Source organism: Spinacia oleracea, chromosome 5 (genome assembly GCF_020520425.1).
Source record: "Spinacia oleracea cultivar Varoflay chromosome 5, BTI_SOV_V1, whole genome shotgun sequence".
Classification (NCBI taxonomy): domain Eukaryota; kingdom Viridiplantae; phylum Streptophyta; class Magnoliopsida; order Caryophyllales; family Amaranthaceae; genus Spinacia; species Spinacia oleracea.
The window spans coordinates 4,570,643-4,687,672 of record NC_079491.1 but is presented as its reverse complement, the minus strand read 5'-3'; the positions used below and the strand labels follow the sequence as shown (position 1 = coordinate 4,687,672).

At 36.1% G+C, this 117,030-nt stretch overlaps 15 protein-coding genes, 3 long non-coding RNA genes and 1 other non-coding gene across 23 annotated transcripts; 14 read left to right on the top strand and 5 right to left on the bottom strand.

Moving 5' to 3' along the window:
• The first annotated feature begins 4,628 nt into the window (after positions 1-4,628).
• On the top strand, positions 4,629-8,067 carry LOC110782486 (uncharacterized). Of its 2 annotated transcripts, none has more exons than XM_021986672.2 (4): positions 4,629-6,064; positions 6,882-7,072; positions 7,184-7,242; positions 7,330-8,067. In XM_021986672.2, the coding sequence occupies exons 1-4, from the start codon at positions 4,884-4,886 to the stop codon at positions 7,837-7,839; spliced, it is 1,941 nt and encodes a 646-aa protein (XP_021842364.1). In that variant the 5' UTR covers positions 4,629-4,883; the 3' UTR covers positions 7,840-8,067. The 2 variants fall into 2 exon arrangements, with proteins under 2 accessions (XP_021842364.1, XP_021842356.1); XM_021986664.2 differs by having other exon boundaries at positions 4,630-6,064; positions 7,178-7,242.
• Positions 8,068-8,401: 334 nt separating this feature from the next.
• On the bottom strand, positions 8,402-13,663 carry LOC110782501 (serine carboxypeptidase-like 20). Its single transcript, XM_021986684.2, has 14 exons — positions 13,232-13,663; positions 12,919-13,064; positions 12,706-12,782; positions 11,935-12,057; positions 11,738-11,840; positions 11,607-11,644; positions 11,417-11,518; positions 10,491-10,571; positions 10,127-10,381; positions 9,421-9,486; positions 9,194-9,315; positions 8,822-8,935; positions 8,689-8,734; positions 8,402-8,590 (listed from the first exon to the last, which is right to left on the bottom strand). Exons 1-14 carry the CDS (start codon positions 13,621-13,623, stop codon positions 8,507-8,509), a joined length of 1,749 nt encoding a protein of 582 aa, XP_021842376.2. The 5' UTR covers positions 13,624-13,663; the 3' UTR covers positions 8,402-8,506.
• A 3,050-nt stretch (positions 13,664-16,713) lies between these two features.
• On the bottom strand, positions 16,714-22,050 carry LOC110782510 (uncharacterized). Its single transcript, XM_056828653.1, has 4 exons — positions 20,904-22,050; positions 17,749-17,945; positions 17,588-17,661; positions 16,714-17,481 (listed from the first exon to the last, which is right to left on the bottom strand). The coding sequence occupies exons 1-4, from the start codon at positions 21,035-21,037 to the stop codon at positions 17,368-17,370; spliced, it is 519 nt and encodes a 172-aa protein (XP_056684631.1). The 5' UTR covers positions 21,038-22,050; the 3' UTR covers positions 16,714-17,367.
• A 2,330-nt stretch (positions 22,051-24,380) lies between these two features.
• On the top strand, positions 24,381-29,674 carry LOC110782529 (poly(A)-specific ribonuclease PARN-like). Its single transcript, XM_021986698.2, has 8 exons — positions 24,381-24,799; positions 26,115-26,245; positions 26,591-26,779; positions 26,865-26,971; positions 27,118-27,234; positions 27,309-27,423; positions 27,516-27,731; positions 28,256-29,674. The coding sequence occupies exons 1-8, from the start codon at positions 24,465-24,467 to the stop codon at positions 28,918-28,920; spliced, it is 1,875 nt and encodes a 624-aa protein (XP_021842390.2). The 5' UTR covers positions 24,381-24,464; the 3' UTR covers positions 28,921-29,674.
• Positions 29,675-30,302: 628 nt separating this feature from the next.
• Positions 30,303-35,481, top strand: LOC110782535 (uncharacterized). The gene is made up of 9 exons (XM_021986704.2): positions 30,303-30,711; positions 31,429-31,578; positions 32,788-33,002; positions 33,109-33,179; positions 33,291-33,453; positions 33,769-33,946; positions 34,079-34,237; positions 34,331-34,419; positions 34,814-35,481. The coding sequence occupies exons 1-9, from the start codon at positions 30,411-30,413 to the stop codon at positions 34,907-34,909; spliced, it is 1,422 nt and encodes a 473-aa protein (XP_021842396.2). The 5' UTR covers positions 30,303-30,410; the 3' UTR covers positions 34,910-35,481.
• Positions 35,482-36,195: 714 nt separating this feature from the next.
• LOC110782079 (uncharacterized) lies at positions 36,196-37,034 on the top strand. Its single transcript, XM_021986156.2, has one exon. The coding sequence runs from the start codon at positions 36,256-36,258 to the stop codon at positions 36,757-36,759; it is 504 nt and encodes a 167-aa protein (XP_021841848.2). The 5' UTR covers positions 36,196-36,255; the 3' UTR covers positions 36,760-37,034.
• A 5,401-nt stretch (positions 37,035-42,435) lies between these two features.
• Positions 42,436-47,890, bottom strand: LOC130461994 (uncharacterized). The gene is made up of 3 exons (XR_008922086.1): positions 44,188-47,890; positions 43,519-43,650; positions 42,436-42,700 (listed from the first exon to the last, which is right to left on the bottom strand). It is a non-coding gene; the product is annotated as an uncharacterized lncRNA (long non-coding RNA).
• Positions 45,218-45,364, top strand: LOC130462318 (small nucleolar RNA snoR143). The gene has a single exon (XR_008922414.1). It is a non-coding gene; the product is annotated as a small nucleolar RNA snoR143 (small nucleolar RNA).
• Positions 47,891-49,622: 1,732 nt separating the features above from the next.
• LOC110782086 (calmodulin-like protein 3) lies at positions 49,623-50,700 on the top strand. Its single transcript, XM_021986170.2, has one exon. It carries the CDS (start codon positions 49,951-49,953, stop codon positions 50,404-50,406), a length of 456 nt encoding a protein of 151 aa, XP_021841862.1. The 5' UTR covers positions 49,623-49,950; the 3' UTR covers positions 50,407-50,700.
• A 2,016-nt stretch (positions 50,701-52,716) lies between these two features.
• On the bottom strand, positions 52,717-57,704 carry LOC110782541 (DEAD-box ATP-dependent RNA helicase 42). The gene is made up of 3 exons (XM_021986711.2): positions 57,481-57,704; positions 53,018-57,157; positions 52,717-52,907 (listed from the first exon to the last, which is right to left on the bottom strand). Exon 2 carries the CDS (start codon positions 57,067-57,069, stop codon positions 53,575-53,577), a length of 3,495 nt encoding a protein of 1,164 aa, XP_021842403.1. The 5' UTR covers positions 57,070-57,157; positions 57,481-57,704; the 3' UTR covers positions 52,717-52,907; positions 53,018-53,574.
• Positions 57,705-62,660: 4,956 nt separating this feature from the next.
• On the top strand, positions 62,661-63,707 carry LOC110782094 (enoyl-CoA delta isomerase 2, peroxisomal). Its single transcript, XM_021986181.2, has one exon. It carries the CDS (start codon positions 62,793-62,795, stop codon positions 63,519-63,521), a length of 729 nt encoding a protein of 242 aa, XP_021841873.1. The 5' UTR covers positions 62,661-62,792; the 3' UTR covers positions 63,522-63,707.
• Positions 63,708-65,652: 1,945 nt separating this feature from the next.
• On the top strand, positions 65,653-72,225 carry LOC110782551 (uncharacterized). 2 transcript variants are annotated; one of them, XR_008920895.1, is made up of 2 exons: positions 65,653-70,844; positions 71,916-72,225. It is a non-coding gene; the product is annotated as an uncharacterized lncRNA (long non-coding RNA). The 2 variants fall into 2 exon arrangements; XR_008920896.1 differs by lacking the exon at positions 65,653-70,844 and adding an exon at positions 70,851-71,327.
• A 798-nt stretch (positions 72,226-73,023) lies between these two features.
• On the bottom strand, positions 73,024-74,066 carry LOC110782103 (uncharacterized). The gene is made up of 2 exons (XM_021986194.2): positions 73,784-74,066; positions 73,024-73,664 (listed from the first exon to the last, which is right to left on the bottom strand). The coding sequence occupies exons 1-2, from the start codon at positions 73,789-73,791 to the stop codon at positions 73,088-73,090; spliced, it is 585 nt and encodes a 194-aa protein (XP_021841886.1). The 5' UTR covers positions 73,792-74,066; the 3' UTR covers positions 73,024-73,087.
• A 1,718-nt stretch (positions 74,067-75,784) lies between these two features.
• On the top strand, positions 75,785-82,201 carry LOC110782558 (glutamate--tRNA ligase, cytoplasmic). The gene is made up of 7 exons (XM_021986725.2): positions 75,785-76,264; positions 77,068-77,164; positions 77,257-77,410; positions 78,463-79,580; positions 80,051-80,518; positions 81,028-81,242; positions 81,835-82,201. Exons 1-7 carry the CDS (start codon positions 76,125-76,127, stop codon positions 81,836-81,838), a joined length of 2,196 nt encoding a protein of 731 aa, XP_021842417.1. The 5' UTR covers positions 75,785-76,124; the 3' UTR covers positions 81,839-82,201.
• Positions 82,202-84,295: 2,094 nt separating this feature from the next.
• On the top strand, positions 84,296-89,614 carry LOC110782566 (uncharacterized). Its single transcript, XR_002531950.2, has 3 exons — positions 84,296-84,439; positions 86,879-87,119; positions 88,949-89,614. It is a non-coding gene; the product is annotated as an uncharacterized lncRNA (long non-coding RNA).
• A 3,576-nt stretch (positions 89,615-93,190) lies between these two features.
• Positions 93,191-101,070, top strand: LOC110782575 (uncharacterized). Its single transcript, XM_021986744.2, has 15 exons — positions 93,191-93,527; positions 95,495-95,614; positions 96,379-96,438; positions 96,543-96,644; positions 97,232-97,306; positions 97,389-97,507; positions 97,997-98,098; positions 98,175-98,291; positions 98,883-98,951; positions 99,098-99,164; positions 99,375-99,428; positions 99,511-99,600; positions 100,304-100,366; positions 100,452-100,493; positions 100,673-101,070. Exons 1-15 carry the CDS (start codon positions 93,510-93,512, stop codon positions 100,787-100,789), a joined length of 1,215 nt encoding a protein of 404 aa, XP_021842436.2. The 5' UTR covers positions 93,191-93,509; the 3' UTR covers positions 100,790-101,070.
• A 1,403-nt stretch (positions 101,071-102,473) lies between these two features.
• LOC110782583 (septin and tuftelin-interacting protein 1 homolog 1) lies at positions 102,474-107,190 on the top strand. 3 transcript variants are annotated; one of them, XM_056828672.1, is made up of 5 exons: positions 102,474-105,386; positions 106,650-106,724; positions 106,807-106,925; positions 107,003-107,036; positions 107,115-107,190. In XM_056828672.1, exon 1 carries the CDS (start codon positions 102,765-102,767, stop codon positions 105,375-105,377), a length of 2,613 nt encoding a protein of 870 aa, XP_056684650.1. In that variant the 5' UTR covers positions 102,474-102,764; the 3' UTR covers positions 105,378-105,386; positions 106,650-106,724; positions 106,807-106,925; positions 107,003-107,036; positions 107,115-107,190. The 3 variants fall into 3 exon arrangements, with proteins under 3 accessions (XP_056684650.1, XP_056684651.1, XP_056684649.1); XM_056828673.1 differs by lacking the exon at positions 107,003-107,036; XM_056828671.1 differs by having other exon boundaries at positions 106,807-107,036.
• Positions 107,191-107,775: 585 nt separating this feature from the next.
• On the top strand, positions 107,776-108,397 carry LOC130460898 (FRIGIDA-like protein 3). The gene has a single exon (XM_056828675.1). The coding sequence runs from the start codon at positions 107,900-107,902 to the stop codon at positions 108,395-108,397; it is 498 nt and encodes a 165-aa protein (XP_056684653.1). The 5' UTR covers positions 107,776-107,899.
• A 102-nt stretch (positions 108,398-108,499) lies between these two features.
• Positions 108,500-110,959, top strand: LOC110782594 (PLASMODESMATA CALLOSE-BINDING PROTEIN 5). Its single transcript, XM_056828674.1, has 4 exons — positions 108,500-108,803; positions 109,980-110,315; positions 110,393-110,423; positions 110,620-110,959. The coding sequence occupies exons 1-4, from the start codon at positions 108,500-108,502 to the stop codon at positions 110,711-110,713; spliced, it is 765 nt and encodes a 254-aa protein (XP_056684652.1). The 3' UTR covers positions 110,714-110,959.
• The last annotated feature ends 6,071 nt before the right edge of the window (positions 110,960-117,030 follow it).

Below are 117,030 nucleotides of genomic sequence, written 5' to 3'. Positions count from 1 at the left end.
AAATTAATTTTTCGGACCGGGCCCGGAAACCGGGCCGGAAAAATCTACCCAAACTCACAAAAAATTCGGGCGGGCCAGGCCGGGCTTGTCTTGATCAGGTCTAGTTTTTTTATTTGCGTGTTCTATGTAAGTCAGTATGTGTACTGCGCAGGGTACTAATAAATTAGGAAACAAAACAATTAAGTAGCTATGCAATCAAATTGTACGTCTCGTTTTTGGCCTAGTCATGAAGAAATATTTCATACTCCCTCAATCTCATTTTATTCGCTCCATTTGACCAATTTTTGTCAGGGCTTTTTGGTCAAAGCGGAGCAAATATAATGAAACGGAGGGAGTAATTGTGAATTTGTTATCGGTAATATGTGCTTCGTATTATTGATCAAAGTATCAAGGTTTGTAAGAAAATTAAAATTGGTTTGATAGGGTCACCAATCGTAAATTACTCACTTTCCGTTTTCCCCTGTTTTATGTGGAATTACTCACTTTTGCAAGCTTCTCCTTTTGTATTTTTGGGTGTTGTTTTGTACTATAACATGAAAATGGTAAAATGTTGGTGTACTATATATCATGGAAATAGTAAATTAAGTTTTGTTGAAGGGCTTGTGTTGGCTGTTGATGATGCTTATTCAAGCTATTCTGTAATCAGTAATTAATCATATGATTTTTTTTTTTGAACTTTCTGGTTTAGGGTGACAAATATATTCCTTTTGATCGTTGTAACCAATTATCAAATTAAAGTAATTGTTGATTTGTCATTGCTAATTTTCATTAAGGAAAAGGTAACAATCAAAAGCATTTTCCATGATTACATGACTTGAGAGATCGAGCTGAGTTTGAGCATTTCATAATCATTTATATTGTCTCGTTGTAAAGTACTAGTCAATGTTTTATGTAACACACTCGTAACTCGATGGATGAAAAGAAGTTGCTTACTTGGAGTTTAGAAGTTAGAACTATATATGTATAATGGATGAAGTACATGTTAGATATAATAGTCTTCACTTTGTTATGTGGGAGTTTTCTCTCACATGGAAGAAATATGAACCTTTGTATATCTTTAAATATACCCATGTGCTTGACTTATTAAATATGTTGTGCCTTGAGTCATTGGACCAAGTGGGGCATTGGGCTTGTTTGCTAGTGTTGGGTTAATTGGGTTAATAAGAGCATCTCCAATGGTTGTAGCTAGGGAGAGGGACTAGCTTGAAACTTTTATAAATTTCAAGCTAATAGCTAGACCATTTAAATAACAAGCTAGTTGCTAGCCGGCACGCGCACGGCTTATTTAAGGATCTAATTAACGATTTAATTAAATAGGATAATATCAGAGGCGGTTACTTTTGTAACTGCCATATTATTTTCCTATTTAACCTAAGGCAGAAGGTTAATGTTAATTACGTTTTTCATTCATATTTCTGATAAACACATGTTCTTGAGAATGGATGATATTGCTGTAATCCGTTCATATGATTAGGGAATCCTGGGGGTAGATTAGCTTTGAATCTCATCAGCAATTATAGTGGGGGCTAATATTATCCTAAGGACAGAGATAATCTCGTCCTAATCTAGTTTCTATAATTTCGTTTTCATATTTCAAAGTACAGTTTGTAACAGTACATGTTACAGTTGATGTGATTCAATGGTTGCATATGGCTAAAAAGCTTGTCTGATAAGCAATGAAGTTATTAATTACAATAGATGTCTACTACTACTAAGCTTAAACCATAGCAATATGATTATATGAAGTGGTTTTGTTCTTTATGAGTCAATAATATGTTCCATAGTTGTTCATCAGAGCTCTGACAGGATGTTTGTTTGCTTTTGAAGTGAACGCAATGATGATGATGATGAAGATGATGATGAAGATGAGGATGATGATGATGATGATGATGATGATGAAGATGATGATGATGATGATGATGATGATGATGATGATGATGATGAGACAAAGGCAGGCCCTTCCCGCCAGCAAGCTTCAGATGGAGTGGTGGATGATTCCTCTAGTCAGGAGTTTTCCGAATCAAGTGAACTTAACAGAACAACCAATTTCAAGCAGGATGAAGAAGAAGAAGAGGCGTGGACAAGTTTTTTCAATGAACAACCACATTCTTGTGCAGCAAATCACTCTGATGAAATAAGACCTACTCCAAATGGAAGAAGTACAGGTAATACTAATTAACCCCCTAGCTAACTAGTGATGAACTCGTATACTTTTTTCCATTTAATGATTCTTAATTGACATCAGAAAAGTCATTTTTCATGTCGAAGAAGAAAGATTAGGTATTTGTGAAGGTGTTTTTCAAGTCATTAACTCAATTATACAAGGATTTCTAATTATATTCATGTATATAGGTCCAAATTTATCAGAAGGGAGAGTTTTCATTGCAAATTCCACACCTGTAACTCCTTCAACTGTACAACAGGTAACCATAATTAATTCTCGAGAATGCTTTTTATTTTCAGTTGCGTAGTAAGATTACAGCATTCTCAAATATTGCACTCTTTGACTCTTTCGACCTGTTGCAGACTCGTAAAACTGGTTCATCAACTGTAAACTTTGAAGGGGTTGATATCAGGTCTGAATTCCTCCCAACATTAGAAACAATTTGGGCTAAACACGGTACCCTATTCGGTAAAAATTCTGTCCGTAGCAAGGCAATGCGAGCTTATGCCTTAGAGTCATTAGCAAAGCTCAACATCACACTCCAAAGGGCTAAAGTAAAGGACTTGACTGATTCGACAGTAGATGAGATACAATTAATTCTAGATGATCTCAACCGCGTAGGCTTAAAAGTGGACTGGTTAGCTCCCATGGTTGAGGAGGCAAAGACACAACATAATGAAAAGAAGCTGAGAATGGAGAGGATAAAGATGCTGAAGAAGATCGAGAAAAGCTGAAATTGACATGGAGGAAAAGGAGTTCATGGAAAGAAGCGCGAAGAAAAGGAGAGAATTAGAGGAGAAGATGACTCGTTTGTCTACTGGTATTATTTCTTCTGAGTTCTGATAAGATTATTGATCTGGATGATTTTCAGGCACTGTGATTTCAGATCAGTATATTTTGGTATTAAGTTTATTTTGCTTAGAACTGATGTCAATATGGTCTAAGGTTGATCTGAACCTCATACTCTGCCACCTTTGATGGCAAATTAACAAAGCATCATTTTGTATGTTATTTGAAGCAGATATCATTTTGTTTGTGTTAAAACTACATGATCGTGTAGTTTCAAGAAGAATTTAATGATCTTTAATTATCAAGTAAGCCTGGGTAGGATCTGGTTCAAACAGGGAGGAAAATGAAATGCTGCAATGTTATCTACACTACATTTGCTGCTAATTAAAGAGAAAACTATAGGAACTTTTTATGTCATGTACAATGTTGAGGAAGGTAACTAATGACATAGTTTGCATTCAACTTGTGTCATTTTTCTGTAGTTGTTTTTCAGCACTTGACCTATTGGCTATTTAGCTCCAAATGAGGGTATCGAAGTAGACCTGATCCACTTAGAGCCTGCCTCGGCCCCAAAACAACGGGTTTTTGGCGAATTTTTAAGCCCGTTTTGTCGGGTCTGGCCCGTCCTGTATTTTTTCTATTTGGGGTGGGTTTTAAGCAACTTAAAACACAAAATTAGTTATAAAATTGTCCCGGTCCAAAAATAACGATTTTGGCAAAATTAGGCTAGGTAATTGGGCCTGGACTGATCCCTTCTAATTTTTTGGATGGGATTTTGGGCAACTTTAAACCACAAATTTAGATATAAAATTGATACGTCCAAAATTAGCCTTAAAATGCCGCTATTTTAAGCCCGAAACAACAGATTTTGGGCGCATAAAATCAACCCAAAATTCGGCACAATCGGACTTATTGAGCTGATTTTTAGGTTGTTGCCCAGTCCAAACCCGGTCTGGCAATCGGACTTATTGAGCTGATTTTTAGGTTGTTGCCCAGTCCAAACCCAGTCCGGCCTGGCTTTTGATCAAGTCTATGTTGAAATAACGTACACCTGTATTGCTATATTAGGGCTTATATAACCTCTATGAGTTTGGTAATAATTTTTTCTTGTCCAAACTCCTTCCCTGCTTTTACTAGTGATCAAATTCTGATACGGACTCCACCAACAAGATTTGATGGACTCTACACAAGGTCTGATTTAGTCTCATCCCAACATTGAAAAAGATATGGTCGCAACATGGGACATGATCACTAGAGCTAAATTGCATAATATCTAATTCTATTTGTGACATTATAACTCGAGCTTTAGAGTCATTGGCACCTGTAGTTACAATATACTCCGTGCTTCACATTATCCAATAATCCGGAAAATCGTTCGGGTCACTAACTAGACCTCCACTAATTCTATGTGCCCAATTAAAATACTTTGGAGGGAAATTAACAAGGTTATTTTTATGTTGCTATTTTAAGAGACTAATTTGACTTGGCAATTGACAAGATTGTGTTTACATGCTACATCACATGATAAAGGCCCAAATGAGGTTATTTAGGGCCGAGCCCATTACCAATTCTTGCTACATAATCTACAACATTGCGCGGGAAAGTTTAAAAATATATTGGGAACATAAAAAGCAATTGAAACGAAAAAGTTACCGTTTTTTTTTTACTGTATTTTTTCTAAACGAAAAAGCAATTGAAACGGAAAGTTATTGCAGATTAGTACGGAGTACCTCTTCTCTTTCACCTACAATTTTCTCCCAAATCAAAACCCTAAAAACGCGGAGTTCTCGCCGGAAAATATAATTTGGTAGGAGCTCCCGGTTAAATCCTCCGTTACATCGGCAAACCTCTCCAGAAAAACCTTGTAAGTCCATTTTGCTTCCTAATTGAAACCCCAAATACAGCTTATAAAACTGATTGAAACCCTAAAATGCGGAATTTTCGCCAGAAAGTAATCTGGTCGGAACTTCCCGTTGAAGTCCTCCGTTCTATCGCCATCCACCTCAAGGGAAACCGCAAAGACGTGCAAAACTTCCGATCAGTTTGTAAGAAATGGCGGCGAGCCACCGCTATCTCCGCCCTCTTGCCTTTCGTCATGGGTTCCGAAACTCTGTTTTCTTCCTCCGTTTATCTCATCCGCCCTCCTGTTTCCGGCACACCGTGGATTGTCGCTTCTGTGGAAATTACCAAAGGGGAATTCGAACTCTGCAATCCTCTCTCCGGTGAGCCTCTCTTTGATATTCCTGAGAATTTTACCTTAGATCGGTTTCAACCTCGTCGTCTTTCTGTTGATTACCATATGGCTGATGAAGAGGAAATGAATGATTGTTCGAGGGCACTTTCATATCATGAGAAAGTGTTGCTTTTTTTCAAGGATCGGAGTATTCCGTCCATGGTTGATGATGGTTCTTTGTTGGTTTTATTTAGAGGGGGTCAATTAGGTGGGTCTCCACCAGTTAAGCCGGAGTATCAGTATGGAACGGAACTTCCATGGTTTGACATATCATATGGTTCACTTGACAAATTTGATGATATTCTGAGTTTTAGGGGTGTAATTTATGCATTGGATAGACTTGGGAAGTTGTACAGGATGTTTACTGATCAGTTTGCAGTACTTAAAACCTTAGTTGAAAAGCCGGTGATTAAGCCGGATTGCGTAAACAAGGGGTGGGGGAAACGTTTGGTGGGATCATCAAAATCTGGGGATTTGTTTATGATTATGCGGATCAATGAAATGGTTAAAGTTTTCAAGTTGTGTAAGGTTCATAACAAGAAGTCATGGAGTTGGGTTAAGGTTAAGAGTTTTGGGGATGATCCTATGGTGTTGTTTGTTTCGAAAGTTTACAGCTTCTTTGTTTCAGCTGCTGAATTCCCTGGTTTCGGATTTGACAACTACATTGTCTTCTCCAATGACGCCTTCCATCCCTATAGTAAACCTAATGAATCCAAGTTTTCTAAAGAAAATATTCAGATTTTCTGGTTAGGAGGACATATTTTCATGCCTATTGCGGATTTCAAACCAATTGCAGATTTCCTGAAATCTGGCCTTTTTTCTGTGCCGGAATGGGCCTTGCAGGCTCAATCATCTCCATCTCCGCCACATTATCAAAGGTAATCAATAGTGGTCATATTAATTAGTTCTTTAGAGTTCAAAGTTATGGTTTTTGTGATGATGGATATCTGATGTTTGTAGGATCAATGATTTGACTTGTGATATGAACTAGAAATTTGAACATGGACATCTAAAACTATTTTCTTAGTTCAGGACATTTCCTCAGCCAAACAAAGCTTAGATGATTTGTGTTTCCTATAATATGGAGATTGTGCTGGATTGTTTGAATTGTTGTTGACCTGGTTGTTATTGACCTTGTTATTGTTGTTGTTGTTGCTGCTGTTGATGTTTATTTATTCCAAATGTGCAATGTGAACATTAGGGAGCAGCAAATTTTCTTAGCTGCCACTTCTTTAATGTTCTGTGTCTTATACTGTAAATAGATAGAGAGTAACAATTCTGAGGCATTAAATTTGAATTTTATGGCTGAAACTTTAAGGGTTGAAAGTGGCTTATCTGTATGTTATGCAAGGCATCTCAAGGTTTCAAGATTTAAGTACACAGTATAGGTTGATGAAGTGTTTAATTTTGTTAGAGTGTGTGTTACCTTTTCGTCCAAAAAAATGCCGGATGTGTCATCTTAAAAGGTCGACAGTGAGAAACTATGGGATCAAAGTCAAATATGCAGTATTATCTGTACAAAACAGTTATTTTGAGATGGCAAATTTTCTTTGTTTCAGAAAATTTTAAACCATGATCCTGTACGATAGAGATAAGTAGCTAACCATTTTTATCTGCATAGCCACATGTAGTTGCTGAATGGTTTATTAGAATAATGCTTGAAATCTGAACTTTCATCTGCCTATATTTGTGAAGTAATCCTGAGGAAGATGAAATGATGGAATCAGATGCAACCAATCAAAATGGTGCATCTTCACAAACTCATGGCTCAGCTCCCTCAAATACACCTAAATCTGAGAAACAGAACACTAAAATCCATTCAACCTCGGCAACTCAAGGGAAATCTTCATCCCATTTGCCTGTTTCTGAGATTCAGCACAAAAAAGGTAACTTGTGTTTTAGTCTGAATTCGCAGATTTTTGCTTAATGCTTTGAAGTTTGAACTCTCTTTCCCTTGCATGATTTCTGACTTGATTTCCATTCACACTCAGCACCAGATATCTCAGAAAATAAAGTTTCTATCGCGGACTTTCCACCTGTTATTTCTTCAGTACTGGTAAGGATGCTTGTTTTTTTTCTTCAAAATTTTATGTAGGCATCACTGAAACATTCTTATCTTTTTGTAATGTTGTATGCTTCACAGGCTTGTGAACCAAACATCGGGCTTCAAGGTTTAGAATCTCTGGGTATCAGGCCCAATCTATTGCCAACTTTGCAAATGATTTGGAACAAGCATGGGAACCTTATTGGAGAAAAAACCGTGCGCAGCAAAGTCATGTTAACCCTTACCTTAGAATCACTAGCAAATATCATAATATTTCTCCAAAAGACTACACTGAGGACATTGACTGATTCCTTAGCTCAGGAACTCGCATCCAATCTGCATGACCTTCAATGTGTAGGCTTAAAGGTAGACTGGTTAGTTGCTTTTGTTGAGTGGGTTCTGACACTGCATAAAAGTAAGCCTCTGATTGAGTCTATAATGGCTATTAACAAGTCAAAAGCTCAAATTGATGAAAAGGAAAGAGAGTTCCTTGCTCGTAGTGCTAAAGTGAAGCAAGAACTTGATGAGAAAAAAGCTTGTTTGTCCGCCAAACTTCCATTTCCGGAACCAATAGATCTTGATCAGTGTCTGGGAGAGGGACTTCTCTGATTTGTAAATGCAATTTGCTGTGTAGTACGTCTTCTGACAGTCCTTGTGTTTGTTTTAGGAATATGTTATGTTTTAGGAATATGTTATGTTTTAGGAATATGGTATGTTTTAGGAATGTCTTGATCCTTTTTATTATGGAAAAATGCAGGAATTATGAAGAAATGCAGGAATTTTGAGACTTTTAGTCTAATTTGTCATATGCTTTTATGAATGCCTTTATCATTTTTATTATGGAAAAATGCCTTGATCCTCACAGCATTCTGATTGTTCTGTTTGTAATCTTTCAATTGATTGTTTCATATTTGAATCAATTCGGGCCAGACCAGCTGGTCGAGCTCATGTTGATCAGGTCTACGCTAAACGTGTCAAAATGGTTTATCAGATGGGTTGAGAATTTATTTTTTTGACCTCGTAGTGTGTTATCTTTTATGTTTTCAGTTTTCCATTTCTGTTGAAATCGCATAATCACATACTTTCTCTATGCCACTGCAGACTTGTCTTAAGTCTCTGATGTAATACCAGCAAAGAAAACTAGCAAAGTAAACAAATGCATCAGCATGTCTGCTGCATCTGAAGTATAACCATGTATATTTCTTTCAAATTGTAATCCTACAGAAACTTATTTGTCAGATGAAATTACATTCGAGTCTCTAAACATGAAATATTTTCATATTCTTTTTCCTGCCAAAAACTGGCTATAAAAATACAGTGCTTCTCGCGGTTTGTATTCTGGTACTGTATGTCCTGCCCCCTGCACAACAAATGTTCATGTTGCAGATTCAGACTCATGTTGAAGATTTCATGTTTTCCAAAACATGGATTGAACTAAGAAATTTAAATTCTGTTTACCTTTATGGTAAGGAAAGTGAGATTCTTCTCATACCCCTGTGTAAACCTGCAAATATGTAGTGAATACCAGTTAATCATTTCATTACTACACAATAGATTTGCTGAACATATAATCTGAAAAGTAAAGACTAACCCAGAAATTTGTTCATTGCAAACCCATTGCCTCCACTCGTCTACTACTTTGTATCCAATAGATTTCGTCCATGCCTCACTCCCGGTGTATGGAACACACATATCATGGTCTCCACTGTCATATGTTGATAAATCAGAACAAAAAAATCAGAACAAAAATCACATTTATCAGTGAAATCATGCTTATGCAGAGGTGATCAAAATTCAGGTCGGGCCAGGTTTTAACACAAATATGTATACCCAAAACATATATCAAAAATCGTATTTGAGGCTGTCCAGACCCACATTTTTTTACAGATTGGTTCGGGTCGGGCCAGCGGGCCGGTCAGTAGTTGATCAGGTCTATTTTTATGGTTATCAGAAACTGATTTACCTGTATATGAGGACTCGGTAGCCTCGAGAAGTGAGATCTTTATGGTATTTGATCATGCTTCCTGCATCATGGTCGAAAGAAATTCTGCCTGTGCACAGTTCCCAAGGACCTGCTACACTTTCCTGAAGCAATAATCAGAAGAACAATCAGATTGGCATATAGAAAACCTTTGTACTAAATTTGTATTTCTTTCTGCAGAAGAAAAGAGATGAAAGTGATACTCTTACCTCATCAGCATGAAGTGCTTTTCTTACTGCCTTGTCATTCAGCCATGAAGTTGCAACTTCATCATTCTATAAGTTTAAATACACATTCACATTGTTATTAGTCCTCCATGTAGTGGTTGCTCATAGACCTGCCAAAAACCGACCCGACCCGATCCGGCCTGAACCCGACCCAAAGTAGTGGGTCTTGAACAAGATTTCGTGACCCGTAACCCGATTTTATACGAACCCAAACTACCAGAAAAGTAATGGGTCAAAACCCGACCGAACTCGTTTTATCGTTGTATTTATAATAATAAATGAGAGTACGAAGAATTTTAAGCACATTAAACATGTTGTTACTATTGCTGTATGTAATATAATTTTGATTTGAACTATGTCATTTTATGGTTGAATTTGACCAAATGTAAACTTGTGTATGAAAATTTGTTAATTTATACACATATTTTGTATACTCCGTATTTATTATCCAAATTAATAAAAATATAAATAGCGTTTTAGAATCTCTAAACCCATCGGTTCGACCCAAACCCGAAACTTCTGGTCTCGAATAAGCATTTGTAAATCCAAACCCGAAAGTGACCGACTCGAATTAACCCGACCGCGAAAGTAATTTTTTCTACAAACCGACCCAACCGACCCGTTTGACAGGTCTAGTACTACTTGCTCATTCAAAAAAATCTGAAGGTACTGTAATCGAGTAACTTACAATGCAAGGAACAGAAACGCTGTTGGCGATTTCGGGCCAGGTAGGAACTCTCCCGGGCCTGACAGGAGCTCTAAGGGGCCAAGCCCGACCAAATATCCTTTTCCTCACAGGAAGAGGCCTTTCGGTTTCTCCTAATGCCTTGAAGCTGGAAATTGTTGAAGGTAGTCTTAGATGAGTAGTAGTGTTCTGTATACCTGAGTTAGGGGAGTGATAACAAGGTTCCAGAATGTCATATATATTCAATCCATCAACATCCTGCAAGTGATTAAACATAATGCATTATGTTTAAGCAGAAAGCTAACCCAAATCAATATAGAATGTAATGAAATTAAGTTACATGATTAGGAAAGTGGAAATAATTAACCTGGTTAACTTTTGAAATCAAGGCATCACAACCATCAGTGGTTGGATTGTAGTAGTTTCCTTCACACTCTGTGACGATCCTCTGCAGAATTACACTATAATCTGTCATATATCGCAAGGGATGTTTGCTTGGTAAGGTTATTCTTAACAAAATGATAACTTAGACCTAGACCTGATCAACTATAGCTCGGCCCGCGCAGCCCGACCCAACCCGGTCCCGACCCCAAAACCCGAGCCCGGTCAAGTTTCGGCCGGCAATGCCCACACCAATTTTATATATTCTGTCATATGGGTTTGGGTAGCCTAAAATATGCATTTTATACCAAAACCCGAGCCCGGCCAAGTTTCGGCCGGCGATGCCCGCGCCAATTTTATGGGTTTGGGCATGAATTTTAGTGTTAAAACCCGGTCCGGCCCGAATTTTGATCACATCTACTTAGACCTGATCAAATTGTGGGCCGGGCCATGCTTTAAACATTCTGCCCATAGGTAAAATAACTGCTATTTAGGGCCAAAGATAGTGGGTTTGTGGGCCATTTTAGGGCCGGTCCAAATTTATAACTAAAATTATAATTTTGAGTTGTCCAAAACCCACCCTAAATTTTTTAAAATCAGGCTAGGCCAGTCCCCAAAACGGGCCTAAAAATCTTCCCAAAAAGCCCGTTATTTTCCGCGCTAGCGTCCGTGCTCATGTTGATCAGGTATATTTAAATAACTGTAACATGTTCTGCTTTTTAAAAATTGACAGGTTTGCTTCCAAATCAGTAAACAATTGATGCAATCATGCAAACGACAGCAAAAAAATTCATGTAGCTTGATTCTGGCATCTCATAAACCAAGAACACATAAATATGCTACAATAGAATCATCAGAAAATCTGAAAAAAGTTCAAGAATCAAAAAAAATGAAGAGGAAAACTTTCTGTACCCGGTATAGTTCATCAGGGATCAAACCCATCCCATGTGCAAAAGGGACTAAAGCATTTCCATCATAGGTTTCATCTGTTACTCCATTTCCTACCATATAACCCTGAATATCAAGACAGTAATTAAAGTATTAGAAAATCTGATTCAAACTCACAGTTAATCTACAAAGTTACAGTAAATTAAATTATTACCTTCAAATTGATAACAGGCTTCAAACCAGCATCAAGTCCTGCATACCTCTCAGTTTATTACTCTTTGAATAAAATCGAATAAAATCGAATCAAACCATAATCTTCTTACAAGTTTTTAAAGGAAAATTTACCTTTGACAACTTCTGAAGCAAGTGTTGGCACATAAATCCCAGCATAAGACTCACCAGCTATGAAAAATGGGTTTGCAGCAAACTCTTTATAGATGTCAAACCACTGTTTGCACCATATTAACAACAATCAGTACAGTAAATTAGTAAAAATTTAACCATATTCATTATATTACAGTGATTAATAAATGAAAATGAACCTTGAGCAGGAATGTATGAGTGTCAGATGCGGTTTTGAGATCCCCGGTATTAAAATCAGTTGTGTTTTGTGAGTAAGAATATCCAACTCCTGATGGTGAGTCCAAGTAGATCATGTTGGAAACCTGGAATTTTGAAACAAAATGAGTTTGTAACACACCTGGTTATCATGAGCCTGGCCCGCTGGCAAGGCCCGAAAAATAGCAGATCCCGAGCATAATTTTAGGCCCGATTTTCGGGCCCGGGCAGTTTTTTCTATTTGGCGTGAGTTTTGGCCAACTCAAAATTGCAATTTTAGTTGTAAATTTGGCCCAGCCCGAAAAATAGCGAATCTAGAGCAAAAAATTTAGGCCCGATTTCCGGGCCTGTGCCAAATTTTTATTTTAGCGTGGGTTTTGGGCAACTTAAAATTGCAATTTTAGTTGTAAATTGGCCCAGCCCGAAAATAGCGGACCCCGAGCAGAATTTTTAGGCCCGATTTTTGGGCCCAGTCAGTTTTTTTTTTTCATTTTTGCGTGGGTTTTGGGCAACTCAAAATTGCAACTTTAGTTGTAAAGTTGGCCCGGCCCGAATGGCCCGTAAAGCCTGCCATTTTTGGCCCAAATAGCGGGTTTTGGGACAGAAATGTTTGGCCCAATCCGACCCGGTCCGACATAGTGGGCAGAATTTAAGTCATAACCCGGCCCGCAATTTGATTAGGTCTAGTTTGTAACAATGATGAAGTAATCAAAATTATGCCCATTCATGGGAAAACACGAGGCAGGTTGTGTGACCTTGGACCAACTGTAGGGATTAAGATGCAATTTTGGCATGCCTCCCTTTGTTTTTGCTGCCTCAAAATTGAAAGGACCTGAAATATATATATATATACAATTATACATCAAATTACTACTTCAACTCTATAAACTTTCACTAAATTAATAAGCAAAACTAAATTAATTAGACTAATCCATTAAAACTTGGTTGGAATTGGAAGATGTACATACCATGTTCATAGACAAAACCATCAAAACTCGAGCACCCGGGTCCTCCATTAAGCCAAAGAACAACAGGATCTTGTGATGGGTTTCTTTCTGATTCAACAAAGTAGTAAAACATTTTCTTCCCATGATTTTCATCAACTGTTACATACCTTCAAATTTCATAACAAGATAATAAAAATCATGTCAGAAAAATACTCAAAATTTACCATTAAAACAACAAAAACAGAACAAGAATCCAAAAAGAAAACATTTCTTATAAAAATATTAGTAAAAAAAAGGAGGAAGATTATGTTGAAAGCAATAATAAAATGAATACCCGGAGTAGTGTTTGGAGGGAAAAGTGCCATTAAAGCCAGGAAGTTGGGTAACAATAGCAGTTTGAGGGGCAGATTCAGTAATAACAATGAAACAGAGGAAAAACACCATTATCAACATTATTAATGGTGATTTCATGATATAATTAAGATGAAAATGGTGATTATCCATGCCTAAATTATAGAGTTTTGAAAGAAAGGGGAAAAAGATGGGATTTTGGAGCAAAGTTATGAGTTTTGAATGTGAAATATAATGAACAAATTTATAGTAACGTTTGGGATATGATGGATGGGTTGCCCCCAAAACGTGAGCTAATTGGATATGTTTTTGTTGTTGCTTAGAAGTCAAGATTGGGGTGATTAAATTAAGATTGATATGGAAAAGGAAGATCATTTAGATAGTGGAAAGAATTAAGGAATTGAATTGTGATTATGGAGCACCAATTTAATCAATTGTTACTACATTTGTTAACAATAATAATAATGCTCCGATTTCGAGATAATTATTGTTGTTACGGTGTATCGGGTCCATACGATGAATTATGTACTTCGTATTTGCTTAAAGTGTCAAGTGTCAATGTTCGTGTGCTCATGATTCATTGGTATTGTTTATAATCAGAACTCGATATGATGATTAAATCGTATCAATAAATATTATTACCTAAAAAGTTATAAAGCTTTGATCGAAGCGAAAAGCGGTACGTGAATGTGTTTTAAAAAGCTTTTACTAAGTAAATAAAATTAAGTAATTAACATATCCAATTAGGGTAAGAGGTAAAATGGTAAAGATATTTCTTCAAATATTGATTTCGACTTCATAAATGAGTGTCCCAGAAGGAATCATAATGGTCAACGTCAAGATAAGAGGAATATTCAGATTTTATGTACTTGACCCTTATTATTCGGGTTTGAGACCATTTTATATTTTCAAGTACTCAACCATCAAGTATGAACAAGGGAATGATGACGTGAAGTGCAAATTGTGCAATTGTGCGGTTAGCATTTCGTAAGCATAAAATTGCGACCATGCAAATAGTGTGGTAAAATTGGTGATACCAAATAACTATTTATCGGACTTTACTGGATGATGTAATTGATGTTTGATTTTGAGCGCGAAATAAGTTAAATTCATAAAATGTTTACTTCTTCCGTTTTTTTAATGACTGCACTATTTTTATTTTGACTCTATTGACACACTTTAACATATCAATTTTTTTGTGATTTATAACCAAGCAATTCACTGGTTCAATCGTCGAGACTCTTTTATCTTGAATGTATGTGTCTGGTCTAAATGACCGAGATTCTTTTATCTTACATATAATGTACTAATGTGTACTCGTATGGGCTTGAAAACCAGATCGTTAAGAAAATCATTGGTAGCATAAATTTGTTAAGAATATATGTGGGCATTATTATGTTATGGCTAAAAAAAAGTGAGACAAAGATAAAGGAATGGACCACTTTCTTTTTCCATTACAAAATTGATTTCACGTAACTTTGAGACGTAAGCTCCCACATACATTTAAAAAGTTCCAATCACTATTGAGTATTGAGGGACTCTTATATCACTCTTATATACTTTCATGATATGAATGGACCGCGTTAGGACGTTTGATACTACTGTTAGTTTTTAGTTTTTGGTTTTGTGACTTTTAAAAGCATATAAATTAGGTTGAATTATGAACTACAATACGTAATAAAAAGAAATTATCTCTATAATAATCCTATTAATTTTGAAATCGTTAAAAAAACTGAAAACTGTTTTTTTGTGATTTCCATATTTTTGTTACGATAACGAACAGGACCCTTAAATATGGAGTGAATAAGTAAATGACTCAATCTCCAAAAGACAAAAAAGGAACAAGCACTAGGATGACAAAGTGACAATTATGGGAATCGATAGGGCAACTTCTAGTGATTTTTGAGTAAATGGATCCAAAAAGGTGGCTTGGCTTCGAGTAAAACCCAAATAGTCCAAATGGAAAAACAAGTGGGCAAACTAAATGAGGACGTTGCCTTCTCCCTAAATCCCTAATGGGTGTGGGATTGAACTTACAAGTATAAACCTCATTATTGCTAATGGCTTTCCTTCCATTATTCACAAACATCCAAAAGTGATTTACTTATCTTCTTTTTTAGGTGATACACGACATGAATTGGACACGAAAAAAACGGATTAGTGTTAAAGAGCTCAGTAAAGATTATAAGAGAATACTTGTGAAGTTGTGATTATACATCATGCGTTATATCCCGTGCGACATACGAAGTACTGTATTACTAAGAACATGTACTACGGAGTAGTATGTACTCTGTATATAGTTGTATGTATTTGTTTTTGGAAGTTTATGATTGTTCATCCAACCCTTCATCCTATTGTAAAATTACACTCTTATTATCTCACAACGTCCGAAATATATTACTCATAACTATACAAAACTATGAACTTGTTCACTTCACTCGTAATGAGATTGTCTTGTATGGTTACGATTTGGTCAAATACGGTTGTATTTTTTTGGTCTGATCATTCTGATCTGATCTATATTTATATTAAACTTTAATCGTATCTATACGTTAATTTATTTTATGTTATATATATAAAAAAAAAAAAAACATTATCATATGATGTATTAAAAATAACAATTATAAGTCATTGACATACTCCGTAATAAGTAATGACATGCATGCGCACAAGCATGAAACAACCACTACCTTTTGATTTACGAAATAATAAAGTTATTTGTTTTGCTTTATCTTACTCAAATAAGTAAGAGTGGTTATTTTACATTCATTCCAAAGCATAATGCTTTTATGTTTTTGGTATTATTACTTACTGTAGTAGGTTTCAGTTTTATCTTATTGTAAACAAGTAAAACTTGGCTTAAGATACGCGGTTATCTTTGATCATTCTATCTTTAATTGCATATCGATAAATATGAAGTATTACAAATAAAAAATAAACACTTCACTACTCAACTTAATTCTTCAATTAGAGTAGAAGAGAACAAACTTTGTAAGAATTGAACCAATAAAGCATACTAACATAACAAAAAGATTTTTTATTGAAAAGGAATAATGAAAATTTTTAAATTAAATTATAAAGTGGAGTTAGTTGGATATTATAGTACGAACTACAAAGTATTTGTAGAACCTTCCCCAAAAATTGTGTTACAATTAATCGAAACAGATGGGAAGGAAAAAATATATTACAGATAATCTGAAATAAAAGGAGTACTTAATTTCTTCAACCTTGAGACCCAATTTCTATTTTACTTTTGAAACACAAACATCCAATGATAAGACTCTCAAACAGCCACTTCTCAATTATTATTCAAAGACACAAAATATTAAGCAATCCACATTTTATATATATTTATGCACTAACTTATCTTTAGCCCATGTTTTAACCCTGTCGAAGATGATATTTAGAACATCATAATGCATTGGTGTAAACACTACAACCCAAATATTATGACATGTGAGTATGTGACAAACCCTTAAATTGTAAATTTTGGGCCAAAGGGAGTATTCTTTTTAAAATATCCTATAACTAATATGGGTCCACATCTTGAAAACTCAATTATTGTTAGTTTGTTACAAGAAAACCTACTAGGTATTTAGAACCCACATTCATTTACACTAAGCCAACCAAAATAACAGACATAACTAAAATTAGCAGTTAATAATGACCTCTAACATTTACTAATAGGTATTTAGAACCCACATTCATTCTATTTATGACAATCCCCCTCCTAAAGGTATGTCCAAATCCACTTCTCCAGAAAATTGCATAATCTTAGATAGTTTTGCCTTGTCTTCTTTCAGTTCTTTTTGCATCTCATCAAGTTTGGCTAATTCCTCAAGGAGGTTTGATCTGCGTTTCGTGGCTTGGTCTTCTAACTGGCTGAGCTTGTTGAAAGTTTCTATCACGGGCTTGTTTTTGTATAGTCCAACAGCCTTCTCAACACAAGGAGCTAGCCACTCTACTTCAAAGCGCATACATTTCAAGTCCGACAATGCAGAGCTCAAATAATCAACTTGGGAATCATTCAAAGACCTGACTGAGTTATCCTCAAGAATGAGTACCACGGTAGCAAGTGACTCTAGCGCTCTAGCAATCGTGTCACCGTTACACATTAGGCTATTTTCTATGATGTTTCCGTGCTTTGTCCAAATCTTTTGCAATGTTGGGAACTAGACTAGGTTTTATATCAAGTCCTTCGAATTTGATTGTTGAGCTATCACTTCTGTTGTTCTGCCAAAAAGAATGAAAGGGGGCATCGTATTAGGTCCTAGAAGTGGGATAAATTGAAAATGTATCATTGGATAAGCACAATTAATATCCATAATTAAACTATTACCTGGTTTATAGAGGTTATATAAGCCCGAGATACAGAGTGTACGATATCTTCCCTCAAAATATCCGGACAAGGCCCTAAACAACAAGAACAGTGTTTATATCAAAATCTAAGGGGGAATTGTCTGATGTCAGAGATCTTTATATAGATTGACGCAATATTACCTTGCTCAGCTAAATTGTTTAGAGCATTCACGGTAGTAGGAGTTCCTGTAGTGTTCCTTCCATCTGCAGAAACAGCATGTGTCTCAGAGGTATGTGTCTCAGAGGTATGTGTCTCAGGTTCAAATTGTTGTGTGCTCTTCTGACGTCTTCGGACAGGAATCTTCTTTCTGTTTATTCTTACCAGCCTCCTTTGAGACCTTTCACAAACACACATCAAACTTCAAATTCAAGAACTCTTTTTCACATTACACAAACATGTGATTAAGCATTAGAATTATTATTTAAACCTCACTTCACATTAAAAAAAAATTATATTATCATGTCATATCAAAGTGTGCTTGTTCCCAAAGAAGCAGCAGCTGTTGTTTATAGCCTTAGATTGTTAGATTTTAGAAAAATACAGGTCGGTGACAAAACAGAACACGTAGTAAATTAGAAGGGCGAAGAAATGTATCTTTCAATGTAGTCCTAGACAGATCCTACTTTAATGCCATCTTATGAGAGAACAACAACCTACGTAATTACCATTTTAGAAGAGAAATTAATAGCAACAACAACAATCTAACATCATTGCAATCTTATAAAAGAAGTGAACTACAACAATAAGGTGTATATCAGTTAGGGTATATGAAGCAGCAAACACTGCCTCATCGGCTCATGAGTAAGGAAAACACATTTCTCGTACAATTTGATACTATCTAAACCTTTTATGCACCCATATTTGTCAAAATATCGATCAACATCATCCAAAACTGCTATATCATAGCCACATTAGAATGTGCAATTGGTATGCAGAATAGTCACACGGCCACTCACACCAATGAATTTCCCAGTGCGGCATTGTTCGACACAACAGTACTATGCATCGGGATATTCTTGTTCTTGTTGTCCCTTGCAGTATTTCCATCCAATTCCAACACCTTGATTTAGAATTTTAAGTCCAAGCAGAATTATTCATGCCGAAAACCTAATGGCAACATCAAACTATTACTAAAAGCTTGTTTGGATAGATGGTTTTGGAGGGAAAGGAAGAGAAGGGAAAGGGAGGGGTGTAGTTTCTTTCGTTTGGATAGCAAATTCGGGGGTTGAGGGAAATGGAAGGAAATTCTTACCTTCATTGTTTAAGAAATGTTTCTCTCCAGAACTGGAAAGATGTGAAAGGAAAATGAAAACATTAGGCTTAATGACATTGATAGGAGTGTTTTACCCAACCTGGTTCCATTGTTCCTCCACAAGTCTGGCATTTCTCTCTTTCTCATTCATCCACAAGACACCATAGTAATTCCTTTGCAACTTTCTCTGAATTCTCTCTCCTATGATCTGCGAGTATGGGATTCGATAATATCAAGCTACTTCTTCCAATTCATAATTAGGATTCAAATTAGGATTCCAAATTTCCAATTTCATCGTTGTTCATGAAATCACGCTAATGAAATTAACAGGGAAGGCAGCCGGCGTCTTCAATGCAATAACATGGTCTTATAGGTGTTCATGCTGTGACCAACGGCCGCGACAAAGAATTGGTGGGTGAGAGAGGAGGCTCATAAGTGCTATTGAATAAGGGTGATAATCTGATTGAAAATAAAAAGAAAATAACCTCAAAGCAATGCTTCCCTTTCCCTTCCCTCATACTCTTATGTTATTCAAACAAAAAAATTGTTTTCTTCTTCCCTCACCTCACTCCCCCTTCGTTTCGCTTACCTTCCCCCCCTTTCCTTCCTAAATGTCTATCCAAACAAGCTGTATAGAAGATTGTATTCTGAGTTTTTTGAACTGTAATGTCACATTTGCACAATTTTATTTTCTTTAGAACAAAAAATTTATACATCAAAGATCCCAAATCAAACATGTACAAAAAGCCCACACAAAATCATGTCATAAGGTTTTTAAACTGATAAAATATTGATAATTTGTGATGAATGAATGCAATGGATTGGAAAAGAAACTGCAGTTAGTTATATAGATTGTATTATAACCGGGTTCTTAATTTGTGCAAGTATAATCACAAAGAGTGCACATAATCATTGGGGTTTAGAGTGATATTAGACAAATTGACGTTCTTATTACTTTGTAATAGGATGAGATAGGATACGAAGTATTTGACTTCACACCTACCCATTAAGACTAACAAAAGGGAGGAGGATTCTATTATTCTCAATATAAATTCGCCCAACACAAAAAGAAATTTTGACCCCTGAGATGGAAAATAGAGAATTCGTAAGGAGGAGGAGATTGAGAGAAGAAGCGGTTGAAGATGTGCCAATGGTTATTGATGTGGATATTTTTATGACAGGTGAGGTGGTAAATGGTTTGGGAAAGGGGAAGTCAGAAGGTGAAATGACAGGAGTAACAGATAAATCCATGTTTCAGAAGAAAAAGAAACAAAAAGAGGACAAGTGGAACTTTAAAGTTACTTTAAATTTCCCAATCATAAAATGATAGTATAGATATCTCTTCAAGCTGAAAGCCTGAAACTACAACTATGGATTATTAGAGAGAATTCTATGTTTCATTGTTTCTTCAATTTTATGAACTATAACAATACCAACAAGCTAGGTTATCAAATAAAAAGTTCCCGTTGAGGAGAAAACAACAGGAAAGCAAGTCTTTAATCCAAACCAACAAGGCCAATATCCTTGAATACAGAAAACATGTTGCAACATATCTCTAACATGCACAATACTCTCATGGAGATCAACTTTCCTATTCAGAAGAAACTCAGGGGAAGCCATTTTTATATGACAGCGTATACTTACCCTTAATAAACCTTTTCTTCTACTTCTTATATTCTGTTAAAATATACCTAAACATACGCTGACTACTTTTTCTCGTACATTACTGTTACAACCATCTACAAAGAACTTTTGATTTTTAAAACAAAATAATTTATCACAAAGTATTAATTCACCTTGTAGGTTCTACATTTCCTAAAACCTACATTGAATTTGTGTTTACTTGTTTGCCATTTCTAATTCTAAGTTCTGTTTCCGTGCAACATATAACATATTTCACAAGTGCTACATTTAGTACTTTCTTCTCCAAATAAAAACTCAATAAGGATTTGAAGTGGCGAAAAAATCTCAAAATTTGAAGAACTATACATGATAAAACAACATACATGAAAAATCAGTGTTGACTAATTAGTAATTAAATACCTATCAACTTGAGGCAGTGGCACCGGCAAAACCCGAGATGGAGGTGAGCAAAGATGAAGAGGGCGGGGCGGTAAATCCCAAGATGGAGGTGAGCAAAGATGAAGAGGGAAACCCGGGTAAGAAGAAATCGGCATGAAAGCATGATTATTTCTTCAAATCTTAAAAATGTACATCCCCCCTCCATCATCTTTAGGGATCTCCAAATCAATACCCGAATAAGGAGGGAAAGCGTCATAGGTGAAAACAATACAATCCTTTAATTGACAACCAGGAAATTGCTTACTGGAAACAAAGAAACTGTAATCTCTAGTGACAAACAGCACCACATCAGGGAAACCAAAGCTCTGAACCTCAATAAGACATCCTAACATACCCCGAAAACTACGCTAATAAACCCTCAACATGTCCTTGTTCCTCGCAACCAAAAACAGGTTCTGAAAACATGTTCTTGTGACAAGGCGCTTTCTATATGCCATTTCATGTAATTCCACCTCGTTACAAGCAGTAGGTTTACAAACTGGAATTAAATGTTTCTGAGAAACGTAATACAGGTTTCCTTTCCAATCTACAGAGTAATCAAACTGCCTAAAATGCACAATGTCGTCACACTTATCAGTTGGTTCATTCCGCAATGCAACTCTTTTAGGGCTGAAGAGAGGGGACAGGCTGACAATCTCACTGGTAATTGAATCACCCTTATGGTACATAGTTGTAGCTGTATAAAATTCTGAAGTGTGACTGAGGTTTTGGGGAAGATTAATGAAAGGAGTACCGGAGAAAGGGTGGAAAAGGAGGTAATACCTGGGGCGATATTGACGGAAAACACCATCCACGGGGTGGAGATAGAGTCTGAGCCACCACGGCGGAGGAGGATGACGGAGGAAGAAAACTCGATGTGGTTGTTGACGGAAGGCGGCACAGGATAAGCAGTTGATTGGCGCCAATTGTTGCAGACTGATCGGAAACGGCGCAAGCTGTTAAGATCATTTCCCAGTAATTTGACGATGGATTGAAGTAATGGTTGAGGGAGATCTGACCAGCTCACCTTCTGGCGAGTAGAGCTACAACTCTGCATCATCTCTCTTCCTCACTCTTCCTAATTTTCGCCGCCTCCGGATTCAACACCCTAAGGAGGCGTTTGGTTGGGGGTTTTCAGGAAAGGGAAATGGAATGGTGGGGTTTCATTTCATTTGTTGTCGTTTGTTTGGTGGTTTTTGTCATTTCCTTTACCCTATTTTCTTTTTCACTTACCCCGAAATCCCTCTACAATGATACCCTACCACCCCCAAGGTTTGTCATTCCCTTTCCTTTGACCATCTCTATAAATAATAATAAATAATAATAATTAATAATTAATAATTAATAATTAATAATTAATAATTAATAATTAATAATTAATAAAATTTATAATTAATACTTAATAATTTATAATTAATACTTAATAATTAATAATTAATAATTAACAATTAACAATTATGAATTAATAATTAACAATTAATAATTAATAATTAATAATTACTATTTAATACTTAATACTTAATACTTAATAATTAATAATAAATAATTAACAATTAATAATTAATAATTAATAATTAACAATTAATAATTAATAATTAATAATTAATAATTAATAATTAATACTTTATAATTAGTAATTAATAATAAATAATAAATATAAACAATTAATAATAAATAATTAATAATAAATAATTAATAATAAATAATTAATAATAAATAATGAATATTAAATAATAAATAAATAATAATTAATAATTAATAATCAATAATAAATAATAAATATTAATTAATAAATATTTATTATTTATTATTTATTATATATTATATATTATCTTACTTAGAAGAGAGAGAGGGGAGAAGAATGGACTAACCAAACAACATTCTTAAACAAAGGGTTTTCATTCCATTCTCCTTGATTCTCATTCTCATTCTCTTTCCCTTTCCCCTTCTCCAACCAAACGGCCCCTAAGCTAAACCCTCGTGTGGCGTTTGTTTCTTTCCTTCTTTTTTTTTTCTTTTTTTTTTTATGAATGTTAAATGGAGTGTCTTATCGGGCGGGAACTCCGTACAGGTCAACCCGGTCCGGATTAGCAGGCTAGAAACTTTGTCTTTAGCATTTGTTTCGTTCCTATTAGTTATAAGTAATAGATACGGAGTAATTAATTATATATAATAATAATATAAATAATAAGTAGTATAATAATAATAATAATAATAATAATAATAATAATAATAATAATAATAATAATAAATATATTAACTCGAACATTGAAACTCAAATGAGTCAAGCTTGAATTTGCGAAAGTTCGGTTGAGCTCCAGCTCCAAATTTTCTTATCATACTTAACTCGAGCAATCGAATACTCAGCTCTGTTCGACTCGTTGACATCCATAATATTCTGTATGCATAAGGGGTTGTCAATTCATATCGGTTATAAACAATCCGGGTCACGTCAAAATCGGTTAATGTCGGGTCAATATTTATACTCGGGTTGATTTGGCTCGATTCGGAAACCTTCGGTTTGGGTGAGGCCGGGTTATAAATTGTTCCAGATTGAACTCGATTTTGGTTCAGCTACCTTCGGTTCAGGTCAATCTCAGGTTCTGTTGGAACTTGTTTGATTTTAAAACGGTTTTGTATCGGTTTGATTTGGTTCGGATTGAGTTAGGTTCGGCTAATCGAGTTTAGTTTGTAATCTTGTGTTTCAATAATTGAGTGACTCTCGAATTCGCGATAAAAATTCAGATTGCTTTATTATTCTATGATTTCATTTCAAATAAAGATTTTTTAGACTTTTATTACTTTGTATCCAAATTATTTAATATAATCATAACTTAGAATAAATTTTTTATATATCGAGTTGGATTTGCAAAATTAATAGTTGAATTCGGTTAACTTGAGTTAGATCAATGACAAGTAAATTGAATAGAATTCGGGTAAAATAGGTTCTTTTTTTTTTCTTTTTTTTTTTTTTTGTATCTGGGGTGACTTTCATTTATCGAGTAAATTCGAGTCAGCTTATTTTCCGATGTCGGATTTAATCGGGTCGGATTAGCAACAATTTGGTTGATTTAGATAGAAGTGAGTCGGGTTAAATTAGGTAACGGATTTTGTCAGGTCGGGTTAATTGTGGATGTTACCGGTTAAAATCGATTTTCGGATTGATATTGGATTGGATGCGGGTTCGGTCCGTTAAAAGTTATCAGACACAAATCGGGTTTCGGGTCTCCTTGGGTTGCTAGCGATTCGGGTTTTGAATTCACAGGTTAGATCGGATTTTGGGTCAACAATGGATTGATTCGGGTCTATTTTGATCTTACTACCTTTCGGATTTATTGAGTTTTGATGTCAGTTGATTTCGGTCGATTTTTCTGATCGTGCCACATTTTGGCAGCCCAGGGTTTTTGCGTTATATAGTTTTTGTTTTGGGTTATGTCCATGAATATGGGCCGACCCATATTCATCCGGTCCATCAATCAAACAAACCTCCAACCAGAGAACCCGGGAAGCCATTGCAACAACAGCAGCTCCAAAAACACGACGATGCAGAAGCGCCTGTTCTGCACTCAAGCTGCAATTCAAATTGAAAACACCATTAAAAACACTAGTTTAAGCAAAAAATGGATAATCAAGCAAGTTAAAAAGTCCAATTTCAGCCAAGTTTTGGACGAAATCAAGCCCCACATTTCCAATTCCGATTTTATTGCAATTTCTCTCCAGAAAACTGGCTCATACTCATCGCCATGGCAGAGAGTTCTTCCCTTTGATACTCCAGAAATTTCCTATTTGAAGGCCAAGCGTTCAGCAGAGAGGTTTCAGGTTCTTCAGTTTGCTGTCTGCCCTTTCACCCTTAGGGCTTCTAAGCTTACTGCTTACCCGTATGTATTTCCCCTTTTCGTCTTTATTTTCATGTTTAGTTTGATTTTAATCCTTTAATTTGGTGCTTTGATGGGTTTTATGGGGTGAATTTTTCTGGGATTTTGGTTTTAGCTAATTTTTATTGGAGGTCTTAGTTTTAGCTAATTTTTATTGGAGGTCTTAGTTTTAGCTAGTATTTTTCTGGTTTTATTACAGGGGCATTAAATTTAGCTTGTTATTTACTGGGGTATGATGTTTGAATGTTGTATGTTAACTAATTTAGGCTTGTTAATTTGGGTTTTTAGTGGGGTTTTAGCAAGTTGTTCTTGGTGTTGTTGTTTTGTGATTGGTTTAGTTGGATTATAGGAATTTGGCTCGTATGTTTTGATAGAGGAGAATGATCATGTGAATATGTGTCAAAAATTTGATGCATTGGATAATGTGAACTTTAGAGCAAACTGTTTCAGCAACATGAAGATGTCTATTTTACTCTACATATGAGAACCATATTTTGTTGAAGGAATTGTTGTTCATACTGTTGGAAAAGTCACTAGTTTATGGCGTTAGACTCTAGGGATCTAGCGGTGTCAATTAAGTTGAATCCTTCAAATTGGGGAATAAATCATTAAAACTGTATGCTTTACCTTCTGCAGTTTGTATTCAAGGTATGTGTATGCTTCCTATTAGAGGTGAACTAAATGTCTGTTATAGGAGCACACTTTTTATCATTTGCCATAATAGAATTGGAAATCTGAAGTCTTCAACCTTGAAGTCGAGTGGCATCATATCCACCTAAAAGGAGAAATGATAATGCTTGACTGCTTGTATGGTATATCGGTCTGGTGAGAACTGAGAAATATTGAGCATTGAGTTGATGGCTTTATAAGGTTTCAACATGACACTACCTTGTTTTCAAGTGACTACAGTTGGAGTATTCGGATTTCTATTAGTATACAGAAAAGTTATGAAAGATGTTATTCGTTGCAATTAGTGAGTGCTTAGACATAATGACATTTTCCAGAATTGATGTGACTTTCTCTATAGAAATTTCTCAATAGTGGAATTTTTTTATAGATCTCTTTCTTTTGTTATTCGATTTATTTGGTGTTGGAAATGAGTTATGTGTACACCTGTGTTAGGCCCCTACTTCATAAGCACAGACCAAGACTCCATCACCTAGCATGGAAGCATTCCTTGTTTAGGCCATGGATTCTCTTGTAAAAGCTCTGAGTGGGAATAGCTGTGAGGATGAGCATGATCTCGTTATTTCATGTGTGAAGTTATCTTGTTTTGGTATGCCTAAGTTGTGATTCTATTTTCTCTTATGATGTGCAGATATAATTTCCACCTATTTCCAAGAGATGAACTGAAAATTGGGATGCCTTCTTACAGTTTTGCATGTCAAACATCATATTTGACGGCCATGGCTCGACTTGGTTTTGATTTTAATTCCTGCATATATGACGGTAATTTCTAGACTAAGTATGAAGCCATTTCTGCAATGCTTTTCATTCAAAATTACATCCTTACTACGTCGTGGTTCTACGAGGTGTTGCTTTTGAAGGCCTCAGGCTTGGTGAGCTATTGTTCCCAGTGTTATAGGGATAGGGATCAAATCTTTTGTTGAAAAAGCTTTGCATTATTATAAGATATTTAGAAAAGGGTTTTTTCTAATATATTATTTGTTATAACAGTACCTTTCTAGAATTGTGTTTTCATCATTCTTGTATGTCATTGACTATCCCCTTCCCTGGATTCATGATATTCCCCAGGAGATTCTTCTCATCACTACTGTTTCGATTCTTGGGCAGGAATCTCATACATATCCAGAGCTCAGGAATCAAGTATGAAACATCTTCCGGGAAATACTATGCTGCGGGCACATGCATCGCAATCTTCACCAGCTGTATCAGTTGCTGATTCTATTTATATTCAGAGGATTAAAACACGAGTCAAAACCTGGATAAAAGCTTGCAAAGACTCAAAAGGACTTAATGAAGGTTTGAATAATTCTTCTTTGTAAGGGAAGTTATTCTCGTGATCTCGTCCCTTCTTAGCTGAAAATGGAACATTTGTATTGTGCAGATCCTATGGTCAGAGCTCTGAGAAAAGTTATTATGGGTGAACATGGATCCAGACCTTGTCTTGATTTGGATGTTTGCAGTGAGCGCCAAGTGCAACTTGTCCTCGAGGTTACATATTCTGATATTCTTGGATTATTTTAATCCATTAATAATTTTCTGGATGTGTGTTGCTCAATGTTAATTAGATGGAATTACTATTGTCATTTTGTTCTTGAAGAATTCAGCAATATCCTTAGTTCATTATTTTGCTGCAGGTTATGAAGGAATACTCTGATGACACTGTCCCTTTGTTGATCCCTGCAAAGCGTGGGGGCACACAAGGGCTTCGGATTGTTTTGACAAGTTCGGAACAGGACAAAATTCTTTTCCAGGTAAGATTTTTTTTTTTGTTGCATTTTGGAAACAAGTTTTCACTGGTCTATTAAATCGTGGGTTAAATTTGCAGAAAGAACTTCAAGATTTGGAGGAGGAGCAAAGTAAGAATGTGCGTGGATTTAGAGAAGTGATCGATCTGATTTCTGCCTCAGGGAAACCTGTTATTGCCCACAACTCACTTGATGGTTTGTTTCTCTGTATATGGGCTGTTCATCTTAATCAGTCTCCATCTTCTAATTGTGATTGTTAACCTTTTAACATTTTTTTTCTTATACAGATTTTACGTTCATTCACTCAAAATTTCTGAGCACTTTACCTCCAACTATAGACGAGTTCAAACACTCTTTGAGCTCATTCTTCCCTTATATCATTGACATGGGCCATGTAACAAAGGAATTCAACCGTAGTAGAAACATGAACAATATACCTGCAGCTTCATCTTTCTTGAGAAGTCGGTTCTTCGCACCTATTGATATGGACATTCCTATCAAAGGCAAGTTTCTATTTAATAATATCATATTTGCAATCAATATGCATTTACCATATGCCATATCTTTACAGCACTGCCTTCAGAAGGATCTAAGCTATCAGAGCCTAGGTCTTGGTTGTATTACCCAAAAATATAGCATTTGTGGCCCTACATTTTAATTTTGTGCCTTGTGATTTTTGCTAAGAGCATGTTTGGTATATCATTTTTCAAGTGTTGGAAATTGGATCAATTAACTAATTTCACTACCTATTGTTTGGTATGAGAGATGGGTAACGCCCTCCATTTCCAAAGGGTAACCATTACCACCAATTTGTTACCTCTCCTATCCTTGTGGTAACAAAGTGTTACCCTCCCCAATCCCTAATAATCCTAATTTGATACAAGGGATTGCTTTCCTTAGGTATACCAAACAACAAATATAATAACACTTAACATTACCATTTCTCCTTCTTAAATGTTTCCAATCCATTTCCTTTCCTATATTCATACCAAACACGCACTAAGTTTACTTGTTATCGGGAATGCAGGTACACCAGATGAGATGAGTGAAGGGAAGATCAACGGTCAAAATGTTTTACAATTAAGTCATCTTTTTGCAAAACTCAATACAATAATTAACCGCGGTCAACACCATGTTATTAGTGAGGATAAAATCTTAGCACTTGACAACTTTGCAAACGTCTTTGACCCGTACAGTAGTCCACTCCCTGAGAACTCTGACGATGATGATGTCAGGATTTCATCAGGTAGTTTGAGAAAACTGAGCTGTGACAATATGGTGTTCATATGGGGATTCAGGAGTGGGTTGTCAACTGGAGAGCTGAAAACACTCCTCAGTGGGTCCCATGAAGCTTTCTCTGCAGAGTTTGATGTCCAACTAGTTGATAAAAGCTGCGCAGTGGCTGCTTTACAGCAGCCTGGACTTGCAGGAGCTTTTGTAAAAGCTATGGAATCTGGAGGAGGTTGCCATGAAGGAGGGTTGAAGGAATTGTTATCAGAGGGTTTGAGAGCAGCAGATTATGGAACTTACAAGCTTGCATGTAACATGAGCAAGTGGGACTCTAATTTGGCTGATTCTTTGGACCAAGTTCTGATGTCAGCTGACCAGTTTCCTGTTGATAATAGTCATGGAAGAAGCCCGTATGAAATCTGGTGGGATGACGATACTGTCCTCAACCTTGATGACCTGTGAACATTGAGTGTGTATTAGACCTGATCAAATTGCGGGTCGGGTTTGGGGCGGGTCATGACTTAAAAGTTATGCCAATGTGTCGGGCCGGGCCAACAAATTCTGCCCTAAACTCACTATTTCGGGCCAAAATAGTGGGTTTTCGGGCCATTCCGGGCCGGCCAGATTTATAACTACCTTGCAATTTTGAATTGTCCAAAAATCGGTAAAAATTCTGCCCTAACCCTGCTATTTTCGGGCCGGGTCGAGTCGGGCCAGCTGGCCATGCTCATGATGATCAGGTCTAGTGTATATATATATTCATCAAGAAATGATCAGAATACTTGATTTCTTTCTGTATCCGGAATCCTTGGCGTTATGCAAGAGGCTCCATATCTCTGATAAGACAGGAAAACTGAAACCATTGCTGGTTTTTCTGAACTTGAATCAGTTACTACAATAGGTGGTGGACTGGTAAGTAAGATACAGAACTGAAGAACTGAAGAATTGGAAGTCAGATGTTGAGTGACAACTTACACTTTGCTGAGTGATCATAGTGATGCTAGAGGAGAGACTTTGGTATGGGATTCGTTTATTCTTTTCTCCTACCGCTAATGTTAGATAGGAATTTAGGATATACTCTCCTTGTAAAACATTACATGGTTTTAATTTATGTAGTAGTTGATTTGGTTGTATATGCTCTGAGTGAACCTTGTCACTGTTCTTGGGAGTGTTCTTACATGTTATAGATGAAAGATCACTTGGTTAAGCATGCACATGTTTTTCATTGATCATCTCTAGCGTGTTAAACACTTCGTATGGAAATTTACGGGGTTGAAATGGAGAATTTTGGAACAATAACTTGTTTGAATTTTCTTTTCTTCCCGTCAAAAGAAATTTACACTTTTTTTAAGCTTAACTTATACTGTAATTCGCAAGAAGTATGAGCTTTTTCTTAAACTTATGTCAATTATTTAGATATTAGTCCTGTTTGGTTAGGAGTTGTTAGCTGATAGCTGGTTTGACTAGCTGTTAGCGACTAGCTGTTTGCATTAGCTGAGAGTACATACTACATACAGGCCCTGTTTGGTAAGAAGTTGTTACGGAGTAGCTGTTAGCTGGTTTGCATTAGCTAATGCAACCAGCTAGTCAAATCAGCTAATGCAAACAGCTAGTCGCTAACAGCTAGTCAAACCAGCTATCAGCTAATAACTAACAAGTCCTAATAAAAAAAAGGGACATTATTTAAGTTGCAAATTGAATTTAGCCATTATTTTTCTTAAAATTAATTCATATTTAAATTCCTAACACATTTCAAAATTATTTGATATTAAGATAATAAGATTCTTAATTCATTTTTTGTAAAATAAGTAAAAATAAGGCGAGGAGTATTAAGATGAATAGACTATAGCGGTCAATACCGGCAAATAAAAATCGACGAAAATACTCCTTAACAAACTCCATTAACAAAGAAAAGGAACTTCAGCATTTGCAGAAACATAGAGGGAATAGAAATGGCGGGAGTTTCAGTTCAATTCAACCCTAACCCTAGCCTGAATTTCAAACTCCAATTTCGCAGTTCATTCAATCAAAGAAAGCAGCTGTTTTCAATTTCGCCGCCGACGAGAAAAATTAGAGGCAGAAATGGAGGTAACTTGGGGATGGGTGCGGTGTGTGCGACGCATAATTTTGACGTGGTGGTGGTGGGAGCTGGAATTATTGGATTGATCATAGCCAGAGATCTACTTCTCCGGTCTAATCTATCTGTCGCCGTCGTAGACGCCGCCGTTCCCTGCTCCGGTGCTACGGGTGCCGGTAAATTAACATTATACTCACTACAGATTGGTTCTACTGATTGTTTTCTGTTATTCTGCTTATTTGTTGCCGAATAGCTTATTTTGAACTGGATTAACGCTATGCCATTCGTATGATTTTACTACAATCATTCTATTCTCTGATATACTTCATATGTTGAATCACCTGTATGTTTGATTTGCCGTAGAGTCAGTCGGACTTAAATTCTGGTGTAAATGTTGTATGAAAATTGAAATTTGGATTGAAGAGGTATTTATTAAAGCACGTCGCTATCTACTTAGAATGTGGATGCTATTAAAGAACCATATGATCAGTTGATCTAAAACTTGAGTTTAAATCCAATCTGAAAATCTGAATTTTAATGATTGAGCTAAGCCGGAATATTCGAAAAACTCCAACCCAAATAACCAGTGGAATTGAATATGATGGGATCTGGGACTTTTTCCAAATAACCTGTACTTGTGCTCTTGGTAACTAGATTTTTTACCTAATAACGGTTAAAATGGTTCTTTTGTTTTACTTTTCATATTGTAGTTTTATGTTGAAGTTGCAATGGCTTTTAGGAGCTATTTTGTTGAGAATTCTTCCAAGCTCATTTGAAGCTCCTTTTCCTTGCCAGTAATCAATTCAGCAAAGATGCTTAACATTGTCATTTGTTCACATTTAGGATTGATTGAATGATATCACAGCCGCAGCTTGACATTTGAACTGTTGCAGGACAGGGCTACTTATGGATGGTGCACAAAACACCTGGTACTGAAGTATGGGATCTCGCAATGAGAAGCCGGAAATTGTGGCAGTTGTTGGCAGATAATTTACAGGATCAAGGCTCTGATCCCTTGGAAGCATTGGGCTGGAAAAAAACAGGTATGCTAAGTAGCATTTGTAATTTTGTATGCTAATTGCATATTTGCATAAGCAAAATCTTCATAAGTTAATGTGCATAAGCAATGTAGCAAAATCCCTTGAAAACATTCTAATTACCTTAGTATATTTATATATGTAAATCTTCACAAGTTAATAATTTATATGCGTAAGAAATGTAGAATCTTATTCTTTTTAAGAATAGTCAATACATAATATGGTGCCACCATTTGTTATTTCTCTTGAGTTTCCTAATTTCTTGCGAATATTCCAAATGTACATCTGAATAACCCTTATAAGTTCTTCCCACCTAATAAGGAAGTGTTCCTTTGACTATAAATCGGTTTCCTGAATGGAGCTTACCTTGCACTTGTATATGGTTTGTGCTTCTCTTCCATGGTGTGGGTGTGGGTGTGGGTGTGGGTGTGGGTGTGTGTGTGTCCTCTCCGAAGTCCAGTCATTAACATCTCAATATTTATCCAAGAGATGGATGCAACTCAAATTTGTTATGAGTAAGCTAAAAATTTATTGATCATGTGCTTTGGGTCTCTGCGATACTTGCCATCATTATGTTACCATGGTACCTCCTTGTGTCTCTGTTAGTTTCTTCTCATATCTTGCCAACAGCGGGGAGGGGGATAAACTTCGAGTGTAGTATCTCTTTTTCATCTGAGGGCATGTTTGGATTGAAGGCAATGCATTAAGGGGAGTCAAACAAAAGAAAATGAAGGTGAGACAAGGTGGTTGTAAGGGGGATGAAGTAATGGAAGTGTGATGAAAAAGGGAGAAAGGGGAATACATTACCCTTATATGGAGGGTAATAAACTAATAGTTATCCTAGGGTGGTGGTGGGTAACTATTACTCCCATTGTGAGGGTAATAATTCCTCTCATCCTTCCTTCTTGCTCATAGCAACGGTATCTTATTCCCTCTACCACCACCTCATCACATTAACCAAAACCTCTACTCACCTTCATTTTCCTCAGTTTGACTTTTATTACCCTTTTACTGCTTAATTGTATTTACTGATTAACCTTAATGGGCTTAATCCAAACATGGCCTAAGTGTTTGCTGGACTTCAAATGGTCTAGCTTTTCCATAAAAATGCTGTGACATCACTTAATATATTGGCTATTAGTATTGGCTGTCTGCGTAAAGCTTTGGATGAATGCTAGAGTTGGAATACTCTGATATCGGTGCCTGTATTTGTAGGAAGCTTGTTAATTGGAAAAACAGAGGCACAATTAAATCAATTAAAGAGCCGGGTGCAGCAACTATCTATGGCTGGGATTAGGGCAGAGTACTTGTCAAACAATGATCTAGCTATTAGGGAACCTGAACTTGCAATTAACCAGCAAAGTGGTGCTGCCTTTCTGCCGGACGATTGCCAATTAGATGCTCATCGTACAATGGCGTTTATAGAAAAGGTCTGTGCAATCATCTCCTAGATCAGGTCAGGATTTGTTAGATGTTGCTACCATCACCAATATAAATCTTTTTCTGGTTGGTTATGGTTCGTAACTTAATTTCCAGGATAACAGGCTCTTTTTATCCCAAGGCAGATATGCGGAGTTCTATCATGATCCAGCTGTATGTTTCATAAGGTCTTACCAAATTGCAAATGTCTTCTCTTTCTTCCCAAAATTAGGAACTTGGTACTGTTGCCTGAATTACAAATACAGATGGAATAACATTTACATTCTATCTACTTTTAGATCGAATGGAAAAGGAAAGATTGATGGTATCAAAACTCAAAAGAACACATTATATGGCCGAAAGGCCACTATAATTGCAGCAGGGTGTTGGACTGGATCTTTGATGGACAAGCTACTTCAGAATTCAGATATTGTGCTACATGTTCCCATTCAGCCACGGAAGGTGAGTTTATAGAAGAAATTGAGAAAGATTAACTTATATCAGCAAATGAATAAATAACTCCTAAGTACTTAACTGTTCCCTAATATTAAATTGTAATATCTGGAGCATGAATTCAGCTTAAGTTTTAATGCCCATAACTCTTTTACCGTTCGGACAGCTTCAATTGTATATCTAGTGGATTACAAATTAGCTTTTGAAATATACTACTACCGTTTCTTCTAAATGAATTGTAATGGTATTCTAACTTTGTTCATGAATGTTAGACCTAATTTACATGTTCGTGTATTTACTATTTCTAATACTATATGTTTGTAGGGTTTTCTGCTGGCCCTAGAGAACTTCAATAACCTTAGAGTTACGCATGGTCTTATGGAAGCTGGCTATGTTGATCATCAAAAATCCGTCATATCTGCATCAGATAAGGTTGATAGTAACGAAGCCTTGTCTATTTCAATGACAGTAACAAGAGATGCATCTGGGAATCTTCTTATTGGTAATTGTTTCAGCGTTCAGCTTTTTTTTGCACTACCTTTGCATGTCGAATATTCTTTTTTCTCTTCTTATAACCTTCACAATCATGTGTCTTGTTCTTATATTTATTCCATCTGTTGTCCCACAACTTCAGGAAGTAGCCGACAGTTTGCTGGATTTAACACTGAATTGGATACGTTCATTGTTGATCGCATATGGGAACGTGCTCAAGATTTTTTCCCTTCTTTAAAAGAATTCTCTGTCAAAAACTTGAGTGAACAAATGAATGTCAGAATAGGATTACGCCCTTACAGTAAGTCCTGCCAGTAAAACAATTGTTACAATAAAAGTCACCATATGAAATTGCAAATTAGGATTTTTAAACTGATGCTTTTTCGTTTTTCAGTGCCTGACGGCAAGCCAGTTATTGGTCCAGTTCCTGGTATAACCAATCTTTTCATTGCAAGTGGACATGAAGGAGGAGGACTTAGCATGGTAAAACTCTTCCTCAATCTTGCCTTTATGTACTAGCGGCCCGTTTGGTAGCCGGTAATGAATGGTGGGAATGGGAATAAATCTTAGTGTTATTTGGCAAGAAAATAACATCATGATGTCCATGGTAATGAAATTTTGTCTCAAACTTGGTGTTTTTCTTCATAAATTTGCATTCCCACCTAATACTACTCCCCAAATGGTAATGGAAACTTATAAAGAAAAAGAGATAATTTTGAGTGAACTAGCATTACCATGGGAATGGATATTGGTTTTCCTTACAAATTTACATACAAATTCATTCCTATTGACACCATTTATAACCGGCTACAAAACGGGCAGTAAGAGTACTACATAATAGAATTCTAGGATTTTTCTGAATGTTTTTAATTGTCAGGCTTTGGGAACAGCTGAAATGGTCACTGATATGATCTTGGATAATCCTTTGCAACTTGATTGTAAACCTTTTGCTGTGGAAGGTCGATGCTGCTAATCAACAGAAATGGTAACATTCACTTCTAAAATGCAAGGTATTGATTATTTTTGTGGGAAATCAAGGAGTTCAAGTTGTAGAGTTATCAGCTTTCACGCGCTTCAACCCTTCAGAAAGAAGTTCAAAGGTTTTTTTTGTTTTGGATTGAAGATTACTCATTCCTCTTGGAATTACCTTAACCCAAACAAACCCTAACCTAGTACGCTCATCAGTCCCTGGATTATGCAGTGATGCACTGATGCCTCAGCTTGCTAGTGGCATGCACCGAAGTCATGGTCAACGAGGATGTGATTGCTGGTGGTGCATGCGCATTTGTTAAACTGTAAAAGTGCCTAGTTGGCTAGTTACTTACCATTAGTTACTTACCATGGCACAAATTCTATGTCAATTACTGAGTTTTGTACTTGATTTCACCTATGTATTTGCTGAAAGTATAGAAACTTTTAGTTCTCAAAACTTCACAAGTGTTGAACTTTTTCTGAATTTTCTTAATCGTTTACTATATCACTCTCGGATCATGTACTAGACTTCATCACTTTGGAAATAAGGCATTGGTTTTGTTGCTCTTGTTATTCATGTGTATATGTCCGGTTTTGCAAGGGAATCAGGGGGGCTGGCGGGAGCCATGCTCCCGCTATGTTTAAATATTAAATATGCACTACAAAGCACATGTCTAGTATATCTCAAGTGATTATTTTCCTTAAAAGTTAGAGCTCCTTGGGAAGGTACAAGGTTTGAATTATAACTCCCTCAATATACTTGGTTTTTATTTTATGTTTTTTATTTTATGTTTTTTCATTGATACAAAATTATATGTAAAAATTTGACCCCTATATGGTTCGGCCCCTGAGATTTTGGTCATTTGTGATATTGTATTTGCTAGTTTTTGGTCATTTGGAGTAATAGAAACATGCATGTAGAATATAGTGTATCCGTGAGTCCGTAGTCAATGATATTTTGAGTGATAAAGAGGGAATGTCTATTTCCAGGTTTCCTCTCTATTCCATTATATTTTTGGTTTGGTACTCTATTTTAGATTGGTCTGTGTAACATACACTAATATTTTTTCTTGTTTATTCAGTATCGCTCCAATTTTATCTAATTTTATAAGAACAGGCAACTTGTCTCAATTCATTTCTTTGTAAGATCTCCTATACTACCCAAAAATTGATTAATTATTCAATACTTTCTCAATTGAGAAATGTTACATAGGTTTAAAATTTTAAAAAGAAAAAGAATAATAAAAAAGAAAAAGAAAAGGAAAAGAAAAGAAAATTAATCCTTGCTGTTTACTTACCCGACCCAAACCATTTCCCCACATCGCCAACCCCAACTCAACCTCAACAATGGCGATCGCAGGTCTCCAACGTCTCTCCACCCACCTTCACCGCACCACCGCTACTTCCTCCACTTTCTCTCTCCTCTCCAAATCCCTCCTCACCCGCACCACCACAACCGCCGCTGCTACATCCACCGGCGGCTCCAGGAAAGTCTCGGATCGAATCGTAAAACTCTTCGCAATCGATTTCGAAGGGCAAAAGCGCGAAATCATCGGTCTCACAGGACAAACCCTACTGAAAGCCCTAACAAATCACGGTCTAATTGATCCTGCTTCTCACCGCTTGGAAGAGATCGACGCCTGCTCCTCTGAATGCGAAGTTCACATTGCTCAAGAATGGCTCCAGAAGCTTCCTGAGGCTTCATATGACGAGCAGTATGTGCTGCGTAGGAATCAGCGCAACCGTGTTCTTAACAAGCACGCCAGGTTGGGCTGTCAGGTTGTCCTCACTCAGGAGCATCAAGGTATGGTTGTCGCTCTTCCCGAACCTAAGCCATGGGATACTCCCTAATTTTGTTTGGTTAGGGTCTTCAAGTTCGGAAATTGTAAGCCTTTCTTTGGTATTCCAGTATTCCTTGATTTTGATAATAAGGGTTTGATACAATTGACCAATTTGGGGTGCTTATTCTGGGTTGTTATTGTTATGATGACGACGATGCGTAATTGCTGTTAACAATGTGGAATTTTTGTAAGTTCTGATTAACATTTGCTGCATTCCAGATTCTGTTGAATTATTAAACTTTGAAATTTCTTATAATTGGGCAGACTATGTTGGATTTATTGTGATATTGGTTTGCGTAATGTTTCTGGTTTATGTTTGTAGTAATTGTTGATTGTTCTCCACTGCTTAGATTAGAGCTACAATTGTGGGGGATTGTTGTGTGATTTTCTTTGTAGGGGTGGGTTTTATAGTTTTGGTCCTTTTGGAGCTTATATTAGGCATGTTTTGAGGTGAGGTTGTATGCTAGTGGAAGGTAATGTTCGAACTTGATTGTCGAAATTGACTAAAGACTGAATTTCATAACTCTCTTTATGTGTGAAAAATTGTGGTTATGTGGGATAGAAGTTGTGTTGATTAAGGTTTCATTGAAGAAATTGTGGTCTCTGTTAGAAGTGTGATTTGAGGAGCTGAAGTGATTTTAATTGATGGCATTGGAAGATTTCTGTACAGGTTTTATTTGCTGTAGTAGCTTTAGTAGATGAGACCTGGAGTACAAATTCTTAGGAAATTGGGAAAGGGTTACTGTGAGATTCGGGTACGTTCAATGAATTTTAGTTTCCATGAACAAGTTTGGAAATTCAAGATGAAATTAGTTCTTACGTCTTAGAGGAAGAAAATGATGAAATAAGTAATACCATTATGTTGTGAAGAAGTTTGGCATTGTGTCTTTTAAATGATAATACAGGTTTGGTGCTTTCCTCTATTTTATGGGACATTGATGACCGAATTATGTAGGGAAAATGTTGTTTGCAGCGTTAAGCTGACAGAGGACTAGAGCGAATATTTGTGGTCCATAGTATGTCGAAGCTGAACTTTAGTAGCTATACATTTAACTGTAGGAGGAAGTTGATATTCTTCTTGAATTATAGAAAGAAATAAGTGCCTATGTCTTAGTGGAATTGAAATGTGTGGTACATACTTGTTTGATTTGTTGAATTATGTTGTGGGAAAATTTTGCTCCTTGCGAAAAACTGAAACACAATGCTCTGGTTTGATTACACTTTTGTAAAAGTTGTGGCATTGTTTAGGTAAAAAAAAACATGGCTGTTTATCCAGCAGTTGTTTGAGGGAAATTTTGTCTGGCCTTTGATGAGATATATGCTTATCATCCTAGTGTGAGGAAGCCTGACCTAGTCATTGGACAGATGATCGACCATCGTCGAATGTTACCTATGTAAGCCAAGTCACTTGGGGGAAGTGACCGCAGAACAAACAGCTTGTAGTTGAAGCAAATCATATGTTCCCTAATTCTACAGACCTTCCGTTATGACTTATGAAGCTTAAAGGGCTGCTACCAAAGCACATGGGAATTCGTAGGAAGAGGTTTTTGATGAGCCACACTAAGGTGTAGAGACTACATTAATTTCCCCAGAGCCCTACTGTCTACAACCTTGTTTAACCCACGTAATATTTTATTTTAAGAATTGCACCTCACTTCAACTAAGCGCGTGTCGCATCCTTGTGCTTTCCACCTAGGCTCTAGGACCCTTGCTGCGAAACACTGGTTAATAACTTGAGTAATGTGGGACTCGTGCAATTTAAAAGATTATGGTTTACCATTAGCTTTAGTTGCTTAGGTGGTACACTTGTACTGTCATCAGAGATATCCTTGAAACTTATTAGGCTTTTCTCATCTATTTCGAGTACTTTGGTCTTGTACATAGGATGTTCTGGAGCCTATGCATGAGCAGTACTTTTTAAAGGCAGGAACATTTTGTTGCCACAGAGAAGTGTAAGATATCAGTATAGAATGACTCAGGAAGCCTTGCAGCAGGAGGAAGACTCTCCTGATTGCTCTCACAGTTTGTTTGGTTGAAATCATGAAAGGGAGTATAGATTGGATGCTTAAAAGGAATGGGTATCCTTTCCCTCCAAATCCTCCTATCCAAACTTAGTATTAAGCTTATGTTTTCTTGCAGTTCTATTGGACTCTGATCTCGGTGACATATGAATATGTGTATACAGAGATATAGTTCTGTACTAGTGAAAATTATCCTCATTATCTGTAATTTCATATGCATAAGTTTGAATTAGGGAAATGACTTTAGTCAGCATCTTGGTTTGCCCCTCCCCTTTGTTCTCATTCAAATCATGCCATGTTGGCAGGAGGTAGAAGTTTTAGCTTTTCCACTTGGTAAATCAAGTTGGGACTTGGGAGGAAGATATTTAAGCACTCATGATTGAATGTTCTCTTAGCTTCTAACTACCTAAAGATAGTTTGCTATGGTCCTGTTGCCATCGCTGTGCTAATTTCTAAAGGCACTGAGCTTTCTTTCTTGATTCATATAATTGCCTAAAGGTTCATTGTTGCATTGGTCACTGTATCGCCGCATTGGTCACATAAGCTACTTGGTCAAGTTGCACCGTTTTGTTTTTCATGTGGCAGTGAATGATCTTGGTTTCATATCTCCCATCTACTCGTATCACCATTATCGTTTGCTTATTGATGAAACTAAGGACAATGTTGCGCCATTGAGTTCATTGCCAATGAACTCAACGGCTTCCATATTTCTATTCGACATTTATACAGAAGCAAGTTGAGAAATACATTATCTGGCATCTGCCTTCAGTTAGTCATTTTGATATAATAAACATTTGTCCAAGCTGTGGCAATCTAGTATTCTTCCAAAGTATTCATTTGGATCGGGTTAGTATACATTTCCTTTGGTACAAACAGGGACATGTGAAGATCATATACTTCGTAATCCATATTGAGTTTGGATTCAACTTTTTGTGTCATTTTTTTGCATTAGTAAATGTAGATAATAAGTTTATGGACCATCTGTCCATCTCCAACAAGTTCAGCTAAAATTAGTTTCGTGACAGGTTTGCTCTAGAAGGGTGTGGTTATATTTATAGATGGCATTACTCTGGCCAGCCCAACGGGAAAAAGAACACGGCACGAATCGTTATTATGTGTTCTTGGGCCGCATTATTTTGGGAAAATCACGGTGAGAAATGGCCCGACATTATATAATACCCTAGCTAAATTTTTAGCTTAAGTGCACAAGCACGACCCACTGCACGGTGGCACATGAGTTTGGATCGTGTTTTTTTTTTTTTTTTTTTTTTAGTGTTAGCACCCGGTTCACCCTTAGGGCTAATCCGGATTCGAGGCGAGTTCTGGGTGGTTAGGTTCCATTCCCCTCTCAATTGTTGTTGCGGGGGATCGAACACGGGTTCTCCCTACCAAATTCAGCCCCAATCACCACTGAACCAACAATCAATTGGTAATTTGGATCGTGTTTGGCGCTCAAGAATACCCTTACATTTCATGAGTCTTAAAATTATTAGTGTTGAATCATGTATCTTTACAAAAAGGTATGACACCAAAAACTTGCAACCCCGAAACATGTAATCAACATCCTAAATATTTACCCTAAAAACAGGTTTTGGATCCTCTAGAGTTTTAAAATTACTCTACAAAGGTAGAGTTTGAGCCATATTAACCATTGAATGAAAAACCAATGGTTTAGATATTATCTTTTCGAAATTCCCCCTATTTTTTATCATCAATATGAGCCATTGATTTTAAAATGTACGATTTATATACAACTCTACCTTGTAGAGTTTTATTAAACCTCTAGAGGATGTGGACTCCTAAAAACAACATATTGGTCCCTAAACATCAAAACGCTTGACAGTATGCAAAATAACTTGATGGAACATCCATAACCGTAGTCAGGGACCTTATCTGCCAGCCTACTCCATACTCGATTCTCCACTGCCCTTCTTGCTGCTACAACCACATACGGTGTATTGTTTTAAACTTTACTCGAATTTTATCAATTGCTACCCGTTATTTTCAAATGTTACTACTTTAACGTTTCACAAAAGCTACTTAACTATTGACTTTACTGCTAACTTTTACCTAAACACTTAATAAAAGAAATATGTCGTAGATAAGCTTAATAAAAGAAAATTGACCAAAAATTGGATTAATATTACCAAATGTCCCTAATAAATAAAAAAAGCGAAAAAGTAATCAATGATATGAAGTAAGGAATAAATTGTATTCCCACCGTTCCTAAAAGATTGCCGCAACCTTACATGAAAAAGTGCTCTTCAGCATGTGTTAAATATAACCCCAGTTAGAAGTCAGAACGACGTGTTTTCGGAGGAAGGCTGAAAGGATACTGATAAAGTTCGTCGTTTTGGTTATGGAGATAGCAAAAAAAGGTAAAGAGTTACTCTGGAACGCAACTCAAAGGCAACGAATGACCAAGTGATACGCTTGCTTGCAATAGTTAAGAGCAAAAGTATTTAAGGCAAAGAATGAAACAATAATTCAACGTCATTTTCCGCGACGAAACCCACCATTGCTTCATCAAAAATTCAAAATTAGAAACAACCAAAATTAACATGTGATTCCTCCGTTCATAAATACTCGCAACGTTTGTCACTTTTACGTATGCCAATGCACAATTTAGATCGTTAATATCTTAAATTCTCTTCAAGCAAAAATTATATAAAAAAATTGATATTTTAAAAGTACGTAATGAGATGAATCTAAAAAGATCTCACATGACTATGTTTTATTTGACTTATAAATCACCAACAATAGTCAAAGTGAAATATGTGAAGAGTGTAAAAATTCAAAAAGTTATGAGTATTTATGAGCAGAGAAAGTGCTAATGTATTCTCTTTGACTCTGTTTTCTACTCTTCCCCTGATTTTCTTACAATCAGACTTTTTCTTATATTATGTTTTAGGAAACATAACTTATTACTTACGGAGTACAAATTAAAATGAGATTCATATAATAGTCGTTTCTTTAGTTTTGATTCATTTGTATTCCAGAATAAGGTTAGTAATCTCTTATTCTCTTCACCTCTTCCCTCCTTTCTTTGTTTATTTTCGAGTTTTGATATAATTTTTGTTTGAATAGATATTATATACGAAAGTTGATTAATACGAAAGTTGATTTATACGAAAGTATATTTTTGGTGAAATTCGAAACCAGAATGAACATATTCATATATATTATCTCTTATATGAATATTCAACTCCATCGTTTGTCGAGTTGCTACCCTGGACGAAGGCTAGCTTGAAGCTCGGGATTCTGGAATTCATCTTCTCTACGGCTTCCTTTATGCTATGTATTGTAGCCTACAGCGGCAACATTTTTATATTGGGTCGGCCGAAAGTCAATTTTCTAATTTTCTCCGAAAAAAGTTACAACAAACATACTAAAATTTAGATCTCTATGTTTTATTCTCAAACAAAATAGTTTTGTATTTTGAGACTGGGGCGAAGTTATGATTAAATAATAGAGGTCATTTGACATCACTTAATCCATATATTTCTTTAAAATATGAATATGAATATATGATGCCTTACTTTAGCTAGTTAATAGAGAAAGATAACATGTGATTTTAATGCAATTACCAATTTTAAAGTTATATTATCACATATGTCAATTTATGTACGATATTTGTATAATATATGTATAACATATAATATATGTGCAATATGTGTATAAAATATAATACTTATGACCTATAATAAAAATAATATAATACTTGCATCACATGGAAGCCAAAGTCAAAAACTCAACAATGGCAGACACAAATATCATAAACCAACTAATCATGCCACATACAGCAGATAGTATACTCACGCCGTAAATACCGGTGGTTGGGCTGTAATCACCAACACGTCCAATATCGGAAGCATATAACATTGCTCCTCCCACTAAGCTTGCTGTTGCGAGTGAAAGAATACATGTCCCCTGTTACCAGAATTATTAGCAACGAAAATTTGTCAATTACTATCTACATGCATCTCAATTACTATCTACGTTGGTTGGGAGTTTGTTAATTACAAAATATCATCTAAGTTATTAAAGGTTGTCAATTATCACATACTACTTCCGTTTCATAAAGACCTTTACAGTTAATGTTTGTCAAATATTAAGACAAAAGTAGAAAATTTGGTTGAAAATAATAAAATATGGATAAAGTAAGAAAAATGTGTAAAAAAGTAGGTGGGTAAAAAATGAATAAAGTAAGAGAATCTGAGTGGAATATTGTAAATATTGTGGGATTAGAAGGGTAATGTAGTAAATTTTCATGTCCAAAAATAGAATAAAGTAAAGCGTAAAGAACATTATGAAATAGACTAAAGCAGATAATGTAAAGATCATTTTGAAACGGAGGTAGTACATTTCACTCAATTGATGTGAATTGTCAATTACCAAAATATGTATTTTAAGGTAGCAATTGATATCAATTGTTAGAACGGCAATTAGTTTTTTGGTGCGAATGAGCCACAAGGGCAATATAAATTACAAATGGGGACGAGGGGATTCGAACCTGAGACCTATTGCACACAGGCCCTCAGTCTTAACCACTAGGCCAAGACATCATTGGTTAGAACGGCAATTAGTAATTGACAACTTTTAACAATTTATATAGTAATTAAAAAACTCTCTGACAACCTAGATAGTAAATGACAAAATTTCAAATTATGAAATACAAAATTAGAAAATTATCCAATTTTTACCCCATCCAAATTAATAAATAAGCTAGGTTGATTATAGGAACATACCCAATCAACAAAAATAATTAGGATGAAATAGGGAGTAGTCCTCAAGTCCCTTTTCACTTTTAGTGCCCAATGTTTACACCCACCACAAATAAGCTATAAATAGCTTAGCACCCTGTTGCTGTAAGGAATAAACTATATCCAAATAAAATCAAATAGTAAGCATATAATTTTATTCAATTGTATCAACGATGTCACATATGATATTTTATATGTAGTATAATCGATCTTTATGGATCTTTAAAAATGACCTTCTTAATCACAACAAAAATAATCAGATCTCTATGGGTCTAAATAAAGTTGTGAGTCAGCTCGGACGGAGGTCCTATTCGACATGAAAAAAGTACGGCAGAGGACAGGCACAAAATTGTGGACATGAGTCGGGTCTGGGCCTATATTGTTTTCATAAAAACACGACACAACTCAGCATAACACGCTGGATTTAGTCTTAGGGACGACGGTGAGGCCTGGCATGAAGGTAGGTGGGTATGGGCCACGTTTTTGAAATGTCCAGCCCGACCTGGTACAAAGGGATTTGTTGTGGGTCGGGCCCGTTCACACCCACTGCCCATGAGCTCGACCCATAATCATCTTTATAGGGGTAACAACAAAAATGACCACTTTCATCAAAATTGAATAAATTCGCAAATAACTCGAACAATCAAAACTAACCTCTATAGGTCACAATTAGGGGTGCCACAACCCACAAGTTGAGGTGTGCTCGACTCAATTCGAAATTACTCAAACCACGCACAACTCAAACTCTCTAAACACGAGAGCCCATTGATCTACTCGTGCTCGTTAAAATTACTCGAATCTTAGGCACGACGGTCCGACATGGCATGAGGGTAGGTGGGTATGGGCCACATCCACATGTTTGAAATTTTTGGCCCGACCTAGTAACTTAAAAAAATTAGTGTAATTGAACTTCATTAGGTTAAAAGCTTGACAGAAGTCTAAGAATAGACATTAGGTGGGCTGTTATATATGGGCTTGGCCTTTGAACCACATGTAATTAGGGTTCCAAATCCGTTAACCACAAACTAGTTGCTATAAATACTCCGCTCCCTCATGAACCCTAATCATTCGTGCCCTTCTGACCCGTCTCTACAGTCATCCCCTTCCCCCGTTTCTCTCTCATCTCTGCAATTTTTTTATTTTTTTAAATTTTGTATGAATTTGTAGTTATACAGTTGGTTGAAAAGCAAGGTAGCTTCTTGAGTGGATTTCGAATTATAATCAACAATCCAACCAATTTTTCCTGAATCGGAACCTTGCAAAACCTAATTTATCAGTATCACTCGCCTGATTTTGAATCTATCTGATCTTTCAGGCCCTTATATACTGAAATATCATCTTCAATTTCATTTCTATAATCTCATTTCTTCAAATTGTTTTGGTTATAGCAAACGCACTCTGTCCCATAACCATTTTCCATGTTTTGAGGCAATTTCTTCGTTTGCAAAATTAATGAAGTTTTCAATTCCAGCTTCCATTTTAATCGCCCATATGTTCTTCATTCCGATGATCATGTTGGTCCCGTAGTTGGATTACATCCATTTATCTCCCTCCTAATCTCTTTAATTTTTTATTTTTGACATATGTTTAATTCTGGAGTTTGTGTTCTTGGTAAAATGATTAAATTCGCATCTTGTATATATTTGGTACCCACTTAATTATACAATAATGGGGGCCTTTGATCTAAGATGCGTAAAGAAATAGCTGAATTTGTTGTTTTTGGTGAAAATCAAAAGAACAAAAGGCAGCAGCGGCCAGACAACCGTAGTGATGGATCCACAGATGGGGTTGCTAATTCTTGCTCCTTGTCTACTAAATCCTTCTCACATTTTCTAATTGATTTTGAAAACTATTTTATTTAACTTTTTAAGGGTGTGGTCTGTAATTTGAGATTTATGCATAATAATAAAATTGATAATTGAAACTTTTTACATCCAAGGGAAATGACCCGATCAAAACTTTTACCTCGAAATTTTAGTATAACACCGAAAACTCAACCCAAAAAATTGTGTTATTTTAACTATAGAAAAATCTTAGTGTTAAATCAACCAATAATTTACACGATTAGTTAGACAGATTAACACGACACGTTTATTGAACGGGTCGGTTTAGTGTTGAGACCTTTTCCAACCAGTATATATTCCACCCTATCAAAATCAGATTAACACAGACATGTTTATTAAACGGGTCGGGTTATTGTTCAGACTTTTCCAACCCGTTTATATTTCACACGATCACAATTTGACACCACATGTTTACCGGCTCTAATTCTAAATTTTCAACTGATCTAATATCAACCAGATTGATATTAACCCCGATTATTGACTTGATCTGACCATTAATAAACGGATCTTAACCTGAATTCTTACGGATCCATAGTAAGAGTGATCTAAAAGGATCTGAACTTAACCCGAATTCTTAATAAAGCGGATCCATAGTAAGAGTGATCTAAAATGACCTGTTTGCCAGGTTTCTATTTAATCTGATCACAAGGAAAATCTTAGTTAAGAACTTTCAAATTAGTTGGACTGAAAATTTAATCGGACTTGAAATTTGTTTTTGAAGGGTGTGCTTGAGAATATTTCTACGGCATTGTTAAATTTGACATTTTTAGCAAGTACTTGATTAGTTGGGTCATCTTAGAGATGATAAACATGGCTCAGCCCGCTGGCCCGGCATGACCTGAAAATTACGGGCTGTGACAGAATATTACGGCCCGATTTTTGTGCCCGGTCTGGCCTGGACATTTTAAAAACTTGTGGCTTTGGGACACGTAAGACAATAACTTTAGTTATAAATTTGGTATGGTCCGATTGGCCCGAAAACCCATTATTTTTTGCCCGAAACAGCAAATTTTGGGCACACAAAATTGGCATAAAGCTTGGCCCGGCCCAGCCACATATAATGAGTTTATTTTTATGCCCTTGGCTTGGCACGAACCTGGTCTGGCTTTTGATCAGGTCTAGGTCATCTGATTTGGAGTATTAATCGTCATAATGCCTTTTCTTTTAGGTGCGCCATTGTCCATAATTCCCGAATTGGACTTATACTAGTAGAGTTAATTAATTTCACTAATTTCTATTCGATTTAGGAAATAGAATTTTCTATTCGGTATAGGAAACAACTTTTTAAAGGGTCACTTTGGAAGTTCCATATATATAGAGAAGTACTTCTATCAATTAATTAATTACAATGATGCTATTTAATAGTTAGGTTTGTCAATCTCATTGATATTACTTCCCTTAATTGTTCTACAATGGCGATGAATTATTTCTTTAATCTCATAACTTTATGTATCCTGATGATACCGCTGGCCATAGCATCATTTTGTTATTTGATTCTGTATTTGATAATGCGTTACCGCCGGGAAATTAATTTTTTTCTTTATCTTTGGAAAAATGGACCATTGATGTTAGACCACATCAGCGACGGCGACGACGACGACGGCGATAATAATACGATTACTAAAATTTCTACGAGTTGCATCAAGTGTCCGATTTGTTTGGAAAGTTTTGACGATGAACATAACGATAGAGTTATCATACTCATTAATCTAGAGGATGACGATATTAGTAAGGTTGGTAGGACGATTACGGTTTTGAGACAATGTGGACATAAATTCCATACGGATTGTATTGAGACGTGGTATTTCAACTATAATTTAACTTGTCCTATTTGTCGCGGTCCGATAACTAGACCGTTTAAGGCGTGACTCAAGTAGAGGTGTTAATAGGGTCATTGGATGAATTTTGGCTTAATCTACGACATGTTGGTCTATTAGTTTCACGTCAAGTGCGGGTCAAAAGTGTCGGGTTCGGATTTGGTCTATTTGGTTTGGGTCAATTGGAGTTAAGTGCTGTCGGGTCAATTTCAGATCGGGTCAAGTTCAATTCGAATCATTAACGGACTAGGTGAAACCTGGTCGAGTTCAAATAGGTTTGGGCATGTCAAACTCGGGTTGGGATGATTTAAACTCGGGTTGGGATGATTTAGACTCGAGTAATTTCAATTGGAAAAGATTCTGGTCGGATTATAAAGTTCCAGGTCGATTTCGGCCAGATTATCAGACAATTAAAGGCATGAGGGGTGATTGTATGTTGATTATGAACACGTGTACATGATATTTTTTTAATTTTTTTTTTATTTTCTCTCTTTATATTAAATTATGAGTTTAGTGCATGTAGCATTTCTTTTATGTTGCAAGCAATACAACTTTTGTTTTAATGAAAATGCTGCAAGCAATTTTACTTACATAAGAATGGGCTTATTTAGGTATTTGTTTGATTTGGTCCCTTTTACTCAACCCTATCAAACCCCCTACGCATAACTACTTCAAATCAAAGCTGTAAATCTGTAATAAGTGAATATGATTCGCAGATTCTGTTTTTTGAGTTATTCGGACTACCGCCGCTTTAAACGACAACTTTTGTGTAAGACCGCCTTACCGGAAAGACCACTTTGGTTGCTTAACTAATTGGTTTCATTTCTTAACTAATTGGTTACATTGTTTAATTAATTGATTCAATTGCTTAACTAATTTATATTTTTTGCTTAACTAATTGGTTTCAGTGCTTAACTAATTAGTTCAAGTGCTTAACTAATTGGTTCCATTCCTTAACTTATATGATACCAGGGTGGTCTTTTGTGTAAGACCGCCTATAAAAAAATTTGTATTTATATTTTATATGTTTATCTCAACATATATTTTCAAATATTTATTTTTTAAAATTTAGAAAGGATTAACTGGTTAAAGGTTAAATCAAAGTAGTGACATGTTTGTAAGAACACTAAGAGTCTAAGACTATGGAGTACTCCTTATATGAAGATCGATTAGAATGAAAATGTACAATCATATATTAACAACACAAACCTATGTGTGAATATGTGATTATCATACACTCTTAGATTAATACAGAATGCCAATTACGGGTTCGGTGTAGCGGTAGAGAATAGAGGCTTTTGTAGGATAAGTCAAACATTTAAATCCCTCTCTCCCGTTAATTTTTTTTTAATAGGTAAGAAAAAGGAATCTACTGAATTAACATCTAACACATGTTAGCCAACCCAGCTATCCATATTTTCGCTTGGGCTACTCTCAAGTCTCAAGTATCTTACATCTGATGGGGCCCGACCCTGTAACCTCCAAGTCACAAGGTGAATTCCCCATAACTCATTCAGATAAAAATCACAATGTATTATTTATATTAAACAATGCATATATCATAAATTAGTAAGGGCTACTTAAGTCTAAAACTAACCTACAAAACTTACTTGACTTGAAGTTACAATTGTCAGGAGTTTTTGCTAGCTTTTATAAAAAAATGAAAATAATTCAGTCCATATTTGACTTAAAATTTCAATCATGAGGAGCTTTCCAATTTGACTTGGTAAACAAATTAACAAACACAACCCTACATACTAATTACTAAAGGTTATACCAAGTCTTCCTATATATAGGCAAAGACGTTTATCACACCTCCTTTCAAATTCTTTAATCCTTCTTTGTCAACGAATTCGACATTGTAGACTTAGGGCCGGTATACAATAGGCAGTAACTGGTGAGTTAGAATTATGCATTCTCCGTTTAAAATTTACATTGTCTTTGTGGCTCATTTGCACACAAAATAAAAAATAAAAAATTGCACGCAATAAAGAAGTTTTTTTGGGTGTAAAGAGAGCCAAAAAGCAAGCCAACAATTAATGCAGACGTGATTCGATCCAAGATCTTATGTATCAGTCATGTAAGCTATTCAAAATTATCAACTAGGTTAGTTGACATCCACGTACATACACGATAAAAAGTTAGTTGTACGGTTGTACACATGTACTTTACCATACCAAGTCCAAAACAAGAGTATTTAAGTTATAGATTTCTCAATCATTAAGGTCAAACACATGCAATTATAGACCAAGTAATTCATTACATTATGGACTCCATGAATTAAGAACAAGCTTCCCACGACTAAATACACGCCAATTCCAACTCCTCAAATAAAATTATTAAATAATTGTGATAAATTGCATGATCTAACCCCTTTTAAATTGGATATATTTCCAACTAGCTTCTTCATAAAAAATCAACGACTTAACGAATTTCTTGCTTTCTCTCTTAATTTTCCAACTAATTTCCATCTAATTCTTTTTTTTAGAGGGGTATAAATTTTTTGGCCCTCCTTTCTCAAACAATTTTTTCCATCCCCTTAATCAATTTTCCCATAATTGGTTCTTGCATTTCTTCAATTTGACCCTTTTCTCAAAACCTCGATTTTTCGTTTCGAAACCATTAAATCAAAATTTAATCATCTCCAAAATTCGGAGATTCGATATAGATATCATCTACATATAAAAGAAAGTTACGTAAAACAAACATCATTGTTTGTTTATTTGGAGAAATTTAGTTTATTATAAAAAAGAAAGATGGATCAAGCCGAGCTTAAACGAGTTTTCCAAATGTTTGATCGAAATGGAGATGGAAAAATCACAAAAAAGGAGTTAAACGACTCCCTACAAAATTTGGGAATATACATCCCAGATAGAGAGCTTTCTCAAATGATCGAAAAAATCGACGTAAATAAAGACGGTTTCGTCGACATGGAAGAATTTGGAGCATTATACCAAACAATAATGGACGAAAGGGACGAGGAAGAAGACATGAGGGAGGCATTCAACGTGTTCGATCAAAACGGTGACGGTTTTATTACCGTTGAGGAATTAAGATCGGTTTTACAATCATTAGGGTTAAAACAAGGAAGAACAATTGATGATTGTAAGAAGATGATTAGCAAAGTGGATGTTGATGGTGATGGAATGGTTAATTATAAAGAGTTTAAGCAAATGATGAAAGGTGGTGGATTTGCTGCTTTAGGTGCATAGAAGATTTGAAGTTTTTTCTTCGGAAAAAAAAAAAGCAAAAAAGAAAAGGTATTGCCGTCAGTCCAGTTATACTCGTCGTTATATGGAAACAAAAAAGTTTAAAAGATGTAAAACAAGAGGAACATTTCAAAGGAGAAATGTGTATTCCTTAATAGTGGGGGATGTATTGAATTGGGAAGAGATCATAAACTAGTAAGGCCTCTCAATTAATTGTATGAATTCATGGAACAAATGTTGATTTTTGATTCTTGTAAGATTCTAGATTATCAATGTTGAGGTTTTTATTCACATTGAGATTTGTAGTAATTGTCTCATCTTTTTCTTATTTGTTGATTTCTCTTAAACTTATTTTCGTTCTCTTTTTTTTAAAATGTAAATGTAATTAAATAGATTCGTAACCATAGTACTCCGTAGAATGATTTATAAAAGAAATAACCATATTAATCATGTTTTAGCATAACCTTTAGGTGTTCTGTATTTTCATTGGGATTATATTCACACTTCAAATACCCATCTAATTGTTGTAAATGTATTGTACTAACAAACATGTCGTATCAGATCATTTTCGTGTTTGGTATGGTGTTATTCATAAAAATCTAAAAAGTAATTGCATAATATAATCTAAATGGATGGTGTTCCAGGATAGTTTCATGTCGTGTCGATTTCGTGTTTTCTCTCAATAATTTCGTGTCTGTGTAGTATCGCATCAGAGACTACCAACTCTACTATTTGTCCACCCCTTTATATAATTTCGTTTCTGCATAGTGAAGTATTTTCCCACCACCGCGCAATGCTCGTATGCATTGAAAAATTCTTATCTGTTTTTGCCACAACTTTGTGTCCACGATTAGTCAATTATTGTTTGTTTAAGACATCGATGTAATTGTGTCGAGACATCTATGTAATCGACTAATCATACTAATCAATTTTAATCTCATATGTAATAACTAACTCGCATTTGAAATTTGAAATTTATGCTAACCTTAAACGACAATTAAAACAACTTATTGTGGTTCGTACGATTATGAATAATGTGCCAGTGTGCCACCCCCTCCATGAAAGAGGAAGAAAATTCACAAAGCCAATCTCTGGGTAGGCTGATGTACATTTTACTTGACAATAATAAGACCCAAAAGACATCATTTCAGTATACAAGTGACATAATCTACTGAAGTTGACCACCAGAACTGAGCAAGAAGTCAACAAGAACAACAACAACAATAATAATAATAAGCTGAATTGAGTTGAGCCGTAAAATAAGTTCTAGAACTGAAATTAAGCCAAAAAGAACAGAAGAGTATCTATCTTCAAACATATGGAATTATGGATTTCAAAACTCCATCTGCGACCTTTACGGCCCGTTTGGTAGCCGGCCATAAATGGCGTTAATGGGAATGAATATGTATGTAAATTTGTAAGGAAAATCAATATACATTCCCTTGCTAATGCTAGTTCAATCAAAATTATCTCTTTTTCTTTATAAATTTCTATTACCATCCATTACCTCTGGGGGAGTGGTATTAGGTGGAAATGCAAATTTACGAAGGAAAACACCAAATTTGAGACAAATTTCATTACCATGACATCATGATGTTATTTTCTTGCCAAATAAGACTAAGATTTATTCTCATTCCCACCATTTATTACCGGCTACTATACGGGCCGTTAGGGTAATCAGAACACCATCCACAACCTTGGAGAAATAAAAACTCCAAAGATCCTCAACAAATTTAACACTGGAAAATGGAAACACATAATAATCTAACAGTAAACTCAAATAGTCAATGCTCAAGATGAGTTCTAAACTTCTAATGTTTCTGAAGTGTAGCAACTGTGGAAAGCAATTCCACTTACCTATGAAGACTAAGTAAACAGCTTTCACTACTTGTGTTTACTTTGCCAACCAAACTCCCCAGGTCTCTACTTAGATCCCAAGTTGGATTTCTATGTGTATCTCTATCACCCAGATAACCACTAACAGTAACTAAGTACTCCCTCCGCCCCTTAAAGATCACCTTATTTCTGGATTCACAACACGGTCTCAAAGATCGCCCTACATAAATACCCAAGGATTCACAACACGGTCTCAAAGATCCCCTACATAAATACCCAAACATCCGATTCCAGCACACCTAGTGTTCAACTTGTCCAATAACATGTTAAACCAGGACACTGTCTAAAGCCTGATTATCATGTCAATCTATACATTATACATCCTTTTCATCAGGCTCCTCATTCCTATACAACCAAACTACCAAACCTAAACTAAAAGCTAACAAGATTTTGACAGAAAAAAACAAACAAACAAGGTAACCAAGAGGTTCATAACATATGAGCAGAAAACAAATCAGAATCTGAATTTCACCTTGATCAGAAACTCACAACCTAACTAATCCTAGTATGTTTTGCATACAATGTAATAGGAATATAAAGATACTTCTGGGGGAGGGAGCCTTTTAAGCATAGACATGAAAGTGCTTCTGATTTTCCGAACTTTTGACCTACAATCAGCAATAAAACATATGAGCTTTCACCCTGTACAAATTATCAAGAAATCAACAATGTGAATGACACCCATCACAATTGAAGGCTTGAAGCAGAATGCAAGTACCAATTTGCTTTCAAGAAGCCTCCAGAAGCCACGCAAACACAAAAGAAGCCACCCCCGACAAAAGGCAGACGTCTCCTCTGATCCTCCCTCGAGCTCAAGGCAAAGATGAAAGCGAGGAAAAAAAAAAGAAAAAAAATCGATCAAAAGAAGCACGGACTACCAGAGATCAAAGAAAAATATTCAAATGCTGAACTGTTTAGTCAAATTAGTGAACTACAAACATAAGTCCAGGAAAACAACATAAAATGGAGAACATCTTGGTAGCTTCATCTGCACATGAATATCTTTATGCCCCTAATCTGACACACATTTCTATGTATTTCTACTTGTCACAAGCACAATTCAGATATCAAGATGAATAGTATACCAAGGTTAGACCATCACAACAGAAGCATCAAAGAAACCGCTACCAGATTTGATGTTACAAAAATTAAGCAAAATGTCAGCAAAGTAAATTGAAGTAAAAGGATGGTACAGCAGCAGCATCAAATAGTGATTCCAATCTCAAGAAGACCAATGTACTACCATGAGAGCAGTACAAGTAGGACTCTGGTTTATCAGAGAATAGAATACCTGCCTGGTTGGGCACCACCTGGAAGAGAGATGGCTTGTGAAGTGATATCCTCCAAAACTCTCTTCAGTTCCGCTTTAGCTGTCTTGACTGAATGCTCTGAACGTCCCTCGATGAACAGATAAAGTTTGCGTTCATTAGGACCAGCAATCTTTCCAGGAGGATAATACTGGCCCCTAGTTGTAATGGCAGCTCCAGTCCAATCAGAAATAGGACCCAAAGTCTCCTTATGGGTCACCTTCCATCGAGCGTTCTGTGGGAAATCATTGATCTCGAGTTCCGCCTCATAATGCTCAGGCATTGCATCTTGTTGCAGCTTGGCTAAGTTCTGTTGTAACTTCATTGCTGCAGCAACCGCAACTGCCAAAGCGGGATTATCTGATGAGTTAATAGACGACAGAATAGAGCCAGGAACTGAGCCAATTGTGCCTTGCCCTGAGACATTATGCCCTGTGGTATCTGGTTGCCCTTGCCCACCAAGAACAGGGGTTGGTACAGTAACATCTGACCTCTTGCGGACTTCATCATCCTCATCCTCTGAATCCGACTTGTCAAACTCAAATCCATACTCTTTAGCCTGTGCTTTCTTTGCAGCTTTCCGTGCTTCATCCTCTTGCTCATCAAACTTGAACCCACTTCCACCAAAACCAGTTCCATGAGCTTGCTCAAGACCCTCTTTCACCTTTACCGCGAACCCATCAGCAAGTAATTTCAGATCCTGTGGTACAGGCTGCTCTGAGAGTTCCAATGCTTTTACTAGATCAGGAGCATATTTTGCTTCATCTTCAGAGATAAAAGTAATAGCATGCCCCTTGCGTCCAGCACGACCTGTCCTGCCAACTCGATGAACATAATCTTCATAGTGATTAGGGGCATCATAATTAAGAACTAGCTCGAGATCTTTCACATCCAGACCCCTAGCAGCAATGCTGGTAGCTATCAACAAGTTGCAAACATTACTCTTAAAATCAGCGAGGGTGGATTCACGGTCCCCCTGATCTTTTCCCCCGTGAAGAGAAAGACAGGGATAACCACTCTTAAGTAAATCCCGGAACAAGGCATCACATTTATCTTGAGATTGGACAAACACCAGAATCTTCCCCTTTTCGTACCACTCCCCAAGTAGTTCCAGTAGTCTAAGAAACCTTTCATTTTCAGGCCTCATTTCTACCATTTGAGTTATGTCGCTGTTGACAACACTCCTCCCACCAACCTGGATTTCCACCGGTTTATTCAGGACTTTCTTTGCCAAAACCTCAACCTGACGAGGAAAGGTGGCGGAAAATAAAACAGTTTGACGGTCCGGTCTTATATTCTGGACAATTCTCGTTATCTGAGGTTCAAAACCCATATCAAACATCCTGTCAGCTTCATCCATTACCAAAAAAGTGACTCTTCTAAGATTCGTGATTTTCCCACTACTTGTACACAGTATATCTATCATTCTACCAGGGGTACATACAACAATCTCCGCTCCCTTCTTCAGATCACCTATTTGCTGCGCAACACCAGAGCCACCATATACAGGAACAGAGGTCAAATTCATTACTTTGGCAAACTTCTTAATATCATTGTGAATTTGCTGGACCAGCTCTCTTGTAGGGGCCATAATAAGTCCTATTGGACCATCTCCAGACATCAAAGGTGGCTGATCTTTTATATGTCTCAACATAGGCAACACGAAAGCCAAGGTCTTTCCCGAACCAGTTTTTGCAATACCAATGCAATCTCGACCACTCATAATTACAGGCAAAGCCTGAGCTTGGATTGGCATTGGCTTCTCAAAGTTCATCTTTCTAATCACCTCCAAAATTTTTGTTGTCAGCCCAGTTTGGTGCCAGGTTTTGATTGGCTTTGGAACATCTTTTCCATGAACTTTCAGCTCCAGCTCCGTCCTGTAAGAATCAACATCCTCAAGAGCCATCCTTGCAATATCCTTTACTTCAATGTAAAAATTCTTTCTGACGTCTATATAATCAATCTTCGAATGATCAACCAGGGCTAGTTTCTCAGCTTTAGTCTTCTTCACCCTTTTCACAAACTCATCATCATCTTCATCCTCTAAGTTTGTTCCACCATCTTCTTGATCCTCATAATCAGGGTCAGAATCCTCTTCAGGCATTATTCTTCCAAGATACTTTTTTGGTGCTTTCTTAGAGACCTCAACATTGCTTTGTTCAACAATTTCCTCCTTGCCATTCAGTTCAGCATTCTCTGTATCAAGCACAGAACTACTCAGCTTCTCTACTTCAGGCAACACCATAGAGTTCATAAAAGCATCCAGAGGATCAATATCATCTTCTTCAGGTACATCAGCACCCCCATTAGGTAACACATTCTCAAGCTTATTCTCATTCTCAACATCAATAGCCATGGGGTCTCCAGCTTCAGTTGGCGGTTTAAAATCTCTATCGACATCCATATCTGCATCTGATTGCCCCTCTGTAGCAGCTTCTTCATCATCCGATTCGCCTTCTAATGTCCAGTTCTTACCTGCTTTAGGTTCTTCATCATTTGCGTCCCCAAGCTGCTTTCTTTCATCTTCTTCCTTTTTCCTTTTCAATTCCTGCCATTCCTGAACTCTCCTCCTCCGTTTTTCCATCTCATCATCCAATCTCCTTTGTTCCTCTTCCATGTCTTGTTCCTTTCTCTCCATTATCTCCTGACTTCTGTCAGGCTCATCATCACCCTTCTTCTTCTGGCTGTCCACACTACCACTTCGGTGCTTATGTGATCTGCTCTTTTCTCGATCTCTTGATTTGCTCCTTTCTCGCTCTCTCTCCTTGTTCTCATCATCTCTCCTTCGCCGTTTCCTATCTCTGTCCTTCCTCTCATCACCACTGTCATCACTTGCTGCTTCACGACGCCTCCTCTCCCTCTCCCTCTCCTTCTCCTTCTCCTTATCTCTTTCTGCCCTCTCCCTCTCCTTTTCTCGTTCTCTCCTCTCGCGTTCTCTTTCTCTCTCCCTCTCTCTTTCCCTGCGCTCCCTCTCCCGTTCCCGTTCCCTTTCTCTCTCCCTCTCTTTTTCCCGTTCTTTCTCCCTCTCCCTCTCCCTTTCCCTTTCCCTTTCCCTTTCTTTCTCCCGCTCCCTTTCTCTTTCCTCTCGTTCTCTTTCCTTTTCCTTTGCCTTCTCCTTGTCCCTCTCTTTCTCTTTATCTTCTCTATCCCCATCCCTATCCTTCTGGTCTTTTTTCCGCTCCTTCTCCCTATCCCTATCCCTGTGTTTATCCCTGTGCTTCCCTTTATCTCGCTCTCTTTCCCGCTCCCTATGCTTATCATCAACACTCCTATCTCTCTCAGACCGCCTACTCTCCCTATCCCTCTCTTTCTCCCTGTCTCTCCTCCTCTCCTTTTCCCCATTCCTTCCCTTATCCTTATCCCTTTCCTTATCATGTTCACGCACACGACTCCGTTTCGACTCCTCTTTTGTCTCAGAATCTTCCTTCCTCGACTTCGATTTCACATCCTCTGATTCCCCCATAGGTAGTTAGGTACTACCAATCAATTCAACAACAAATCAACTATATTATTTCACGAAAATTAGGGCCCCGGGAACTCACCACTTACAACTGCAGCCGGAAAAATACCAAATTAGTGTTGCGCTAAAACGAAAGACAACAAACCAGAAAAGCATAATATGATTTTCCAGTAAAATTATGAACTAAGTAAAAGACTAATTAGAAATAAAACAACACAATACAAAGCCAACACAACCTATTCAAGAACAAGATTCCATCATTTGAAACATCACATCAGGAAAAGTTCATCATCCTCACATGAGATTAAACACTTTCTGGATCTATTAAGTGCAAATAAAATCAACAGAAATTCCAAAAAAAAATCGAAAAGAAATAGAAAAGTAAAGAAAATAGATGAGAGAAAGAAGCTATACACTATCGTCAACACCGAGAATAGCAGCGGCAGAGAAGAAGAGCTCCCGGGATTGAAATTCCAAAACGCCGACCTAGAGGTTGCGCCGCCGACGAGAGGCGGTGATATAACTAGAGAATGGTGGTTGTGTTAGAGGGTTTTAAGAGGGGGCGAAGACGGGGATGAACATATGAATAGCAGATGCGAGTTGGAGGAGAGAGAAAATTAATTTGGTTTTTTTCTTTCTTATTTTACTTTTTGCATTTTGTTTTTGTTTTTACAATAAAACTTCAATTTCCAAAACTACCCAAAGTTTGGGAAAATTTTGCCAAAAATTACCAATTTAATTTGCAACATTTGCAACGTTAGAATCTTTACTTTTATAAACTTACTACATTTTAGCCTGTGCCATACACGATTTTTATTAAATTTAAGTTCAAATAAAACTCTTGTACCAACTGATATATTTTATATATTAAGTAGTAAATTAGATTAGTTTTTTATTTTGAATTAAATTTTATTTTAGATTTATTTTTTAATTACTAGAGTGTTTGATTTTGGATGAAATTATATATGCGTAATATTAATAATTAATCAATAAAAATATCTACGTGACACTCGACTTTTTTAATTCAAAAATAATTTTGAAATCTTACTTTTCATTGGCCGAAACCATTAGATTTCCTACGTGGCGCTTTAATATAAGATTAACGTTTGATTTTGGATTAAATTTTATTTTAGATTAGTTTTTTTATTTTGGATGATTTTTATTTTAGATTTATTCTTTTAATTGTTAGAGTGTTTGATTTTGGATGGAGTTGTATATTTAATAATTAAATAGTTAAAATATCTACGTGGCACATAATTAATTATCTACGTGGCACTCGAATTTTTTAATTCAAAATTAAATTAGAAATCTTATTTTTCATTGGCCGAAACCATTAGTAATCCTACGTGACGCTCTAATAATTCAGCAAATATGACTCCTTTATATATATACTAGATTTTAGCCCGTGCGATGCACGAATTCTATTAAATTGTTATGTTTAAATAAAAATCCTATGTATATACCACTTTTATATATGAGATTAAATTAGTTTTTTATTTTGCATTGAATTTCATTTTAGATTTTTTTTTATTATGAGAGTGTTTGTTTTTGGATGAAATTGTATATGCGTAATATTAATAATTAATTAACAAAAAATATCTACGTGATACTTAATCATTTTTTTACGTGGCACTGGACTTTTTTAATTCAAAATTAATTTTGAAATCTTATTTTCATTGGTCGAAACCATTAGATTGTTGTACGTGGCGCTCTAATATTGGATTAATGTTAGATTTTAAATTGAATTTTATTTATTTTATTTTAGATTATTGTTTGATTTTGGATGAATTTTATTTTAGATTTATTTTTTAATTATTAGAGTGTTTGATTTTAGACGGAGTTGTATATATTAGTAATTAATTAATTAATTAAAATATCTACGTGGCACCTAATTAATTATCTACGTGGAAATCGATTATTTTTTAATTATTAGAGTGTTTGATTTTCGATGGAGTTATATATATTAGTAATTAATTAATTAAAATATCTACGTGTCACCTAATTAATTATCTACGTGTCACTTGATTTTTTAATTCAAAAAGAAATTAGAAATCTTATTTTTCATTGGCCGAAACCATTAGTAATCCTAGGTGGCGCTCTAATATTTCAGCAAATATTCCTCCATTGGCCGAAGCCATTAGATTTTTCTACGTGGCGCTCTAATACTTGATTAATGTTTGACTTTTAAATTGAATTTTATTTATTTTATTTTAGATTATTATTTGATTTTGGATGAATTTTATTTTAGATTTATTTTTTAATTGTTAGAATGTTTGATTTTAGATGGAGTTGTATATATTGGTAATTAATTAATTAATTAAAATATCTATGTGGCACCTAACTAATTCTCTACGTGACAATCGATTATTTTTTAATTATTAGAGTGTTTGATTTTCGATGGAGTTGTATATATTAATAATTAATTAATTAAAATATCTACGTGGCACCTAATTAATTATCTACATGGCACTTGATTTTTTTAATTCAAAAAGAAATTAGAAATCTTATTTTTCATTGGCCGAAACCATTAGTAATCCTAGGTGGCGCTCTAATCTTTCAGCAAATATGCCTCCTTTATATATGTATATTGGATTATACAATCATTTTTTTTGTGCCAACTTTTAATTTTAATTGGTCCAATTTTTTTAACTCATTAAATTTCTTTACAATTTCTCAAGTATGTAAAGTTAGCAATCTTTATGCTTTTCCACTATTGGTGCATTTTGATAAGTAAAACAATCTTATTGGTTGTTGTAATGATTAGTGAATTGAAGTTTTACTTGGGTTTACTTTTTTAACAAAAAAGAAAAAGAATTTTTATTATACGTTAATAAACGTGCAAAAGTCCAAACGTAACAAACAAAAAGAAACGGAGTGAATACTCCGTAATAAAAATGGCTTAGAAACAAACTTTTACGAAGTATCATATGAAAACACTAAAACAATATAATTCCCTAAAAAAATACTTATATATAAAAGTATGGAGTATTTTTTTGTAAAAAAGATATCACACATCAGAATTCTGGTATTTCATCAACAAATTTGGTATTGCTTTGTAACGTGCAACGGTGTAAGTTATGCGCCTTAATTAAACCCTTTTTGAGTCTATGGTCTTGTTTAGCAATTAGCGGTTAGCTATTAGTTGTAGCGAAATTGTATTAATAGTTTTGACTAACTGTTGGTACTAGCTTGTTTGACTAGCTGGTTGTATTGGATGGTTATATAAAAAGTGTTTGGTAAATAGTTGATACATAATAGTTGTTTGGTTATGTAAAATTACCAATAATGACATGACTTGTTTAATTATGGGGAATTATTAATTGTTAAAAATATGGAAATTTATTGTTAGATTTTTATGGGAATAAAATGTACTAACATGAAAATAACTAAATACTATATACTAAAAGACACACCAAGAATGACACGTGTCATCTCCTGATGTGTCCCTAGATTTTTTTTTAAAAACAAAATTTTAATTAAAGAATCTTTTAAAATATCTATATTTTTTATTTTTTATTTCCAAAATTATGATTTCATGTGTTTTATGGCAAGAATCTAACAAAATATACTAGTATTAATTTGAAAAATAATTGTCAGAAATAGGAAAATCACAATTTTTATGATATTATTATTTTTATAATATATGTAGTAAGTTGCTATTCCGTAATAGCAAGACAGTGTTTTCATTTTCATAAACCTTTTTCAAAAAAATAATTATATTCTTAGCCTACATGCAATATTTTTTTAAAAAAAATGTCTTATTGTATGTCCATATCCAAACAAGCAATATTTTATATTATTTTCTTCCATTTTATGTAGCGGGTACGGGTATGGTTAAAGTTACAAATATCATTCAATTTTAAAAGAAACGGTTACCTAATAAAAGTACGATAAGTTTTTTTTTTTGCCCAACTTAAGTATTTATGTCGAAACCCTAAACATCTAAGAATGCACTAATTCCTTTATAATTAATAAATAACAATTTTCTCTAATTTTTCAACAATCCATGATAAAATTTGATATAATTTTGTTTCATTAAAAATTATTTTAAATAAATTAGTTACAATAGAGAAAAAATTGTTTAGTCTCATCCGTGCATTGCACGGGACCTAACCTAGTTTTTTTTTATATAATATTGACAATTTATTAATCCCACTAATAACTTTTACGAAAATAAATTATCAAATAATTAATTTGCAAAATAAGAATGACTAAGAAAAAAAAGTACTTTACATTAATTCATATAAGAAACTCAAATTTTTTATTTTTAAAATTATACTATACATCATCTATTTAAGAAAAATGTCTAGTTAACTTTAAAAAAAAGTAAGCAAAGTAGTAAAGTTAAGTACTCCGTAACTAAAGTGAATAAAATTATCAACCATATTTCTATTTCGAATCGGTGAGTCAAATGACAAATCTGAGGGCATGATTTAAGAAAACATGAAGACTAAATCGTCTTTTCAACTTATCCAATACAATCCTCTAATTGATGAAGTTGTTTGGAACAACTTTTTTGAATTAGAGGATTCATCCCAGTCCTCTATTTCAACCCGTTTACTTCCAAACACCTAATTTAGAGGATTGAACTGCTAAAACCTCTAAATTGGCTAAATCCTCTAACAACCAAACACAATCATATTTCTCAAGGTGATTATGACGATTGTCATGAGCGGCGACAAAGCGTGTGGTGGTTCTCTTAAGCGGAAACAATGCAACACCTACTTGCAGCAAACACGCCTAAAAGTAACAAAACAACTCGCACACCACCAAAAAAATTACTCACGAGCCACTGCCCCAAACACATTTACATCCACTAGTCCACCCGAAACCTACGCCAAACCACCAACCATCATTAGCTTTTAATAGACGAATTCGACTATGTAAACTCAAATTTTGAAGTTTCCATGGTCTAATTTAATCTTTAAACATCAAACATTACCTATTATTAAGGTGGTGAGGCAATAAGGGAAGGGAGGGAGGTTGGCGGAGGCACGAAGAAGGGAGGCGGTGGGGTGGCGATGTCAATGGAGGATTGACAACAACGACATGTCAATGGGGAGGGATGGGAGGGGTGGGGGGTTGGTGACATGACCCTGTAATAGTGAGGAAGAAATTGTTGAACAATCGTTAAAGAAGGAAGAACGATACAATGGCTAAATAGCACCCAAACAACACCACATATTAAATGAAATTAATTTTGCCACACCAATTAGTTGATTTTGGCACACCCCTTGTGAGAGCATAGAAAATTATGTTCTACTTACATGATGCTGATGTATGTCAATGTCAACTAAATGCTAATTGATATGCCAAAATTATTTCCCCATATTAAATGTTCTCTTTCTCATTTATCCTCTATTACCTTCCTCAGTTCATTAAGCACCAAATAATACCGTTTTTTATTCTGAATAAAACGTTCTCTTATCTCGTCCGTCGTCACCAAAGAAGCGATAGTTTAGTCAACGATCGCCACATAAAAACTTGTAAGTCAAGCCATTTGAACCGTCATCGTAACATTTGATCTTGCAAATCTTCAAAAAGTCATTGCATTACTAAACAAGTTTATGTCTATTTCCTAATCTTGTTTAGTGACACAAATTTCTCATCTAATCCATCCCATCAAACGGCTAAAATCCGCCGTCTTCTTGCTTTAGCTGCGATAAACAGTTTTTAACGGAGTTTCATACTTTTATTCATCAACCAGAAAAATACGAGTGAACGCAATGTGCAGTGTAGAAAAACGCGGCAACATCTTCATCCTAACCCTAACCACCAACAACGATGACGTAAACGACGAGCACCGCCTTAACCCGACACTAATCGCATCCATCCGCTCCGCCATCTCCGACATTAAATCCCAAGCCACCGCCTCACCTAACACCTCTTTCGCCCTCATCACCACCACTACCGGTAAATTCTTCTCTAATGGATTCGACTTACGGTGGGCCCAATCCTCCGGGAAATTCCTCAACAACCTTCATCTTATGGTCGACTCCTTCAAGCCTTTGATTGCCGATTTTATTTCTCTTCCGATGCCGACGATCGCGGCAATTAACGGCCATGCGGCGGCGGCGGGTTTCGCGCTTGCGCTTTCGCATGATTATATGTTGATGAGGAAGGATAGAGGGGTGTTGTATATGAGTGAGGTTGATATTGGGATGACTTTTCCGGAGTATTTCAATGTGCTTTTTAGGGAGAAGGTTGGGTGGAAAGCTAGGAGAGAGATTATGATGAGAGGGAAGAAAGTAAGGGGTGATGAAGGAGTGAAAATGGGTATTGTGGATGAAGCTTTGGAAAGTGGTGTTTTTGAAAGAGGCTTGAAATTGGCGGAGGAATTGATCAAAAAGAAATGGAATGGGGAGGTTTATGCTGAGATTAGGAAAGGGATGTTCCCTGATTTGTCTCAAGAATTGGGGTTAACTAGGAAGGCTGTTGTTGCTTCAAGGCTTTAATCTTCGATTCCTCTTGTTTGTATGTTTCATTTTTATCAAATTCTCCAATAATATATGTTTTATATCATCAGTCATTCAGTCTTGTTGTATGTATCAATTTATGGAATGTTCCCGTCTTGTGTGCATGTAATCAAGTTATGAAGTTAATATCATTCAATAATAATAGTATTCTGTTTGGTTCAACAATGTTTCATTTTGTGAAATTATCCCATCCTATGTGTTTAATTTCAGTCTTGTTTGTATGTTTCGAGGCTTTAATCTTCGTCTAGTTGGTAATCTTGGTATGTTTTATTTTTATGAAATTCTCCCATGAATAACTTTACTCTGATGAAATTTTCTCGTAACAAGGTATGGTATTATCATTTTTCGACTCACTGATCATCTGTGGTAGGCTAATGTATGATAATTGGAAATGCAGTTTTTTCCTTTTAAGTTTCTGTTGTAGAATAATGTGAACTGCTGAATTGTTGTTGAAAAGTCATTTTAGTCTTCATCAATAGTTTGTCTGACTTATGCATAAGAGCTCATAAAATGAGTGGAGAAGGAGGAGAAGGGTTGAAGCATGGAGTCGTGCACTACAGTTGCGAAACTATAATGGGGCAGGTCTTGTTTTTGCAGCTTAAGTCTCAGGTATGTTTGATATAGTTTATACTTCGTATGACAATTGGTAAGTGCATGTTACATAAAAGAAATGGTGAGGCTAGTCTTTAATTGTTATACTCTTTTGGACTTGACAAAAAAATAAACTGGCATAGGTTACTTGATGCAAAATGTAAAGAAACCTGAAGTGAACTAAGAGGTTTTAGTCAAGATAAGCAGGGTATTGCTTCCAACATATATCTCCTATAGGAATAGGAAGCTACTATTTGGTATTTTGGTGTATGTGGACAAAGGAATATTACAATATTTCTTCTAGTTGGTGATATTCTGATCATATTTCCACATACCTCTTTGCCAAATGTGCCACTTTCTTAGTGCTTCTTGACACATTTTTGTTGATTAATTCACTTTCTCTCCCCCATTGTTGAGTGTATTGAAGGGCTATTGTGATGTTTACTTGATATGGCTGTTGAGTTCTATCTTCCAAATGCCTAGGTTTTGGCTTCACCTAGAATGAATTGAATTATCCATGAAAACCAAATAGTGATTTTGGCACACCCAATGTGAGCACAATTTTCTGTGCTCTACTCGCACAAAGGTGTGCATAAATCAGTTTCCCATGACAAGAAAGATGTTATAAACATGGTCAGAAGTTTGGATTGAGGGAATTACTCCATTTAAATCATAACTGTGTCTGATTTCACTCTGGAAATGTAGCAAATTAGAAGAAGAAAATTGGCTTTCGATTCTAATTGTGTAAATTCTTAAAACCAGCTTGAGAGAGAACATGTTTGAGAAATATGCAGAATATGGGGATTGATCTAGGTATTCGTCCTGTTTTTGACGCCCGTGGTCCTTGAACTATCCATTAATTAAGCACTTGTTAAAGTTGATAGCTGACATGGATACTTTGTCCATTGTTGGATTGTTTCTTTCGTCTTATGGAATTCTTATGTGTTCCCCTCATCTGTAAACAATAGTATAGTTTTCAAAGTCAAAGTTCAAAATGTATTTGCATATTGATTTGGGGATTTCTTGTATGGTAATAATGTATCAAACTGGCAGACTGGCAGTAGATGAACTACCAAGTAGGGTTTAATGGATGATGATGGGGAAATGATAAGAGAGATCTGATGATAAAGAACTGCAACTAACTGTCTAAGATAATTCTGCGACGGATCAAGTTTGAATCTGAAGAAGCCGCATAGTCAATTTATGATGCATATGCAACTCGCGAGTGCTTCATCATTCATGTTGATGAATTTTATCATTCTATGCGTGATGTATCAGTTGCTTGGCTTAGGCTCATGTGTATTAAGAGGGTTTTCCGAGAGTGAAACCTGAACTGAATGATAGTAGAAGATTAAGAGCTGCTACTAGAGAAGGATTTAGAGCGTTGATTGTGGTAGAGGAAGATTAGTCCGAGAAATGGATCTCAACCTATTTAGTGAAGGAGCATAGCCATCCATTGGTAGTGTCCCCTGCCTGTAGTCGCCGAAGTGTGTTCATAACTCATACAGTGGTGCGTTTTCTAATGTTAAATATTCTGAATGTTCCACTTTTCTTTTTAATTTTGCCATTCTTGTGTTCTTTCATCTCTGCTGTTCTCTAGAATTCTATTTCCTCTTCGCGTATAGCACATTGATGCTTTCTAATGTTTAAGTTTTAGTGTTCTCATTTCTGGTTTTCTTACATTTTATGTTTCGCAGGACTAGATTTCACCCATGTTTTAACAACTTATCGTGTCTACGTTTTTTAAATGTGACACTGGCTTGTCTTTTGTGGTTTTGTTGATTTTTTTTTTTTTTTTTTTTTGACAAGCAAGAGAGAAATATATTATAACCTGAAAACTGGTTACAACCTAGACAATGCAACCAGGCAAAGAGCCAAGGAAACACTGCCACACACAGCAAAGTCTCAACACACTGAGACTGAACAGCCCTAGAGCTAACTATAAAGCATACAACCAGCTCTTATCTAACTCATTAAGTCTATCTTGACACAGCTGAATAGCTGTATGTTTAACACTATACTTCAAAGATTGAATGACAATAGCAGCAGTTGGCACTGCCCCTTCCCAAACTGAAGTATTCCTAGCTCTCCAAATTGCATAAACCAAACCTGCAACAGCAGCAAAGATGATCTTTCTTTTAAAGGCACTCTTGCAGTATCTTCTAGTCCAATTCAGAACCTGAAGAACATTCTTCCTGGTGCACAAGACAGACCTAACCAGTCTGTAATTTCAATCAAGCATCCAAGATTGTAGAAGCAGTCAAAGAAAAGATGAGTACTGGTCTCTGGGGGCAGAACTACAAATGGCACACAGATGATCAGTGCTTATGCCATATTGATGAAGTCTACTCTTGGTTTTGTGCCTATCCAACAAAGCTAACCACAGGGAGAACCTATGTTTAGGGACAGACAGTCTGTTCCAAATATACCTGGCCCATTGGGTTCTTTCTGATGGAGTGCAAAGCTTGATGTACATACTCTTAATAGAGTATTTAGCAGCAGTGAGCCAGCTAGGACCATTAAGCTTTTCAGTACACATCCCTTTGACCTTGCAAATGTGCTTCACAGGCCAACTAGCAGTTAGGGATGGAGAGAACAGCTGCCAATTCTTGTTCTTTACATACAGAGCATGTATCCACTTCACCCATAAGTTATCTTGTTTTTGCTCAATTGCCCAAGCCAACTTTCCCATAGCTGCTTGATTCCATAAAGCTAAATTTCTGAACCCTAGACCACCTTGCTCCTTATAATCACAAAGTTTGTCCCAGTTTACACTACCAGGTCTACCATCACCATATACTCCAAACCACAGGTATGATCTACAAATGGCATTGATTTTCTTGATGATAATGTTAGGGAGGAGAAACAGCCGACACCAATACACACTTATGCTCATGAGAACTGAATTCACCAGTTGCATTCTCCCTACAAAAGACAGATGTCTTGAGCTCCAAACTTTAATCCTAGCCACCATCTTCTCCACCAACAAATTGTAATCACCCAGCTGAATTTTCTTGGGGCTAATGGGAACCCCTAGGTATCTGAAGGGGAAATTATCAATATTGTAGCCAGATAGACCAGTGATGATGTTTTTGGTGTGAGCTGACAACCCACAACAGTAGATAGAAGATTTACTAGGATTAACCTCTAAACCAGTAGAAGAAGAGAACAGCTTGAGACCCTCCAACATAAGCTGAAAGGAAGTTACATCTCCATTACAGAAGAGCAAGAGGTCATCTGCAAAATATAAGTGGTTGAGATTGACTGTCTTACATCTTGAGTGGTGTTTGAAATTGTGATGAGAGGCAACCAGCTTCATAATTCTTGAAAAGTACTCCATACAGAGAGTGAATAAGAGGGGGGAAAGGGGGTCCCCCTGTCTTAAACCTCTTTTAGGTTGAATGAGGGGTGAAGGAACACCATTTATGAGGAGAGAATACTGAGTGGTGGTCAAACAAGTCATAACCAACTGGATAAAGTGATGAGGAAAGCCAAACTCCTTCATGACTTCCTCTATGAATGCCCACTCTACAGGGTCATAGGCCTTATTGAGGTCCAATTTCATCCTGCAACTAGGTTTGGCATTGCCTCTAGTATAGGACTTGATGATATCTTGGCAAATCATCAAATTATGCAAGATTGATCTTCCTGCAACAAAGGCTCCCTGAGTGGGTGACATGATATCTGGTAGCACTTGTTTAAGCTTGTCACACATCAATTTTGAGATGCATTTAATAATTACTGAGCAATAGGCAATTGGTCTAAAGTTACCAACATAGTTTGGGACTGTAACTTTAGGAACAAGAGAAATAGAAGTGACATTCACTTCCTTGAGAATCTTTCCTGTGGTGAAGAAGTCTTAAATAGCTAGGCACAAGTCATCTTTTATGATGGGACAGGAAGCTTTGAAAAACCTGCTATTGAAACCATCCAACCCAGGTGCCTTATTGTTTGGAATTGCATTAAGCACTCTCCTAATATCCTTCTCCTGTAGTAGTAGAGAGGCTAGCTAGATGCTCTGTAGCGAGCCTTGGACCTTGGTCTATCACCACTGCTTTTACTGGGTCCTGGTATTCAGGGAATCACCAAAGAGAGTACTGTAGAACTGAGTGAAGGCTTGCTGCACCCCATCACTAGTTTGGATCCAATTACCCTCCTGATCATGGATCTTATTTGGTCTCCTTCTGTGTTTAATACTCATGTGAAACAGTCTGGTATTTTCATCCCCCAACTGGAGCCATTGTAACTTGGTTGTTTGCTGAAGGAAAGAAAGATAGTTGTGATGAGTAATTCTATAAGCCTCATTTGCAGCTTTCTCCACTGAGGCTAGAACACTGTCCATAGGGGCAGCATGAAGTGCATTTTGTGCAAGCACAAGGTCATTGTGTGTTTTGATAGCAGTAGCCTCAACTGAGCTGAAACCATTCTTGTTTAGTAGTTTCAAGTCAGCCTTAATCCACTTCAATCTCTGAATAACCCTGAACATGTGGCAACCATGGACTGGCTTGTTCCAGTTTGACTGAACTATGGGGATAAAGTGCTCAGAATCAACCCACATATTATAAAACCTGAAAGGCTTTTTCTGGTGAACCACTCTGTAACAACTCATGATCATTGGACAATGATCAAATTCCTCTTCTGGCAAATAAATAGCCTCAACAGTAGTGAAGATATCTTCCCATTGAGTGTTAGTTAGGACCCTATCAATCCTAGTAAAAACTCTAGCTGCACCATCCTGCTTATTTGTCCAAGTGAAATGCCTCCCCATCATAGTTTTAATTTCAGCAAGGTTGCAGGAAGACATGCATGATCTCATTGGTTGGATTTTCCCCCATCTAACAGGAGAGCCCACCCTATCTTTAATAGCCATGATGGCATTGAAATCACCCATGATCACCCAGGCAATGGACATTGAGGTAGCAATGTGAGATAGATCCTTCCATAAAACCTCCTTTTCTTTCTTATCAGTGTGCCCATAAATGAAGCTGCACCAGAAAGTGTGACCAGTAGGTTTGGAGGTAACAAGACAATGCACCATTTGAGAGCTCATGAATCTGACATCAACACCAAAAGAAACAGGATCCCATCCTACCACTATTCTCCCATTTTTATGCTGACTTAGGTTGGTAGTAAAACACCACCCTGGACACACTTTAAGGTATAGATCCCCCAGTTTAGGAGTTCTAACCTTAGTTTCAAGGAGACTGAACAGTTTTGCTTGATGAGAAAGAATGAACTTCCTCACCCTTAGTTGTTTATCCCTCCTGTTCAGTCCTCTCACATTCCAACAAAGAATGTTATCCATTAGGTACAGGGGATCTCACCCCCTGACCTAATGCATCCCCATTTTCTCTCATCACAATATCATCTGACACCACCTCATCTAGGTTATCCAATCCATGAAGAACAATGAAGCTGTTCCTAGTTTGAACTGGTCTTAACTCATGGCATCTTTGCCTACTGAATCCTGTAGCTTGAATGAATCCCTCATCCTGTGCCTCAAGAACAGGTGTTTGTAGCAATTGTTGGTGGAGCAACCTGTTGTTTTGGAACCCATTCCCTTCTAACCACTGGCTTCTTTGTGTTAGCTACACATTTATCAGCTGGGTGACCCATGCCCTTGCACTTGGTACAAGTAATGGGAAGCCAGTCATAGACTACTTGTTGATCAAGCAGGATACCCTTCTCATTCATGAACGGAATGTTGGTGGGGAAGGTTTGAGCAATCTCAACCTCAACCAGGACTCTAGCAAACATCAACTTGTCCCTTTTCAAAGTGGCTTGGTCAACTTTGATCACTGATCCCACCAGGCTAGCAATCTTGTTTAGACTCTTCTCTCCCTAATATTTTACCTCCAAACCAGGCAGTTTGATCCAGATTGGGATAGTTTTCACTGTTTCTTTGGTCAAAGCCATATCATGTGACCATTGCTTAATGATCAGAGGCTTAGAGTCAAAGAATTGAGCAGTACCCTGAAGCACTTTAGCACAATTCTCCATGGTGGTGAAACGAACTAGAAAAATCCCTTTCCCAACCAGAGAAACCTTGTCAACACCCAATTTCCCCCAAATTCTATGAAAAAAACCCTCCATCACATATTGGGGTGGGTTCGCACCTAACACATAGCATACAACAGCAGATTGCCAAAAACTAACTTCCTCTGCTATATCATCATCATCATCAATACAAACAGGGGGGTTTATCATCTAGATTATCACAATCAATCACAAAAGGCATGGTGGTATTGTCATTATTATGAGGCAAATTGCACATATTAATTGTCGAGTTCATCACATTATCATTCCCGCCAGTTTTCGATTGAAAATGGGTTCGAACATCAGTACCTGAATTGAGGCCATTAATCCAGGCATTAAAGTCATCACGAACTTGAGATTGGTGTTGCAAATCTCTCAGTGCAGTCTTTGGAGTGAGAATCGGGTTCTCCTGAGAGTAATCAATTTCTGGGTGCTCATCGTCACTTTTCTTATTTTTTTCAGAACCGCCATTGTTGCTCATTATTGCTGAGCTTATTTGTTCCTTTGCATTTGCACGAGTATTAGGTCGGTTCGAGGAAGCTTGCACAGATTGCTTCCCCTTCTGGTTCTGTGAATTGCGATTGCGAGGTCTTGCCATGGCGTCGAAGACGAGGGAGAGGTTCCTGCTTCGAACCCTCTCAAACGCAATTCCAAATACGGTTTTGTTGATTTTAGGTCAGTAACATGTTAACTTGTAATATGGCTTAGATTTTAGTCTGAACCTGTGTTTATCTCTTCAGTAGGCATGCTATCTAGGCAAATGTTGTTCGCGTAAGCTACTGTTACCTCGAGAATGATAGTTGAAATTATCAAACTTTTGTTCCTTTAGATGGGCCCCTTTACAATTCCCCTTGAAAAAGGAGAAAAGTACACCTTTGAGGTATATGTAGAACGGCTTTCTGTCCTTTGCAAAGGTGAGGCTGCAAGCATTTGCATGCAGGTGTTTGTGAGAGACTAGCGTCTGGCTGTTGTTGAATTGTTACTCACTAGCTAGCAGTCCTTTATGTTAGAGCAGGTGGAATAGAATTTGGTTTCCAGTCAGGCCGTGTGGATGTAGATTCTCTTTTGACAGATGATAATCTTGGATTTGATTGGTTTGTTTAGCTGGATCATACCGAAGGGAGCATTATAGATACAGGAATGACTATATGTGAAAAGGTGTGTTGTGCGTTATGCCTCTAAGTGTCACTGCATTTGCAAACATTTTGTGTAATTTTATGTCATGTATAAGCTGGTAATTACAAAGTACTTCACTACTTCATATATAATTGTCAACTACGTGCTGAGGGTCATCTGCTTGTCTGGTTATCTCTTCAATCTTTCAGCGTCAGCGTTAGATAGGATGTTTGTGCATTTGCTGACAGTTAAATTGAAAAAGTTTCTTGGTTGTTTCACTTGTTTGGTGATTTGGTTGAAAATTCAGCTTATAGGAAGATTGGAAAAGAACACTGAAAAACATAGACAAGTTACTTAGCTAAATGTCACTCTTTCTGTTTTGCATGGTCCCAGGAAACTTCCACCATTTTTGGTGCTAATTATTGACTACGTGCATTACTGTGCTACTCATCTTTCAGAAATCCTTAGAATTATGCAATTAGCAAGTGATAGTTTCTATAAATATCTGTAGTATTAGGTCCTAACTTGGTGGTAGTTCTTTGTGGCGGTATGTTCAGAACTGTTTCAAGAACTGAGGTTGTGTCTTGCTATGAATTGATCAGAATTGATTGATTCTTTGATCTTTTTCAGGACAACGAAGATGAAAAGATTTGAGAGAAAGTGGTGTGTGCAATGCTGCAGGAACAGCTCAACATGATGTTAAAGGATATGGAGGAACATTCTAATCATCTTGCAAGAAACGCCGAGTACATTGTTCAAAGTGTGAAAATTATTTCCCAGGGCATCAAAACAGACATTTGTAAAGCTATTTTCTGTACATTTGATGAATGAGATGTATGGTATACATGCCATTGTAGAGCTTAGGTTTTTAGGTGTCTATAATTTTGTATTCTTATGAATCTTGAAAATCATATTTATAAAAGATAGGACATATCCATGAGCAATGGTCCGACTCCTCAAAGCACATCAGAAATTCCAGGATAAGCAAAATACTTGATTTCAGAAGAACACAGATTTCCATTAAAGCGCGTAAATCGAACTCATTGTATGTAATGCCAAACTATAATGTGAGTAAGCCAAACAGGTCGGAACCGGGATTCGCCAAGCTAATGAGACAGACTTTAAAGTACACCAAAATGCTACAATAGTAGACAGTAGTTAGGCTATCCAACAGAAGGGAAACTGATTTTGGCGCACCACCTTGTGAGTAAAGCACAAAGAAAACCCGTGTTTGATAATGACAAAATCAAATTTTTGATGTGCCAAAATCATTTCTCTAACAGAAGCGAGTAATCAAGAGCTAGAATGAGACAAATTTATTCATATTCGCCACGAGACACCAATCAAAGGCCTAGGATATTTCGCACACCACCTTGCGGATTAAAGCACAAAAAATTATGTCTCACGATGCCAAAAACAATTTTTTGATGTGCAAAAATCATTTCCCTAACAGAAGCGAGTCAAATGAAGGCAAGTTTATTCATATTCGCCCCGAGACACCGATCAAAGGCCTAGGATATCCAACAGCAAGAAAACTGATTTTGGCACACCACCTTGTACTTGAAGCACAGGTAAATGCCAAAATCATATTTTTGATGTGCCAAAATTATTTCCCCCAACAGAAGCGAGTCAATTCGCCCCTCAATACCAATCAAAGGCATTATTAACAGTTCATAATGCACGTAAACTTGTTTAAAGAAGCAACAATTGAGAATAAAGAATCAAAAACAGCACAAAATCTCACAAACGTGTTCGAATTTTTATACAAGAAACCCCCCAAAAAGGGGAACTACATCATCAAATCAATGCATGAAAGCATAAAGAGCAGTGGAAATATAAACAAGAAGAGCAGAAGTAACAAGAGTAACCAAAGCAGCAACAGCATGAGTAGCAGATTTACTCCCACAACTCAACAAACCCAACCTAATCTCAATCACATTCACCATTGACAACATCAAGAACAAGCACCCCATCACACTCCCAATTGCAGAACCCAGCATCCCCACCCTCAATACTTTCGTGTTTATGTGGGCCCTGAAAACCTCATCAACATCTTTACTGTTTAGTATGTTGATTGCGAGCTTTAATCCTTGTGCAACCAGCGACGAGAAGAGGAAGAAGCTGAAGGAGACGACTTCGAATACGAGGAGCTTTCTGGCGACATCGATTCCGGCGTCGCAGGAGGAGCGATTCTCGAGGCTGCGTTGGCCAGGAGTGGTGAGGGAGAGGCCGACGAAGACGGCGATTGTGAAGAGGGAGTTTACGTTTACGAGGCCGTCTAGGGCGGTGACGTGGACGCTTGTGGTGGTGTATGAGGTGGCGGAGGAGGAGTATGTGGGGTCCGTTTGTTGGGGTCTGCGATCTGGGTAGAAGTCCGATCTGCAATTTATCAAGAGAGAAAATGTGGGTTAGTGTTAGATTTTAATAAAAAGGTGGAATTTTGATTTGATTTGATTTACAGAGATTGAATTGAATTGAAGAGAGAGAAAGTTGCTTACTCTTCCATGGTGGTAGACTGGTGGCGTAGGTGATGAAGATGGGAGAGTGATGGTGTTATTGAGAAGACAGCTAAAAACGGAGTAGCTAATTACTCTGCCGTTTCGATTTTAAATTTTAATGTTGTAGGAATCTTAATTAATTTGATGTTCTTGTCCTAAGAACCCTAAAGTGCATGTTGCCATTTGAAAAAGGTAAAAAGAAAAAGTAGTACACTGTAAAATTAATCACGTCTTCTCACAAAACTTTGATCAATCTTGTCAAAATGAATAAAATGCCAAATTTCAATGTCTAAATTTCAATGTCTAAAAATGAATCTAAATCTTGATGAGTCGAAGTTGAATGTCCTAAGTGTATGTTGTCATTTACCTATTCGAATGATTTGAGCAATATTAACTCCGTCTTTTTAAAATCTTTGTAATTTGACTTTTATTTTTTACCATGAATTCGTGATTGCGGAGTATTAATTTTTTAGCTATGTAGGTGTAAAATTTGGACCATTGTTCTTTTATTGTTAAGGAGTACGGAGTAATATGGACACATTACTAAAAATGTTGATATTTGGAAACTTAATTATATTGAAGCAATTTTCTAACAATATATTTATGACTATGTTTTCCTATGTATTAGGTATCAATCACCAAATTGGAGTATGCATATAGTACCAAAAGATAAATTGTGTAGATTAAAAATAGAGGAAAAATCGTTATTTGTTAGATACTTCCGTGTAATTGTTTAAATTATTAACATTATGACTCAACTACCACCTTATTCATCTCAACTTGATTTTGTTTTGTATTGATTTTCAAGGATTGTGCGTCATAGAGACTATGTAATTTTGTGACTTTTCAACTTTGACAGTAGAGAACTAAATGCGTTTGAAAATCACCCAATACCACTCTCATGTGTGTAAATGTGTAAATAAGTGTAATAGTGAAATAGGCAATATGAACAAAATATGTACTCTTGAAAATGTACAAGGGATGGCAAAAGTGGGATCAAGACTTTTGTTTTAACGGTTTTAAAACTTTGACCACTTTTCTCTTCCCCCCCCCCCCAAGATAGACTTAAATAATTGTAGTTTGTAATTAGGATGTCTTTCATCTATTATTTTCACCATTTGCGAGTTAAAAACGGCTGAACAATGTTCAAATCTAGGATTAGATGGTAGCATAAAGCTTTTTTCACAAGTCTGTTAACCAACTGAGCTAACATCTTATTTAGTACTCCGTAATATATTGTACTAAACATATTCAACAAATATTTGGTTGATAAGGTGGAGGTCATGACTCATGACCCCAATTAGGCGCCAGCCCCCTAATTTCACTCTTGGTATAATGTAAGCATGCAACCTCAACAATATGTTTAACAACCCATAAAACAAATTGCATTAACCATAGTCATGAAAGAGAGTCAAGTGGACTTAAACTCGTTACGCTTGAAGGTGTTAAAATGCTCAAGACAAGAATTTTGATAAGACAATTTTGTTGGAAATGGCTCACACCCCTTTTTATCAAGTTTTTAAGTACGATTGGGGTTATTCAGGGGTTTAATGTTCGATATCTAGTTAGTATGTTTTTTTATTACCTCCTGTTATGAGGATGTTTTCTCTTGTACATTTTAGTAAGTAATTAATATAATTTCGACGGTTTGTGTTAAAAATAAAATAAAATTGATAAGACAATTTGGTTTGTTAAAATCTAAAGGTAGTATGAAATAATATCTAAGATATGATATCAAATCTCGTCTACATCATTTATACTAGGTGACTCTCTCACGGACTATACCTAATACTTGGTGATTATTGATATCATCATAATAAAGTGATGCGTGCTACAACATGATTTTTCTCGAATTAATGTTGAAGTATCATATTTTTGACACTTGTTTAATTGAGTTTTTCCGAATTTTAGTGCGTGCTATCAGAAATTGTTTTTCATGTGATCAATTTCTTAACTTGATTAGCTTTGTTGTTTCGTTATTTTCAATCCATAGTTTTATTTTTCCCTTTTCTTTTGTGAGGGGATTTTCAATCCATATTAAGTTATTAACACTTCTTTTTTTGGTTGGTAAGAAAAGGAAAAAAATGAGATTGGGCTGAAAACATGAAACCATTTGTTAGGGTCCAAAACATCCAACGGTAGCAAAAAAAACCCATCGCCCACCATCTCACAGAATACAACGAGCTCTCATTTTTCAACAAAATTGCAGATTCCTTGAAATTGCTGGGTAATTCGTAAAGCAATCGATTTTTCTGCATTCCTTAAAACCCTAGACAGGGTTTACTTCGAAATCCCAAATCGGGGAAAAAGTATTCAAATTTGAAGATTGAGCCAGAAAGAAATGGAGATTGATAAGCTATTATTTCCAGCTGATAATCCTCCATTATCGGTCATTGCTGCTGCTAAAATTTCTGGGATTTCTCTCTCTCTTGACCCATCTCTTCCATCTGGTTCCGTTCCTCAGTTTCTCTTCTCGGATGGGTAAAATTCTTCACAGCTCGATTCTTGCAGTTTTGTTTTAGTTTATTTTTAACTACTTTATTTGCAATTTAGCGAACAATTAGATGTTTTTTCTGCAATTAATTAGGTACTTGTTTCTTAATTGGCGATGTTGAGTTTGTATTATGCAATCCCTTTTGATACATTACTGCTAGATGAGAACTGGGTTTACTGGAATGGAATTAGTAGTTGTTTTTCTGATTGCTTTAAATGTACTATAAGGTTACAGTATTAACTAAGGGATCGGTAATGAATTTGTGTGTAATTTTACTGGGTGTTCGGTGCAGAATTATGCACAAATGAATGACCATTCCGTTAATTATTGAGGGTTTGGTATCAATTAAGCTGTTAGTTCAAGAAAAGGCATTGGTTTGTTTGTATGCTACTTCTAATAGTTAACTAATTAGGTGTAAGAGTTTGATTTTTATAAACGTGCCTTTGCTTCATCAGGATGTATGAGAAGTTTGATTGAACTCATTGCTGTTAGGAAGGCTTTGTATAGTTTCACGCGTTTCTCTTTGTATCCAACCAAACTAAAAGTGATTGGGGAAGAGATGGGGAGGGATCATGACATATTTTATCCAGCGATTTGCATATACATGCCCGTCTCTTATACTTGAAATTGATATGTGACATTACTTTGGGGTCACCGGGAAATTAATTATACTACTTGGGTTCTTCTGCAAACGTGTTGCAATTTTATCATTTGACGAAAACTTTGTTTCCCAACGACGTACCAAAGCCACTTTTATAACTAATTACTGGTATTCTGACTATTACAATAGGTCTATGCTCCGTGGAACTTCTGTTTTACTGCGTTATGTAGGCAGAGTTGCGACTAACCGGACTATTTATGGGAAGAATCTATTACAGACTGGACAGGTTTTCCCCCTTAAACATATTTTGGTTTTTTTATGAGACTACAGGGGCTTTAGCCTGAATTCTGTTCTAATTCTGCATGCATTCCTTTACAGATTGATCAAATGTTGGATTGTGTACCCATTCTTGATAAAGGATCTGAGTTTGAATCTGGTTGCAACTATCTGGACACCTATTTATCGGCTAACACTTTTTTGGTTGGCTATGATGTATCAATTGCTGACATCGCATTGTGGGCTGCCCTTGCTGGTAGAGATATTAATATTTTAGTAAATCTTTATTGTGCATTTTTCTTTAAATTTCTGATGTGTTTTTATGCTTACCTAAGTGATTATGCAATTTTCATATTGGCCCAATGGCACTCGTGTAGTTAGGGACCTAGGGGTGTGTGTGATCTAAGTGAGGAAACTCTGAACTAGATTCATAAACTTTAAGCTTCCGAAGAGCATGTCTGATATATATATACTCGTGCTTAATTGTTTTTGGGTAGATGTTAATATGTTATATGATTCACGATCATAATGTTTCCATTTTCAAATTGGTAAAATCACTTTCCTTGTTCTGCCCACATCACACTTTGTACAGTAGATAATTTCTGCATACACGTATAAGAGCGATAGACATTTGATGATGGAGACTTTAGCAGTAAAGCTGAACAAGAAATATCTTAATAATGGCGGAAGTGGTGTTTCCTGTGATTTAGGTAGAGGATGTGCTCATATATATCATTGGTTGAGGATATACTCTGAATGTTAAAATCACAGCATCAACCATTTGCATTGTTCCCCTTATATATCAGCCTGTGATAAGTTTTTGTTTGGGGGAGTTAAAATCTATAAGTTATTCCTCTGGAATTGAGATAGGTCTTCACCAATTTTCAGTGACAGGGAAGCACCTTATTTCAAAAGATTTTTATTAGAATAACTATTGGTTGCCTCAATCTAGGTGCTAACACCTGTATCGAATAGTTGGTTTGTCAATTCTTGGTTTTTTTGCTTGAGCTGTTTACATAGGAGTTGAAGATCTGGCTGTCAGTTTTAACTTATATACATATATATGTGTGTCTTGAGCTTCCATGAATGGACCATAGGACCTAGTTGCCAGCCTGCTAGGTGAACCGATCCAGGTTGGATTTTTGAGGGGGGGGTGGGGGGGGGGGGTCAAAAAAGTCCTTTTTAGTTGTGAAAAAAATATGTTCAAGTATTCAATATTCATTGAATAGTTATCTAGTACATTGGAATTTACAATGTAGGTTCTGTAGATATTTTCCATTTTGAACTTGTTGAAGTTTTGTTATGTAGGTACTGGCCCAAGGTGGGAAAGCTTGATAAAGTCTAACAAGAAATACCGAAACTTGGTTCGTTGGTACAACTCGCTAACCTCTGAATTCAGTGCTTTGAGTGAGATCTTGCAAGCATATGTTGGGAAAAAGGGCCAGGGGAAGCCCGCGAGTGCGAAATTGAAAGACCAAGAGTCTCGAAATGAATCAAAGAGCACTGGTGGTGGTGATATCAACGAGAAGGTGAAAACATCTAACCAGTCTGAAATAGACCTTCCTCATGCTGAAATTGGGAAAGTTTGTCTAAGGTTTGCTCCAGAGCCTAGTGGGTATCTTCACATTGGACACTCAAAAGCAGCATTGTTGAATAAATATTTTGCTGAAAGGTATAAAGGACGTCTGATTGTGCGCTTTGATGACACAAACCCAGCCAAAGAGAGTACTGAGTTTGTTGACAACATTCTCAAGGATATTGAGACTTTGGGCATTGTTTATGATAAGGTTACATATACTTCTGATTTCTTCCCTGAGTTGATGGAAATGGCTGAGAATTTGATCCGACAGGGTAAAGCATATGTTGATGATTCACCACGTGAGCAAATGCAGTATGAAAGAGGGGAAGGGATTGAATCAAAATGCAGGAATAACAGTGTGGAAACGAACCTAGAGCTATGGAAGGAAATGATTGCCGGATCTGAAAGGGGTTTAATGTGTTGCGTTAGAGGCAAGCTGGATATGCAGGATCCAAACAAATCCCTTCGTGACCCTGTTTACTACAGATGCAATCCAATGCCTCACCATCGGATAGGGTCCAAGTATAAGGTCTACCCTACTTATGACTTTGCCTGTCCATTTGTAGATTCCGTGGAAGGAATAACACATGCTCTTAGGTCTAGTGAATATCATGATCGCAATGCTCAATATGACTGGATTCAAAAGGATATGGGACTAAGAAAAGTTCATTTATATGAATTTAGTAGACTGAATATGGTCTACACTCTTCTCAGCAAACGCAAGCTTCTCTGGTTTGTTCAACATGGAAAGGTTGATGGCTGGGATGACCCTCGGTTTCCCACTGTGCAAGGCATTGTCCGTAGAGGGCTCAAAATTGAGGCTTTAATCCAGTTCATACTTGAACAGGTGAGATGGCAACAAATTAATTATGTTCTGCAATTAGTAGCTTGTACTGTCCTCCGTACATATATATATATATATATATATATATGTATATATATACATGGTTATTGGCCAGGGTAGCCCAATTGGTATAGGGTTTGGGTCATGTTAATAGGGCTTTTATTGGGTAGGGTTCTTATTGGACAGGGTCAATATAGGGCCAAACTTATTACAGTATAATTGAAAACTAAAATAGTCATAATATAAAAAATTATATGGATAGCTTCGTATTCACTTGTATTCGCATACAACTCTATTTCTTTTCCAACTTTCCTTGTTCGATTATTGTCCCCGCCCACAATCGGCCCGTTATTGGCCCGTGACCCGCCCACTACGGACCCGCTAAAATTGACCATTTAATCACCCTACCCGCTTTTGACTGTATATTTCTCCTTGTATAATTCTGTTCCTTGTCTGTTTTTTCTTTTCTGCAGGGGGCTTCCAAAAATCTCAATCTCATGGAATGGGATAAGCTGTGGTCCATAAACAAAAAGATCTTTGATCCTGTGTGTGCTAGACACACTGCAGTAACAGAGGAGAGCCGTGTTATGGTGACTCTAACTGATGGGCCTGAGCAACCATTTGCACGGATCATACCCCGTCATAAAAAGTACGAAGGTGCTGGAGAGAAGTGCACAACGTTCACGAAGAACATATGGATTGATCATGCCGACGCAGAGGCCATCTCTGTCAATGAAGAAGTGACTTTGATGGACTGGGGGAATGCCATTATTAAAGAGATTAAGAAGGACGACGCTGGTAAAGTTACACAGTTAATAGGGGTTCTGAATCTCGATGGATCAGTCAAGACCACTAAGTTGAAGCTAACCTGGTTGCCTGAGATAGATGAGTTAGTTAAACTTCAGCTTGTGGAGTTTGATTACTTAATTACAAAGAAGAAGGTATTCCCTCCGTCCCTTTTTATATTTTACGTTTGGTATTATCATGCATGCGATTTAACAAATAATTAATGTGGATAAAGATTCTTTTTTTTGTTTAACTTTTTAATGTTTCCATCTTTTTTTGTTTAACTTAAACAATGCAAATTACGTGTATTACTAATATTTTCACTTTTATCAAAAATTTGACATTAATGTTTTAATGGGAAAGTGATTGATTTAATGTTAAAAATAACCAAAATGAATTTGATTGGTTGAAATAATCATTTGACACGATGTGTGACAGAATATTAGGGACTTTTATACAATATAAAAGGAAAGATTCTAAGTGTAGAGATTAAAATGGGACATTAGAAACAGAAAGCGTAAAAAATAAATTGGGACTGAGGGAGTTTATTTTTCCATTTTTTTCTGATAAACAAGTAAATGCTTTATCTTTCCTCTTCAAATTAGGAGGGATATAACTATATAAGTTGTTTCTCTGACCAATCTTCTTGTTAAACTTGATTCAGGCGGACGGTGATGAGGATTTCCTTGGTGTGTTGAATCCTGTCACAAAGAAAGAGACTTTGGCTATTGGAGATGCAAACTTGAGAAATCTGAAACACGGAGAAGTTATTCAATTAGAGAGGAAAGGGTACTTCAGATGTGATGTTCCCTTTGTGAGACGTTCAAAGCCAATTGTTCTGTTTGCTATCCCAGACGGGAGGCAACAAAGTGTCTTGAGGTAATCTGTCTATACTACTCCATTGAAAAACGTTTATAAGAAAGTATAAGTGCCACAGGCCCACATGTAACAATATTTTAGCACTAAAACCGTGCCACATTACATATTTAGCAATTATCGTGACAACAAAAATGTGTTACTATAAAGATTCGAACTTGTTAGCAACAAGTATTAAATAATAAGTCTTAGCCAAGTATTTGTTGTGCTTTAAGACACTTCAAATTCATTAAAGAAATAACTTAGCAACTTGAATTTTGTGGTTTTTGAATTTTTTTCCTTCCATTTGCGACATAATAACAATGTTCTTTTAGGCAAGTTTTTTTTTAATAAAAAATCGAATATATACAGTTATACTTTTCAAAGTAGCAACCCGAGGCATGGCTTGGGCAACAGACTAGTAATTACATCACATTTTGATGTCTTAAAATATTTCCTCTGTACATAATATATCAACCAAACCACACAACACCTGAAACCTTAAAGTATACTCTCTGCATAAACGAGTCTGCAAACTAAGAACATAAATCCGTTGAAGTTTCTGGCAATTTGCAAATTCTTATCAATCTATCATGGATGTAATTTTGTAATGTAGGTAATTTGTGGAAGACATTGAAGTACAAATCAGCAGCACTGATATACTTCCATGACGCGAAGACTACTGGATGCAGAGGACAGTTTTTACAAGGTTCTGGAGATTTTGTTGCATGATTCAGGTGAAGATTTGATGATCCCAAGTGAATCATCCCCTTTGATTGAAGAATGAGTACAAAAGCTATTGATCCTATGAATTTGATCTTGTGTCCTGTAGTTCTACTCGAAATCATGTTTTCCATTACTAGAATTTTGCTGAAATCCTTTTATTTTCGTTCCAGAATTTTGCTAATATACTGTTGTCATGCCATGTAGCTTAATTTTTAACAAAATCTTGCACGCAATCTGATTTTGCTTATCGAGTCTTCCCTCTGTTCTCCTGCTGTTGCTTCTTTTTTTGGGTGCGAATGAGTCACGAGCCTATAAGGGCAATGTAAATTACAAATGGGTGCGGGAGGATTCGAACTTGAAAATTATTCCTTCAAAATGACGAATAATGTAGTAAGCTACCTATTTAACCCTTTAGAATGTTTTTATATCAACATTTTTTCATAATATTTTATAATATAAAAGTTAATAAAAACATCTTAATAGTTATAAAAAATTGGGTTGAAGTTATCTCGATTATTGTACACCCTGGGCGTGTAAGACCTTTTGCCCCTTCGGTAGGTTTGTAGTTATGTTGTATTTATTGTCACAACGGCTCAGAAAGTCTGTACTCTATCGGTCCCTTAATACTCGCACCTCTTTCCTTTTCGGGTCGTCCCTTAATACAGTACCGCTTCTATAAATGGAAATATTTACCAATAATATATTATTTCTCACACTTACCTATTAACCCACATACATCCTACTCCCTACAAAAAAATCATTTAAAATTTCACACCCCCACTCATCACTCCCCACTTCTTACACATTTTCCACTAAGCCACTAACTATATTAAAAAATGTCTCATTAAAGATGCCCCATAATTACTCCATCCACCCTTATTGTTTTGCCCCATAAATCAACAAATTGTGATTTATTTGTTCGTCCCTAAATGTTTGCCCTATTACATTTGTAAGAAGTTTGACCATGGGTTATCACTAACCTATAACAAATGAAATCTTGTTAGACTCGATTCAATGTACTCCCTCCGTTCCTAAATAAGTGTCACATTTCCATTTTTGGTGTTCCCTTATAAGTGTCACATTTCTATTTTTAAACATGTACTTTTCCCACTTTTCCATACACTTTTCACATTTTTTCATACACTTTTACCACTTTTCTATAAATCATAATTACTTTTACTTACGCATTCTACACTTTTCCACTTTTCAATCCCCACATACACTTTTATTGTACTTTATTCAATTAAACAATTATCTACTTTATCCTTTCCCCAAAAAAAACATTCTCAATCATTAACTCTTACACACTTTACAACTTTATTAATTACCGTGCCCGAGCCCAAATGTGACACTTATTTAGGAACGAAGGGAGTATAATTTTAGAGTATGAACTTTTTACGCGTATATAATTAAAGATTTTTACGGAACTTGCGAAAAGTGGGACAAACATTTAGGGATAAAGGGAGATATTTTTTTGGGGAGCGAATGTGCCATAAATGGCAATATAAATTGCAAATGGGGGTGTGGAAAATCGAACATGAGACCTGTCGGCTGTCGTACACAGATCTTCAGTATTAACCACTAGACAAGACTTTATTGGTTGGAACAAAATATTACAAGGAGACGTGAATAGTTATGGTTTTTTTTTTTTCCTTTTACAAGTGTGCGCAAATGTGTAAATAATAACAACTTGTTACTATATAAGAAAATAAAATAATCTTTAAAAGACGGACCAAAATAAAAACAAAGTATGAGACAAAGATAGGAACGAAGAGAGTAATCAAATTGATTAGCCAAAAATCACCCCACCAGGCCACCACCCACAAAAGGTCGACAACTCACACACCAACAAATACTAAAAGAAGGTCGAATTGTACCTTCCATTCAGATCAATAATCTAATAAACCAACCCATCTTCTTTTCCCCCCTTTTCAAAATTAGGGTTCTATGAAATGTACCTTTCTTCAACTTTTATTTATTTAATTAATTAAATTTTAATCATACCGTTAATTAATTCATTCCACTTACCAATCAACCCACATTGGATCGTGCATCACACATGATAATGTTGTTGTACTCTTTCTTGTCTTAATCAATCAAATAAATAAATAAATGATTAATTAATTTAAGTACTTCGTAATAAAACTAATAATTTGGTCGTTGAATCTTATCATCTCCTCTTCTGTGTAGCAGAGTGTACCTTTCTTCCCGTACATCCTCTTACGTGGCAACACCTGATTAGACATCCCTACACGTGGACCTCTCTTATTTCGACATGTTTTACTTTTCAAGTGGGTCCCATATTAGCTGTCCGTCAATTTACCACACTAGATTTTTATTTTCCTCTTTTATTACTACTCTGTCCTTTCGATTTTCTAAACCTACAAAATTCCCCAGAAAATCACCCAAAAAAAAAAACTGCACTCTTCTTCTCAATGCTATTTTCTCTCTCTTCTTTCTCTCTCATCTACCAGAGTTGATGAGCAACAAGCAAGGTTCATTTCTGCTATTTTCTTCCATTTTTGCTGTGCATTATTTTGTAGTTCCCTATGATTAAAATGGTGTGATTTTGTGTTCTTATTTAAAGATTTAATTTTCATGTTTAAAGTTTAGGAGATGAATTTTTGTGGGGTTTGGCTAATTACTTAATTGTTAGTCTTAATCTAATTTTTTGGGTATGAATAAATTACAAATAGGGAAGGATTCTAACACGTGACATAGCGTATATAGAGCTCAATCTTTGACTCTAGGACAATAACACATTGGTAGTGTTAATATAAAGTTATGCATGGGTTGGATTTGATTTTTTATATTAATGATTTAATGTCAATCATGTTTTCTTCTTCTGGGGTTAATGATGTTTTATTGTTTAGGTTGTTTTCCTTAATATTTCCTTTTATAGGTATGTATTTTGATGTAATGGGTTTCCATTATTGTACAATTGCTGTACTTTATGATGCAATAATTGATTAATTCCATTATTCCAACCATGAATCTAGGGTTTCTGGTATGCTCTTAGTTCCAGTTATTTGTGCTGTTTGCAATTGTTTTGTTTAATTTTGTGTAATTATAATTTTCTTAATCTAGTTTGATGCTGGTCAAAGTTATCTGTCATTGGATTATGCTTGATTTTTACTTTCAATTGTAATGGTAATTGATTGAGATTTTATTTGATCAATTGAGGTGGCTTAATTTGATGATATATATCGGAATCCTTCACCAGTCTAGTGATTTGCACAGATGGTAAATTGTGGTGAATTGTCTTGTTATTGTATGTTGGCAATTGTAATTTTGTGGGATTTCAAAGTTTTAGTAGTTGATTAATCAAATCTTATATGCATGTGATATCGATGTTTTCGTTGACCTTCACCTATATGCTAGACTTCTAGTTGTGTGGTAGTTGTTAATCTAAGTTTTTCCAGTAGTATTTGTGGAAGCCATAATGGTCAAATTTGGTATAGTGTGGTCAAAATTAAACGCATCCCGTAATAATATACTTGACAATTAGTTCCAATGGAGGGATTGATTAACATCAACTTGTGATTTTAGCATATGAAACATAGCACTTGCATCTATTAGCTATTTCCTCCGACCCTAAAAGATTGCTCCATAGAGCAAACTTCACTTTATTTGGGTCTAAGTTTTGCACATGAGTTGGTAAAGTGGGCCCATGAGGAGAGATAGAGAGATAGAGAGTGAGAAAATTTACCATTTAAGGTATGAGACAAACTTAAAGGGACGCCTTGGAAAGGAATACATGCAATCTTTTAGGGGCGGAGGAGTAGGACCTCCCGTTTTGAAGATTTAGGGTGTCATAGCAGAAATTTCAAACTTTATCTATCCTTGTTACTCCCTGCCTCCCTGAATTGTCATTGTTATTTTAAGGATCATGTTCCGGTCTTCCAGATAAAAGAAAATCACGATATGATCAATTATTGTCTCAAATTTCACAGCGTTAAACTTTGGCACACGCATGCACATCAAAGTTTTAAATTTACTTGGAAGGTCAGACCTTTCATTACTTTTTCTTTAGATTTTCCATGTTCGTATCAATTTTTTTTTTAATATTTCATTTCTTAAATGTTTTTGACCTTAGTGATCTTGCATTTGTCAGGCTTATTTGTTTTGTCGCATTGGCTAAGCTGAACGACATATGGACTTATGGGTGTAGGAATTAATGTAGAATATCTTGTGTCTACATATGTAACAGCATAAAAAAAGCAAGTTTCAGAGATTCATTATGCTGCTTGAAAATCATATCACCCCTAAAAATAATTAATCATAGCATAATTGGAATCCATGTTACATACCTCCACAAATTGAAGGTGACCTCAAGTTTGAGCTGGAATTGTAAATCATGTACTAATTCTTATAATCACGAGGGGTTGTAACAATGTGACAATTGTATGAGTCAATTCACTGTCATTTTATAGACTACGTTAGTATTATTGTTACTATAGAAGAGAGCTTCTTTGTGTCATTTATTTCTTGATCATTTAGGCCAATACGTTTTTAAGGTAACTATAAAAAGAGAGAAATCATGGTTGCATTATGTTGTTAATCATATTGCTTCTTTCTACTTCGAGGTGGTTTGTTGATGTCTTGCAAAGCGTGTGATATATATGTGCTGTATGCCTGTATTTGGTTACTTTTATGGTAATTACACTTCCGGAGTATTAGATTTGCGGGGTCATGTACTAACAAGAATGTATATTATACTTGTGTTTTCAATATTGCTCCAATCAATAATTCTGCTTTGTACACCTCTTTGATTGCTTTAACCTTGAGAAATTAGAAGATCTTGGAGTCTGTCCTTTACAGTTCTTTGTATTGATGATAAGATATGTGTTGTAGTCTGAGAACTTGTATCTGTGTTGACACTTCCATCTGTTATCCTAGCTTTCTCATGATTGATTATCATCCCTCTGTTGCAGGTTATTACTGCTATGATAATTCATCTAAAGATTGTTTGACGATGAGAGAGAGCACGCTTGTCAGCATTCACGCACATGCGTGCTGTCTCGCATCGTTATATAATCTAAAGATGGAGGCAGTTCTTTTTTCTTCCGTCCTCATACGCTTCGACAACATGTCCACATGGAAAGCTTGATCAGGAATTTCATAGTGCTACTTTCTGATCCGGGAATGATTATATCCACGGTTTGTCATCTTCATGTGAGTGGATAGACATTCATATTTATCTTGCAGTTGTTGCATGTTATTCTTTGACCGTTCCTTCAAGAATTTGTTCTCTTGCACGGATTTGTTTCCTACACAAATTGGTTTGTTTCCGTGTCAAATTGATATGCACCTGGACAACATTTAGTAGCAAGTTGGAATAGTAAGCTAGTTCTTGACTCTTGATAAGAAACTCTACTCTAGTCATAGTTACTAGGCGCGATTGTTATTTAAGAATTATGTCACAAAGTGTCTCCTAGGGCCCTCTAAGGCTCCGTTTGTTTTGACCGAAAACACTTTCCTGGAAAATGGTTTTCCCGGAAAACCCAAGTTTTCTAAACAAAAAGGGGCAATATGAGAAAGTTGAGATTGTATGGTAATGTTAAAAGAAACACAAAAAACAAGACTTGCTTTAAAGGCCCTAGCTTACCAAACCCCCACCTCATATATATCTTAGATGATCTACACCTGAAATAACCAGAGCATATATCACAGCAAACATAAGCTTTTCATTCAAATCATACTATAAAACGCCACGTTACCTCCTCATCCTCAATCATATGCCTCTCTGAAACCTCCTTTTCTATCCACATTATGTGTGTGCTAGTAGCTTTAGCATATGTGAGAACCTTCTATGTGTGTACTGTATATAATCCTTCCCGTCTTATTCATTGGGATGTAACACATTTTGGACTTAGTGTTGTTTGGTTGGCATACAAAACATGGGAATTTAGAATTCCTATAAATTACACAAGCTATATGTGAGTTGTTTGGTTAACAATATTTTGATGAAATGTGGGAAGTGAAAATTCATGGGAATTTCAACTTCCCACAAAACGGGGGAATTTGCTTACCTAGTTCCCCCTAGGTAAGTAGAAATTCCCATGGGAAGTTACTTCACACATATTAACCAAACAACTCTAACAAGTTCCCATGAATTTAATTAAGGAACTCATTTCCTATGTATTTGCATTTCATGGGAAATTCTACTTCCTATTTGAACCAAACGACACCTAGTTTCCTACTCTTGTCCATTAACCTTTTCTTCTGGTGCTGACTTTGCACTTCTCTCAAAAAGGGCACGACTAGTTAGTTACGCCATACTATATGACCATCATGTTACCTCCTCCTTTTCCTAAATCATAGGTTTCTCCAGTACCTCGATCCTCACATGATCTCTATGTTAAAAGCTATAACATACGTAGTATGTGTGAACCTCCCATCATGTACTGTAATCCTTCTCTTCTTATACACTTGGATGTAAAGCATTCTGACCTAGTTTCCTGCTTTTGTCCATTAACCTTTTCTTCTGGTGCTGACTTCACTCTTCCCTCATAACACCTTCGCCGGCTGGTATTGAGCTATCACTCCTACAATCCAACTTAATTCTTCTTCTTGACTCTTAGGAATTGAGATCTTTAAATATGACCTTTGTAATTTAAACCTGCTTTAATTTGCCCTTCTCTCCGACCAGTTTACATTCAATCCTTATTGGCAACAATTTTGAACCCCGATCCTTCGACTGGATTTTGCTCTTAATTCTAGTTCCAGATGGTTGAAGTCTCTTCTTTGTGCACGGTGGTTTGAAATTTGTCGCTCCATTTACTTCGTTATTGAGCATCATTGTCTCATTTTTTTGGTACGCTGTCCATAGGTACTGCCACTATTTTATCATGCTTCCCTTGACATTGTTGCTGGTACATTACTGCTAGCTTAAAGCCTTAAATATTCATCTACGATGTATTCATGCGTGCGTGTATACTTTTCTTCCTACGCACCTTGAACTCGAGGGTTATATTTATGTTTTGATTTCATTTTATGAGCAGATGATTTGAAGGATGAAGCACAAGAGTATAATACCCTAATGTTTATTGTTGATTGTGTTTTTGCACCTTTTCTGAGGTAAACTTTGGCATCCTGATTCACACAGCATGATGGTGTTACTTTTAGCTGATTACGCAGATTCGGGAGATAGGCCCGCCCGGATTTGAATGTGACTTGTGAGTACTACGACGGCTTATTTGAGGAGTTTCTTCTCTTAATTTGGTGTAATTTTTGAAGTTACAACTTACAAGGGATGCCTGAAGGTGGTGTACTAAACCAAGTCCCTCTCCCTTTTAATTCCTCTTGAACACTTGCATATTTGGATACGAGTTATTTTATAAACTGCATTTTGTATATCTGTAACCTTCCAAGTCTTTTTTTTTTTGAAAAGTTCGAGTTTTCGAGGTGGTGTCTTCGTTGAAAAGATGTCCTTCATTTGATATTTTTCTGGGCAGTACAAGAATCAAACTGGAGTACATGTACATATTTGTTGTGTTAGTAAATGGTAATTAGGAACACTGTGTCAATGCAATATTTTTTTTTAACATTTTCACCTTTTTATCCTTCTTGTATGAATAAGAATAACTCCTGGAATGTGTTAATTCTTGGATTTGAGATATTGTATTCCTCAATTATTTTTGTTAGTATATATAATCTCTATTTCTCTATGCAATCGTACGGTTTTATTTCTTTATGTGTAATCTGAGACTAAATTCTTATTTATAATGGGTGTACAATAAATATTGTACACCGAAGTAAAAGTTGATTCAAAATGCTTAAAAGTTACATTTATATATGTAAAAGTTATCTATTTTTTCATGATAAATTTTTTCATTTGAATAAAATTTATTTCTTCAAAATCACTAATAATGTATAAATTAATCATTTAAACCTTTAAAATGTTTATCTATCAACTTTTTAATTTTATAATATAAATGTTACAGACAAATAGGTTAAAGTTACAAAAAACTGTATAAAAGTTATCTTGGTGTACAATAAATTTATTGTACACCTTGTGCGCGCAAGACCTTTTTTTTTTTTAGGGCAATATAATGTGTTCCGTTACTAAGACTATATTTTTGTTCTCCATTTTTGGGAAACAAGGTTTCCTTTGTGTCAACGGGTTTAACCGCTAAATTAGAAGGTACATCCGATTATATGAAGTTTTACATGCAATCGGGTTAAAAGCAGTGTTTACGGTTTAAAAGCACATTTCCAGGGCCTTGGCTTTGGTCTCTCGAGATGTTCAAAATGTACCTCCATATATCCTAAACAACCAGCAAACTTTTGTTCTTAATCTCCGGCGACTCTCCTTGTTTACCATAAAATAGACATTACGTTATTGCACATTTGAACTTGACTTGACACGAAGGGATAAGTAAGGTATTTTAAGTTATACTCTGTACTTCGTAAGTAAACTCAAATTAACCATGTAACGAACTACGGAGTAGTAAAATGTTACAATTATTTTGGTATGTCTAGTAAAAAATATTTTTCGAAAAAGATAATTTGAACCTCAGGTTAGTGTGAAATTGTGAATTGTTTACAATTTTGTTTGACTTGGTTTTTGGTTGAAAGTGGTTGCATGTTAGGCAGATTAGTATTGAATCAGGCAATCAGCCACTAATAACGTTTTGATAAGAATTAAGAAACATCATTGATTTGACGTTGATTGGCAATTTGTCTCGCACGCTGAGTTTAAGGGCGTGTTCGGCGGTAGCGTTTGAGGTAGCGGGTAGCGTTTTGACCTAGTCAAGACGCTACTTGTAAAATATGTAAGTGTTTGATAAAGTAGCGATTTAGGTAGCGGTTAGCGATTGAGGTAGCGGTTGAGTAGCTTTTGTCAAACGTTAAAATTAGTAGCGTTTAAGGTAGCGGGTAGCGTTTGACAAATTTATAATAAAGTTTTAAATAATATTCTTGCTTTTATTTTTATTTTTATAATATCAACCGCTACTTTTACCGAACAATCATATTAGTTACCGCTACTTTGACAGCTAACCGTTACCCGCTACTATTCACCGCTACTCGCTACTTTAACCGCTACCCGCTACTCAAACGCTAACCGCTACCCGCTACCGCTAATTTTGCCGAACAGGGCCTGACACCCATGGCTGTTTGTCCTGTCTCAATCTCAAATCATTATCATGGATTATATTTTGCTTTGTCCCATATTCGTAGTCCTGTTTTTTAATCGGTTGTCCTAATTAAAATTATTTCTGACTATTTATTCTCTATTTTTTCATATTATTATATTAATTAAAAATGTATTGAAAACACAACAAGACAAAAAAATGAATTATAATTTACTTTTTTATGTAATGTGTTTTATTTCTGTTTGTAAATCAATTATTAATATCTATATTTTATTTTTCTTAATATTCATGTTTATTTTTATCAATAAGAATTATAAATACGAGAAGGAAAGAATCCTATTTTAAAAAATAATTTCTTTATATTTTATTTATTTTTCCTATTTCAATTATTTCATGAAATGAAGAAAACAGAGACTAAAGGAGTATTTGCATTAAAAAAAAAAAAAAAAGAGACGAAAGGAGTATTGTATGATATGTAAATTGTAAAGTACAAGTACAAAGAAATAATCCGAGGAATTTAATGCAGGGGCCATAGTATATATTTGTCCCATTAATTTTGTGTCAAGTGTAAGATATTGTTAGACTGTTAGTCCACCACCGACTAATAAAATCTACAAAGAGTAACATGCCAACATGGGTCAACCAAAAGATAACATATCAAACCCAAAGTAATAAAAGTGTAGTCTCACAAACTTAAAATTGCACCAATTATGCGTTGATTTAATGGTGATTGAAGCATGAATATGAATATGATAGGAGGATCCCGTGTTCGATTTTCCGCAATAACAATTGGGAGGGGGCTGAAACTTATCTATTCAAAACTCGTTCTAACACCTCATACTCTTGAAGAGCCTAGTTTATTAAAAGCGTTTTATTTACTCGATTTTCATTTTTTTTTCATTTATCATATTTGAACTTATCAAAATCTATTTTATTTGTAAATTATACTTTTTCTGTTCCACAATACATGTAAGGGGACGTTTGGTTCGCAAAATGGTATAAGGTTGGAATCGGGAATGATATTAAGGTGGTATGAGTTTGGAATTTTATTTTTAATCCATGTGTTTGGTTCAATTTGGGGCGCGAGTTTGTTCTTTTCTTTTGTTTGATACGATATAGAGTAAAGGTATGAGCCATACTCACCCCCCTACGTTTTTCTACTCTCATACCTTGGGGATTTGAGGTATGAGTTTAAATCTCTTAAAATTTCCAATCAAACACATGGTATGAGTTTAGACCATCCTAAATCCATAGCTCATACCTAGAATCCGCAACCAAACACCCCCTAATATTTATTTTTGCACATGGTCCATCACATTTTTTTGGACATTAATATCTCTTAATGCGTATAAGTAAATTTATGAAAAGTTGATATTTGAAATCCTCGCATTGATAAGAATTTAATGATATCTCACTTAACTATAATTTTTCTTACATAATGATGAAAAAATATTGTCAAATTTAATTGATGATTAGTGCCCTAATGAGAAATGATGCATTATATTAAAAACGGATGTAGTACTTCCTTAATTTTTTTTTTACTTGCACCATTTAGGCCGAGAACAAAATTAAGATTTATTTTGTAAATATCAAAATTGCCTAATGATAACAAACAAAAGGGAGGGAAAAAGTTAGGTAATAATAGTAAAAGTAAATGTCATTGTTTAGTGTGTGTGAACAAACCAAAAAGAATATGTGAAAACATACTGTGAAAGAAAGTGGTGCAACTAATATGCAATTTCCATAAAAGAAAAATGATGCAAGTAAAAAAGACCGATGAAGTATTTGGGGACTGTTCTCAAACTTATCTTATTTTAACTTAATTTTTATGAAACAAAGAAATAAGCTAGACAGATAAGAAAGAACACAACTCAACTCATGCCAAATCGATACATGTAAAAATCCGGCCCAATAAAGCTCCTTCTCCTTTACCATATGTGATATGTACAATTGTATATGTGTTCTATTAGCCGGATAAAATCTAAACTGATTAGCTGGTCAATTATAAAACACGATTGAAACTTATTGACCTGATAAAATCTGATTGCAACTTTATTTTACTTGTTAGACTTGAAAATGTGCAAGGTGAAAAGAACATGCTTCATTGTTCAATTTCATTTATATGTAATAAATATTTTTTCCCAAAACCCCATAACTTAACTCCCTTTTTGAGCACCATAGTCTCCATATTCAAATGTCGGAAAGGGAAAGATGGGTAGCAATGAGTACGGAGCACGAAGCATTGCATCTCTTCTTCTTTACATTTACAGTAACAGAGGTTTATGCTTTATATAGGGCCCCACTTTCTTCTCCCTTGAACATTCTTGGGTTTCCATTTTTGGCTTTAATCAATGCCAAGCAACCTAACTTTTTGGCCACTCTCCACTCCTAAATCTATCTTCCCTTTTCACTATTTACAAAGAATCAAATTCACTGTTTTTCTATCTTTTTTCGTTTTCCCCAGGAGATGAAGCCCTCCAAGTTTGTAAGTTTTCCCCCTTTTTTTTATTAATTGTTCTTCTTTTTTCATAATAAGAATGTATGATAATCATTAAAGTTTTGATTTTTCATTTTGTGTTTTTGATATGAATGCTGTTGCTCAAGCTTTAGTTAGTAAACTGCGAATATTCTTAGTTGTTATGCATACTTAGATTCGATTATTGTATAATTATTTTGGCAACATTGGAATTTTTTAAATATGTTTGTGTTAATTTTTGTTGTTTGACATGAAGTTTGGATGAATTGATAAATGGTAATACTAGTTTGGTCAAATAATGTCATGGGATTTGTGGTAATTATACATAGTTGCAGTTTTTATTCTCTTTTTCAGTAGCTATTATGAACATTTTAAGACAGATGAGAGAAAGAAAAAATGGGGTTTCATTTTACTATCCGATAGTAGTAGCAAGATGAAAGTATAGGGACCATCAAATTCAATTAGTAGTATAAGAGAGATGAGGGAGGGAAACCGGATTTTTCGTTGCGAAATCCTAGTAGCTGGATGGAAATGGAGGCTTGGAGGAATAACTGTGTTTCATTACTAATATGAAGGTGGTTTCTAGACTGGTGAAAGAAAGAAAAATGGGGTTTTCAACTTTCCATTGTTCAGTATTTGTAGAAAAATAACTACTTTATTATGATAAACTACTATTTACAGGTCTTGAGATTAATGAGTGGAGAAAACTGGGTTTAGTATTGGTATGGAAGTAGAAGAATCACAATCTTAATGTACTAGTATGAAGCTTTTTGGCCACCTTCAGTTTTGTGACAAACCAGTGTTACTGGAATTTCCTCATCAGTGAGCAAATTCTGAATCACAAACCATCAATCTGAACGGTTAACCCCACTACCAAGCCTAATTTGGATCAAGAGTGAATTTGGCGAATCTGATAATAGGTCTATTTTGAACCATCTTATTAGTTTCATAAGAAAAAAGGGATTTTGGGTCTTATTGGTTTCATATGAATAGATTAACCGGAAGAATATGTTTTTCCTTAACAATCCAATTAGAGTATCCGGTGAGGATAAACGACCATATTCCAGGCAACAATTGGTCAGGTTATTATCGATGCATTAGATGTAAAATTTTGTTTCTGCATTAATCATACCAAAGCAGAGGTCATACCAAATAGTGTACATGTTACAGCTGTCTGATTGATATGGGACAGTGGAGTGTAGTACAAATGCAACCAACAATAAAGATGTTGCAAATTTTTGTTTGGATATTCTTTTGTTAGATGCAGTTTGGTCTACCAAAAACCATGTTACAGTGTATTAATGTTTATAGAGTACATCCGAGCACTTGAGCCAGTACCAAGTAACATGTAAGTGACGTGCAAAATATTTTCTGTGCCAATATATATGTAGTACCTCCGTTTCAAAACGATCTTTACGGTTACTATTTGCACAAATATTAAGACAAAATAGGGAAAGTGTGTAAAGAGGTGGGTAGATATAATAAAGTATGGATAAAGGATGGTAGATGGGTAAAAAGGTGGGTGGGTGTAGAAAAATATGAATGAAGTAGTAAGAGAAAGTGAGTGGAAAATTGTAAATGTTGGGGGTAAGAGGGGTAAATGTTCATGTCCAAATAGAATTAAGTAAAGTGTAAAAAACATTATGAAACAGACTAAAATGGAAAGTGTAAAGATCATTTAAAACGGAGGTAGTAGATAGGAAGGTGGGGGAAATGGCAAGGTTCCTTTATATTTTTTAATCTGGTTGCGTTATGATGGTTTATGTAAAGCGGAAAGCTTGATTTTTCAATAGAGTACATTATAGCAATCCTTAATAGTGGTTAAGAAATATATCAGATGGTTTATTGAGGTTTTTCTCCTAGATGAATGGTAGAATTAGTTGGGAATTTGGGATGTGAACTATATATAAGCACTGAAATTCATTGGTTTATCCACCTATCATATATGGTCTTAAATTTTGTATATCATCTACCAGGTGACTTCTGTTGGTTCTAAAAGACGAAGATCCTTTTCTATAAAGTCCCTTCCTACTCTGGCTTTGCTCTGTGCCACGGTTTTCATTGGCAGTGCATTCGTTGTAACGGATCATGGGGAGGTAATGTATCACTGTTTGATTTGCTCATGGTTTATATTTTATATTGATGTGTGTAGCTTATAATGTCATTTCCCTTACTCAGTCATTTGGCATCCTTGTCCACTACTTTTCCACATATGTGACTCCTGTTCCTTTTACAATACTCAAATCTTGTTTGCTCATATTCATGGTTTCTTTTGACTTTCAGCTTAACTAGTTGCATTGATGATGATATTCTTGAGAAAGTTTGAATATCTGGAGAATCTAAAAGCTCAAAAAAATAACAGCTTCTAGATCATTTTTTCCTTTTGTAGTTGATTTATACCCACTGAGGCTTAGTACTTCAACCTTGTACAGTTTGCTGACTGTCTTTGCTAATTCAAGAAGAGGGCTAAAGTGAACTTGTTTTCCTAAAATAAACCTCTCACACATCATAGAGGGTGACTTATAACTTTTAAGTAGTATGGTTTATGGAGTAGGTATGACTCGTATGAGTAAGGCAAGGGCTGAAAAAGTTTAACTTGAGTTGTAGGATTACTAATTAAAAAGAATGTTACAGCTGTGAAGAAGAAGGTTATGTGTTTTGAGAGAACTTCTACAAAATCAGAATTGACGCCATTTGGATTGTACTTGAGTTGTGACAACTTTTTTACACTTGATATATGGCCGTTGCAGTTTTCCATTTGTTTTAACTTTTTTACACTTGATATATGGCCGTTGCAGTTTTCCATTTGTTTTCATGTTACCGAGCTTTTGCTTATACGAGCTGTACTATAATATTGCAGAGTTTCTCACCACAGGGCATACTAAATATTTTTCTGAGAACAAGATCGAAGAATTGCGAGGTATGTAAATCAATAGGGTTTTATGGTCTTGTAGCATCATACCAATATTGATGTTCCATTATCTAACATGCGCTATTTCCTCGCATTGTATTCTTTGTTTTCAGGGGCAATGTAAACCTATTGGAACTGAAGGATTGCCAAAGGGTATTATTTCGAGCACTTCTGACTTAGAAATGCGACCACTGTGGGGTACACCAGTTAAGAAGGTTAGCAAATACAATATGATGTCAATAACTTTTGTACTTGTCTAAAGAAGAAGATTAAACAATCTGATTTGGACTGGTTGCAGTCTCTGTAATTGCCTATTCGGTGCTTACAGGTTGCTTGGCTTTTGTGCCTGTGTATAAGTTGTTGTTTTAGGAAGCCGGGTAGAGACATGTCTCTACTTCTTTCCTTTCTTGTAAACTTTCAGTTGGTTCAAGTAATAAAGTTTCACTTACCAAAATAAAATAAAATAGCTTTTGTACTTGCATCCTGCCCTCTAAATTTCTTTCATCTTCACAAATTGAGATGAAACTGAATCTATTGACTGACTGGTATTTGTAGACTTGTACCAATTGACTCGTTTTTGTAGTTTAGGCTCTTAGCTAGTTAGCTGACAATGTTAATAATTTAACTAACTTATAATGAGTAGGAAATGCAACCTGCTTAGATTACTTTACACATATACCTGTGGACGTCAACTCGTGAGGCATGACATCAAATGTGTTTTGACCTCAAATGTGTTTGATTCCTCTGTTATCTGATATGACTTTTTCTTCCTTCTCATGTCTGTCCCTTTTCCATAACCCAGAAATCAAATCTGAACTTGTTGGCCATGGCTGTTGGTTTGAAGCAGAAGGAAAGTGTGGATAAAATCGTGAGGAAGGTGAGAAGACAATTCTCTTTGAAGTTATGGCTTCATTGTTTATCAGCTGCTGAACTGAATGTACATTATTGCCCTCCTGCAGTTTGTAGGATACAATTTTGTCGTGATGCTTTTTCATTATGATGGCAATATGGATGACTGGAAGGACTTGGGGTGGAGTACCCGTGCATTGCACATTGTTGCTACCCATCAAACTAAATGGTATTTACATAGACTGGTTTTACATAGAACTGGTTATTGGACAGGGTAGCCTAATGGGTATAGGGTTTGGGTAATGTTAATAGGGTTCTTATTGGTTAGGGATCTTATTGGACATAGCCTTTATTGGATAGGGTCAATATAGGGCCAAGGTTATAACACGATAATTTTGAAAACTAAACTAGTTATGATATAATAATTTGTATGGATAGCTTCGTATTCACTTGTATTCGCATTCGACTCTTTCTTTAAAAAAATTCCTTGTTTGTTTATTGACTTGCCCACTATCGGCCCGCTATTGACCCCTGACCCGCTTTGATCCGTCCATTATTGACCCGCTTAAATTTACCCCTTTCATTACTCGACCTGCTTTTGACCCGTGCTTTTGACCCGCACTGACCCTGACCCTACCCACCCAATAACCAGGTCTAGTTTTACATAATGTCTACAACATTTCTGGGAACAACATACATCTCATTATCTTCCCTTCAGGTGGTTTGCAAAGCGTTTCTTACATCCTGATATTGTATCTCAATACTCGTACATTTTCCTCTGGGATGAAGACCTTGGAGTTGAAAATTTCAGTGTACAACGGTAATCTAGCCTTCTATTACTTCTGTCAGCTCCTTCTATAAATTCTGCTTCTTACTTTCTGCTATAATTTTTTCAGCTATTTATATGTCATCAAGAAAGAAGGTCTAGAGATATCTCAACCTGCACTTGATCCTGATAAATCAGAGGTTCATCATAAACTTACAGCTAGACAGAAGGGCGCACTTGTGCACAGGTTAGCCTTTTATTTTAAATATTTTAAATAGGGCAGTTTACCGTGGTATGACTGCTTTTAGTAGTCACAAACACATTTTCTTTCTTTTGAGAGATCTAGACTCCGTTTGGTTTGGTGTAAAACGTTTTCAGTGTAAATGATTTTCCAAGGGAAAACACAATTCCAAACTAGTTTTCTTTTGTTTGGTTCCTTGAAGAAAAATGGGAGAAGATGGTGAAGATTGAGAGGAAGAAGGGAGTGGGAGGTAAAGAGGAGATGAAAGTTGGAAAAATGGGTTCCCTCCCTTTCAAATGGAAAATGTTTTTCACCTAGGGAGTTATGAAAAATTGTTTTCCATCCCTTGCCAAACCAAACAACGTAAAATGGTTGAAAATGGGAAAATCGTTTTCCATGCGTTTTACACCCTACCAAACGGAGCCAATGGTTGATTGTGAAATTGAGCAGTTTTATTCATTTGATCACTTAGTTCAGTTGTTTAAGACTGCAGCTTTTTAGTGTTTGTCTTTTCCGCTTGGCGGTTAAAAACCAGTGTCTATGAAAAAATCCTTACCCCTGTATGTATTTGTTGCCGTTATCTTAATGGACTTGCAGGAGAATCAACAAAGTCCTTCCCGGTGGGAGAAAGTGTGATGAAAATAGTACTGAACCTCCTTGCACAGGGTAAAAATCTGATGCTTTCTCTTCCTTTCTTCCACCCCCCCCCCCTTTTTTTTTGAGTTAATGGGGTTGGTAACTCCCGAGTTTCACTTGTCTTAGTTGTCTATACGTTGTTTAATCTGGAATTGAGCAATGCTGCTGATATATAGGTGGGTGGAGATGATGGCTCCAGTTTTCTCCCGAGCTGCATGGCGCTGTGCATGGTATATAATCCAGGTGTGTTTTCTTCACCATACTATTACATTTTACAATAGTACAGACTATATTACATATGTAAGTTCATGAAAACATGCCCCTCAAAAAATTTAAAAAAGGCCATATAGCTCAATATGTCCACGATACTTTGGTTAGTGAATGTGGATTAGAATAATTGGTACAGACGCATGATTGTTGTATGACAACCTTCAAATTTCGTACGTTTTGCAGAATGACTTGGTTCATGCCTGGGGTGTGGATTTCCAGCTTGGTTACTGTGCTCAGGTATTTCAATTTTTCTTCATTCCATTTCCTGAATTCTCTGATATGCGGATTTCTGATGTCTATCATTATTTATGTTTTATAGGGAGATAGAACCAGAAAAATTGGCATTGTTGATTCTGACTATGTTATTCACTATGGCCTTCCTACACTGGGGGGGACATCACAGAACAAGGTATAAATCCAAATCGATTAACGAGAAACTGGCTTAGTTTGCTCATTTTGCTGTTCACTTCAGAGTCTTGAATTGTGGCATCAACCATATGGCTTATATTTTTGCACTCTTGAGTTAGGGTTTTACAATCATATGCTACTTTCTTCTCCTGATACCTTGATAGACTGTAACACAATGGCCTCTCCCGCTCCCAAATAAAGATGGCTGTGGGCCGTGCCGGGCCGATCCAACATGAAAAAGTCCAGCCCTGCATGGGCACGAAAAAAGCACGGCCCGGCATGAACACGAAATTGTGACCCGGATTTTTTTTGATAAAAGCATGACAAGGCACGACACGACTCGACCCGACACGACAAAGCACGATAATATAGTAAAACTAGGCTTAGGCACAACGGCCCGGCCCCGGCATGACAAGGCCTGTGTCGGGCATGGACTTTGTTTTGAAGTTTCCGACCCAGCCCGGCCCGAGGTAGAATGGGTTCGCCTGGCCAGGCTCATGTGTTCGACCCGAAGCCCGACCTGTCCGGCCCACGGCCAGTGTGCGCGACCCGAAGCCATCTTTATTCCCAAAAGCAGGATTTAAAAAAACAAAATTTCCCTATACATAGTAGTTTTGTTCTTCACCATACAATGGAAAATGGAAACCCATAGCTGTGATATATTGTTCAGATGTAACATTACTCTTTATGATATTTTTATGCAGACTGATACTGAAGCCTCAACTCAGGCAGCTGAAAAAACCTCCTCGTTGGATTCATCGCAAGGGGTACCTACATGAATACCTAATATAGTCTTCTTGAAACATTCGAAGAAATTACTTACATTCTTATTCATCTATGTTACATTTGCAGGAAACATCAACGTCCGAGACAACAACTGATGCAAGAAACTCAGTGAGTCCCGAAAGACTCTGAATGTTCCTTCTTATATATAGATTCTCTCAACAATATCTAAGAAATCCTGAGTTTTTCTTAACTTTCTGCTCAAATTAATTTTACATGATGCTATTTTTTCTGCATGGGAAGTACTAGAACAAGAACTTGAAAGAATATTTAAAATCATTCTTCTGCAGGTGCGGAAACAGTCATTAACAGATTTAGAGAGATTCAAGAATAGATGGAAGAAAGCAGTGAAAGATGACGATTGCTGGATCGATCCATTTCAGCGACCTATGAAGAAGAATTGCTGATACATACAAAGTACAGATATATATCTTTGATCAATACAATCTTATTCTTTTTAGTTGAAATATTAGAAGATTTTGTAACAGAAGTAACACACTCCCATGATAAGCATCAATTTTCCAGACAGCTTATTCTACTGCTGCATATATATCAGACAAGCAGATGGAGGTTTTGCTTGAATATAGTTTATACAAGGCCAAACATGTAAAATTGTAATACCATTATACATATATATGAATCCAAACAGATTACATATACATATATATGAGATGGGTGTTTTTTATCCCTTCCTGTATAGCCTGTTACAACTTTCTGTTGATTATTTTTTGACAAAAGTGGCAATTGTTGCCTGGTAGACGAAGCTTCCCCATAATTCAGACTTTGTAATTTCTCTGCGGAAATATTGTTCAATCCATTTTATCTACTGGGTTCATTTCTTGTCATGTTCGGTTGGGGTTAGAAGCGCAGGCGGAAGCAAATGAAGGATTGAGAAAAATAGACAAAGAGAGGGACAAGATAACGAAAAATAGATATACGCAAATTAATGTGGGAAAATCCTTTCGAAAGAGGTAAAAACCCACAAACGACGAGCACTAATTATCCGATATATAAAAAGGAGTATAAGAGTACAACCCTGAAGGGTTTTAGATTATGGTATGATTCTCTAGTTTATATTGTGTAGGAACGTGATGTGTGTTTATGTGTATTTTTGTGCGTCAGATACAAGAGGAGCATACTGAATATTCAGACATTAAAAGACTCCTCCTCTCGTTCGACAAGTGGGAAATCAAGCATATTTGTAGAGAAGCTAATAGAGCAGCCGACTGGATTGCTAATGTTGGGCATCTAATTAGTGACAAAATGTATATAGATCCTTGTAATAGCCCGCAGTTGTTTTCTATTATCTGTAGTGATTACTTAGGAGTGACCCTCGAGCGGAGGGACTCTTAATGTATTATTCATCTTACCTTTCAAAAAAAAAAAAAAAAAAAAAAAGGTAGCCTTGACCTAGGAAACCAAGAATTACAACCTTGGAGGCCAAGGAGTTTTCAAGCCTTGGTGACCAAGGAGATAATTAAATAAGGAAACGTTACTTGTAATAATTAGAATTTGTGACATGTACCCAACATGTTTAATTTAAATCCGTTTTACTCTACATTAACACCTAGATTTTGTGAAATTTGTTTGAGAGAGCTAAGGTAGCGTTGTTTTCACCTGAATTTCCCTTATCTTATCTTACCTGAATAAGAATATCTCGCTAACCTGTTTGGGAGCGTGTAACGTACACAACAAAGCCTTATAACTTTCATTATACATTTGAAAAAATTATAAAATTCGATAACTTGAAAGTATATTTCGAGACGAATCTAACAAAATTCCACATGAATATATATTTTTTTACATATAAATCACAAAAACTAGCTATATAAGAATATGTGAATAGTGCCAAAACCTAAAATGGTACAATTAAAAATAAATAAATGGAACCAATGATGCCTTGGCCTAGTGGTTAAAACTGAGGGCCTGTGTACAATAGGTCTCAGGTTCGAATCCCCCGCTCCCATTTGTAATTTATACTTGTGGCTCATTCGCACCCAAAAAATTAAATAAATGGAGGAAGTATTATTTTCAATACATTTACGAAAATGACACCCACCATATTTGGTTAATCTCGAAAATTATTTTAGAAATTTCTCCACTCACGCAGTTAACGAATTAAGTTGAAATTCACAGAAGTCGTTAATTGAAACCTCCTAAAAATCACCAAATCACTCAATTGAAATCACCACAATTCTCCCTCTCTTTCCCTCTCAATCCCGGAATTTCTCTCTCCTCTTGGTTCGCTTGAGTAGCGGAAGAAGGTTAAGTGCACAACCAGCAAAGGTACTTCTTCTCTTCATTCTATCAACAAATTGTAGGTTTTTTAGGGTTTTGTTGCAATCGTTGTTCTCTATTTAATTAGTTAAAATTCAATAAATAATGGATGAGCATCAAGACATGGAGAAATTTGGGATGGAAAATGATTTTGAGGGGGGCCAGTATATGGGGGAAGAATTTTTTTACAGAAAGCGGAAAGAAAAAACAGTTCAATCTAAGGATGATGCAACATATGGTATATTTGCATCCAGTAGTTCTGAAGATGATGATGGTTCCTTAACTGGGAAGAAGAAGAACAAGAGGCGAAAAGGGGGGATTATTAAGAAGGCAGATTACTCGAAACCCATAAATTTTATTTCCACTGGTATTTTTGCTCCTAATGAGGAGGTTAAGCTTAATACCAAAGAGGGTATTGAAAATTCTGAGGGTGAGGAGGGTGCAGATGGGTCCAAACCCGGGCTTGGGCTTGGGTTTGGGTTAGGTGCTGGGGCGAATGTTGGAGCTGGATTGGGGTTTGGGGAGAAAGGATTGGGAGGTAGGAGGGATGATGATGATGGTGAAGGGGAAGAGGATGATGAAGAGTTGTTCTTGCCAACCAGCTTTGGGAGGAAGATCAAGGAAGGGGCAGAAAAACGGCGTGAGAAGGCGAAATTGGTTGGGCGCAGTAGTGGGGGGAGTAAGTCTCAATCGGGAGGGGTAAGGAAAGGTTCAGATGTGTTGGATGGTAATGTGGGGGTTTTTGAGAAGCACACAAAAGGGATTGGGTTGAAGTTGCTAGAGAAGATGGGTTATGGTGGTGGTGGGTTGGGGAAGAATCAACAGGGTATTGTTGCTCCGATCGAGGCAACGAAGAGGCCAAAGGGGGAGGGGCTAGGGTTTAATGACTACCAGGGGAATAAGAGTTTGCCAACCTTGGTGAATATACCTCCACCACCTGAATTGGAGGAAAAGCAAGTGTCTTTGAAGAGGGAGGAAAAACCATGGAAGAAACAAGCTCGAACTCGTGCTAAGAAGAAAGAAAGTATTATCACCCCAGATGAGTTTTTGGCTATGAAGGCAGAGGCACAAGGGCCGGAGTTAGTACTTCAGAAGGTGGTGGATATGAGGGGTCCACAGGTTCGGGTGTTAACAAATCTGCAAAATCTGAATGCAGAAGAGAAAGCTAGGGAAAGTGATATTCCCATGCCAGAGTTGCAGCACAACATTAGATTAATAGTAGACTTGGAAGAGCTTAACATTCAGAAGGTGGATCAGGATTCCAGGAATGAGAGAGAAACTGTGGTTGCATTGCAGAAGGAAAAGGAAATGCTACAGGTAGATGCTGTGCGCCAGAAGAAGCAGATTGATTCTATGATGGAGGTTTTGCTGGTTTTAGATCGTATTGAGGAAGAGAATACGTCCGGGAAATTGACTTTAGAGTCACTTGCAAAGTCCTTTGGAGATCTCCAGAGGAGGTTTCCTGAGGAGTATAAGCTAGGTAACTTGTCTTGCATAGTATGTTCACTTGCTCTTCCTATGTTAATTAGAGTATTCCAAGGATGGGACCCACTTCAGAACCCATTGCATGGTATGGATGTTATAGCTATGTGGAAAGGTTTGTTGCAGGGAGATGAGGATTATGACATTTTTGAGGATGCATCAGCTCCATATTCACAGTTGGTGGCTGAAGTAGTGTTTCCGGCGGTTAGAATAGCGGGTATAAACACATGGCAGGCTAGAGATCCAGAGCCTATGCTCCGGTTTCTAGAATCATGGGAGAAGTTGCTTCCACGGTCCGTGCTACAGTCACTTCTTGATATGGTTGTGATGCCTAAGTTGTCTGAAGCAGTGAATTCTTGGGAACCTTGTAGGGAAACTATACCGATCCATGTGTGGGTGCACCCTTGGCTTCCATTGCTTGGACAGAAGCTGGAGACTCTCTATCAAGCTATTCGTATAAAATTAGGAACTGTTCTTTATAAATGGCATCCTAGTGATATGTCAGCCTATACTATCCTATCACCTTGGAAGACGGTATTCGATGCTTCAAGTTGGGAACAACTTATTTGCCGGTCCATCCTTCCGAAGTTGATAGATGTGATGAAGGAATTTCAAGTTAATCCTGCTAATCAAAAACTTGATCAGTTTTACTGGGTCATGACTTGGGCTTCTGCAGTTCCCATACATCACATGGTTACCTTACTGGAGTCGCAATTCTTCAACAAATGGCAGCAAGTTTTGTACCACTGGCTTTGTACAAGTCCAAACTTTGAAGAGGTTCTGAAATGGTACAATGGATGGAAAGATCTTTTTCCTGCAGAACTTTTGGCCAACGAACGTATTCGGATGCAGCTAAACCAAGGCCTGGAGATGATGAGCCAGGCTGCTGAAGGTTTGGAGATGGTTCAGCCTGGCGTGAAGGAGAACATTAGCTATATGAGGGTGCAAGAACAAAGACAATACGAGGCTCAATTGAAAGCCTCCCAACAAACAGATGATGTGCCTAAGACCTTAAAAGAAGTTGTCGAATTCTATGCACAGCAACAAGGCTTGCTCTTCAAGCCAAAACCTGGGAGATTACACAACCATCACCAAGTATATAGCTTTGGTAGTGTAAGCATTACTGTGGACTCCTTACATCAGAAGATCTACGCTCAAAGCCATGGAGAATGGTCTTTGGTTACTCTTGATCAACTCCGGCAAATGCAGAACATTTCTGGTCCGGGACGGCACTGAGCTTTGCTGGTAGGCTGGTGCCCCATTCCCCTTTTTTTGGGCAGCTTTATAAGTTACCGGTGCCTGACAAAACATACCTATGGTCTTCCAGTTGCTAAAACAAATTTTTGCATAAGTAATTTTATAAAGTTTTTAACACACTTTTTGAGCCTTTACTGTTAATTTCATTTGTGGTGTGCAAAGGATGGTTGGTGTTCAAGTTCAAATATTAGATTAGCTTTTTTGTCGACTAATACTATAATTGACTAAAACTAATATCCTATCTTGATCTATATGTTTCTTCTGATCTTCGCTGTTCATTTGGTTGGTTTGGAAATCAATCAATTAATAGTTTTATGGTTAATCTTGTCACGTTGTCAGCCTGTTTTCTTTTTTCTATAAAGGTGGGAGATTTTTACTTTTTTAGCAGAATGCTGAGCAAGAAGGCTTCTCGAATGATCTGTGGAAATTCATAGATTTGACTGCATGACTCTACAACTTTTTGCCCCATTTTAGGTGTTAGGAGTAATTTGGATGTGAAAACTATAAATTTGTGGGAATTTTGGATTTCTTTTTATCAGAATGGGATGGGATCTGGTTGTTGTCTTGCTTAAGAAGTGTGCCTCAGAGCCTTCTCAGATTTGTTCCTTATGGAAGAATATGGGTTGAGATTCTTGAGAATATTTATTGTATTTTCATTTTTCTATAGTCAATGAATTGTGTTTACATTAAGGTATTGGATATTAACACTCTAAATAGGCAGGGGAATGAACAATAGTTTTCATTATTGGTGCTGTGTTGAAGTGCTTTGAAACCATCCAATATTCTATTCCTCCCCTAGAAGAATATATAGTTATGAACTTAATAAAAGTGAGAGCTCCATGTTACTATTCATTTTGCGGAAAAATGAACAATGTTTTTGCCATGTAGGAATTTCTTTTTTGTTATGTTTTGCTTTCCTTCTCTCTTCTCATTTCTTCCTGGTTTTCATCCCCTCCACTCCTCCTTTTTCCTACCACTTGATTTCTCTACCCTCTCTCTTCTCACTCTGGTATTTGTAGTAAGATAAAACTCGCACCAACTTTTGTAGCTGACAATGTTGTGTGCAATAATTTAGTTTTGATTGTTGAATGATGGGAATTTGTGTGTATTTCCAACAATATCCTATGTGTAGGTCAATTACTTCACTATACCAGTGGATGTCCATTCATGACAATAAATGAATTTTGAATCCTCTGTCATCTGTTGAGTTTCTCTTCCTTCTTATGTCTGTCCCTTTTCCATATCACCCAGAAATCAAATCTGAACTTATTGGCCATGGCTGTTGGTTTGAAGCAGAAGGAAAGTGTGGATAGAATCGTGAGGAAGGTGAGAAGACAATTTTCTTTGAACTTATGGCTTCATTGTTTATCAGCTGCTGAACTGAATGTACATTATTGCCCTCCTGCAGTTTGTAGGATACAATTTTGTCGTGATGCTTTTTCATTATGATGGCAATATGGATGACTGGAAGGACTTGGGGTGGAGTACCCGTGCATTGCACATTGTTGCTACCCATCAAACTAAATGGTATATACATGTACCGGTCTTGCATCATGTCTACAACATTTCTGGTAACAGCATATATCTCATTATCTTCCCTTCAGGTGGTTTGAAAGTTGAAAATTTCAATGTTAAACGGTAATAAATCCTTCTATAAGTTCTGTCAGCTCCTTTAAGCAAGGTTCTGCTTCTTACTGTCTGCTATAACTTTTTCAGCTATTTATATGTCGTGAAGAAAGAAGGACTATAGATATCTCAGGCTGCACTTGATCCTGATAAATCGGAGGTTCATCATAAACTTACAGCTAGGCAAAAGAGGCCCGCTTTCAGAGGTTTTTGTCTTTCTTGAATTTGGACAGTCATCTCGCCTGGTGTTTGATCAGGTATCTTGGCTAGTTATTTTTTCTGCTATGTCCATCACACTCGTGTTTGTTATGTGGCTTGTGCCAGCTACCACAAAACTTTTACGAATTTGGATTCAGCACACATTGAATTCATTACTCGATTCAGCAAAAGTATAATATAGAAAGTTTTGATATCCTTCCACAATTTTAAGCCTAGAGATCTACGAGTACATCATAAACTGTGACATTTCTGATTGAAGGCTATTGGTCTATTATACTCCTTTCTTTCAGTGTCTATAGTTTACGAATTTACGTAGTATTGTTGCTGAAAGAAGACAGAGTTAAAATACATTTTGTCTCAATCTTAGTCCATGAAACTGTGTATTTGTAGCTAAGATATTTTTCTGATGTTATTTGTTGCATATTATTATAACAACAATGCTTACCCAAATTGTGTGCCAAACCAATATATCTAATCTCCCCCCTCCCTCCCTTTGATTTTATTTTATTGATTGTTGTTCTTTTTCCAGTTGTTTTTTAAATGGAGGATACTCATTCTGTTGGCGTGCTCATGGACTCTGCGACCTCCAAGATACAGCAACTTCAGAAAGCATTCGCTGAGCTTGAAAGTAACCGAGCTGTTACCCTAAATATGAAATGGAAGAGCTGGAAGCCCATTTTCACGGCCTGGAAAAGTCACTAAAAAGGCGTTTTCATGAGTTGGAAGACCAGGAAAAGGAATATGAAATCAAAACAATGGAAGCACAAGAGATACTAGAGAAGCGTAAAGCAGCTGTTGTGGCGAAGGAGGAGGCTTCTTTAGAGAAGCTTCAGGAGAAAAAGGATGCTGCTGTGTTTGCTATTTCAACTGCTAAAGAGAAGCAATGGAGGGTATTGTGTGAAGAATATTCTGAAGCCACCAGTGAGAGTCCGGGTGGAACCATGGAGGAAACACCAACTAATTCTATAGTATCTGTGATTACTTCTGAATACTCAAGTGGAACAGCTGAAGATGGAAGTCCAGAAGTGCAGTCAGCTGATAATGGAAATGGAGAGGTGGCATCTTATCCCGAGCTCATCAAACTATGTGAAGAGATGGATGCTGAGGGTCTTCATAATTTCATTCTGACAACCGCAAGAACCTTGCTTCAATGAGGGATGAAATACCACAGGCTTTGAATGCTGCATCTGACCCTGCTTGTTTGGTCCTTGATTCGCTGAAAAACTTCTACCGTGGTGATGTTGTGACAAATATGGATGCGAAAAAGGATTCAAGTCTTTTGGGTCTCCGCAACCTCTGTTTCTGCAATAGTCTCTGCAGATGTTAAGGCACGAGCAAAAGCTCTTGCTGAAGCGTGGAAGCCAAAACTCAATGAACTTGACATGGGAGCTGGCAGTGGAAACTCCTTGGAGGCTCATGCAATTTTACAACTTCTAGCTACTTTCTGTATTACGTCTGATTTCAACGCAGAAGAACTAACAAAACTAGTGCCTTTGGTGTCACGTCGTCGTCAAGCTGCTGATCTCTGCCGCTCACTTGGGTTATCTGACAAAATGCCAGGTCAGTTTTATTTATTATGTACTAGCCCAAAGTCTTGGAAGGATATGAAAAATGCAGGGTAGGCTTTGTTCTGGGCTCTTAACCTTGACATATTTGCTCTTAACCTTTCTCCACACAGATGTAGGATTAGGCGGAGTGTTTGGTATTTAACTGTGAACATCTTGTGAAAGTTAAAAAAACCTAACTACTATAGCTTGAACAGGCTATACTAAGCTGTTTTTGACTATGTACAGGTTCACCAAGCTTCTTTTGACTGTATATATTTAGTCCCACTTTTGTATTAGACATGTAACTACTTTTGATGAATATAAGAGTAAGGAAATGTATGTAAATATTCTAACTATATATTTTGCAGACGTAAAAACTTTAGTATTTTTTTCAATGTAAAAAATGGTGGATAATAATATAGATGATATTTTAACATTATGCTATTGTGTAGAAGTAAACAACTTTATAAACAAATCATTAAAACCAAGCCAACATGTGCAACGTACGTCCCTTTAACTAGTGTTACATAAAAAACCGCAAAACGTTAGTATTTACAAGTTTGTCATTGATATATATAACATTTGAAAATATTTAGGAAATTTCTCAGGCTGCCTACTTTTCATATTTTTAAAAAAAAAAAATCCTTATGAAAAAACAAAAGTTGAGAAGAGAGACACAAGTATTTAGAAAGGGTGTGAGTATTAAATAGGAAAAGTACATGGAGTATCCATTAGCCTTCCCTAAGAAACAATTGATTTGATCAAAGTAAAGAGTATCAGACGACAGACCTTATTTCTGCAACAAGAAAACTTGTGATGCTTCAACTTGTATTTATGACTTAGTTTCTTTGTTTAGCTTTCCCTACATTAAATTTAGTCCTCAAATTCATATATTCTTCCCAAAGAGTGTATTATGGTATTTTCTTTTCAGTGACACATTTAATTTCTTCACAAGGTCATGAAAAGGAGATTATTGTTTTGCAACACCTTGCTCGTCATCGCATGTTTTCTGGGTATGCTTCATCTTACTTATATTGCGTGTACATTCTTAATTATCTACGTACGTACCTTTTTACAACAATCTAGCAAGATAGATTGATATTTGATCCTTTATTTCTTTTTATTTTACAAAGTATTCGATTTTGTTATTATGGTTTGATGATTAAATTGTGGATGAAATTATGTGAAGTATGTACAAAGGGACGAGTGGAAGAAAAGGCAGAAGCAAGAATGCCAGTTACGACTCTGTCTCCTCCAGAAGGAAACACTACATTCCTGGATACTACATCTTGGTGTGTAGCAATTCCTGGGGCCTCTCAGATGGATCTACAGGTAGCATTAGATTGGGCATGTGGTGCCGGAAATGCCAATTGTGGTCCCATCAAATCCGGTAGACAGTGCTACGAGCCTAATACATTGGTGTCACACGCTTCCTACGCCTTCAACTCCTACTATCAGCAGAATGGTAACAATGACATTGCTTGCAACTTTGGTGGAACTGCTACATTAACAAATAAAGACCCAAGTAATTAACTTTATTCTATTCTTATCCAACTATTTTAACATACAACATCAATGCTAACCTTATTTAAACTATTGCAGGCTATGATAAATGTTCCTACGCTGTGTCCAGGTATCCTCAATTTTCTCATATTCCCATTCCCAAATAAACAAACCTCTATTCCTAAACAAGTGTCGCTTTTACATTTTCAATATATTTTTAAGACGGAATATAATTTTGTAAAATTTTATTAAGCAATATTAGGGGACGAGTAAAATTTCGAAAAATACTGATATGGAGTGTTTGTTTTTTGTTACACTTTTTTCAGGTCTCTAACCTCATCAACCACAAAACTGGATGTTCATAATGCAGAGATGAGCATTTTGATAGTGTTATGCATGACAATTTGGTTGAAGCTGTGATTATGATATGGAAATGTAGGATAACATATAAGAATAATTAGATAAAGAGAAATGGTTAACAAATGCTTTGTCGAGTTCCACATACGGAGTACGGACTACTTTTGATTTGGAAATTGTTATTTTGTTAGACAAATATATATGCTTTACTTTGGAAGTATGTCAAGAATATTTGACATAGTAATTGCCTTTTGTCCTGTTTATTTAACTCTAAAAGAGTTGCTTCTCATGCCCAAAAGCTCCTTTGTACGGAATTATACTTCCTCCATTTTTTTTAATTGCACCATCTTAGATTTCACGCTTGCCAATGCACTATTTTAACCATTAACTAGCGTTTGGGCGATGCCCCGGACTACACGTTGAATGTTATATGAAGCATTTTTCTACGCACTATTTACAAACGTTGGTATGCGAGTTTGACTTTTTTTTTTTTAATAACTATCCGAAAATCGTTTATTTTATTTGGATTTGGTGTGTCGTGCGTAGTCAATGGCGGATGTTCTATATGGCGCGGGTGGGCCCGCCACAAAATTTTTTGTAGTGTGTTTTCAGTTATACTATACTGTTTAATTTTTCTACTGCCCCCTCATAACAGTATCCAAGATCTGTCACTATACGTAGTATCTTTTTTAGTAATAATGTTCTTAAATTTTTTTGGGTTGTTATTATTGTATATATGTTATGATCCATATATGTGAAAAATGGACAATAAAAGATATGGTAATTATTCGAAATCATTTTCAATAATGATAACAAAATTACATTTTCTTGCAATCACTATTTTGTGAAAAATAGCAAATAACATAACACGTGTGAAAAAATAGTATAAATACACACTAATTCTATCCAACTTAAATATATTTAAGTAGAGTTAAAAGACATAACTAATACTTAGCTAAGATGGTAAGCTTTCTACTATATTTCTTAATGGTCCCATGTTCGAACCCTAACAAAAACAATTGAAAAAATTATAAAAATTTGTTAATTTGAAAGTATATACCGAGATGAATCTAACAAGATTCCACATGAAAATATTTTTCTTTACGTATCAATCACAAAAAATAACTATATAAGAATATGTGAATAGTATCAAAACCTAAGATGGTGCAATTATAGAAAAATGAAACCTATAACGGATATTTCATGAAATACCCCCGAGTTTTGAAGTAATTCACCAAATGCCCATCAAGTTCCAATAATTCACCAAATACCCCTGACAATTGACTTAATGCCCCAAATACCCTTACTGATAACGGTCCGTTAGTCCGCCGTTAGCCTAGTTTCATAATTCACCAAATGCCCCTTTTTTAAAAATTTATTTCACCAAATACCCCTATTATTAAACTTATTTCACCAAATGCCCCAACCTTAAAAATAGTTATTCTGATGTTCCAACGTCTAGTTTTTTCGTTTGAAAATTAGTCGTTGCTTATTGTTTGCTTATGCCTTCTTGATCCACTAAAGTCGTGATAATATCTAAAGGCTAATTTTGAACAAACGTTGTAGTACGAACTACGAAGAGAAAATAATAATGTTGATTGTGTGTTCCACTCAATACAATGCTACACAATTTATAGGTATCAAAATAACAAACTAAGCCTTATAATAAGGAAGAAAAGATACTTATGAAATGAATCCAAGCAACAAAGAAAATCAATGTTCTGATTAACGAGTGGGATATCTTGAAATGACAATTTGTACATTAAACTCAAGGCATAATCCAAAGAGAAGCTAGTAGGAAACTTATTCCTGATTTACAGCTACGATGCCAATTATGAGCTTTGGATCTATTAATGTCACAAGGAAATTTGACAAGCATCGACTCATCGTACACAAATTCAACTCCACTGCTTCAACCTAGGGACGGGAAACACTCGAGGAGAATCTCAGAACCTGTTTCGAGCTCCTGTTCTAATATGGTCAGTGGAGGAACCAATCTCATTATTTTCCTTTTCCAACAGTTAATATTAACAATTTAACATTCCTGAATTTCGACAAGCATCAACTAGCGGGCCAACTTGTACATCCAACTATATACCAATAATAAGACCCTGCCCTCGGACTTCTTTCACATGTTGTTTGCCTCCCAATTGCTTTGCTAAGAGTTCTCTGAAGTCTTATCTTTTCTTTGCTAAAAGTACTTGCTTGCTCTCTTGAGTCCTAAGTTCTGTCTGTCCATCCCAAACCATGACATAAATAGGATTAGTTTTTCTTCATTTCAAAATCAAAGTAAGATGCCTTGTATTGACATTACAGTATCAGCCTTTTCTTCATTTGCTTCAAGTCCTATTGCATCTTACTATTTCCCCTATTTTCAGTACTTTCTCCTTCGTCTAAGCTTCCCCTGTATTGTCCTTCATGCTGATGCCCCCTGTTTTCTTGCTCAACTACTCCCTTGCACCATATCTGATTGTTGCAAGGATCACACTTGTAGTACAACCTTTGTGGATTGAGTGTTGTATCAGAGCTTCAGATGACAAATTTCCTATCACAATAGCAAAATTGGTTAGGTACTCTAATATATGTGGACTCATTGTGTGTGGATGATGATTTGGAAACAAAACTCATGACACAAATCTAATGCAATTAGCAAAGCAAAGAAAAACAATATCTAAATTACAAGAAACATTCAGAAAGTGGGTTTTTATAGCCAAGCAAGATCAACAGCTACTTTTCAAACGAAAAAACTAGTCGTTGGAACATCAGAATAACTATTTTTAAGTTTGGGGCATTTGGTGAAATAAGTTTAATAATAGGGGTATTTGGTGAATTATGAAACTAGGCTAACGGCGGACTCACGGACCATTAAAAGTAAGGGTATTTGGGACATTAAGTCAATTGTCAGGGGTATTTGGTGAATTATTGGAACTTGATGGGCATTTGGTGAATTACTTCAAAACTCGGGGGTATTTCATGAAATATCCGTAATGTCTTTACAATAGGTCTCAGGTTTGAATCCCCCCACCCCCATTTGTAATTTATATTGCCTTGTGGCTCATTGGAATAAAAAATAAATAAATGAAGGAAGTATTATCTATCTCTATTTATTTAAAGGAATACCTGAGGGGGCATCAAACTGTGAACTACCAATTATACCTTATCTTGATTTATTTTAAAAGATGAAAAATGTGAAGTATCCTTTATACCTTCTCTTTAATTTATTCTTCTAAGATGATTTGTTTGGAAAACCGTAATCACAAGTCCATAATCTAGTAAAATAAAATAATTCAATAGAATTATATTTGAACGTATACGGCTGTCAAATATATGCGACTTTGCTATTGTAAGGACATCTCTATTTGAGATACCCCATCCATCCCACAATAGTTTTAGAAAAATATCGGAACGGAGGGAGTATGATTATTTGGAGATTGTCTTACAAACTCGTTGAAGAAATTAAATTATGAAATGCATTACAAAATTGCAACAACGCAACCAAACACAAATCATTCTTTTTAAAATATAAAACAAGACTCAATTATGAAAATGAGTTGATACATAATGTCAAAATCTCAATTCTAGCTAAACATGATTCAGTAGAATATAATTAAGTAGATGATCTTGAAGGGGAAACAAAGGAACCAACCTATGGTATCGCTACATAATTAGACGTCGTACAATCATCCGGCAAATTGCACATTTTGAGCCACTTTAAAACCCCACTTTAAACCTCCTATCGAACGAAACCCTTTCCTTGTACACCCATTAAGATTTCTCGTCCATCCTCGGAATAACCATAGAGAAAATTCCATAAAGATAATTTGATGATACTGAATTCATTTCCTAGTCGTTGTTGTCGACTATTGACGACTTGTCTTAATATATTAAGACGGATGTCAAGTTGTCAACCAATTTAGACCATGTTTGTTTCACACCATATTCCTTCATAACCCACACCTTCCAATTCAAAATATCTTTTTTTTACGCATAGCACCACTGGCGGATCTAGTGTGTAGGGAGTGGGGTCACTTGACCCCACTTGGCCCAAAAAAATTACATAATTTTAGTTAATTTTAAACTAATTTGTATTAAAAAGTATCTAATTTAGTTAATTTTTCAGTAATTTTGTATTAGTGACCCCACTTAGTACAATTTCTGGATCCGCCACTGCATAGCACATTCGGTTCACCGGAGCTTAGCTCCGACTACATCCGGATTTGACCCGGCTCGCACACCTTGCTTGTGGTGGGTGAGTCTCCCAACAAGAGTTTCTGCATACGGCGAGGCTCGAATCCGAGACCTCCCTTAAGCGACATCAAGCTGCTTACCACTTGAACCAACTCTATGTTGGTTTCCAATTCAAAATATCATTACCCTTTGTTCGATCATAGTTTATGAAATGCAAACAACCCCTTAATACAATCAATGACTTTGAATAATTACCAACATAACTATTCCATTTTTTAGGGTGTAGCATGTGCACCTCGTTAAATTCTTCCGTTCCAAGGTCAAAACTTGCTATTTTTAACGACGAGGTAAAATTAGACTCGTAATAATTAGTTAACCAATGCAACGCATTATTACAGAAAACCATACGTTGATTTCTATTTCTATTTCTATCTTTCACCAAGTTATTATGATCAGATTCGATATTTTTCCATGAATATAAAAGTTATGAAACTTTACACTGTAGGAGCATAAAATTTTATAGTCATCGGTGGTACTATCATAACCGAACCCGATCATGTCAATTTGACCCGCTTGACCCGCATAATCTGGTTTTGGTACCAAAGGCGTTACAACGTTAGAGGCACCGGTTACCGGGTTGTAAAGCGTAAACCTATATAAATTTTCTCGGAAACAAAGCAAGCCATTACAAGAACCAATGAGTTCATAATCATTAAAATTCGGAAAGTTACGAAAGGTAGTTACCTTCTTAACATCTTCCTTTGAATGGTAATCTAATAAGCACAATCGAGATGAGTCTGGATTAAAAAGGAGGATAGAGCCACTGTGATTTATCTTGTTACTTTCGAGAAGATGCCGAGTGTGGAAAGTGATGAAATACGGGTTTTTGATGATGTCATCACGCCAACGCTTACAAACACATTGACAACGAATCAGGTCTTTGATTGGTAATCTTACGAGGATGCTTGATTCAAGCTCTAATGGAAGGCATCTAGAGATTACTCTAAGATGAATTTTGTTCTCTCTCTTTCTCTTTTTCATGTTTTTTTTTATTATTTATTATTTGTTGAGATCTAGGGTGATTTTACAATAGATACATTAAAATGGTAGCCACCATAATGTATTTAATCTCAACCATTGAAATATGTTGACCAATCTAAACCGTTGATTATGCTGACTTCAAAGTATTTTATTTTTTAATTATAATTAGTTTTTCAATAAAAATAAATGCATTAAAAATACCCCACTTTCATATTCTAAGCATCCACGTTCTTATAAGCAGTTTTTATCACTGACAAAAAAAAATGAACAAAATTTCTGAAACATCAATCCAAAATTGATGTTCTTGTTATGAAATTAACGATTTGAGATCCTCCTAATCGGGGTTTTGGTAAATTGTCTGAAACTTCAATTCAAAATCGATCGCTATTGCCAGAAGTCGGTAGGGGTGGATGTTGCAGAGAGAATTGCATATTATGGGATAACATCAAATTTGATGAGCTATTTAATTGGACCGTTGGGGAATAGTAGGCGTTTGTTAGGAGTTTCTCCAGGATCAAGAATCAGAAAATATCAAAAAATTAAATTAAGATTGAACTTGTTAAGTTAATGGAGGAGGATTTCTAATTTATTTTTAAAAAAAAATATATTTATTCATGAATAAAAAGTCATTTTATTATGGTGGCTACCATTTTATGGTAGCCATTGAAAAGTCTTCCTTATTATATTTGACAAACCCTAGCTAAATTTAATGGGAAGATTTAAACCTGAGACTTTAACTGCGAAGGATATATATATATATATATATAAGATTGGTGTTATTTTGTTTTGATTCTATATAGAAGATTAGGACTTAGGACTGGTGTTGTGATGGGCCCATATTAGGCGTACGTGAGAGTTTAGGATTTAAGATTTATTTGGGACTAATCAAGTAATTAAGGTAATACTTCGTATTTAATCAAAAGATCTTGCGTGCACAAGGTGTACAATAAATTTATTGTACACCAAGATAACTTTAACTATTTTTTTGTAACTTTAACCTAATTTTGATTAACTTTTATATTAGTAAAAAAAATTGATAGATAAATATTTTAAAGGGTTAAATGATTAATTTTATACATTATTAATAATTTTGAAGAAATAAGCATAGAAATCTTACTCATAATGAAACCTTATTTAAGAAATCCTTCACA

Coding starts and splice junctions, on each gene's coding strand:
- LOC110782594 (XM_056828674.1), top strand. CDS start 108,500: ATGCGAAAAAGGATTCAAGTCTTTTGGGTCTCCGCAACCTCTGTTTCT. Junction 108,804..109,979: donor GTTATCTGACAAAATGCCAG/GTCAGTTTTATT, acceptor AATTATGTGAAG/TATGTACAAAGGGACGAGTG. Junction 110,316..110,392: donor ATTAACAAATAAAGACCCAA/GTAATTAACTTT, acceptor AAACTATTGCAG/GCTATGATAAATGTTCCTAC.
- LOC110782541 (XM_021986711.2), bottom strand. CDS start 57,069: ATGGGGGAATCAGAGGATGTGAAATCGAAGTCGAGGAAGGAAGATTCT.
- LOC110782486 (XM_021986664.2), top strand. CDS start 4,884: ATGCGGAATTTTCGCCAGAAAGTAATCTGGTCGGAACTTCCCGTTGAA. Junction 7,073..7,177: donor TGAGATTCAGCACAAAAAAG/GTAACTTGTGTT, acceptor ATTCACACTCAG/CACCAGATATCTCAGAAAAT. Junction 7,243..7,329: donor CTGTTATTTCTTCAGTACTG/GTAAGGATGCTT, acceptor TATGCTTCACAG/GCTTGTGAACCAAACATCGG.
- LOC110782583 (XM_056828673.1), top strand. CDS start 102,765: ATGGATGAGCATCAAGACATGGAGAAATTTGGGATGGAAAATGATTTT.
- LOC110782535 (XM_021986704.2), top strand. CDS start 30,411: ATGGCGGGAGTTTCAGTTCAATTCAACCCTAACCCTAGCCTGAATTTC. Junction 30,712..31,428: donor CTCCGGTGCTACGGGTGCCG/GTAAATTAACAT, acceptor GAACTGTTGCAG/GACAGGGCTACTTATGGATG. Junction 34,420..34,813: donor AAGGAGGAGGACTTAGCATG/GTAAAACTCTTC, acceptor TTTAATTGTCAG/GCTTTGGGAACAGCTGAAAT.
- LOC110782079 (XM_021986156.2), top strand. CDS start 36,256: ATGGCGATCGCAGGTCTCCAACGTCTCTCCACCCACCTTCACCGCACC.
- LOC110782575 (XM_021986744.2), top strand. Junction 99,601..100,303: donor GGGGGACATCACAGAACAAG/GTATAAATCCAA, acceptor ATTTTTATGCAG/ACTGATACTGAAGCCTCAAC. Junction 100,367..100,451: donor CGTTGGATTCATCGCAAGGG/GTACCTACATGA, acceptor TTACATTTGCAG/GAAACATCAACGTCCGAGAC.
- LOC110782558 (XM_021986725.2), top strand. CDS start 76,125: ATGGAGATTGATAAGCTATTATTTCCAGCTGATAATCCTCCATTATCG. Junction 76,265..77,067: donor CAGTTTCTCTTCTCGGATGG/GTAAAATTCTTC, acceptor CTATTACAATAG/GTCTATGCTCCGTGGAACTT. Junction 80,519..81,027: donor ACTTAATTACAAAGAAGAAG/GTATTCCCTCCG, acceptor AACTTGATTCAG/GCGGACGGTGATGAGGATTT.
- LOC110782529 (XM_021986698.2), top strand. CDS start 24,465: ATGCAGAAGCGCCTGTTCTGCACTCAAGCTGCAATTCAAATTGAAAAC. Junction 26,780..26,864: donor CTCAAAAGGACTTAATGAAG/GTTTGAATAATT, acceptor TGTATTGTGCAG/ATCCTATGGTCAGAGCTCTG. Junction 27,732..28,255: donor TATGGACATTCCTATCAAAG/GCAAGTTTCTAT, acceptor TCGGGAATGCAG/GTACACCAGATGAGATGAGT.
- LOC130460898 (XM_056828675.1), top strand. CDS start 107,900: ATGGAAGAGCTGGAAGCCCATTTTCACGGCCTGGAAAAGTCACTAAAA.
- LOC110782501 (XM_021986684.2), bottom strand. CDS start 13,623: ATGATCTTCCTTTTCCATATCAATCTTAATTTAATCACCCCAATCTTG. Junction 8,936..9,193: donor TACCGAGTCCTCATATACAG/GTAAATCAGTTT, acceptor AACATATGACAG/TGGAGACCATGATATGTGTG. Junction 8,591..8,688: donor TCACTTTCCTTACCATAAAG/GTAAACAGAATT, acceptor TTTGTTGTGCAG/GGGGCAGGACATACAGTACC.
- LOC110782094 (XM_021986181.2), top strand. CDS start 62,793: ATGTGCAGTGTAGAAAAACGCGGCAACATCTTCATCCTAACCCTAACC.
- LOC110782510 (XM_056828653.1), bottom strand. CDS start 21,037: ATGCCGATTTCTTCTTACCCGGGTTTCCCTCTTCATCTTTGCTCACCT. Junction 17,946..20,903: donor CCACTGCCTCAAGTTGATAG/GTATTTAATTAC, acceptor TGTTTGTGAAAG/GTCTCAAAGGAGGCTGGTAA. Junction 17,662..17,748: donor AAACAATTTAGCTGAGCAAG/GTAATATTGCGT, acceptor CTTGTTGTTTAG/GGCCTTGTCCGGATATTTTG.
- LOC110782086 (XM_021986170.2), top strand. CDS start 49,951: ATGGATCAAGCCGAGCTTAAACGAGTTTTCCAAATGTTTGATCGAAAT.